Source organism: Lactuca saligna, chromosome 7 (assembly GCF_052625555.1).
Source record: "Lactuca saligna cultivar CGN05327 chromosome 7, ASM5262555v1, whole genome shotgun sequence".
Taxonomy (NCBI): Eukaryota; Viridiplantae; Streptophyta; class Magnoliopsida; order Asterales; family Asteraceae; genus Lactuca; species Lactuca saligna.
In genome coordinates this window covers 31,252,287-31,396,465 of record NC_136423.1, presented here as the reverse complement: position 1 = coordinate 31,396,465, position 144,179 = coordinate 31,252,287, and the positions used below count along the sequence as shown (strand labels likewise).

The 144,179-nt window shown below is 35.6% G+C and overlaps 7 protein-coding genes across 7 annotated transcripts; 2 read left to right on the top strand and 5 right to left on the bottom strand.

The window, feature by feature from the left end:
• Nucleotides 1–27,956: 27,956 nt before the first annotated feature.
• Nucleotides 27,957–29,125, top strand: LOC145006802 (F-box/FBD/LRR-repeat protein At1g13570-like). Its single transcript, XM_078965848.1, has 5 exons — nucleotides 27,957–28,154; nucleotides 28,313–28,375; nucleotides 28,457–28,486; nucleotides 28,571–28,732; nucleotides 28,814–29,125. Exons 1-5 carry the CDS (start codon nucleotides 27,957–27,959, stop codon nucleotides 29,123–29,125), a joined length of 765 nt encoding a protein of 254 aa, XP_078821974.1.
• Nucleotides 29,126–64,862: 35,737 nt separating this feature from the next.
• Nucleotides 64,863–68,257, top strand: LOC145004888 (phosphatidylinositol 4-phosphate 5-kinase 6-like). Its single transcript, XM_078963907.1, has 6 exons — nucleotides 64,863–66,393; nucleotides 66,465–66,798; nucleotides 66,880–66,996; nucleotides 67,066–67,259; nucleotides 67,347–67,538; nucleotides 67,662–68,257. Exons 1-6 carry the CDS (start codon nucleotides 65,432–65,434, stop codon nucleotides 67,942–67,944), a joined length of 2,082 nt encoding a protein of 693 aa, XP_078820033.1. The 5' UTR covers nucleotides 64,863–65,431; the 3' UTR covers nucleotides 67,945–68,257.
• An 11,618-nt stretch (nucleotides 68,258–79,875) lies between these two features.
• LAF3 (Amidohydrolase family) lies at nucleotides 79,876–83,955 on the bottom strand. Its single transcript, XM_078966231.1, has 15 exons — nucleotides 83,587–83,955; nucleotides 83,309–83,499; nucleotides 83,001–83,102; nucleotides 82,660–82,732; nucleotides 82,466–82,572; nucleotides 82,262–82,385; nucleotides 81,989–82,183; nucleotides 81,743–81,828; nucleotides 81,527–81,634; nucleotides 81,352–81,447; nucleotides 81,167–81,265; nucleotides 80,871–80,945; nucleotides 80,634–80,765; nucleotides 80,433–80,548; nucleotides 79,876–80,344 (listed from the first exon to the last, which is right to left on the bottom strand). Exons 1-15 carry the CDS (start codon nucleotides 83,666–83,668, stop codon nucleotides 80,167–80,169), a joined length of 1,764 nt encoding a protein of 587 aa, XP_078822357.1. The 5' UTR covers nucleotides 83,669–83,955; the 3' UTR covers nucleotides 79,876–80,166.
• A 406-nt stretch (nucleotides 83,956–84,361) lies between these two features.
• On the bottom strand, nucleotides 84,362–95,504 carry NRPD1B (nuclear RNA polymerase D1B). The gene is made up of 19 exons (XM_078966230.1): nucleotides 95,486–95,504; nucleotides 94,586–94,674; nucleotides 94,349–94,475; nucleotides 94,089–94,204; nucleotides 93,526–93,579; nucleotides 93,255–93,419; nucleotides 92,990–93,154; nucleotides 92,718–92,870; nucleotides 90,645–92,369; nucleotides 90,171–90,346; nucleotides 89,995–90,067; nucleotides 89,763–89,890; nucleotides 89,397–89,545; nucleotides 88,914–89,254; nucleotides 88,116–88,289; nucleotides 87,894–88,034; nucleotides 85,565–87,432; nucleotides 85,259–85,373; nucleotides 84,362–85,171 (listed from the first exon to the last, which is right to left on the bottom strand). Exons 1-19 carry the CDS (start codon nucleotides 95,496–95,498, stop codon nucleotides 84,695–84,697), a joined length of 6,249 nt encoding a protein of 2,082 aa, XP_078822356.1. The 5' UTR covers nucleotides 95,499–95,504; the 3' UTR covers nucleotides 84,362–84,694.
• Nucleotides 95,505–105,516: 10,012 nt separating this feature from the next.
• On the bottom strand, nucleotides 105,517–106,047 carry LOC145006801 (uncharacterized). The gene has a single exon (XM_078965847.1). It carries the CDS (start codon nucleotides 106,045–106,047, stop codon nucleotides 105,517–105,519), a length of 531 nt encoding a protein of 176 aa, XP_078821973.1.
• Nucleotides 106,048–106,151: 104 nt separating this feature from the next.
• Nucleotides 106,152–106,487, bottom strand: LOC145006800 (uncharacterized). The gene has a single exon (XM_078965846.1). It carries the CDS (start codon nucleotides 106,485–106,487, stop codon nucleotides 106,152–106,154), a length of 336 nt encoding a protein of 111 aa, XP_078821972.1.
• Nucleotides 106,488–108,533: 2,046 nt separating this feature from the next.
• LOC145004094 (ABC transporter C family member 2-like) lies at nucleotides 108,534–117,016 on the bottom strand. The gene is made up of 26 exons (XM_078962995.1): nucleotides 116,762–117,016; nucleotides 116,010–116,412; nucleotides 115,141–115,319; nucleotides 115,012–115,051; nucleotides 114,782–114,938; nucleotides 114,575–114,689; nucleotides 114,416–114,496; nucleotides 114,304–114,328; nucleotides 114,146–114,202; nucleotides 113,992–114,057; nucleotides 113,830–113,904; nucleotides 113,641–113,748; nucleotides 113,408–113,542; nucleotides 113,222–113,328; nucleotides 113,038–113,131; nucleotides 112,797–112,964; nucleotides 112,540–112,680; nucleotides 112,257–112,457; nucleotides 112,074–112,172; nucleotides 111,450–111,976; nucleotides 111,204–111,384; nucleotides 110,806–111,129; nucleotides 109,964–110,720; nucleotides 109,514–109,881; nucleotides 108,997–109,414; nucleotides 108,534–108,875 (listed from the first exon to the last, which is right to left on the bottom strand). Exons 2-26 carry the CDS (start codon nucleotides 116,340–116,342, stop codon nucleotides 108,775–108,777), a joined length of 4,857 nt encoding a protein of 1,618 aa, XP_078819121.1. The 5' UTR covers nucleotides 116,343–116,412; nucleotides 116,762–117,016; the 3' UTR covers nucleotides 108,534–108,774.
• Nucleotides 117,017–144,179: the final 27,163 nt, after the last annotated feature.

Below are 144,179 nucleotides of genomic sequence, written 5' to 3'. Positions count from 1 at the left end.
TGCATCTCTATACTCCACTTATAACTACTCTTGGCAATTCTTTGTTTCCTACGTTCTGCACCCGGTTCTCCCCCACTAGGGTTCGAACCGTCACTAGTTAGCATACCATCCACCCACGACTATCTTTCACCAGCGAAATCGTACCTGCTCCAGGAAAGTGCTATGCAACGCCCAATAGTCCCTCCTCTTATGAAGTCAATCAACCCTCTATACTCAGAACCTCTGGTTAACTCTCCAAGAACTTCTCATCACGGCTGCCTCTAATCGTTCCAAATCCCATACCAATATAATACTAAGCACCTGCACTGCTCGATAACATCTTTGACTCGTAGACTGCACCGCAAAATCATCGTTCCTCTCATCTCAACTCATCAACCCATATCCAACGCCGGATTTGTCCTAAGGACAGGAACTCACTCTCAACATAGACGAAACTCTCTGCACTGCAAAACTCGACTGAACTCTTCACTGCTAACACTATAACACAACCTGTCATTCTCAATTAGGTGTGGTGTGGTTCTCGACTACCTCAGTCCCAACTGACTGTCTGCTCACAGTAAATCGCTGTCTCGCGGCACACCCGCTACCTGATGCTCTGTGGGAAGTCATTATCGAAAACTACCTGCAGGGTGTACTCCCAAACCCATAACTGAAACACCAGACCCCTCGTGTCTTGCACACGAACATAAATGGCACTACCCACCTAGAAGGTGGCCTCTCCTCTATCGACTGATTTCTCGACTTAGACCGAAATTTCCCTCACCCTTTAACTCCCTACCACAATACTCTGATAGGTACTCGCCTTTCCTCCTCTCAAGGAACGTCTCTCCATCCTCAATCGTGGTCCACAGGCCTAAAACCCATAGCGTCCGATCTCTACCCCTTCGATCATAACCGGATAACAAGATAGTCACCAGCATCATCCACTACAAACCATGGTACTCATCCCATGACATGCCTTCTCAATTTGCTCCGGTGTATGGTACCTGAACCATAGCATCACCCTCAATCTGCTCCAACGTATGGCACTCGAACCACAACATCTATTTCAATCTGTTCCGATGTATGGTACTCGAACCATGACATCACCCCTCATTCCGTTCCTTAGGACCTTCAAAATGCTCCCTGTATCCAGTATGGGTCCTCTGCTTTCAGTAGTACGGGCCCATACTACCTGCCACATCTACCCATACTTTCCACACGGACCATCCCAGAGTTCCTAAGTAGCTGATCGAGTTACTCTTTCACCAGTCCCATCGCGCGTGCTCGCTCTCCAGCGAAATCCTCTACTCTACCAGCGCACTCATCTGGCTAGTTTTACTCCTTAGTCCCTTCCGCCGTCCCCCCACTTCTTTGCTATCAGCTGCTGAAGAGTTCCTAATGATGCCAGCCATCTACCTCCTGAGTATCGTCATACTCACTTAGTAGCTGACTCCCATCATCGAGAACTCCACAAAGCACGAAGCAAGCAACATTCGAGCATCGAAGCATACATAGGACTCCCTATCCTTGATAGCTCCACCTTCTCGGTTCATCCTCGGAAGTACCACTGTACTCTGTAGCTCTACCCCTCGTGCGTTCTAACTAGATACCCTCACTCATCACATACACACAAAAGCATAACGCACATATAACAACAAACCCTAGGCTAAGGCATCACAAATCAGGCCACTCTAGTCCTAAGATATGAAATTCCTAGCCTGTCTCTAGCATACAATAATATCTCATAAAGTGCATAATAGATATTTCATAACACAAAAGTAAGGGTATTTTGGGAAATCACCGTTTGGCTCTGGCTGATTGTACACACTGCTCTTTCTTGCTTTCTCTTTGAACTCTTATTCACTTTTAGAAAACTATTTATTTGAAAACTTTTTCTTACTTCCTCAGTTTGAGTCCAGATTCACCCGTAGGCGCGTCCGAATCCCTCAAACCAAGGCTCTGATACCAATTGTAACACCATGATTTTCGAGACAAATTTTTTTATTGAAATAATCAATTTAATATTAATACACTTGTTTAAAACCTCGTTCATAATAGAATTACAAAACGTAGTTTCATTTTCAGTTAAATAGAAAACCAGGATCCTCCAAAACACAACTCTTTCTTCGGTGTGTACAATCGAACCGTTGCCATCCTGCGTTACTGTAAGAACTTGAAACAACATAACATAAACAACGTAAGCACGAAGCTTAGTGAGTTCCCCAATATACACCTTACGCACGTACGCCTTTCCAGGCCCTGACCTTCCGGTCCACTGCACAATGCCTTCCGGCCCATGAGATAATCGCCTTCCGGCCCATAAGATATTTGCCTTCCGGCCCATAAGATAATTGCCTTCCGGCCCATAAGATAATTGCCTTCCGGCCCATAGAATAATTGCCTTCCGGCCCATACACATATATAACACATAATACAATTACTCTAACACATAAAGCACATATATCATATATCAACCTGCCTTCCGGCCCGAAACATATTCTAACACATAAAGCACATATATCACATATCATACCTGACCTTTCTGTCACATAATACTTTGCCTTCCGGCCCATATAACATGCATATCACGTGTAACTACTAACTTCCATTTACAGTATGAATACATAACGCATAACATGTTCGACCTCCCGGTCACACAATCAAACCCTTCCGGGTAAAGTATAGTGAGAAGACTCACCTCGCGGACGCTGGGAGATAGCAACTCCTGAAGTCCCTTGCACTTGATCCTCCGAGCTACAAGCTCCCTGTAACATCATATATCTCTTATTAACACTTCTATCTTCCACGTTAACTGACCCTAAGAAATCACACCGGTCATCTCTGGTCAACAGTCCATTGTCAGCTCGACTGGACTCGGCGAGTTCCCTGGCGACTCGGTGAGTCTGGTCGTTCTTTAATCCTCTAAAATTTCCCCTTCTACTCGTCGAGTATCCCCTTTAACTCGACGAGTTACTCCTGGAAGAATCGCGGGGCCACCCCGACTCCACTCGCCGAGTCTGAAGAACAAACTCGGCGAGTCCCAGTGAATCTTCAAGCTACTCGCCGAGTCCGATCATCCGACTCGGCGAGTCCACTCCATGCAGTCGATCGAACTGCTTCCCGAGGTACATATTTTCCCGAATATACAAACATGGATCCTTCTGGACCTCTAAGGGTCCTAATGCAAGGTTATAAACGTTGAATAACAACACAACAAACCATCTAGACTCCAAATGGGTTCCATAAACCCTAAATATATATATACATCAATCACAGGAGAATGTAGTTCGAGTTATTACCTGAATGATGTACCTTCCATGTCCCCAAACTTCAGAACTCGAACTCCCTGCAGTTCCTTTAACTAAAACCCTTCTCCTCCTTGCACAACAATTCCTTCAAGGTCACCCATGGCCTTCAATCTTGCTCTAGACGCCTCAGTCGTTTAGGGTTCTCTTCAATCGGCCAAAAGACGAGCAATGACGGCATAAGATCCCTTATATACGTCCCAAACTGAACGGCTAGGGTTTTCCGCTGAACAGCGTCGACTCGCCGAGTCCATACCTGGACTCGTCGAGTCCAGCCGCGAACCCGCGACCACAACTGCGACCCTACTCGGCGAGTCTGGCTCCAACTCGCCGAGTCCCCCCTTTAAAACACCCCCAAAATGCAATTAAACAATACTTAAGATTTTGGGCTGTTACAGGTTAGGAGATAAGGAGCTTAACTAGGGTCCAAGACCCTAAAATAGGGTTTAGACCTGATTGGAGTATGCCCAGCATACTCTGAAGAGAACCCGCAACCATCCTGGTCAGTACTCCCAACGTACACCAAGTACACCCTGCGTACTTCTCTCTTCACTAGTATGCCCTGCGTACCCTTTATGTACGCCCCACGTACCCGGCTAAACCTTAAAACCACCAAACTTCTGAAGGCCATAACTTCTTTGTTATAAGCCCGTTTCCGACGATCCTTATATCCACGGAAAGGTAACGAGAAGCCTAACACTTCTATCAACTCATTCCATCCTTAAGACCTTTCGAAAAAAATCCAATTTCCACAAAAGCTTGAACTAGCACTTTACCGAAATACCCCTAGGTTCCAAAACACAAACTGAACACCCGGATCACTTCAAATACATCACTCTCACCCAAATGGGCCTAGATCTCACCTTTTTTCCCTAATTCTTATAATAACTGATCTTCAGGCCACAGCCTCAAATAGGAATCGATTCAGAAAAGGGCGTTACAACTCTCCCCCACTTAAATTGATTTCGTCCTTGAAATCATTCATTACCATCCCCGACATGTCAGATAACCTGAGCAACACAACCACAATCCCGAGAATACCACAGCCTTTCCAAAACAACCTAAGCCAAACCTAACGAAACTCTCAAAACCCAAAGAAAAAAATCCTTAATCCCTTGCAGAAAACCACATCTACCCTTACAAAACCTGAAATCTTAAATCGGGTTGACTCCCTGACTGACCGCTCAGACTGAACCACTACCATACCAATTCCACATTAAATTCCAAACAAGACAAAACACTTCCATTCCTTGAGGCTTCCATGGGGAATCCCAAAATCATTGCCCAAATATTGTTGTAAAGCACCTATACTTGACACAAGGCTCCAATAATCCTTCGAGTAGAAGATTCCTCCCGATGACGTTTAGACTAAAACGAGAGTTGCGAAACAAAGTCCAATCTGATATTATTTAATCCAACCACAAGTGATTTAGCATATGCACCAAATAACAAGCGACTCCACACGCGAATCCCAAATCACTGAAGCCACTCTAACTCTTCTTGTTGCCCCCTATCTGCTTTCCAAAAGCAGTCGAGACCTCCCTGGTCCTAACTTATCTACAAACTATCTAAGACACTGGACTCCTGCCTGGTTGCTGAGTTGCAAGACACACATACACCATCACCCCACGCGACTCCCAGGATAAACCTTATCTGTCGATACTTGTCCAAACCATCTCGCCACCAAATCCACTGCTAAAAGAATGGTACATGCCCAACTATAGTATCATTTCATACCTGATCTCCAATGACCTACCATTTCCCGATTCCAAGCATGTTATGGCCCACACACGTATAGAACCATCCCAAAACGCAAACACAAAGGCTTGATATAACATTACAAGTAAATCTGTTCCCTTACCCTTGAACCCTGAAATTGATGCCCTAGGCATAAAGATACCCCAATACTTATTCCACTAAAAAGAAAATCCTGCGCATAAACACTCTCGATACCAAACTCGAAATCTCACCCAAAAACCAACTTGATACTCAATTCATAACCCGAGATCCACGAATCTGCACTTGCATTTTACCAAAAAACTTATGATTCACGACAACCCCTCACTAGACCAAGATATAAAGGTACCCAAACCATCGCTGAGGCTACCGATCTCGCACCTGGTCAAATCACTAGGTTCCCTAAGAGTCCAAATAACGATGCTACCCAGCCTATAAACCCCTATGCGCCACACACTGCACACCCACTTAATCTTGTAACTTAAGATCCAAAACCTTGATCTAACGGTCTCTACCAGATCCCATCTGTGTTGCCATAATCACGTGGACCTCGCCCACGAGTTCTATCCAACAAGAGCTACATGAGCCCGACTCCGCCTCGGACCCCAATGGTCCTCAATCTAGAACATAACAATACCCCTCGACAATCCTCACCAGTGTGCACAAGGAACGAACTAATTTCTCCTTTGCACTCATGACCACCTCCAATGATAGTCTACCTCAAACTGGTGAATGCTACGATCCCATCGTAGTCTTACAACACTTATAACCAACAATTCTTACCACCCATGGCCTTACCACACCCTAACCATCACAACTTGTTTGAATAGAAGCTAAAGGGGACCCTACTTGATGGATGCTACTTGTTTGAATACCTCATGGGTTGCAAGGCTTCACCGGAACATAGAAACTAAGAGAAATGGCCTAAAAATAAGGAATACTTGAGAGAAAAAGTGCGTAGGGGTGTGGGGAGTGAATCATATACGGAATGGAGTATTTATAGCCAAGAAACACTAAGCATGTTGCGTACATATAAGGGCGTATCGTGCCCTATGGGGGTGCTGGCTCCTATGGGCTTCTGCCACGTGTCACTGCGTTACTTGTACACATGTACCTCTTCTAGAAGGTGCCACGTGTCACCTTCTTATGGTTCCACACGTCAAAATCTCCTTGGTCCATGTCGGCATATCTCGGAAGAAAGGGGCTGCCCCGATATGGCCTTCTGGTGCTCTCTCGTAGTGCCACATCATCAGCGCGTGTGTCGCACTTCACGCAATTGATTTTCCAGATTTTCAAAATGGCGAAACTTCTTCACACGATTTCCATCTTCGACGTTCTTTATATCCCCTAAATGCTTTCGACGAGATCTACAACTTTCCTTTAAACCCCAACATTTAGTTCTTTCTCTAACAAAAAATCATATTTTTTGATAGGCTTAGGTTGTTAGAAATCGTTGCAGAAAGTATAACACCTACATACAGACTCCGTTCTTGATGATCTTTTTATCGACGAGTTCATACTCATTAGATCTTCAATTCTCGTTTAGATTGTTTCGACTAACAATCACCGATTAGAATTTTGATTTTTGTGTCCGCACTTCTGCGCTGAAAATTCGAAAAATCATAACTTTCTCTCACGAAGTCAGATTTGGATGTCATTTATATGCATGATCTCGATTTAACGACTACTACGACTTTTGTTTAGATCACTAAGGCTAAAAAGTAATTTATTAAAAATTTACTTTCTTTGATACGCGGAGCTGTGCCAGTTAAATCGCAAACTTCGAAGAAGCATTACTTTTTCATACGATGTCAGATTTCAATGTTCCTTATATCTCCGTAATCCTCATCTTGTTTACTTTTCTTTCATCAAGGATATTCTACATAATTATTATTCTATTCTGACGCGCATTTTATTCCTACTTTTATTATATTAATATAAGTACATATAATTGCACATAAAACACATAATAGTCAATAATTCTCTTTATTTACTTCATATAAAAGTTACAATTATTGACCTTAACTATTATATCATTTAATTAATGTTTAGCGAAAAAACGTGGGCATTACAAACATGTACCGAGTAGCGAGTTCAATAATCTTGTTTATTATATATATATATATATATATATATATATATATATATATATATATAATAAACAAGATTATTGAACTCGCTACTCGGTACATGTTTGTAATATATATATATATATATATATATATATATATATATATATATATATATATATATATATATATATCATACAAAACGATGTAGTATAGTGAGTTTGGGTACCTAAGCTTATATACTTAAGGGTATATACCCTTAAGGGTATATATAGGGAAAAGTGAATATACCCTTAAGGGTATATAAGCTTAGGTACCCAAACTCACTATACTACATCGTTTTGTATCATATATATATATATATATATATATATATATATATATATATATATATATACATTGTAATTGTCCAATGTTCCTATAATTCAACTTTTAACTTGATTTACTTCCAAGATTTTTATCAATTTCACATTTATATTCCTCTTACATAATTTTCATTTTCCACTATACTATATATAGCCTAGTAGGTGTTCGGTAAAAAGATGTGATGTAAGAGTAAGATAATAATGAAATTTCGAAAATTTTGAAAGTAAATCAAGTAAAAGGTTGAAGTTTAAGAACATTATAATGAATATATTAAACAAAATGACGTATTATAATGGGTTTGGGTACCTAAGCTTATATACCTTAAGGGTATATTCACTTTTCCCATATATATATATATATATATATATATATATATATATATATATATATATATATATATATATATATATATATATATATATATATATATATATATATATATATATATATATATATATATGGTAGGATCTTTTTCAAACTTGTATTTTCCTGCAAACCACTCTTAAAGTACAAACATTTTTGTGTGATTTTTTTTTTCAAACAAAACTAACATAAAATATCAAATGAGTCCAATAGAAACTTATTCGCAAAAAAAAATCTGGAAATAATGTGCATATACAAGAAGTGTATATGTGCATTTTTACGAACTTTGTAAATTTTCCAGGTTTGTACACATTTGAAATTTTTTACGGATATGCTTCTATTTGATCGATTTAATATTTTATTTTATGTCTTTTTCAACTTATCACACAAAAAAAATCGCATTTTAATAACGGTCCGGGGAAAATATGGGTTCGCAAAAGATCTTGATCGTCATCCATCACACTGGTTCGACGGAGCAATTTATGATAAAAATAAACTTTTTTTTTAAACTTATATATATATATATATATATATATATATATATATATATATATATATATATATATATATATATATATATATATATATATAAAGGTTCAATAGAGAATCATAATTAACCAAGGAACCAATCTTTTTTTCAACTTTTAGAACTTATTTTTTATAAAAAAAACTAAAAATACAGAAATTCATAACTTTTTATCATTTTTCCAATGATATAAAATTCGATTTTTTTTTTTTACGTAAAATTCACAATGTGAATCTTTGAAAATTCACAACTTGAATTCGGATTCACACGGAGAATCCAAAAAATATTTTTCACATTCACAATGTTAATATATGAATTTAGATATTTTTAGATTTTTTTTTTCGATAAAGAATAAGTTCTAGAAATTGAAAAAAACGATTTGGTTCCTTGCAAAACCAATAATTATGGTTCTGTATTGAACTCTTATATATATATATATATATATATATATATATATATATATATATATATATATATATATATATATATATATATATATATATAGTCCCTCCGTCCAAAATTATAGTCCATCTTTTCTTTTTGGTTTGTTCCAAAATAATAATCCACTTCTAAAAATAAATTACATTTTTACCAAAATACCCCCTCATTATTACTTAACCAATTAAACATTTAATCAAATATTAAATATAAAGTAAGAATAAAACTGTCATTTTATTATAAAAAGTTAGTGGTAATTAATATTTTTCTTAATCTTTGTGTTTTTTGTCTGTGGATAATAATATTGTGACGGAGGGAGTATATATATATATATATATATATATATATATATATATATATATATATATATATATATATATATATATATATATATATATATATATATATATATATATTCAAAAAGCAAAAAGGTTTTTTTCAACATGTCATGTGATTGTCCCATGCATTGCTGTTCAGGAAATGGATCGTGCATTGTTTTTCAGGACATGATCTCGAACAAAACAACGACGAATGAATATTGTATTTGGAAAATCCCCAAATAATATACATTTACATGAGATATGAGATGGATATCTGTATGCAAATTTTTTGCATTCTTGATACATGATAGGGTTTTAGGTAAATATCAAGTATAATTGTTGCAAATATTTGTTTAAGTTGTCGTTTGGAAATATTTTTCGTAGTTATTGAAAAGATTGAAATTCTTAATTAAAGCAGTGAATGAATATACTACATTGTAGCTTAATAACTTGATATGCCTTATGCAGTTATGCTCATAACAATTTTAGTTTGACAGGATAGGACTCTCCTGTTTTTTATTGTTTAGGTAGTTATAGTCTTATTTGCTATAAATCCTTTATAAGTATTTGGAAATTGAACATTAACACGGATACAATGAAAATGATGGAGACGATGAAGATGTGTAACAAGAAGCATATGGTTGGGCAAAAATGGAGGTAAATTTCGAATTACTTTTTTTTCCTTTTTAAGCCCTTGCATCTTTGTAGGCACACGAGTTACCTTATTACAATTAGTTGTGTGGTGTGGTTTTTGTTTAGTAGCAAATTTTATCTATATTATAAACATGGGTTGATACAGAAAAAAAACAATTGACCAAAACAAATAACTTAAAATATTTGATATTATTTTAAATATATAAAACAGAATTTATATTAAGAACCAGTTAATTGTATTTCGATTTCTCATTATCTTATAAGCAACATTCCTAATAGACAAAAAAAAAAAAAAAAAAACATCGTTTTTCTTTACGGCTTGATTTCAGAATCCTCGTTGTGTTGAAATCTAATAGGTTTAACTAACTTTGTGCTCTTGTTTTTTTTTTTTCAACCATTAGATCAATAGCATATGACTTTATTAATTAATATTACGTTTGAGTTAATTAATGAATATTACGCTTGAGTTAATTAATGAATATTATTGATTGCAACAGAATCGGTACATATGTAAAAAAGTTATGGATCGTACATATATAAAGATTAAAGGATATAATTTAACCAAATGTTAAATGAGTTTGGAATTAAAATGACAACTGTGTCGTATTCGGGTTCTTATGTCGTGGTTTGCAGGTCACAAGACCCAGAGACGACCTGCTATATGATTCAACGTTAAGTCGTATCTACCAAACACGAACACGATCCACCAAACCTATTTAATTATACAGGTTTGCAGGTCATAATCGTATTCACAAGTCATATTTGAGTTCACGAGCAATAAAAGGGTTTGCAGGTCATAATCAGGCCCGTATATCATCGTCGTCTAAGAGTATGTATACATCACCTCTGTTCATTTCTAACATATTGTAAATCTTATATTTATGAGAAAAGATATTAGTAGAAAATTTTATGTTGAAGAATAGTGAAATCCAATTACTATTAAAATTGAACGAATATATTCTCTTGGTCTCTTACTAAAATAAACGAGTTGACGGATCAACCTATAGACCTGTCTACCAACCCAGATTTTTTTTGGAACCGGCAAATATATTATAATAAAATAAAGAAAGCCCCGACTAGCAAAGAGCTAGAAGGAGCGGTACATTTTTGTTTACATAATTTTTGTATCAAATTGCGCAACAATTGGAAAAGTTAAATAAAATGACATGAGCACCAAGTGGCCCAGTCATGAACTATTGTCGAGCTCCTATATTTCATCCAAGTGTATACCATAATTTGGATGTTATCAGCTACCCGTGTGGGGTTAGTGATAAATCTTTTGAATATCCTTTCATTCCTAGCCTTCCAAATCCCCCATATTGTACCGTAGCATATGCCGATTATAACCTGCCTCTTCTTCTTACATGTGCCCTATTTTGCTGCATATTCGATCAGCTCTCCCACTGTGTTAAGTTGAACTTGAGGCATGTTGCACCACTTTTTTTATATAGTTTACGCATGTCAACCCAGAAAATGATCTGAACTTGCTTAAAGTCAAACCAAACTCGCGTGATGGGTGTTGAAAATTGTCAATCGCCTGTTTGGAAAAGCAATTACTTTTAAAGATTTTGGGCCAAAATTTACAAGTTTGTATAAAGGCCCTAATGGACTTGTTTGACACAACAGTTTAGCAAAAAAAAAAAAAAATGATGCAAAAGTTTTATATATATAGATTGTTCGGCAACTTTTGAATACAACCATTTAGATATGAATCAATCAGCATTCAATGTTTTTGGTTCCACCTTGAATCAAAAGTATCGAACCGCCTCGTTAAATAATTTTAAATTCTTTTAACCATTAAGATATTAGAATCATCAAGCTCAAACATTTAGACTACCATCTAATTTATAATTTATAAGGCCATATAATAATATAAAGTGTTTAAGTTGGTAAGCCCCCTTTATCATTTGTTAGTCTAATAAACTAAAACCATAAAAAACCCAGGTAACATCTTTCTTAATTTAATTGGCATAAGTGTATAATCGGCTGCTGTGAAGTTTAGAATTAAACCTAGCCATATTCCCGTTTAATTAAAATGAGGAGTTTGAAGTTTGGTTTGTTGCTTTTGCTACTAATTTTTAATTTTTATTACATGTAATTCCTATTCTAATAAAAGAATAATTTTATTATTCTTTTATAAGTGTCATCCTATTATGCCTTCTATATTATGCTAATGACATGTTACTTATCAACTTATTGATTATTCATTTCAAATTTTTCATTCTAATTAAATTAAATTAATAACATTAAAATAAAAATTAAAATAACATTAATACATATTATAAGGTGATATAATTTTATGTATTTATTTATATCAACGATTATAATTTTATATAAATAAATAAATATCTTTTAATTAACAGTTTAATTAAAATAATTGATTAATAATTTTCAGTTTTTACTATTAAAATTTAATTAATTTTGTAACCGTGGTTCTCACGGGTTATAAACTAGTTGATAATAATATCAATTTGTAAGTAGCCATTTGTTTATAAATAATGTTTGTTAACATTATTCATCAAGAGTTCGAGACAATGTGCAGTTACTTTTATTCGTTGAGTAGGTTAATTTTCAATTAGCAAATTGTTTCTAGCTATATTTTTGAAGTTTTAGGTTAATGGAGACAAATTCTTAATTCTATGTGATTTTTTCTTTTAAAATTTTAGACATGTTACTTTTATTTGTGTATAACATTATATTTTAATATATTATCGTGATGTGAGGATATCAACCTCTCTTATTCTTCAATCCTGGTTCCGCCCTTGACTTCTCCGACTTCTGTAGTATATGTCAGATTGGTTGGTCTATCAATACTTCTATATGGTGTGTTTGGTAGAATCTACAGAGTAGTCTTGAGGCATATATAAGTGTTAGGATGAGTTTTTCTAAGACAAGGTAATTGAGTTCTGGTCCATGTAGAGCTCTACTCACAAAGTAGATATGTAGTCGTCTTATGGTTCTTTCTACTGCTAGGGCTGCACTAAATGCTCTGTCACCGTCGCCAGGTATATCGTGAGCGTTTTTCCTGGTTGCAGGCAGGCTACGGTCTGAAGTTGCTGGAGATTCCTCTGCAGCTCCTCCAATGCTTTATTTGCTTTGTCTGTCCATCTGAAGTTGCTCTTATCGACACATCCCTTCAATGTTTTGACTAGCGGTAGTGCTCTTTCGACGGACTTGGATATGAATCTTTCCAGGGCTACTAATTTCCCATTGAGTCCTTGTATTTCTTTCAGGTTGGCGGGCGTCTTGCTTTCCACCACATCTTTGATCTTTTCCTACAGGGGTTGGATCACGTGCTTGGTGATGTAGTATCCCAAGAATTGGCCTTCTTCTACCCTGAATGTACACTTAGTTGGGTTTAGCTTCATCTTTGTTGCTTGCAAAGTTCTGAATGTCTCTTCTGCATCTGTGAGTAACATGTCGTCATTCATACTCTTGATTACCATGACATCTACGTAAACTTCTACGTTTCTCTCCCCCTATTTGATTTTTGAAAACAATGTCCACTATGTATTGGTATGTGGCTTGATATATATATATATATATAATATTCCAATAGGCTTTAGTTATATTTTGGTTAAATACAAAGATATATGGTACTTATAAAGTATGTGGCTTGATATATATATATATATATATATATATATATATATATATATATATATATTATTCCAATACGTTTTAGTTATATTTTGGTTAAATACAAAGATATTTGGTACTTATAAACTATAAATTCTATTTTGTAGCCAAAGAATGACATTCTCAAGGAAAGAGACCAAATTTGGACAAAGCTGAAAACTTAGAGGTTGAAGCATGCATTAAGTGGAAAGAAGAGAAAAATGTGTTTCCCACGTCATGGCCTTTTTATTGTCACGGTATGGCAACGTGTCTAAAAGCTTCTCCGGATCTGCTTGGAAGACTTGTTGTATACGTGTTTGAGATGTTCTCCACGACATGGCAAGAATATAGCCACGACATGAAAGCTAACTTTTGGCAAGTATAAATATTGATCATTAGGTCAAATCTAGAAGATAGATGTTGATTTCTTCGACCTAAAGCAACCAAAAACCTTTGAGAGAACCCTTGGAGACCTGATTTGGATTGGAGAACAAGACTTAGAGAGATTAGAGTAAAGATTCATCATTAATCATTCAGTTTGGCTAGTTTTACAATGTTTAATCTAGTTAAAATTTTGATTATGTGTGTTTCTGCTGTAATCATGGGCTAAAATCCCTTTACATTTGTTTATATTAGATGGACCCTAATACTACGTGTTAACTTCTATTTTCGATGGATTATTGAAGTTGGTTTTAGCTTGTGTTGGATAGATCATTATCCTAGAATGTTAAAGTTACAATCTTTATTTTCTTTCCTTCACGTTTTGTGTATTTAGATGATCAATTTGATTTCATGAACTTGTTACCTAATTGTTTATGACCATTAAATTGTTAGATACTAGTGATTGAACAAATTCTAGAATAGGTTGTAAAGTTAGTTGCTTTAACTTTACTAGAGATCATTATTACATCATAATATGTGCTTGATTATTTATCTTGACCATAGATAGATAATTTTTAGATATAATCATTCATAGTCCAAATATATCTTAAAATCAATTTGGTGTTCTTAATTTACATGATCATTGGAGTTCAAATTCATAAATTGATATATGTTAGGTAATTGGGCCAAGATAGCTAGTAATCTCTATTTTGGTAATCAACGAAATTAATCCATTGTCTTGAAATTAAGCATAGGAAAAGGGGATTCAAAGCTAAATGGAAGTAATTTTTAATACTTGATTAAACCTCGTTTTCTAGTTGTGTGCTTTAGTTTTAAGTGTTTTTAGTGATTGCTTTAATTAAGTATTTCTGAAGTTGAATAATCCGATAAAACCCCCCATTTAAAGTTTATTTGATTACTTTAATTTTTATCACTATTTTCTTAATTAAAATACAATTCCCTATGATCGACTCCTTACTTACTCTACTTTAGTACTACGCGACTAGGTATACTGCCTATTGTGTTTAGTTGAGTTGAATAACTAGGATAAAATTTTTAATATTTTTAACCACACATAATGGCTCTTTCACTTTTTAGTCCGAAAGGCATTTTCGTATAGCAAAATGTATTGTGATCTATGTAGAATGTGGTCTTCTCTTCATCCTTTTTTTCATAAGGATTTGGTGGTAGCCCTTATATGCGTCCAAAAAACATTTATGCTTGAAGCCTTCTTCTAGTCTATCTCCGACAAGGGGTAGCAGTCTTTCTGGCACGATTTATTAAGATCGGTGTAATCGATACACATTCGCCATGAGACGTCATGTTTTTTACCATAATTGGGTTAACAATCCACGAAGGAAAAATAGTTTCCTGAAGGATGTTGGTTTTGGTGGGATTTACCATTGTGTTGTTGATTGCTTTGTTGCACTCTCTTACATGCTCCCTCCTTTTTTTGTTTAATCATTGTGTTGTTGGGCGAAATGTTGAGGATGTGCTCGATTATGTTCTTGTCGACTCCAACAATGACAGTTGGTTGCCACACGAAAATGTGTTTATATTCTTCAGTAATGACACGAGTTTTGCTCTTGTTGTCTCTTCCAAGGTTTTGCCGATGCGAATCGTTTGTTCTGGAACTATAGTATTAATAGCAATAAAGTTAAAGTTATTTGTTTGTTTATTTACTTGAAAGTTGAAGTTATGAGAAAAGATTAAAAAATGGAAAAAGTTGTGAAAAAAAGTGAAAGAGAAAATGTTCCCCAAAAATAAGTGTGTTGCAATAAAATATAACTATATTTAGGATAATTATATTATATAGTATTTTTCCTTTTAAAGTTGAGTCACTTGGAATTTTGCAATAACTTTTTAAATGAAATGGGGTAAATAAAACGGCTGTTACTCCTATCCGAGACCTATGTTTGAGGATAACCATCATTTCACCACTTTTGAATATTATCTAAGAGGCACAGACTGAGGGAGTCAGAAAGGAGAACATGAAAAAGGAGAAGATCAGGGGTCAGATTGCTACTTTTTTGCCGATAGGCACGGTTTGTTGACTTAGTGTGGTAGGGTTTGGGTTCTAGTCTCTGGTAGGGTTCGTTAGATAGTGTTAGAGGAAGTACATAAGTCTAACTTATCGATTCACCCTGATGTAACAAAAATGTATCGAGACTTTAGGCTCAATTATTGTGTTGGCCCTGCATGAATAGGGAGATAACTTGGTACGTTGAGAGGTTCCTGACTTGTCGGAATCTCAAGGTCGAGCATCAGAGACCACACGGTAATTTGTAGCCTTTGGAGATCCCTGTGTGGAAATGGAGGCAAATCACCATGGATTTCATTACCAAGTTACCAAGGACAGCCAAGGAGCTTGATGCTATTCGGGTTATTGTAGATCATTTGACTAAAGTGCTTATTTCCTTACTATTCGGGAGAGCTCCTTGGCCGAGAAATTGGTTGACGTCTATATTCGAGAGGTTTTGGCTCATCACAAGGTGCCTATTTATATAGTCTCAGATCGAGACATTCGGTTTACTTCCAAGTTTTGGAAAAGGTTCCATGAGGATTTGGGTACATGGCTACATTTCAGTACTGCATATAATCCAAAGACAGATGGCCAGTGTGAGCAGACTATTCAGACTCTCGAGGAAATGTTGAGGGCCTGCATCATTGGTTTTGATAGGAGCTGGGACTCCTATCTTTCTCTGACTGAGTTTTCTTACAACAAAAGTCATCATTCCAGCATTAGCATGCCTCCTTTCGAGCTTTTCTATATGAGGAAGTGTCGGACCCGATTTGTTGGGGAGAGCTTGGGTAGAGGGTCATGGTGAGCACGGAGGTGGTACTCACGATGAAAAGGCTTATTAAGTAGGTCAGACAGAGATTTCGATGGCTCAGATTCGGCAGATTCGGCAGAAGAGTTATACGGATTGATGTCATTTGAAGTTAGAGTTTTACGTTGGGGATATGGTACTTCTGAAGGTATCCCCGTGGAAGAGTGTTATTTTTTCAGTAATCGGGGTAAGTTGGGCCCCAAATTTATCGGTCTGTTCTGAGTCCTAGATAGGTTAAGTAAGGTAGCCTACCAATTAGATTTACCAGAGGAGCTTAATCAGATTCATAGGACTTTCCATGTTTTCGGGTTGCAAAAGTGTATAACTGACGAGACAGGTGTAGTTCCATTGGATGATATTTAGGTCGATAAACACTTGAATTATGTTAAGCGACTACTAACGATTCTTGACAGGAAGACGAAGGTCTTGCGCAACAAGGTGGTGGACTTGGTTAAGGTGCAATGACAGCACCAGAAGGGTTACAAATGAACTTAAGAGCCCGAAGAGGAGGTGCGCACCCACTACTCAAATTTGTTTGATGCCATGTATTTTGAGGGAGAAATCTGATTCAAGTGGGGTAGATTTGTAACATCTATTTTCCTAGGTAGTTCTCTTTCCAATTTTAATTTATTTTTATCTAATTTGTGGATTTTGTCTAGGAACCATGATGTCAACACCAGGAAATCCGATTCCTTGTAAACATTTAACAATGATAACAAATATGAACCAACAATGTGAAAGCATGTAGGATGCTTACTCAATAACAACAGAATTTCAATTAAACACTTCATACAAGCACTACAAATAGTCAACAAATAATTAGAAACCCTAGAAATCCCGGTTTAAGTCCATTCTGGACTAGGATTTCCTTATTGGGCCCAATGGGCCAATAAGCTTCCAACTTGACTATCTTGGGCTAAGAACTCTTAAATGGGCTCTAATTGGACCCACTTCCATTTATTTTTTAAATTTTTGGCCATATTGGGCCTAGAATGAAATAAAATACCTAAATGGACCTTATTAGGCCATAACTAACCTAATTTAGCCCTAATAGGTCATAAAAATCATATTTATATTTATTTGGGCCAAAAATCACTCAACTTAACCATAAAATAGACTTAAGCATTCAAGGCCCAAATATTCTTTTCTTCCCTCTCCATTCTCGACCCATGTCCAACCCAAGAAGAGGAGTTGACTCTTGGATGCCACCTCACTTTTACCCATAGGACTTCCATGCTTATAACTCATATTCCCATGCAACCATCTCATCAAATTCTCTCTTCCTCTCTCTCTTTCTTGCTCTCGGCCGAATCCAAACACACACACCCACACTTTACTCAAAAATCCTCTTAAGAAAACTCTCTCCACTCCTCTCCATACTTTCGAGATTCAAGGGCTTTGCAAGGGGGATTCTTCACAAAAATCATCATCTTAGGTAAGTTGATGCTTGGATCCACACTCTAGACTCTTTGTTCTATCAAAAATCTCTTCTTAACTCATATAAATTCCTGATCTTGCATCTTAGAACCCTCTAAGTTCGAGATCCATCCAAGAAACTTGCTAGGGCCGAAAAGAGCAACAAACTCTTCTCTTTTCTTCTTCAAATAGAAAACAACAAGCAAAGGTGAGCTTCATACCCCTTTCTTTTTGGTTTTTATGAGTTTTATGGGGGAGAATACAAGAAAATGTGTAGATCTATGTGTATATGTATGCTATGTGTGATTTGATGACATGTATGTGTGTGATATCATGTGTTTTGTAATGAATATGTTACCAAAAGGGTGTAAACCCGAGATCTATGACATAAGAAAGGAAACAAGCATAATCTAAGCTATCTTACACTAAACAAGTCAAGAAAAATAGCTTATAAGGTCATGATGAACATGTTCTAACATAAAACCCATTTTTGGGCTTAAATTGTCAAAAATACAAAACTAGGGGTACAAATCAACAAGTCATGGTTTCCTAAAGGTTAAAAGGGTCAAAACAGTTTCTATAAATATTTTTCTGAACATTATGAATTTCTAGGGACTTAAAATGTAAATTTTTGGCCTAATGGGCTATTTATGAGCTTCTCGGCCCAATAAGCCTCAAAATGCGAAAATGATAAGTTGAGGGGATGGAAATGTAACTTTCTGTAAAATAGGGGGTAATTACCATAAAAAAATGTTTATAAGGGTCAAAAATGCTTTTCACAAACAAAAAGGACCAAAAATGTAAACTTTTTAGATTTTGGGCCAAAACTGTAAAAGTTATGAAAAATGGGTTTCCTAACCGAGAATTACTATTCTGGAGGGGCTGAAGCTGTCAACAAAGTAAATTTTGGGTTAAAATCGTGTTTTCATCAAATAAATAATACAAAAGTGTCAAGAAAAGGGTTTTAAGGACTAAAAATGAAATTCTTTTATATAAAAATGACCAAAAGTGTTATTTTTATAAAAGAAGGGTAGTGAAAAGGGTCAAATTCCACTTTCAAACAAATTAATTCATTAATACAAAATACAAGATCCACGACTACCGACGAAACGAAAAACAAATACACTCTCAATAACAAATATCGTTACAAAACGAATTGATTCGGTCACGAATCAATAACAAAACAAAATCGTTAAACCAAAGAATTTCAATAAACACGCGATAACTATGATGAGCTAACATACAAACTTTGGGCTTGGAAGTTTCAAATCATGCTTGTTGGGCCTTGCTAGCCCATTAACATGATCTTTGGGCCCAAAGGGAATATGCTTACGTGTTATTAGGCCTCCTATGACCCAATTCCATGTAAAAGGACTTTCAATAGTTCTAATGTGCTATTGGGCCCTAGTGGCCCATTAGTACTACTAGTGAGGTCAAGAAGTCAAATGCGAGTTGGGCCAAGTGTCTTTCGCATTCCCAATAGCCTTAAATAACTCACGTAAATAACGGGACTTCATACTCCCTTTTCTCCTTGGTTGTTGGGCTTATGAGAAATCCAGTAAACAGATTCAGAGCGTTAAGCAAGAGTAATCATGGTGGTTGGATTAAGTGAGTAGTAACGGGCGACGCCTTTAAGGATCGTTCGTAACCTGTAGTTATAAACTAGTCATCTTTATGCGTGATTATAACGACTCATAAACCCTAATTAATCCAACGCTACCCGAGAAATCAAAATCATTTGTCGTAACGGTATAACAATAGAGAAATCATTGTATTTTATGTATTGGGAAAACATCGGGTTTTCCTGGGAAGTTCAACATTTTCACTTGCGTGATTTATACAAAAGTTCAACAATTATATATGTTTTGAAATCAACAAGCATATATTCACGGATCTTCACACTTTTTATAAACAATGATCTTTTCAGAAAATATCGGATTTTCTGGGTTTTACAAACTACACCAAATCATTTTACCACAACATTACTTATGAACTCACCAACATTTCATATATTAACGTTTTTTCAAAATAACTTGTATTCTCAGGTAACAGGTAAACCGAAGAATAAGTACCAAGTAATGTCATAGTGTTTTGCTTAGATTATCTATCAGACAGTTTATGTTATGAAATTGTAATGTCTAAAACAATGTACTGGATGTAAACAATATCAGTTGTAATATTTCAATGCATGGTGATGAATTATGTTATGATTCATGTATATTCATTGTGATAGTATTCAATTTAAGTCACAAGAGCCCTCGGACGTTTCCGCCGTCTGGTTCGGGGGTGTGACACACGACGTGGCATCGTCAGATCGAGGAATGTGGAGCCGCAAAGCACCACGATTTGGTAGTCTGCTTGCCACAACATGGTGGATATTTTTGGTGCAAAACCCTAGATCTTCGAGTTTATGCCACGATTAAAGGTACTAACTTCTAGAGTTTCCCTATTTTGTAGCCTCCACCCTTTGAGATCAATACCCCATCCAAACCCTAGCCTCCATATATATGTTTTTAGTGTGTAAAGACACTTTTGTGAAGTTTGAAGGAAAAATGATTCCATTTTGGTGCTTGTGTGCTTGTGAAGCCACGACATGGAGGTCAGTTATGGTTGACTTTGACTGTTGACTTTGACCGTTGATTTTTTTGACCAACTTTTGGTCAACTTGAGGGTTTTAAGGTCTCAACTAAGAGGGTACTTCTATATTGATGATTATGTGATTCATAGTACCATTATTCAATATTAGAGAGCTATTGTGTTAGTCTACTATTTGAAAGGAAAGTCTTTTCATTATATTACATACGATATAGTGGTAAGCATGCTAGACTAGCTGTGTAATATCCTAAAAATAACATGTAAATTTTTTTCATTTAAATCTATCAAAACCATCATTGATTCATTTTAAAACCCATCAAAGTGTGATAATGTGTAAAATATGGGGTTTTGATAGTAGATAACGACAAAATTAGGATTTTTGTTTGAGTATAAGATGTAGTAGGAAGAAGGATTGGTGGGTCATGGAAGCATACGGGGAAATGTTTTCATCAAATGTGACATGGTGGGAATGTAAAATCTTTTTAGTCTTGAGGTCGAGGTAACAAAACCCGCGGGGTATCCTATGAAGATGCATGAAGTAAAGTGTGGAGCTAGTTTATGACGAGAAGGTAAGTGTTGATAGAAAAGGCAACTGAATACACATAAGTGGGTGTAGGAACTACCGATGAAAGCTAAATTTATAAAATGTTTTAAAGACTTGCCTCATATTAATACTTGTGCCAGCGCATTGAACCTAACGATAAATGTTGGAAGGGTTGAAGCTTCACTTGAAACTTGAAAGTATATCATGTGGTTTGGGTTTACCTGAAGAAACATGATTTTTGCAACTGAGGTCATAGAAGAACTGGCTTTTAAAATACTACTAAGAAACCACTTTGAGAAGTAAACCATAAATGACAAATGATTAATAAAGAACTAATAAGGCAATGATCACTACTACTACCAATAAAATAACGTTGATGACCAAGGATGGGTTTTTTAACCAAAAACCTGAATCGAAACCAGTTGTAACCGATTAGTGGTATTTGGTTGGGTTCCCCCAACCCATCAATTTTGGTTTTCAGTTCTTTTGGTTCCGGTCCACTTTGGGTCGGTTCTAGTACCAAACACCTGTTTAGATAGCATATTTCCTGATGGAATCTAATTGGAACCGGATAGTGGTATTCGATCTGGTTCTTAGTTCCACGTCTACTCCTAAACTTGATTTCGATTCTTTCGGTTCCGATATCAGACCGGTTTACATCTTTAATGAGGACGTCGGTGGTGATGTATTGCATTAGAAATGCTTTGTTTTTTGTTTTTAAATTTTTAGATGTATTGCAATTCCTTTTTTTTAAGTTTTAAATTCCAAAAATATTAAATAAATGCATTTTTTTCAAATCGGTTTATATAGGTTCGAGTATATTCCACTGTTAGGATCCGATACGGGTTTTGTCTAAACCAGTTTTGACTTTGTTGACCTTAAACCTATCTAGTTTTGAAAATGGGTCGGATCAGAGAAACGAGTATGTGCAACTCTAAGAGGGTCTTTGACTAAGCTTATTTAAAATGATAAACACTTTTCAACTTATAGTTTATTAGCTTATAGCGGTGTCAAAACAAAGTTTTTAAAAAAGTGTTTAAATTAGCTTATTAGGTGTCAAACGCTATAAGTTAATAAGCCCTTTTTAATGTTTGGCAACATGATAAAAAAAGACTTCCTAAATATGTTGGACAACTATAAGTTATAAAAAGTTTTGATAAGTTAGGGCTTAATAACTTATCAAAAATGACTTATTTCTGGTTCCACACCGTTATAAGTTGTTTTTTAAAAAACAGCTTATTCAAACACTTATTTTAACTTACATTATATGAAACCGATAATAAGTTAAAAACTCATTTTTTAAGCTTAACCAAACATCCTTTGAGTCAAACGTGCACAAAAAAAATGGTTCACGATCTGAACCCGTGTCTGATCTGAAAACCGATTCACCCCTAAACCGAAAACCGATTCACCCCTGAATCGGTCCAAGAAGAACCAAACCGACGCACGAACCGAACTAGCGGCCTAAACCAATTCGCGATTAATACTGTTAGGACCGGTTTGGAACTGGTTTTTACAGGAACTCGAAAATGCTTGTTTTTTTGTCCTATTTTAAGGTCTATATAGTCGTTTATGGCTGTTACATGCTCATTTTTTTGGTCACTTTTGTGCATATTTACCATTCCTTGATGGTAGAAATAGGTATTAGATGTTGAGTCTTAACCAAACCTAAAAAAAACTCTCTTTGATAAAAAAAACGCTCTCAAGTTAAGCAATGGATTCAGCTTCCATTAGTGTTGGAGATTCATCAAACAATGTTACCGTTGTTAGCATCAAAGAAACAAGTAGAAATCCGACTATTTGGGGCAATTTTGATTTCTGTATAATGTCGAGCGGTCCAAGAAAAGCGTGATGCAAGAAATGTGGTGCTTTTTTCAATGAAGAAGGGATTCCAATATTGAAAACTTATATGATGAAGAGATGCCTTGTGGTGAAATTTAGGTTGGTGCATAATCAAACAACAATAGTGAAAGATACTACATTGTGGAATTACGAAGCGGCTAAAGTTCGAGATAGGATGATGAAGTTCGTGATTCAAGAATGCTCGCCTTTTGTCCACTTCGACAACAAACGATTGATTTCACTCATCTAAGATACTCTCCAACCACGATATTACCATCTGAGTCGTACTTCCCTTAGACGCGATTGTATTGAAATGTGGAAACTTGCAAAAAATGAAATGATTTTAGGATTTGAAGCTTTAGAAATCGGTGTAAATTTAATTGATGATATTTGGACAGTTCCTCACGGTTCACCGGATTCATACCTTTATGTTACCGCTCATTGGATAAATCCATATAATTGGTTCATGATGAAGCGTACGATCGCGTTTGAATTGTTTGAGGTGCCGCACACCTATAGAAATTTATTTAAAATGTTAGATTGTGTCATCAAAACTTATAAACTTGAAGGAAAATTTTTTTTCTATATCTTTTGATAATGCATTAAACACCATCGCGGGTAGACAACTAAAACCAAAATATAAACCAATTTGCGACGATATTTTTTTTCATAGTCGATGTGTTGCACATATCATTAATTTGCTTGTGCAATATGGACTAACAAACATTGAACTTATAAACGATGGTTTTGTGCTTATGCGGATGCCCTTTGGTTAGGTCCGAATTAGGAAACACTTACCCGATGAAACTCCACTTGCAACATGTTTCAATGTGCCTTGCATCAAGACCTCCTGCATGCTATTAATTCTGGTACATTGTGCATACCCCAGCCTTTTGTTGGAGTGTCACTTTTTCTTTTGGGTTAGTGCTTCTAATCCCGGGTCTCGCCTTAAGGCTTAAATAAACTTTATTTGTTGGTTTATGGCATCCTCTCATTCCTTTGAGATCGGGGCTTGGCTGTGTCCTTTTCGGGGGTTTCACTGTTGCCTAAATGGTATTGTAGGAAGTAAAGGGATTTCCCGTATGATATCTCATCTCAAGAGCTTACACCTCCATACAGATGAACGCAGAGCTGTGTTACGGAAGGCTATTACTTATGACATTGGATTGTTTATGTCTGTGGCAGCAACTTTGAAGGAGTTTGGTCAATAGATATGTGGGGATTGCATGAAGCTTCATGCCCTGAGTCGTTGATGTCACCATCCGGGTAGCTTCATTAAGTTTATTGACGGGGCTGATGACATGAGCATGCATATTGTTGGCATTCAAAAGCTGCTACCCATTGAACCGGAAATCGACCTCAATGATGGGTTGGTGATGGATGCTCAACTACTTGATCGTGTTTTTAAGCTGCCTATCACCACTATCAAAAGCATCCCTCATAGTTGTCGTATGGCTTTCTCTCAGGCTTTGAAAGCAACCATTTCCAAAGTGGTTGCTCATCCTGGATCCGTTGAAGCGTGGGTTGCTCTATTAATTCTTCCTAGGTGTAATCTTCAGGTGTTCAGGCCCAAGAAAAGGCAAGAAAGTAGGACTGGCAACAGGAAGTCTTTGCAACATCGTAATATCTTGAGCGCTTTAGCTACTTGGAGGACTGGAGACGATATCGTCAAGCTAGTTAAAAACTTAGTTGACAATGCAAGTTTAGAGAAACAAGATAAAAAAGAAGAGTACATTCAGGAGAAAAGAACACCGAGCAGCACCAATGTCAGACAATGTCTTCGTAAGGTTGTCGATGGACATTTTACAGCAGCGGTGAAAGTTTTATGTTCTTCGTGGGTTGCTCCATTTGGGGGTGATACCACGGAGGCATTGGAGGATAAGCATCCATACAAGCCACCACATTCCATGCCCAACACCATATTTTCAGAACCTCCCCTAGTTGTGGATGTTGACAATGTCCTTGGGGGAATTAAATCCTTCCCTAAAGGTAGCTCGTGTGGGAGGGACGGGTTGAGAGCTCAACACATTTTAGATGCCCTTTTTGGAGAAGGTTCGGCTATAGCCAAAGACCTCCTGCATGCTATTAATTATGTGGTTAATCTATGGCTAGGGGGAAGATGCCCTTCGAGCATGGCATAATTTGTTGCCTCTGCTCCTCTCACGCCGCTCTTATAACCTGACAAGGGAATACGACCTATTGCAGTAGGTACTATATGGAGACGTTTGGTTTCCAATTTAGCCATGAAAGGGGTTGGTAAAGAAATGGCCAAATATCTCAACGATTTTCAGTTCGGATTCGGGGTGTCGGGTGGCGCTGGGGCCATTTTACATAGCGCCAATAGGTTGTTGAGTGAGCGCCATGATGAAAAATCTCTCTCCATGCTTACCGTGGACTTCTATAATGCCTTTAACCTTGTTGACAGATCCGCATTACTTCATGAGGTCAGACTGAGGTGTCCCTCTATTTCCTTGTGGGTAGAATTCCTATATGGTCAAGACGCAAGGTTATATCTAGGCAACACACATATCAGGTCTTCTGCTGGGGTTCAACAAGGAGACCCCTTGGGACCACTTCTCTTTGCCATTGTGTTGCACCTGCTCTTGCAAAAGATTAGAGACAATTACAAGCTTCTGCTCCATGCATGGTACTTGGATGATGACACACTTATCATAGATTCGGAGGAGGTGGCCAAAGCATTGGACATCATTACGGTGACTGGCCCAAAATTGGGCCTTCAGCTGAATATCAAGAAAACCAAGCTCTTTTGGCCCTCGTGTGATGGTAGGAAGTTACGATAGGGGCTATTTCTATCACACATTGGGAGGCCGCCTTTGGGGGTGAAATTTCTTGGGGGAGCTGTTAGTAGAGATGCTAGTTTCATTCGCAACCTAGCCATAAAGAGAGCCAAAAACGCTGTGAATTTGATGCGCCTTCTTCCACAATTGCCTGACCCCCAGAGTGAGCTCCTTCTTCTTCGAACTTGTATGGGTATTGCTAAGATTTTCTTTGGGTTGAGGACATGCCAACCCGTTTACATGGAGGAGGCGACAATATTCTTTGACACTGGATTGCGCGGGCGATTGAGGACATTGTGGTTTGTGGGGGCCCTTTCTTTGGTGACATACAATGGCGAATTGCTTCTTTACCCATTAGGTTTGGGGGTTTAGGTTTATACTCGGCAGTAGAGGCTACCTCCTATGCTTTTGTTGCCTCAAGGGCCCAATCTTGGGTATTGCAAGACCACATCTTACGGGATAGCAGTATACATGGTATGGTTTTTGATTATGATTGTGCCTTGGCATCCCTTCGCAACAAGCTTCTAGATTTTGACCTTAACAATTTTACTACTAAAGACACCGCCCCCCCCCCCCCCTAAATCCTAGAATACACCGGCGAGTGCCTTTTTTCATAAAATTGTCCAAGATATGGAAGTGCATTTCGACATGATGGCTCAGCAGAAAGCGGTTTTCCAGTGCTTACGTGCACCAGATGCTCAAGATTTTCTTCTGACTATCCCTATAGATGGGCTTGGCCAACACATGTCTCCCGTGGAGTATCGTACTATTCTCAAATATCGACTCATGATTCCCATTTTCCCAGCTGAGGAGATATGTCCTATGTGTCGCAAGGCATGTTTGGACTCTTTTGGGGAGCATGCAGTTCACTGTAAAGAACTCCCGGGGTTCAAAACAGGCACAATATGGTTAAGGATGTCTTGTTTGATATATTTAAGCGTAACGGGGTTTCCGCTAAGAAAGAGGCACCTGTTAATTTCTTGACTGACCCGACAGAAGGAAGGTCAACCCTCAGAACGGCTGACATTTTGATTTTTGGATGGATCGGAGGGAAACACGCATGTGTGGATCTTACAGGGGTATCCCTTCTCGTGGGCCTGAGGGCTGGGGGTTTCACAGCGGGACATGCTGCTTTAAAAGCAGCCACAGACAAAGTCACCAAACATGAGAGATCATGCCTAGAAAATCAACACGTGTTCCTACCATTTGCATTTGATACGTTTGGTTTCCTCGCACCGGATGCGATAGAGCTTCTTAAATGAGTACAACGAATCATGCATAGTAATGTTATATCCCCTAGATCTTCGGATGTAGTCTTTAAAAGAATTAGCTTTACCATTCAAAAAGGCTTAGTGGCGTAGCTTGTTACCCGTTTGCCATCTCACTCATTGTACGATGACAATTAAAATTAGCAAGTTTTTTCAAATTAGTTAAAGTTACTCGTAAACTGAAAGAGCTAATTAAGTTTGTGATGATTTTAAACTCCATGATCGCTCCTTCCTTATTATGTCCGTGAGGTTACTAGGAATATTTTCTACTACAGTTACCCTATGGTTTTAGTGATCTAAATTTGTTTACTTTTCTTTTGGTAGTTAATTTATTTGGCTTGATTTTGGTGGAGAGTTTTAGCTCTATAGGAGTATTTTGTATCATTACTTTGAAGTGGTGATGAATGTATATAAATTTTACAAAATGGTGTAGAGTTTTAAAGGGCTATAGATGACATCCCCACATAAGTTCAAAGTCATTATTGGCTATTGTCAAATTATTAATTTATTATCGAACACAACCTCTAGTTATATAATCATGCAATCACTTAGATATACTACAACGACATGGCTATAGGCTAATACCGGGAAATGATGTTATGCAATTAAATCAATTTGATTCTGAATTCCACCTTTTTGTAGTTTTATAGAGCATCAAACTTAAAGGAACTTATCAAGTGATAGATAGAATCAACAATCTTCCTCAAGACACAATTGAAAAAAATTCTGAATTTAATGTCACTTCAAGATGCAGTCAGGACAAGCATTTTGTCAAGGAAATGGAGGAATTGCTAGACAAGCATGCCAAAACTTGCATTTATCATGCTTACTATATCATCTAATAGTGAAGAATTCAATAAACATAAGCTTGTGAAAGATATCCTCCATGTTTTGATTTGACACATGGGTCCGCTTTTAGAATTCAGTATTTGCATTAATGATACAAAAATTGCTAATAAGATTGACCCGATAATAATTCATCTTTCAAGGACCAAAAATATAAAGAAGTTCAAGTTTGTGAAAGGGCCAAATGACTGCTACAAGATACCTTTTTTCTTCTTTTCATTGCAAGGATTAGAACACCTAGATCTCATGGGTTGTGTAATCAAGCCTCCATTAATATTTAATGGATTTTGTATGCTAAGGAGCCAATCCTTTAACAGTTGTATAATCACTATCGAGGTGCTTCTACAATTCCTTACAAATTGTCCACTACTTGAGGAATTTACCTTGGTAATATAATGTCCATATAACTACAGACTACTTATGAAGCTTCAATTCAGTTAAATACTTTCTTACAAGGAAAATGTATTTTGATGCAGGTTTTATTTAATTTAACAAACTATATACAACTAAAAAAATGTGAATTTGTAGAGTTATTTAAGTGTTTATCTTTGGTTCAGGTTCTGAAAATATCTAGGTTTTGGATCGAGGTAATAGTTCTTAACTTGATTGTTGTATTTATCTCATGCAAGAGTATTGTGTTATAATCTATGGTTTGGTATATTTGGTTAAAGGAATTTGGTGTAGATGATGATGTTATGCCACAGAAGCTCCCCACTTCACTAGTCCACTTGAGGGTACTTGTTCATGATGTATCTTTTCTGCATGAAGATGAGATTTCTTGTCTTCTCTATTTGATCAACAACTCCCCAAATTTGGAGAAAATTAAACTGGAGGTACATGCTATCAGATATGGTAATAATTAATAGATCTGCATAGTTATTTGTATTTGCAATTTTGTTGTGTCTTCTGATTAGAGGTGTAGGGACCATGAGGAGCGGGGTGAACAAACTTTTGATAACTGGTTTGATCCTGAAGATCACTCGGATCTTAAATTGGATCATCTTAAAGAACTGGAGATAACAAGTTTCTATAATGTGGGATATGAGATGGAGTTTGTGAAGCTCATCATTGCTAAGTCACCTGTGCTAAAGTTAGTACGAATAAAGCTTAATCCAAATGTTTATGTTGATGAAGAGATGAAGATGCTTCAAGATTTGGTGAGAGTGTCATTTCCACGTGCATCACCAACAACAAATTTCATTATCGAACGCATGCCATTTAACTAAATGTGTTGTTCAAAAATCAAAATATAATATTTTGTCAAAGGACATTGTCTTTATGCTCTATTTTGAACTTATTTCGATGTCGTTTTGGGTTGATTATGGGTATTATGGCAATTTATACTTTCCATTGCAAATTCTCTTTGATGCAATAAATTTGGTATTTTCTTTAAAGGATATAAGAATACAACATTGAAAAACTAGGTTTGCATTGTAAAGCAATGAAATTTGGTTTTGACCACGATCAAGCAAATCAAGGCACCATTTGGATTTACAAGTAAAGTGTGGTTAGGAAAGCAATGACAAAGTTCATGATTCAAGAAAGTTTGCATTTTGACCATTTCAATAACTCGTAATTGACAAGACTAATTCAAGAAACTATTCAGTCGTGCATTGTCATGGAAGCTGCTCGATCCTTAGATATGAATGTATTAATATGCGGCAAATTGTTAAAATTTAGATGATTTGAGATTTTGATAAATTAGAATGCTGAAAAAATTTAACTTATGTTGTTTGGATAGCTCCACACGGTTCACAAGATTCGTTCCTTTGCATTAGCGCTCATTGGGTAAATTTGAATACTTGAAAACTAATCAAGTTAACATTTACATTTGAATTGTTTGAATATTAATACACCAAAGACAATTTATATAAAATTGTAGATTACACGATAAAAACTTATAAAATGCAAACCAAAGTTTTTCTATATCTTTTGATATTGTGTCGAACAATACCTTCGGAAATGGAAACATAAAATTAAAATATTTACCGGTTTGTGACAACGGTTTTTTTTTTTTTTTGTTCCATAGTCATTGTTTTGCACATAACGACGGCGTTTTTTTCCCTATAGTCGATGTTTTGCACATATTACTAACTTGGTTGTGCAAAACGAACTAAAACAAATTGGAGAAGTAAAAGATACATTTAAACAAATATTTATAGCTCTAGCAATGATCAATATCCTAAATATATGAAGTTTTGTAACAATGTGAATGTCATTCGGTTAGGGATGAATATGGATGTAGCTCGTTGATGGAATTTTATACGGAATATGTTTGAATGTGCTTTACAACAAAAATATACTTTAAAAATGTTTCATAACAATCTTGCCATGGTCTTAGGGCTGGCCATATTAGAAGTCTAGTTGGATAGTCATCAAACAATTAGCAAAATTGCTTGAAGTTAAAAAAATCTACTACTTTTTTTTATCGATAGTTATCAAACAATTAACAAAATTGGTCAAAGTTAAAAATGTTTCATAACAACCTTGTGGTCTTGCCATGACCATAGGACTGACCATATTCGAAGTATAGTTGGATAGTTATCAAACAATTAACAAAATTGTTCGAAGCTAAAAAAAACTACTATTTTTTTATCGAGAGTTTATCATTTAATAAGTTGTTTCATCCTTAACTAAAATTTTTTAATGTGCTCGGCAATCGTCAACGATTTTGAAAAGAAAAACTAAAATTTCCTTTTAATGGCACTACCGATGAACGTTAAATTAAAAAAAAAGTTACATGTATTGACATTCACAACAACTTGTGCCTCCACATTGAACCCGACGATAAATGTTGGAAAGCTAAAGCTTTACTTGAAAATGTATATAATGACTTGGGTTTATTCGATGGAAACACAAATTATGAAACCGAGGTCAAAGCTAAATTTAACATTGTTTTTTCAAAATTATTTGACGCTGTGCTGTTTATTTTTTTTAAAAAACCTATTCTAATCATTTATTGCTGTGTCGCGACACTTGACCCTTCGCAACTATTTATTTTTCAGAAGATTTCTGACTTAAAAACTGATGTGCATGTGCTGCGTGACACAACACTTGACCATCTGTTTCAAACCTCTTCACACTTTACTTTAACTTATTGCAGCAGTTTGTAGAGGTTAAAAAACAAATAAACTTTTTATTACATACTGCAACCGTTTGGTCCCACTTTTCTGCTATAGAGGTTGCAAAGGTTGTCCACAGACTTCAGACATTTTCGTTTCGAAAAAACAAACGACAGCTTAACAAAATATGATTTAACAAATACACATGACTCAATCAGAAATGTAGCAAAATCATCTAGATCGGGTAATAATGGAACAATTAGACTATATAACACATAAGAAATGAAGCTATTATACGGGCCCACACTAGAATCCTTATTAGCGATATACTGGAACCAATTTTTTAGCACACGAGTATTCAAGATTTTGAAAAAATGTATATTTTGGTTTGGTAGAAGAAAAAAAGACAATTTCCAATTCTATTCGCTATGTGTTAATCATCCATGCTGGTAGCTTCATAATCAACTTTTTATTAGGGGTGTGCAAAAAAACCGTAAAACCGAAAAATCGAGCCGAACCGGTCGATCCGAAACCGAAAAAAAACAGAAACCAAAAAAAACCGATACATAAAAAAACTGAAACCGAAAAAACCGGATATCAACGGTTCGGTTTTGGTTTGGATACTTAGGTATTTGCGGATAACCGAACCGCTTGATATATATATATATATATATATATATATATATATATATATATATATATATATATATATATATATATATATATATATATATATATTATTCATTTTCATTGAACTTTTAGCCATATCCCAAACAACAATCATGATCGGCTATTCTAATTTTACACTTCTACATTATGTTTTCTTTTATTTTTATTTTTATATTTATTATACCAATAATAATGTATATTATTTGACCTTCATTATGTTTTTATTTGGACTTGGTAATTTTTGAAAGAAATCGTTGGAATGAAGTTTGTAATTTTAATTGTATTTGAATTTTTATATTTAGCGAGTACCCGTGAACCGAATCGTGGTTACCCGCCTGTATACGGTTCGGTTCGGTTCGGTTTTTTTGCTAATTCGGTTCGATTTCGGTTAGTGCACATGAAGTACCCGCCCCGTGATGACGGTTCACAATTTTATTACTATCCGAACCGAACCGTCCCGTTAACACCCCTACTTTTTATGTTAATGAATGGGTAATATCTTCAAGAATAACAAAACTCACCTCTATATCATTGGAAGTCAGGGCCGGTCCAGACGGTGGGCAACCCGGGCGACTGTCCAGGGCCCACGTTTTCAGGGGCCCAAAATTTCTAGGCTATGTTGTGTGTGTGTGTGTGTGTGTGTGTGTGTGTATATATATATATATATATATATATATATATATATATATATATATATATATATATATATGATTTTTATGGTCTAAAGTTAGTTCAAACTCAAACTAACAAAAAAGATAAACAGTTTGGTTTTCTTGTTATTGCTAATTGTACGCGTTCATAGTGAAGAATGAATGATATTTTTTTTAATCTTTATGATATTTGTCTTTAAGGGCCATTTTTTTCTTTTCGCCCCGGGCCCTATATATGTTTGGACCGGCACTGTTGGAAGTATGCATTTGCTTGAAAACTATTTGAATGACATGACATGTATAACATACTAGGTGTGACACTCATGTATTACACGAGTTTATTTTAAAAAATTAAATATAAAATTTTAACAATTTGAAAAGTTTGAATTTATAAGAATAATAATTTTTTTTGAATTATTAAAATTAATGAGACTTTAATGTATTAAATACATTACATATATAAACCATTTCTAATAAATACCTACAATATATTATCTTACATATTAAACATGAAATTTTAATTTAATAAAATGAGAATTACAATAAAATAACAAGTAGAAAATAGAAAAATAAAAAATTGTAGAAAATGCTATGTGGCAAAATTTTCACCGCTTGAAGACAAACTTGAGACTCCTAGAAATAGCGATGAATTTGAGGAGATCACTTGCTTCAGAAGAACTCGCTTTTGAAGTACTACTAAACCTTGACGAATAAACTATAAACGATTAAGAGCATCCGTAATGGTGAGTTTAATGGGAGAGTTGAATAAGGTGGCAAGTCCATTTGTCATTCAGTGGATGAAACTCTACCATTGTGAAATGTCACATTGACATTGAATGGATTTAGAGTTTAATGGTCATTGAACTCTTCAATGAGAAAAGGGAAAGTTTTAATTCTTAAATACTTACTATAAATTACATTTTGTAACATTTTATTGAATTTTTTAAAGTTCATTGCATTGTAGAGAAAAAAATAATAGAGTTCTATGGATTGTAAACTGATGTGATAATTCATTGAACTTTAAGGAGTACAATGCATTGTGGATGTCCTAACGAGTCATGAATCACTATGACACTACCACTAGCACTACCAAAACAACAAGAAGAAAACCTGATAATGGTTTTCTTTTTTGTTTTAAAGTTCTAAATATATTGCAATTTGCTTTTAGTATATGTTTTAAATTCAAAAAAAAAAAAAATGAAGTTTTTCATTTCAAACTGGTTTTCATCCTATTATCCGATGGTTTTGACTATGTTGACCAATTGACCTCAAAAAATAGTACACTACAACCATGGGCCGAACACGAACAGACTCCAGAGTCCAAGGGACCAGGGCTATCGAGCTGGAAGGCCCGAAAAACTTTTCTACACAATTTAGCCTTTTTAAGAAAAATTAGAAAAACCGGATACAAGAGTGAGGGTTAACAATTTGAAATTGGGAGCGAAATCGTTGATCGTTTTTCGTTCATGATATTTTCGCAGTAGCAGTCGGTTGGAGAGATTCGAGTAATCGAGTGCCACCATTACATTACTTCTTAAACCACGCTTACAGCATACTCTCCTCTGTCGAGTAAATTAGTTTCACCTTGAACTGAAAGGCCTAATTAAGCTCGTAATTTATGCGGTGAAGTTATGATTCAAACTCCATGATTGCTCCTTCCTTATAGTGTCTGTACTACTGTTGCCATATGGTTTCAATGATCTAAATTTGATTACAAAATTGATTTGCAGGATTTATTAGGTTCGTATAATTTTGTAATTAAGTAGTTAATTTTCTCGGTAGTACAATGTTGGTGGATAGTTTTATTATTTTGAAGTGGTGATACCATCAATGGAATGTATATACAATTTATAGAATGGTATATAATTTTTAACGTACATAAGCTCAAAGTCATTATTGGCTATTCTCCGATTATTACTGAACACAACTGCTAATTGTATTATCATGCAATCACTTAGATAAGCTTCTCAAAGACATCTTCCATGTTTTCATTCTACACACGGGTCCGCTTTTAGAATTCTGTATCTACATTAATAATACAGAAATTGCTAATGAAATTGACCCGATAATACTTCATCTTTCAAGGACCAAAAATATAAAGAAGTTCAAGTTTCTGAAAATCTCAAATGACTGCTACAAGCTACCCCTTTCCTTCTTTTCTTTGCAAGGATTAGAACACATAGATCTCATGGGTTGTGTAGTTAACCCTCCATTAATATTTAATGGATTTTGTATGCTAAGGAGCCTGTGCTTTAGCAGTTGTATAATCACTGTCGAGGTGCTTCTACAACTCCTTACAAATTGCCCACTACTTGAGGAATTTACCTTGGTAATTTAATCTCCATATAACTACCTATGAAGCTCTCCTCCTTCAATTAATTACTTTCTTACAAGTAAAGTGTATTTTGATGCAGGTTTTATATGATGTAACACACTATATAGAGCTACAACAGTGCACATTTGTAGAGTTGTTTAAGTGTTTATCTTCAGTTCACGTTCTGAAATTATCTAGATTTTGTATCGAGGTAATAATATTTGATGTTGATTGTTTTATCTTATCTCATGCAAAAAATTTGTGTTTTAATTCTTGTTTTGGTATTGGTTAAAGGACTTTGATGCAGATGGTAGTTGTATGCCACATAAGCTCCCCACTCCACTTGTTTTGATTTGGTGAGACTGCCATTTCCACGTGCATCACCAACAGCAAACTTCATTATTGAACGCATGCCGTTTGACTAAATGTGTTAGTCAAAATATAATATTTTGTCAAAGCATAGTGTCTTTATGGTCTATTTTGATCTTATTTGGATGTATTTTTGGGTTGATTATGGGTATTATGGTAATTAGTACTTTCTATTTCAATCTCTCTTTAAATTAGATGTTGAGTAATGAGTATCATTTTACCATGAAAGAACGTTTGGTCTATATGATCACCTTAATGGGTCAATCTTAGTTTTTATGGTTAGGACTCTAACAATTGATGATCATGTATTGATTAGAGTTAAGGATTAGTTTTAGATAAAACTAATTACAACAAAAGTAAAATATTGACAATCAAAATCAGTAATAATATAACCAAATGGTGATTGTTGATGTATATTCATATGATAGTTCGCAACATGCATTTGGCTTAGCAGTATGATGAGATCCCTCTCTCCTTGAGGTTGATGGTTTGTTTCAGAAACGTTAAATAAATACATGCAATAAAAATGAATGTAATTCAATAATTAAAGAGTTTTGATTTTGCATTTGACTGTGTGTTATGCAATTTAATCATAATATGAGTTTAAGTAACATTCTACCTATGTTGGTACTTAAAAACACTAAGAAGGTCTGATATTTTCCGGTCACCAAATTGTTTAATCAAAATAGGTTCTTTGAATTAAATCTAGCTTTACTAACCTAATTTAAACAAGCTCTTATGACTAGATTAAAAACCACATTATGTTTATGAGAATGTTCCCAATCAACGTTCAATACTTCTTACAAGTTCGGAAGTGTATGAACGTTAAATTCTAGTTTAACACTGAAGTTAATCCAATCATAAAACCAGTTCAATATGTATTATTTTGTATTAATTCATAAAACAATTATGGATTTCATAAAATGAATAACAAGCATGACCCAACCCTCATTCAAGTGGCCAAGTTGAATCACAATCGAATCAAACATTAGGTTAAAATGAAACTAAAATTTCTAGATAGGAATATCAGCAAAATGTCAAGTCATATGATTATGTTGAAAGGTGCTTTGTATGTGCAATCTTGTTAATGGGAGGATCGTTTATGAATTTGTTGTAAAATTGTAACTTGAACTATTTCCTTGCAAGATAAATGTGAATTGAGGTAGATTGTAGAAGTTGGTGGATAGTATGAGGTTGATATGCAAAGGAATAAAGTGTAGAAGGGTAGATATGTACATCAAATGAAAGTTCAAGGGAGCAGTGTTGATGTAGCTGAGTTGATGTAATATTGAAGTCTTGTACAAGTGTGCATTGGAGTAGTGTATATCAAATGTACTTAAGGCTAATTAAATCGGTATATGTATTTGTATCCTACATTGGTATATGGGTGATGACATTAGGTTTAGTTGCTAGACCCGACTCCCGGCGAGATGACGAGACAAAGAGCGACCACTACCTGGCAGCTCCGCCTGGCAGCATTCCTTGACAGCTCAGCCCGACCTTTGGTTAGCTGGCCTGAATTAGGTTGGCCCATGGCCTGATCTAATTCCTATTGACCTAATGGTCCCCTACAAATAGAATTCTTCCACCTCTATAAGGAGGCATCTTCAACTTCTAAAGAGATCTCATCCAAGCTCTCTCTCTTAGACTTGTCCCACCTTGGGATAGCAACCGCCATGCCCATACTCTCCCTACACCATGGTCGTTCTATCCAGCCTGGAGAAACCATCTCATCTCACACACCGATCTAACTTGATCGTTGAAGCCTGCTCCCGAAACACCTGGGACGGTTCTAACGACTTCGCAACGATGGCAGCTAGGTATCAAGCTGGGAACTCGCTAGCAGCACCACCTCCAGATCTCCAGTCCAGATCCGACACCAAGAACTGGTGGCCTGAGTTGTTGTCACAACAATGGGTATAAGATTCCTTCTATGCATACATTATATATAGGACATATGATTATAACTTCAGTGAGTTGAACTAATTTTGTCACTATTTGGTCTTTTCTTTTTCCTAGTTGTCATCCTCATTATATTTAGGGTTCCTATGTTTTTATGAGTGCATACTGAATTTGTAGAGATATTTTTTTATGTAAATTATGGCGTTTTAATAAAAGAAGAGTTTATATTTTTTTATAGATTAAAAGCATAAACACGATTGTACTATATAACCGTAATGGAAAGACTTTAGCCGAACATGACTAAAGCCCTAAAATGAAAGTTTGGAAAGGAAATTAATTTACTAAAGCAACTTACAATAAACCAATAATAGTGTTTCCAAATGATTTCTAGTGAAAAATCCCAAACAATATCGCCCCAAAGTCCCAAAATAATAAATCCATAGAAACTGCCAAAGAGCAATTATACGACTGACATGGCCCATGCCACATGAATCATGTCATGTGAAAGTATGATGTCATTTTGAAACCTCCCTAAAGTACATTACTGAAAAGAGCCCTATTCTTCATGGGAGAACGCTTGTGCTAGTCTTGAAGAGTAAAACAACATGATCCATGTCAGGTATTCTTTGATGAAACCTTAAAATCTTTGTTTATGGTCAAAAAATTCTACAACCTTGTTCCTAGCCCTTTTTCACCATTCTTGACAAGCTTCAACCTTCAGAAAAACCTGAAATGACACAAAATGCATGGAAATGAAATGCACCAAAAGTTGTCCTGAAAACAAGAAAAATGCATGGTTAATCACTAAAATGCAATGCAAAGTTATGAACTAAACATGCTAAAAAGGTTCATAAAATGCATAACAAAGTGTAAATCAAGAGTAGTTTTAGGATATATTAAAGTGTGTTTGTGTTGCTAGTGTAGAAAACATTACTCATATGATAGTTGTTCGTAATTTAATTACTTTGTACTCCATGAGAAATCATATAAGTCAAAGAGGTTGTTTGATAGCTCCATGGTAAAACACATGAACACTAAACACCAATGAAGTGTCAAATTGTAACGTCCCGAAGATCATGATATTAAAATTTTTTGTTTTTAGTTTAATAAATCGTTAGTATATATTATTTCCATAAAACCAAGGTAACCAATATTTAGCAAAACATCATCAAATAAGAGTAATTCATAGAATGCAGAAACATGTGGTGTGTGCTATGCAATCATCTCGAGCTCTCCTATTTGAAAACTGGAGTGCTTTGATGAAACCTTAAAATCTTTGTTTATGGTCAAAAAATTCTACAACCTTGTTCCTAGCCCTTTTTCACCATTCTTGACAAGCTTCAACCTTCAGAAAAACCTGAAATGACACAAAATGCATGGAAATGAAATGCACCAAAAGTTGTCCTGAAAACAAGAAAAATGCATGGTTAATCACTAAAATGCAATGCAAAGATATGAACTAAACATGCTAAAAAGGTTCATAAAATGCACAACAAATTGTAAATCAAGAGTAGTTTTAGGATATATTAAAGTGTGTTTGCGTTGCTAGTGTAGAAAACATTATTCATATGATAGTTGTTCGTAATTTAATTACTTTGTACTCCATGAGAAATCATATAAGTCAAAGAGGTTGTTTGATAGCTCCATGGTAAAACACATGAACACTAAACACCAATGAAGTGTTAAATTGTAAAGTCCTGAAGATCATGACATTAAAATTTTTTGTTTTTAGTTTAATAAATCGTTAGTATAGATTATTTCCATAAAACCAAGGTAACCAATATTTAGAAAAACATCATCAAATAAGAGTAATTCATAGAATGCGGAAACATGTGGTGTGTGCTCTGCAATCATCTCGAGCTCTCCTATTTGAAATCTAGAGTACTTGAAACATATACTGAAAACTGTAAGCACAAAGCTTAGTGAGTTCCCCAAAATACCACATAACATACAACCACAAAATATCATGCGACATACATATAGTTGCCATGGGCTCCCCCATGGTCTTTACCTGGAATGCCATGGGCTCCCCTCATGGTCTGGTATCCAAGTGTCATGGGCTCCCCATGGTCTTTACCTGGAATGTCATGGGCTCTCCCCATGGTTTGATATTCAAGTGCCATGAGCTACGCCCATGGTCTTTCATGCAAGTATCACATAGACAAGTAACATTACACATAAAAAGTAATGGGTCAACATAGGCGCCTTCGACCCATGGATATAGTGAGAAGACTCACCTCGGACAACTGAAACCCACAGATACTCTCTGACTTCAGATCCGCTAAAATCCCCGCGCTATCAAACAAGTAACACCCAATTTAACAATTGGGTTCTAGACCTAGTCCAATAATCCATATAAGGGGTAAAAAGACCATTTTACCCCTCGCCTAGTTTAGTCCAAGACTAAGGGCCAATTCCCCAATTACAAAGGACCATAAAACCAATAAACATCCAAAGCCCACTCATGGCCCAATTTTCCAAATTGGGCCCAAACCCTTACATGGGCCTTACCCGAAAGCCCATTAACATTTCCCCAATCCAGACACTTGTTTACAGATGGCCCAACACAACCCTAAGCAATCCAAGCCCAAAAGATATCCCAAACATACAAGCTCATTAGACCGAGTACATGGGGCGTACAAGCACGTACGCGCATCCTACTCGCTTGAAGGCTTGTACACTGCACGTACCTGCTTGTACGCCCAACGTACTCACCCTTTCCAGCCCAAACTTGATTTTCACTTAATCCATTAAGTGAAAGCTTCCAAAACATAAATCCGACCTCCTTAAGCTGGATTACCACGTAAAGTTGTCAACTTTATGTCTATACATGACTAAATGAAGCTCTTAAGCTTAAAAGGGACTTAATAGAGGACTTAAAGCATGCACGACACCATTTCTCACATAAATTTTGCACCTTTATGCTCAAAGATACCAAAACAAACTCAATTCTGAAAGAACCAACCCTCAAACAATTCATCTCATCCATAGACCCAAAACAAAGACCAAAATCATAATAAAGTATCCAAGAAGAGATCTAATCATACACAAGCCAAGATTTTATAGGGTACAACACTAGAAATTAAGGTTGATTTTGGGTTTTTAGGGTATAGAGGCTAGCTTTGAAATGAACCAAAGGGACTAAATAAGGATTTTATAGGGTACAACACTAGAAATTAAGGTTTCACACTGACCCTCATACGTCCAATGTACGAGACCTTGCACCCCACTCCACACCTCACAGTACGCTAAGCGTACTCCTTGTTACGCACAGTGTAGAGCCCTTCGCTTCGATACCCCCCGCGTACTCTCTTTGTACGCCCCATATAATAAAGGCTTCCTTTAAACCCTAATTCATTCCGAAGGCCATAACATCTTCGATACAACTCCGATTCTGACCATCCTTATATTCATGTAAGGTAACAAGAAGCTCTATGCTTTAAACAACTCATACCTGCCTTGCAACATCCCGAACAAACATCTAATTTCCATAAAAGCCCGAGCTAACAATTTACCAAAATACCCTCGACTCCCAAACTAACTTCGAATGCTCGAATCATCCTCATACCATTACCCACACCCAAATTGGTGACAATTCAGAACAGGTCGTTACACAAATAAATAAGGATTCTGAGCAACACTTGTCTTGAAAAGCCACGAAGGAGAGGAAATCACTTACACACTAAGATTTAATTTCCACACTTCAAATAACGAAACAAAATACGAAGTTATATTAGCAGGGATCCAACTTTCCAATAAGATGGGGGTAGAACGTCTGACAGCAATGAGTGACTCACTCCTAGTAGCTAATCAAGTCATGAGAGAATACAAAGGAAAAAAGAGTAGAATGCAACAATATGTGAATGCAGTAAAGAGACTCACAACCAACGTCAAAAAAAAATTCTCAATCTGACAAAACAACAACAGAAAAGCCGACACATTGAGAAAATTAGCCTCCACATCATTCAAACACATGTCCAAAAAGGTACTTATTGTGGTCATGGAATATTTCACTAAATGGATAGAAGTTAAGCCATTGAATATTATCAACGAGAGAAACATGATAATAAAAATTATGGAAACACATATTGACACGGTACGTTACACCCCGAGTGTCGGTAAACGATAATGGTCTACAATGTAATGGTTTTTATGATCAAACCTACAAAAAGAAATTCAAAATTTTTATTTATGTAAAATGTGGAAAGGTAAAATGTAAGATCTATGCAAGAAATTTGGTATTTTATTAAGGAATATAAGAATACAACATTGAAAAACCAAGCAACTTGGTATTGCAAAGCAAAGAAATCTGGTTTGGACCATGATCAAGCAACAATGAAGAATCAAGGAACCATTTTGATTTACCAATAAAATGTGGTTAGGAAAGTAATGACAAAGAAAGTTTTCATTTTGACCACTTCGACAACCCGTAATTGACAATGCTCATCCAAGAAACTCTTCAGTCGCATTATTTTCATGTAAGTTGCTCGACCCTTAGACATGAACACATTCATATGTGGTGAATTGTTAAAATTTAAATGATTTGAGGTTCTAATAAATAGAATCCGGAATAAATTTAACATAGGATGTTTGGAAGACTCCACATGTTTCACCCAGTTCGTTCCTTTGAATTACCGCCTATCAGGTAAATCCTAATACTTGGGAAATGATCAAAAGAACAATTGCGTTTGAATTGTTTGGATATAAAATGCAAAACAAAGCTTTTATATAACTTTTGATAGTGCATTGAACAATACCATCACAAATAGAAAATTAAAAATAAACTATTAACCGGTTTGTGATTTTTTCATAGTCAATGTTTTGCACATACTATTAACTTGGTTGTGTAAGACGAACTAAAACAAATTAGAGAAGTAAAAAAAATATATTAAACAAATGTTACCTGATATTTATATTTCTAGTAGCGAGCGATATCTTAGATAAGAAGTTTTGTAACAATGTTAATATCATTTGGTTAAGGCCGAATACGGATGTAGCTCGTCGATGGAATTCTATATGGAATATGTTTGGGTCATAGGATTGTTCCATATTCGAAGTCTAGTTGGGTAGTTATCAAACAATTAACAAAATTGCTCAAAGTTTTTTAACAAAAAACTACTACTTTTTTATCGGGAATTTATTATTTAAAAAGTTGTTTAGTAATGTGCTCGACATTTTTATGATTTTGAAATGAAAAATGGAAATTTTTTTTTGAATGACACTACATATGAAAGTTAAATTTATAAAAATTTCAAATACATATATTCACAGTATTACTTGTATCAGGGTGAACGTAACCGTAACGTCCCAAAAATATAAGTAAAATTTTTTCATTTTTAGGCCACCCAAAATCATACAATCATTTGTTCAAAACCAATCAATATATAAAGTAGTTTCAACATCAGAGCAAATAAATTGATATTGAAAAATAAATCTCCGTGGGATGCAGTGCGATTAAGTCGGACCCTTTTCTTTCAAACCAAAGAAACATTTTAAAAATAAAATCGTAAGCACAAAGCTTAGTGAATTTCCTAAAATATCACATACCATACATAATATCGGGCCCACCCACACATCTAATGGGCCTCGCCCACATAACGGTCTCCGCCAACATATCAGGCCCACAGACATAACGGGCCCCACCTAACATGCATGCAAGAGTCATAAAGACAATCTAACATCCTACATCTCTCACAGACGAAATGACTATTGGAATAGTGTCTAAGGCTATAACTATATTCGGTGGTGCATGGTCCTTTTGGGTTGCCTTCACCATAGCAACTTGAAGGATGATTTGTATAAGAGAGAGTAAATATTATAAGGAATAATATTTGGCTATTTGATTAATATAAGTCATAAATTAATTGGTATTAATTTGGTGACTTAAAGAGATTAATTAAATAAGAGGGTATAAACTGTCAATTGTTTGATAGTTAGACTTTAGACTATAAATCCATTAGGATACACCTTGGACGGATTCTAAGAGCTTTAGGATAGCTCAAAATCGTCCATAGGGATATCTATGGAATGGATTTGGATAGCCTTAAGAGAAGATTATCCAATTAGGGTTTAGGGTGAAACCCTTAAGGAGTCTAAAGGTATAAATAGGCCCTTGGGATGGGGAATTCGTGTATAACCTTGTAGAACCTGAAGAAAGGAACCTCTGGTCGAATTCCATTCCCTCTCCACTCTCCTAAATCATCTTGCTTGCTATTGGTGTTTGTAAGCCATTAGAGGAGTGACAATTGTGACTCTAGAAGCTCCAAGACAACAAGATCAACAAGGAACTCAAAGGTATGATTCTAGATCTGTTTCATCATTGTTATTTAACCTAATTAGCTATTAGAAGTCTTGGATTCAAAGCATGTTTATTAGAAAGCCTAGATCCAAGCAATAGGGTTTTGCGTGCGCACATAGGAAAGTTCTTATGGCTAAAACCCAACAGTGGTATCAGAGCTTAGATTGGTTTTCTTTAAATTGTTGCTTAATTAACTGAAACAAACCTGCAAAATTCGATTTTTTGGGTTTTGAGTCACTGACTCGTCGAGTTCCAAGGTGGACTCGTCGAGTAGGCCTGACTCGGCGAGTCCCCTTGTGTACTCGGCGAGTCTAGGCGTCAGGAATGGCTAGATTCGGGATTTCTTTGTGTTTATCTTATCCAAACTTTCCATAAACTAATTAGATCAATATAAATCCGATTTTTTGATAAATATAAGTGTTATATTGATCTAGTTAAAGGTAATTATCAACTAATTAAATATTTAATTTCCTTATATGATAATTAATTAATTATTTTGATTATTTTGGTAATTATCTTCAAAGAAATCAAAGATAAATCAAATAAAGATAATTAAGATATTAATTGTTAATTGAAATTATTTGTTATTTGATCCTCCATGTTTTAAATGTTTAAAACCTACCCTAAGGTTTTGAAATTTATATTTGTGATTAAAAGTTTTAATTTAGACAACTTAAATTTCAATCTCTAGATTTTAAAAAGTTTAAAATACAACCCTATACTAATATGATATTAATAGTATAATATATATATGTATAACTAAATGCTAGTCTTACCGCTAGTAGGCCTCATTCACGAAGCCGATCTACAAGGTGGGTATAAGGTTGCGGCCTATAAAATGGCGCTTAATGGGTGTACACTCACACCCACCGCTTGCTTGATTGGTGGAGGGTCGTTAGCCGAACGGGTAGGATAGGGCAACCTCATCCTCGCATTAAAAGTATAATAAGAAATACGAAGTAACTAAATTTTAAAAAATAAATTTTTTTTTCCCAATCTTAGTTACTTTAAGAAAAGTGAATTGATGCAATCCCATGAAATTACACTTTGCACCTTGCTAAGATGTTAGTGGAGCGTGTGTGGTTTACCAGCACACTAATTGGTTCTAAGCGAAGGTGGCAAAGGGTGATTCATTGTTCATCATAGTTCGATGGAGCGTGTGTGGTTTACCGGCACATCGAATAGGTGATCGTTACAATGAAGGCACCATGTGAATTTGCATGGTAATTCACACCCGCTTTGTGATCCTCGGCATCCCAGTCACAAACAAGAGGGGCATATCGAGATTTAAACATGCCATTGAATAGTTCAATGAATCTCATCCGAATCTAGGAATTCTCAAAAACACTTAGGACCAAAAGTTTAAGTTTGGTGATGGAGAATTAGTGAATCGTCATTCACTTACCTTCAATTTATTTGCATGTTAGATTACGGCATCCCTTTTCTAGTATGTAAATGTCATTGTTGGATCCTAGCCCTAATTTTTCTTATTGGGTGAAAATTAGGGATTCTTGTTCTAATCTATCTTTGTCCTTTCTATAGATGTCAAACGCAAACAACGTTGCTGCTAGTTCTTTCACGTTGATGAGCCTTTGCCAAAAGGTCACCTTCGATGGAACGAACTTTAGCGAATGGATAAGATACATTCGCACCATTGCTCGCTATGAGGATAAAGAGTATGTCCTCGACGAGAAGCTCGAGAAAATCAACCCCGAAGTTGCTACTCCCACCGAAATCACCGCCTTTGAAACTCATGAGCGAGATGCAACGAAGGTACATTGCATCATGATCGCCACCATGAACTCCGAATTCCAAAAGTCCTACGAGGACATGTATCCATACGAAATGCATCAAGACTTGTTGGAGAGGTACCACCAAAACGAGAGACCAAGAGCGTTACGAGATCTTCACTAACATGATTTCCGCCAAGATGGGTCATGGAGAATCTCTTACCGTGCACTTGCAAAAGATGCAAAGGTATGTCGACCGCCTTCGCAAGTTAAATGTTGACTTCGGCGAAGACTTGGCGATCGACATGGTGCTTCACTCTTTGCCTCCGATGTACAATCAATTTAGGATGACCTACCACATGAACAAAGAGGAGGTCACTCTAAGTAAACTCCAAGGTCTCTTGAGGGTTGCTGAGAGCAATTTCAAGGACAAGTCTGTTGCACCAACTCCCAATCCATCCGCTGCTCCTGTCTTGGCTATTGGTCAAGGGAAGGGAAAGAAGAGGAAAGCTTCTTCAAATAACTATCGAAAGGTGAAAGCCCAAGATGGTTCCTCTTCTAGTGGGACCAAAGTTGATCCCTCTAAGCCCTGCTCTAACCCGAAGGAGGCAGAGTGCCACCACTGCCACAAGATAGGACATTGGAAGAGAAGCTGCCCAGATTACCTGCAAGCCATCAAGGAAGGAAAGATCAAGCCATCTTTCGCAGGTATATATGCAATCAAATCTAACGATTCTAATCATGCTATTTCTTGGGTTCTTGACACCGGTTATGGTTATCACATTTGTTCTAATGTGCAAGGACTAAGAAGAAGTAGGGATGTGGAGCAAGGAAGGATCAATCTAATCATGGGGAACAGAAGATCGTCGCCTGTGACCAAGATTGGAGTGTATTCTTTAGTGCTTAAGAATAGTTTAGTTTTAGATTTGAACAATTGTTGCTATTCGCCAGAAATGGCTAGAAACATCATTTCATTTCATGGTTTATATAGACAAGGATTTAGATTTTCTTTTAATAATGAGAATGGTTCTATTTTGGCTTATCTAAATGGTGTCTTTTACTTTGAAGCTATACCATGTAATGGAATATATGAAACTGTTATGATTGTTGATAACTTAGGAAATGATGTTTTGAATATTGATTCTTCCACTAGTATGGATAAAGCATCCTTGTGGCATTGTCGTCTTGGACATGTCAACAAGAAACGCATAGCCCAACTCCAAAAGGATGGAGTGTTGGAGTCATTCGACCTTAGGGAAGATGACACATGCGAGTCTTGTTTACTTGGAAAGATGACTAAGTCACCCTTCACGAGTACTTGTGAAAGGGGTGAGGGACTATTAGACCTAGTACATACCGATGTATGTGGACCTTTTAGATCAACCACGAAGGATGGGAACCGCTTCTATGTGACTTTTACCGATAATTATAGTAGATATGGGTATATCTATTTAATCAAGCAAAAGTCAGAAACCTTTGAAAAGTTCAAAGAGTTCAAGAATGAAGTGGAGAATCAATTGGGCAGGAAAATCAAGATGCTTCGATCCGATCGAGGAGGAGAGTACCTAAGTCTTGAATTCCACGATTATCTCAAGGAGTGTGGAATAGTTTCGCAATTGACGCCTCCTAGGACACCGCAGTTGAATGGTGTGGCAGAAAGGCGTAATCGAACCTTATTGGACATGGTTCGCTCTATGATGAGTCGTGCGTCACTACCTATCTTCTTTTGGGGGTATGCCTTAGAGACTGCCGCCCATATCCTTAACCGAGTCCCTACTAAGAAGGTTGCCAAAACACCTCACGAGATGTGGACGGGGAAAGCTCCCTCGTTGGCACATATCAAGGTTTGGGGTTGCGAGGCTTTCGTAAGACGAGATACTCACGACAAGCTTGAACCTCGAAGTGAGCGATGTATTTTCATCGGCTACCCGCAAACTTCCTTTAGATATCTCTTCTATAGACCGAAAGATAATGTTATCTTTGTTGCGAGGAGAGGAGTTTTCCGAGAGCGAGAACTCATAAGCCAAGGAGACAGTGGGAGGCAAATCGAACTTGAAGAGATTCAAGAATCGATAGATGAAGGAACCTCTACCGCTGGCATTCAACCCGAGGAGGAAACTCCGGTTGAACCGATTGACGAATCCTTACCTCTTAGACGTTCCGATAGAGTTAGAGTTCATCCCCAGTTTTATGGTTTTCATATTACTACCGAAGGGGACACGTATATTAGTGATGGTACACTAGTAAATCTTGATGAACCTAATAGCTATAAGGAAGCCATGGCAGTCCCGGAGTCTGCGAAATGGAAAGAGGCGATGGATAGCGAGATCCAATCCATGTACGATAACCAAGTTTGGAATTTGGTTGATTACGTGCCCGAACGTAAGACCGTAGGGTGCAAGTGGATCTTCAAGAAGAAGACCGACGTGGATGGGAACGTACACACATATAAGGCGCGATTGCTTGCGAAGGGCTTTACTCAAACTCCCGGAGTTGACTATGATGAGACCTTCTCACCAGTTGCGAAGATTAAATCTATTAGAGTGATGCTAGCGATTGCCGCATTTCATGATTATGAGATTTGGCAAATGGATGTCAAGACCGCTTTCCTTAACAGAAAGTTGGCTGAGAATGTTTACATGGCTCAGCCAGAGGGGTTTGTGGATCCGAAGCATCCGAATAGAGTGTGAGAAGTCCATTTATGGACTTAAGCAAGCGTCTCGCAGATGGAATCTTTGCTTCGATGAGAAAGTCAAAGAGTTTGGATTTGTACGAAGCGAAGACGAATCTTGTGTATATGTCAAAGCCAGTGGGAGTATAGTAAGCTTCCTCGTTCTATATGTCGATGACATATTACTCATAGGAAACGACATCCCGACCCTGCAGGAGGTTAAGTCCTGGCTCGGGAAGTGCTTTGCTATGAAGGACCTCGGAGAGGCTTCTTACATTTTGGGAATAAGGATAGTAAGAGAAAGAAGTAAGAGACTAATTGGACTTAGTCAAAATACTTACTTGGAGAAGGTACTAAAACGTTTTAGTATGGAAAACTCAAAGAAGGGAGAACTACCGATACAAGGAAATGCCAAGTTGAGTAAGACTCAAAGTCCGAGTACCGAAGCTGAGATAGCAGAAATGAGCCGAGTACCATACGCTTCCGCAGTTGGCTCAATCATGTACGCTATGACTTGTACTCGCCCTGATGTAGCCTTCGCTTTGAGCATGGTTAGCAGATATCAAGGGAACCCTAGCAAAGCACATTGGATTGCGGTGAAGAACATCCTTAAGTACCTTCGGAGGACGAAAGAATGGTTCTTAGTCCTTGGAGGGAGTGATGACTTAAAGGTGCGAGGGTATAGTGACGCCAGCTTTCAGACTGACAGGGACAACTACCGTTCGCAGTCGGGCTGGGTCTTTACCCTAAATGGAGGAGCAGTGACATGGAAAAGTTCCAAGCAGGAAACCGTAGCTGATTCAACGTGCGAATCAGAGTACATCGCAGCGAGCGAAGCGTCGAAGGAGGCAATATGGCTGAAGAACTTCATCGGTGATCTTGGAGTTGTGCCGGCCATAAAGGAGCCCATGGAGATTTTCTGTGATAACGAAGGTGCGGTTGCCTTGACCAAGGAACCGAGGGATCATGGTAGATCTCGACATATCGACAGAAAATATCACTTCATTAGACATCGTGTAGAAGAAGGACAACTCGTAGTGAAGAGGATATCATCAGAAGATAACCCAGCAGATCCGCTTACGAAGGGACTGAGTAGGGTTAAGCACTTGCAGCATGCTAGGAGTATTGGGCTGAAGGATGATATTAGTATAGATTAGATAGTATTAGAAACGTATAATAGATAAATGTAATTAACATTTGATGATTAAATAAAGGAGTTTTATTTATGAGTAAAGTTACTATCACATGTTAGTTGTTTAACTATTGTTTCACTTTGCATGTTTTGACTTCCAGAATAATTGAGTTTATTAGGAATAATCGAATTATTCAAATGGTCCACAATCGTTCATATGTTGGGAGTAGATATGAATGAAGATTGTCATGAATTGGTGTGTAGAATGTCTAAATGGTGTTAGACATAGCAAGGGTTGCTGCAACGTTCATGAGTGCTTATGAACTGGTTTTGAGCATTGGAATAAACCCGCGCTTGCTGGAATCACCTTATGGAATACGATATAAAAGGTGATCGCAAGACGATAATATCATATGGTCTTAAAACCTAGATATATGGTTTATTATTTGTTAATTGATTGTGCATTGATAATGCGAAAACGCATCAGTAACTTGATGTTATAAAATGCATTGTTGTGTATAGTTGGTTAATGAATAAGTAAATGCATATAAGTCGAAGTTTATCTGTAAATTTTATCCTAAGAGGATAGAAGAGATATCTTGGCCACTCGATGATTTGATTTGACTTATGTGCCGAGCCCGGTCAGAACTGAATTGATGTGTTTGATTAAGTTCTATGTCAAATAAATCGAAGATCGAGAAATCTAAATGCTAGACTAACCATTCCATAGGATTGTTAGCATGATATCTAACAGAGGACTGTACGATCCCTTATCTAAAGGACAATATTGATTAGATCAGAGTTGACAGTGTCTTTGAGAGCTACGATTGCAAACCGTATTGTACTTGTATAGTTACTAGACTTATCCAAGTGGGAGACTGTTGGAATAGTGTCTAAGGCTATAACTATATTCGGTGGTGCATGGTCCTTTTGGGTTGCCTTCACCATAACAACTTGAAGGATGATTTGTATAAGAGAGAGTAAATATTATAAGGAATAATATTTGGCTATTTGATTAATATAAGTCATAAATTAATTGGTATTAATTTGGTGACTTAAAGAGATTAATTAAATAAGAGGGTATAAACTGTCAATTGTTTGATAGTTAGACTTTAGACTATAAATCCATTAGGATACACCTTGGACGGATTCTAAGCGCTTTAGGATAGCTCAAAATCGTCCATAGGGATATCTATGGAATGGATTTGGATAGCCTTAAGAGAAGATTATCCAATTAGGGTTTAGGGTGAAACCCTTAAGGAGTCTAAAGGTATAAATAGGCCCTTGGGATGGGGAATTCGTGTACAACCTTGTAGAACCTGAAGAAAGGAACCTCTAGTCGAATTCCATTCCCTCTCCACTCTCCTAAATCATCTTGCTCGCTATTGGTGTTTGTAAGCCATTAGAGGAGTGACAATTGTGACTCTAGAAGCTCCAAGACAACAAGATCAACAAGGAACTCAAAGGTATGATTCTAGATCTGTTTCATCATTGTTATTTAACCTAATTAGCTATTAGAAGTCTTGGATTCAAAGCATGTTTATTAGAAAGCCTAGATCCAAGCAATAGGGTTTTGCATGCGCACATAGGAAAGTTCTTATGGCTAAAACCCAACAATGACTGCTAACAATCTCACACAATCACAAAGAGGGTGTTACACACCTCATATATAATCATACAAGGCAACCATTAGTCTACCTTCTAGATTAGCAAAAATCAAACCAGGTCAAAAGTCAACGGTCAAAGTCAACTCCAGTTGGCCTCCGTGACGTGACCATTCGACTTGATCATGATCAAAACTACTACCACATCATAGGAAGCAAGCCACCACGTCGTGGAAGAGTCCAGACAAAACAGTCGTAACATTCCCCATCGTTACGTCGTGGCATTTATCTCGTCACTCCGTGGCTATTTCATTAGGACAACGTAAGGGTTTTAGTCCTTAAACCGTTAATCCCTTTCATCATACTTTCCAGTAAGCTTCTTGGGACCCTAATGGTCCTCAAAAATCTTAACTTTATGGACACGCATGTCGTTCACTCAACTAGGTCAAAATATGATAAAATGACCTAAAATTCATGAATGGCTCTTAAAACCCATTCAAATTATATATTTATAAATATATAGTGACCAGAGGACCAAGGTGAGCCATAAAGTTGCAAACTTTATCTCATCTAACCAAACCAAACTCAAAGATGAGCCAAAACATGATGAAAAATCTAGATCTATGAAGAGAGAACCAAAAAGGTGGAGTCTTGAAGACTTACAAAGGGTCCAAAAGATGCACACAAGGAGTAAAGACAAGTTGCTTGATGATCTATGCACAAGAGCTCCCTCTTATTCCTTCCAAGATTGCAAAAACAACCAAAATAAGCCATGGAATTCAAAAAGGAGGCTAAGGTTTATCAAATGTGCTTTGGAGGTGATGGAGGCTAAGGGTGGGGGAAACCCTAGCCATCACTTCCTTTAAATATGGCTCAAGGCCCGAAAATTTGGGTTTTCCGAAAACAGTCATCATGTCGTGGCAATTGAATGACCACGCCATGACATCCACTTTAATGAGATACACAACTCTGGAAGAATGCCACATCATGGTAATCCCTTCACCACGTCGTGGCCATCAAAATCTTCATAATTTGAAATATAAAATCATGCCTAAAATATGGGTGTTACAACTCTCCCCTACTTGAATCAAAATTCTTCCTCGAAATCTGATGCTACAAATAACTCAAGGTAACGCTCTCTCATTTCCTCCTCGGGTTCCCATGTCCATTCGAAGCCCTTCCTGTGTTGCCATTGCACCTTCACCAAACCCACCACTTTGTTGCACAATAGTTCAGGCGCACATTAACTTGAATGTCATCCAAAGAAACTATTGCGGAATAATCAGCCAAACACTTATGTAGTTCTCCCCAATTAGCGAGAGAGGTCAAGACTTAGGAAGTGAGAGACTCTCAAATGACTATTTAAAGGTTTTGATGGAGATCTAGGGTTGCTTCATTGAATAACAAGTGGAGAATGAAGTTAGGAATTCGTCATTGAGCTTGGAAGGTAATAGTTTTACCATTTTTAATCTAGAAACCGGTCTATGGTTTGGATTGAGCTCCAAATCCGAGTTTGTGTTTTAATTAGAAGTTATTAATATATTTCAGTAATGTTTCTAACATATGGACTCCTAAACTCCATCAGATTTTCCTTAGTTTGCTTGATATGGAGTTTGGTGTTGATTTGAAGCTTTGAAGCTCCATTAATGGTGTAAATCATGTGTGATTTGAGTATATGGAAATCACGATGAAGTTAAGCTTGTTATAATGTACTATTTTAAAAATATATTCAAGTAAGGAATTCATAAAACACCATGAGATTCACTTATGGATTCCTAATTTGATTATGAAGCTTGATATTCGGCTTCAATGATGGCTTATAGACTTTTAATATGAATCTAATGTATTTTTATTCATTAATTTTAGAAGATAGTGCCCACAGTCACAACTAATTGGTAATATTACTATTAATGACAGTCCTTTTGGGTTACACACAAAGCAAATAAAAGTAACATCGGTCAAAGATTATAGGGATCTGGGTTTTTAATTAATTATGTCTTTAATTAATTAAATGAAACTTTTAGATCTAGAAGGGTCTAAGTGATGCATTTTGAGCATTCTAACACTCCTATGGTGTACATGCAACCCTATAAACCTTGAATCTACGTTTTCTCTAGTATACATGCAAATATTCAATATTCCATGGTTTCATCCTAACTAGCATAATATGAAGCAACTATACTATAAAAGTCTAGTTAGATAACATACCTTTTGATGAAGCTTGAAGTCTTGAACTTTAAGAGCTTATCCCCAATAGTGTGGAAGCCTCAAGTGGAATCACAAACCACCAAAAACACCTTGGAAAACTTAAGAGAATATAATGCACACTAGAAATCGGCCCACCCTTGTATCCTCACACACTAGTGTCATTTCATGTGCCAAAGACCTCTTTATATAGTATGGAGGATTAGGGTTTCATCCATGTAAACCCTAATACCCATGACCTTTCATTTCCATAGGATCCATGGGTTAAAAACACCATGGACTATCCATGCAAGCTTAGCCCAACCTAAATGAACTTGACCCATACTATATATAAGAGCCTATACTTAATTAGTTCCTTTTGATCACTAAATTAATTCTTGATTAATACTAATTAAATAATATGATTCCATATTAATATATTAGAACTTTTAATATATTAATATAAATCATAAACATACAATTCTCAAAAAAACTATCCATATAAATTGTTCCGGTGAAGTTCAACCCAAATGGACCATGCCAAATCGGGTCAAGTACATACCAATTATAGTTATGGACGTAGACACTAGTCCAACAATCTCCCACTTGGATAAGTCTAAAACTATTATTGCGTATGACTCCAAACCCCAACTTGCAATCGTAGCTCTTAAAGTCGTTGTCGAACTCTGACCTTAGTCAATGACTTGTCCATTAGATAAGGGATCATATATTCCTCCATTCTAGATATCATATGGACTGAGACATGGACTATAATCATTCTCTCTGTCCATTTGTTGTTTCCCGATTTCCGATTTATGATGACCGACTAATTGAACAAATCAAATCAGTTCAGGCTTGGCCAAGCACTTCAGGGTGTCATCACTAAATCATCGAGGGGCCCACAAATATCGCTTTTATCCCTTTAAGGGTAAAAGGAATGGATAAACTTCAACTTATATGCTTGTTCTACTACTTGTTGAATCATACTCAAAGGCATGTTTTATATTATCGAGTTACAAATGCGTTTTCGTACAATCAATGTATAACCAACTCATAGGCAGCAACTCATATCTTTAGGTTTGAAGAATATAAGATATTATCGTCTCATGATCACTCGTGATAAAATCCATGAAGTGAGTCAAATAAGTGTGGGTTTAATCCAATACTTAGAACTTATGATCACTCATGAATGTTGTAGCAACTCTAGCTATGTCCAACACCTTAGACATCTACAAGCCATCTTCATGACAGTCTGGCCTTAATACCTACTTCCAACGTATTATCGACTGTGGATGGTTTGAATAACTTAGTTATTCGAGAAGAATGACCTAGTTATTCTGGAAGTCAAAACATCCAAAGTGAAACACAAGAATAATCGAATCCAATATGGTCTAAGAACTTATGAATATAAGTAGAAGACCTTTTATTTATCACCATATTGATTACACATTACTCATTGCATAATGTTTAAAATCATCAACTTTATACCTGAATCCAAACAATATTCATGCCATGCTCTAAGCATACACACTATGTTTATCCAAACTATAGTTATGCCACATACCAAGTATGCACACTATGTTTGTCTATGATCCTTACTTTGTGGAACAGATCAATTGAACATAATTCCAATGATTCTCATTTCACAATCCCAAATCCTTACCATAAATGTAAGAATTCTAAATTCCTGCCATTTACCGAAATCTGTCAGATTCTAAACTTATATGCATTGATCCTCTTGTAATGACTATGCACAAAGTCACAAAGACTTGTCAACAAACATTACAGAGTATTCCAATGGAGATCATTCCATGGAAACAAAGTCTCAAATTCAAAGTACATTGCTTTGAACATCCTTCTTTCATTAAGTTTCCTAATCTTACACAGATTTAATGAATAACTTCCACCTATGGGACATTTCCATATTCCCATTTTGACTATCACTTCTGAACAAGAGTTGCCTATTTTCAGAATATGTCAATATGGTCCTCTCCAAAAATCTACACCATACTTCCAACTATCCCTGAGCAACCAATCTTTGGTAAACCTTAGATTGTCCTTGACAATTGCTTAAGCAAATCAGTCATATCCAGTTCTAGTACATTTTCCCTCTTAATGCCCTAGGCATTTGGAAAAATTTAGAACAGATGAATATTATAGCACATGAAATCGATCCCATATCCGAAACATATGGGACACGATTCATGATGTCTCACATAAAGACATGATACTAGACCAATCTTTTGCTATAATATTTCTATTTCTATTTTTCATGTTCTCATAATTCAGATTATGAAAAGGGATGTTGTAATCACAATTGAATTTTTAGAACACAAATAATGTTCCTATATATAGAATTTCTTTATGTTGAACCATTCCAACATAACATTCATATATATACTTGACTAAATTTGAATAAAATCTCACGATCTAAGTTTTTAGATTTGAAATGAAGTATAATTTCCTCTCCCTTAATTAAAGCAAAACAAGTTTTTCCCAACTGAAACTTTTGTTTTCTATAATTAACATTGCTACCTTGCAATACTTATCATAATTATCATGTTGCCACTAACATGAAGATTATTAGCATAACACTTATGCTCCCACTAGTTTTGACACGTACTCAGAAATCAGCTGGACTTCTAGAAATCAATATTTTATTGACTTTCTTACCAAAGTTCAAATTTCTGATACGAGATGCTTTGATAAAACTTTATCAAAATCATACACCTTTCCTTATATAGCACACATGTGACATGTGTGTTTAAACAATTTTAGAACTATAAAAAAGGATGTCGTAATCATAGTCTCAATTGTTTAGACCTTTGTTATTTCTCACAAGTCCATGTTAGCGTGTCGATTAACCACACACACTCCACTAATGACTTTGTGAATGCAAATATTACAATTGCTATCTACTTAAAATCACTTAGTCAAAAAACGTTTCCTTACCATCATTTTCATGAATATGAGAGAAACCTTATTACACTTAGATTTTATGGTGTATGTGTTCCAATCCATGTGAATTTGTCACAACCATAATCACAAGACAAGGTTAGTGATAAATCCAAACTCGTATGGACTGAACTTGTGCAGTCTTAACTTCTTGCCATCTGGTAGCGCAAGGGTCTGTCATTGCTTCCAAGTTGTTATGCAACCAATTTAGAACTCTCATAACTCATATGCAAAGCCAAATTTATCTAGAATGGGCACAGAAATAGGAATATGTCAACACGATAGGTTATAAACCTCAAGTCGTGTGCTAGTGATAAACTACTAGTTTTATTCTTGATTAGATCTTGAAACTCTTTCAGGATCTTTAAGACTCCCACTGTCCTCATGACATATAAGAATCTCTTGCCAAGAGTCACTCCTTGACAGACAAATATTAAAGAGATAGTGCAAATACTTTATTAAGACAAGCACTTCACACAATTGGCCTTAGTTGATCTTTGTTTTATCCAAAACATCACAACTCACCAATTTCAAATGTACAAGAGTAGAACACATTTTACTCTTACATTTTACAAGTGTTATAAACCATCTTTAAGATATGTCACTCAAGTTACAATCTTGGAGTATGACTCTAAGAATTGTTTTGGAACGAAGTATGACTCATCTTCTTGATTTAACCATTTCAAAAATTCATGATTCATCTTCTTAGCCATAGGAATGCACTAAGATGACCAATTGTGATATGGTTTCTTAATCATTAAGATGATCACAAAACATGATAATAAAGTACTCTCACATCTTTTCAGATTTGAGAAACTTTTATCTTTTTGCTTAATTTGATTATTCCCATTCGTTCTTCCATACATCGAAACTTTTCCAATGTTTCAGAATTATACTTAAACTTATAAGTATAACCAAATTTACTAAACTTTAATAAATCATGATGAATTGTCTTATCGATCTTTTGTGGTAGACTTGACCAGTGCACAAGAATGTGTACTCGATCCCTTAGTCCTTCACTTGACTCACATATACATGTGAACAAGTAACTAGACTTACTTTTCCAAAGATCAAAATTCTCATTCATCATACGACTTGCATGATTGCAAGTTTCTGTCCAATTGAAACTTGGGTGATGAGAATCTTTTCTTATTTGGTAAATTTAGACACTACCACAAATGAAAGAATCAAATTCATATTTCCATTATTGCTAGAAACATACAAACATCAATTTTCCATAAATGTCATTGCAAGGAGATATAAAATAAAGTAAAACAAAATTTTATTTATTTATAAATGCGGAAAAAACTTTTTCCTTACAATGCAACTTTACATAAAAACTATGTTATTATATATTTTCTAACAATCTATCATAACTCCTAAGTAGTAGCTCAAGAATCCGATCTTCGAACCATGCGATTGAAATTTATCTTCGCGATCAGATTCAACATACTCTTCCTTTAAGTTTCCTTCCCTTTGCTTGATCCTGCCAAACATCAAAAAGTAACTGAGTCACATTTTGTGTTAAGAATCATCAGTTAGGAACTTAACAAAGTTAGATAGTTGACTTACCTGAAGTAGAGTCAAACTTTTTGATTCTTCATTCTCTTAGATCTTTCAGGTAGCCAGGGCAGCTTCGCAACCAATGCTCCTTACTTTGACAATAGAAACATATGGACTCTTTGGGAATAGTACATGAGACTATCTCAGACTTAACCTTTCTCTTTACCATTTGGTCAACCAAGTTGACTATGGTCGATCCCTTTCCATTGGGAAGAGAAAGCTTTTCTGGATATCCTATGTTACCATTGTCAGTGTCCATGGTAGTTTGGGAAGTTGATATTCTAATCAAATTTGTTTTAACAGTGATCCAAATCATTGTTGATTTAGCAGCACCAAGCAAATAGATAAAATCATTAAGGGTCATGTCATTGTCTGTTACATATTAGTCCCAAAGGAAACTCACTATGTGACTTAGAAAGTGATTGAAGAACCTAGTTAATAACCAACTTTCTAAAGACTTTGACACCCAACTCTCCCAACTTGTCAATATGTGACTTCATCTTCAAGATGTGAGCACACATAGACTTTGCTTGCCAATAGGGCTTGAGTGACCTTGAATTATTCAGGAACTTGTGGGTTAGGGAGAATAATTGTAGGAGGAGGAGGAAGAGAAGTATAATTTCCACGAGATTTGGGAAGATCATAGTTGTCTGAACCAGACATCTACAATGGGAGAAATTCAAGTTAGTTGATTTAAGTCCTTAATAAAACACCCAATATGAAATATTAAGGCTAGGACCCAACACAATATTTTATAACTTGGAAGAGGGATGCCGTAATCCAAACTATAAAATATTTGAAGGTAGTCGAATGACGATTCACCAATTTCCACCATGAAAAATGAAATAATTTATTAGGTTTTAATTGGATTTGAAACTCCTAGATCTTTTGAGATTCATTGAACTTTTCAAGGGCATGTTGCAATCTCGATTGTGCCCTCTCAAGTTTGTGATTGGGATGTCGAGGATCACAAACAAGGTGTGAATAACCACGCAAATATACTTGGTACCCTTAATATTTATCACTTAATCGATGTGTTGGTTAACCATGCGCTACACCGATCCTATGATAAACAGTAAGTTACCCTTTTTCCTACCTTGTTAAATCCAAGCTAGTGTGTCGGTTAACCACACACGCTCCATTACCGACTTAAGCAAAGTGCAAAGTGTAATTTCATGGGTTAGCACCAAATTCATATTTTCCTAGAGTAACTAAGATTGGGAATTTATAAAAGGTTTAGTTCCTTTATATTTATCATTATACTTATAATGAAGGGAGAATTATAGTCCTATCCTACCTGTTCAGCTAACGACCCTCCACCAGTCAAGGAAGCGGTGGGTGAGAGTGGACACCCATTAAACTGCCATTTTATAGGCAATAACCTTATACCCCCCCCCCCCCTTATAGATCGACTTCGTGAATAAGGCCTACTAACGGTAAGACTGGCTTTGTTCTTATACATATATATATTATTAACTTATAATACTATAAAGTATAAGGGTTGATTTTTAACTTTCAAAATTCTAAGGGTTTAACTTGGAATTAAAGTATTCGTGAGGGGAAAGTTTACAAATTACAAAACTTGAGGGAAAATTTTGAACTATTCAAAAACTTTTGGATTTTCATAACTTATGAGTTTAATTAAGGTTTTAAAAACTTTAATGAAGAGACTCTTGAACATCCATAACTTGAGGACAAGTTATGGAGTTCATAAAACAAAAAGACTCTTCAATTGTGTAACCTATGCATTTTAATAGATCTTTAAAGGAAATGACTTTTGGTAATCCATAACTTGAGGAAAAATTATGGACTCCATTAAAAACATTTAGATCAAGAATTAACTAACAAACAATTTGCAAATAATTCCTATGATCTACAAAAACTCATAAGTGTATGAACAATCATATCAATAATTTCAAGAATTACATAAACACACATAAAACTTGAAATTTTGATAACAACCTTGAAATTGGTTTACCATAATCATTACCACATCAAAAACAGGTTTTATAAGTCCAAAACAGTTTAAGGTAACGATTCTAGACCAATTCCAACCTTAAAACTCGAAGATATGTTGTCTGGGGGTCCAACTCGTCAAGTGCATGAACCAACTCAACGAATTGGATGAATTTGTGCATGGACTCGGAGAGTCCATCAATGGAATTGGCGAGTCCACTGTCCAGAACAACAGAAAATCGATTTTTTCAGCCTTTTTTAGCAATTTGTATCAAGTATAATTGAAAACAAGCCTAGGCTCTGATACCACTGATGAATTTTGAGCATTCTAACACTCTTATGGTGTACATGCAACCCTATAAACCTTGGATCTATGTTTTCTCTATTATACATGCAAATATTCAATATTCCATGGTTTCATCCTAACTAGCATAATATGAAACAACTATACTACAAAAGTCTAGTTAGATAACATACCTTTTGATGAAGCTTGAAGTCTTTAACTTTAAGAGCTTAACCCCAATAGTGTGGAAACCTCAAGTGGAATCACAAATCACCAAAAACACCTTGGAAAACTTAAGAGAATAGAATGCACACTAGAAATCGGCCCACCCTTGTATCCTCACACACTAGTGTCATTTCATGTGCCAAAGACCCCTTTATATAGTATGGAGGATTAAGGTTTGATCCATGTAAACCCTAATACCCATGACCTTTCATTTCCATAGGATCCATGGGTTAATAACTCCATGGACTATCCATGCAAGCTTAACCCAACCTAAATGAACTTGGCGAATACTATATATAAGAGTCCATACTTAATTAGTTCCTTTTGATCACTAAATTAATTCTTGATCAATACTAATTAAATAATATGATTCCATATTAATATATTAGAACTTATAATATATTAATATAAATCATAAACATACTATTCTCAAAAGATTGTCCATATAAATTGTTCCTGTGAAGTGCAACCCAAATAGACCATGCCAAATCGGGTCAAGTACATACCGATTATAGTTATGGACTTAGACACTAATCCAACACTAAGTGTAAGAGGCTGATACTTAGATAATTACCAAAGATAAAAGATAATTACTTAATGACCAAGTAATTATCCATTAGGATTTTAATCCTTCCCCTATAAATAGAGATACATAGAATCAGATTCAAAAGCTCATGAAATACTAAAACCCCTCTAAAATTTGGTGGTGATCTTGATTCTCAAATACCATAGTTTTCTCGATGTACGTGTCGTGTAGCTCCTTGCATGAGCCGTGTAGCTACGACAGAAACCCTAATCGTTTAGGGTTTGATATGTTCTCTGTTTGGTGATTCTAGTGATGTTGTTTGCGCCTTGGGTGCATCCATCCCCAAAATTCAACAAAAAGAAAATGTATCCATTCATTCTCATTCTCTCTTTCACCGTCGCCCTGAACAAAATCGACTCCCTCCGTTGAGTACTCTCCCCTTGTTTTACGTCTAGTGCAAGAATTTCTGACATCATAAGCACCTCCACCACCACCATCAAGAAATGCATTAACACCTCCATCTTCAATAAAATAAACCCATCAACACAAATAGAACCCCAATTTCCGATGGCCAAGAAGATCATGACTCAGACTCTTCCTCCCCCTTCATACACTCCGCCTGAGAAACCAAACTCAGATTTGCAATCGAACACGACTGTTTGAAAACCAAACCCAAGGGAAACTCTAGCGATCGATGTAAAATAATATTTTATATATATATATATATATATATATATATATATATATATATAATTTACTATTTATTATAAGTCCTTTTTTAGACAAAACATCATAGTTTTTAAATTGATTTACAACTTTTTCATTAATATTTTTCAAGATTGTAAAATTCGTTTGACGGTAACTCGACGGTCGATTGGTGTTAAGGGATTAATCAGTCTTGGCAGAGATTAATCGATGATTAATCGGGGATCATAGATTATTAATAAAATATTAAATCCTCGCCGTTTAATGTCTTAATCATCGACGGTTGGAGAACGTCAAACGATTAATCCACGATTAATCGCCGATTTCTGCAACCATGATATTTTTCATGTTTTTTAAACTTTTTTTTACTTACACATATTTCAAGTTTACTTTAAATGTTTTATGATATTTTAATCTTCTAAAACTTTCGTACAAGCTTTTGCTTAACGCTTTTCATATTTTTTTTTAATATATATATTTTTTTTACATTTTTCAAGTTTTCTTTAAACTCTATTTATTCTTTTCACATTGAACATATCCTTTTTACACTTTTTCACGGAAAAAAAACTTTATTAAAAATTGTTTATGAGTTTTAAAAAAGTTACCTACATTTTTTACAACATCTAAAACTTTATACTTGGGATGGTTTTTTTACTTTTAAATTTAAAAAATTACATCATTTTTTCTTAGGTGTATATTTTTTTGATAAATAAAAACAATATTATTTTGATAACTTTTTTTTTACAATTAGTTTTTTATACATGAAAATGTATTTGTTAAATAATATATTAAACAACTAAAAATTAAAACATAATTTTGTATTTTACTTTATGTTTTTATACCAATCAAAGCAGAAGATAAAATATAAAGAACTAAAAATAAGATTAAATGTAGTATTTTACTTTATGTAAACATATATATCCATTAGTAGTAAACATTTTAAAAAAAAATTAATGAACTTATGATGTGTGTTGGTACTTTTTATAAATTAAAAAAAAAATGTATTAAGGTTTTTGTAGCGGCCAAAATATGGTGTGTAGGGTATTTTTTTTAAATAAAAGAGATTTGGATATAATCTAAAAAAATTATAAAGAAAATATTTTTTTGGAAATTTAAACTCCATTGAGTTGGATAAATCTGACTCCTCCTCTTCCCATTAGACCGGAAAGAGTGGGAGGAAAACTTCCTTCACTTTTTGTGGGTCATACCCTTTTTTTCCTCACTTTTCTTTTCTTCACCTAAAATCCAAGGAATAGGTGGGAAACCCTTCCCTCACTTTTTTTTATTATTATTAAATAAAATTAATTTTTTTTGTTATGAATTATAATTTTTAAATTAATACTAAACATAAAATTTAATTAAAAATAAAAAGCATTTCATTAATTAAAATAAAACTTACATTAAACCTAAATTTTAAAAAAGTAGAAAATAATAAAAAAAAAAAAACACACACACACAAACACACAAACTAAAAATCAAACAAATCAACAACGACCTACGGAAAATATTTTTTTTCAGAATTTTTTCCCTCTTCTTCATCACGAGCTCCAGAGCTGGTCCCGAGAGATGATCGACGTTTTCCATCATAAACTTCATGCCCTCCATTTCTTGTCTCTTCGCCTGCTCCTTATTCCTTGTTTCTTCTTTTTCTTTGTCGAAAGTCAAACGTTCGGAGAAATTTAGATTATATCGATCAAACGACGATGCTATCTTCCGCATTTCGTCAATGTCCACGCTGAAATCAGATGCACTCGAAGAAGTCCCTTTTCCCTTTCTCTTCGCTTTGTCCCTACCCATTGGGCGGACAATTTATTCTAGCTCGAGTTCGTTGTCCTGATTTAAATCTAGACCGACCCGAGGATCGGAGGAGGTTGTGTAACTACTAAAGCCCGTTTTCGTTCGCTTTGATTGTTGGACTCAAAAAATAAAATCTTGCTCGTATTTTTTCCACCTAGGACTTCGGACCAATAATTTCCAACAATCGTGCCGCTTGAATGGTTTTCCGACTTCCTCAAGGTAAAACTACAACGCTTCTTGAAGTATTTTTTTTCGTCGTCTTGACCGCTTTTTCGTTGGGGTTTTAGGTTGTTGTACAACCCGTTTATTTTTGAAACTCCCTTTGCTATTTCTTGAAATTTCGAATTAAGTTGATGTTTCGTACGGTAGTCGTCACATTTTCCTAGCTCCTCTCAAAATCGTTCTAAAATGCGAAACCAAAAATGGTCTCCTGGTTGTGCGTTTCCCTGAATCGAATCTTCAGAAATATCAACACAAGCTTTGACCAAAACTAGCTCTTCGTGTGGAACCCATGTTGTTGGTTTTTGTCTTCCCGATTGTACGACACCCTCGCATGCTTGTTTTTTTACTTTACGTCTGTCTTTGTGGTGGTGGTGTTGGTTGAGTTTCGGGAACCATGCTTTCTTCTTCTGCATCATCCGATTCATCGACAAGTTGGTGTTGTTGTTGGGTTTGGGTTTGAGTTTCAGTTTGAGTTTGGGGTTGAGGTTGATTTGACGATTGTTGATCCGGAACCACAACAAAGTTTGAAAACACTTGCGACGAAACATTTAAAACTTGCATCGGGTAATATTGGTCAACATTTTGGTATTGGAATTGTTGTGGGGATTGAATGGGAGCATCGAGTTGGGGCGGTAAACTCCTTGCAGGGATAAATCGATATCAAAAATGTTTCGAAGAGAGATGTTTATACTCGAACCATGACTTTTTTCCTTCGATCGGAAGTTGGGGTTTGATTGTTGGGATTTTTTTTTTTTTTTTGATATAATGTAGAGAGAATAGAGGGTAGTGTGATTTTGATGTTATGTGCATGTATTTATAGGAGTGGAAAATGATTTAAAAAATAACCACAATTAGTCGTTACAGCAAAAAAAATACATTTTTACCGTTGATTAACGGTTCTTTTTCAAAAAAAAAAAAAAGGCGCAGCAAGAGAGAGAGAGAGCGGGAGACCGGGCTGGAAGCTTCCAACTGCCGTTCTCCACGCTCGCTCCGTCCGGCCTTAACGACCAATTTTATCTTTATTCACTCCAACTATTTCTTTTCTTTTGATTTAATTTCCTATTTAAGAAAAATTAAACTTAACAACTTTTGAAACGGAAATTGGTAAACAAAGAGAAAGTCATAGGTAAATATAGAGTGGTGTGTAGTAGGAATGGAATAGGATGACGTATAAAAAAAATTCCCTAACATATGTTAAAAGAAAGTTGAGGACCTGGGAGGGAGTGTTGGTTTATGGTTCAAATGAAAATATGAAATGATCATCATGCTCTTACTAGTTACAACTATTTTTTGGAAGATTAGACAATGTCTTTAATCTTCTTATATAACACTTAAGTAATTAATGCCGATGTTTTTTATGTGATGACGCATATCTCACCACAATCTGATTATTATGATGTTGTCAGTTTTTCACCATATTTTTTTTTTATCGTGACCAATTTTTTTTCTATATATACATGAAAAATGTTTGTTAAATAATTATTATCCCACGACTTTGTTAACATGTCTTCAACACGACAATTAAAAAAAAATATATCTTATATATCTTTCCTTCTTCGCCAATTCATAAACCAAATGATGAGATCCGTATCATAAAATTTTAAAAGTTCTAATTAATATAATTTAATTTTGTTCTATTATAAAATAATTCGTAACTATCCAAAAGCAGATTTTATGGATCCAAATCAACATTATAAACTCGCATATGATAATGTGATATAATAAAGGCAAATAAATTATTTCAAATGAACATTCAAGAAGATACTGTAAACATCACCGCGTATTACAGGAAATATATAGGGAAATTGAATCCAATTAAATCAATTATATTTCGTGTATAAAGTAAGATTAAATATTTGGTAAGTATTCCAAATTGGTATTATATTGACCACGATTAATCATAACAAATAAATTAATATACTAATCTAATCTAAGATACACAATTAATATTTATTATCTTTCCATGAAAACATGTTTTAAATAAATTATCGTAATTGCAAGTCATACACGACTGGTTATCCTCGATCTCCTTGAAAATAATTTTTAAATATTCTCCGTTTTGTATTTTTATATATATAAAATAGAATGTAATGTGTATCCGAGTAGAGTAAAAAAAAAAAAAAAAAAAAAAAAAAAAAAAAAAAACGACATATCAAATACGCATCCTTTTCTTTGTTTCTTAAGGGGTGTATCAAGAAACATTGTGTTCTCCAATCTTTAGCCCCACCATCACCACCACCACCACCCTGCAAAAATTTACTTCTAAATAAAAAAATATCGACGGAAAAAGTCATGCTTTGATTCCATTTACAGCTTTTTGCCTTTTGGAATCAATGGAATGGAACAGCTCGGCACATTCATTTGTAAATTAGAAAACAAAGGTACCCCAGTCAGTATCTGCCAAATCTGAAACACACCCCTCTTGCAATCTCAAGAATTGCTTCTGACATTCTTTTCTTCGTCATCTCCTTTTTGTTTCTTTTACGAGTTTCATCATTATCACACTCTCGTTTCTGTTTTGGGATTTGGGTTTGTCTCGCGTTATCCTAGATTTGTGTCTTTTTGGGTTGCGTTACAGATGTTTGTTGTAATGCGCCTGAGAGTTACTTTGATGAAGCAAGGAGAATTTGATCTCGGTTAACAGCGCTACCGTATTGTATGTAAGTTAACAAGCAACAAATCCACATAACATATCAATTTGTACAGAAAGAAACGATGAACAACGTTCTGAAGGCCTGGGAAGTGAAGGTTAAGAAATCACAGGCGTCTGCTAAGAAAAGAGCAGCGACTATGTTCACCACAATGTCTGTAGCCCATGTAGATGAAGAAGCTAGCGACATCAAAGTTTCCCATGTCGAAAAGATCTTCTCCAATGGCGACATCTATATTGGTCAATGGGTTGCAGAAAACTACCCTCATGGAGATGGAAAGTACTTATGGTCAGATGGGTGTATGTATGTTGGCGAGTGGTGTAAAGGTAAGAGTAATGGTAAAGGCAAATTTAGTTGGCCTTCAGGTGCTACTTATGAAGGTCAATTCAAGAACAGTTATATAGATGGTGAGGGTACTTTTACAGGCTCTTTAAATGATACTTACAAAGGCTTTTGGGTGATGAACAAGAAACATGGAAAAGGGAAAGAGAGTTATGGTAATGGTGATCACTATGAAGGGAATTGGAGAAAGGGATTACATGATGGACAAGGGACATATCAATGGAATAGTGGTCATCAGTATATAGGGCAATGGAAGAAGGGAAAGATGAATGGGAATGGAATCATGATTTGGAGTAATGGAAATCGGTTTGATGGGAATTGGGAAGGTGGATTACCGAGTTCTCATAAAGATTTGGATCCTCTTTTGTTATTTTCAATTGAAATGAGTGAATGTGTGATTCATGAGGCTGAATCCCCTTCGGTATTCCCTTCTGAGAAGATGTTTATTTGGTCAAAAGGTGAAAGCAAAAATCACAAGCATCACAAACAACAAATTCGGATAAATTCCAAAAATGAAAACAAAGGTAGGAGACAATCTGTTTCTGTTGATGAAAGATTCACAAATCATGAAGAATGTATTCGTGGTTTAGGAATTAATCTACAATCAGTAGAGAGACAAGGTGTCACAATATGCAAAGGTCACAAGAATTATGAACTCATGCTCAATCTACAGCTTGGAATAAGGTAAAACAACATAGTTTTTATAGTTGTAAAAATTCATGTTTCTTATTAATTAATCAATGGTGTAATTGCAGACATTCTGTAGGGAGGCCTGCACCGAGTAAATCTGTTGATTTGAAGGCTACGGGTTTTGATACCGAAGAAAAGTTATGGACAAAATTTCCTCCGGAAGGTTCCAAACATACGCCACCTCATCAATCATGTGATTTTAGATGGAAAGATTATTGTCCATTCGTTTTCAGGACTTTAAGGAAACTGTTCAATGTGGATCCAGCTGAATACATGTTATCGATTTGTGGGGATGAGGCTCTTCGGGAGTTGTCTTCACCTGGAAAAAGTGGAAGCTTTTTTTACATGACACATGATGACAAGTACATGATCAAGACAATGAAAAAAGCCGAAGTCAAAGTGAGTCAATTTTATTCTATTACACTTTTTTACTTCATATGTATCGAAATTTTCATGAGAAGTGACAAATAAATATTGTAGGTATTAAAGAGGATGCTTCCATCGTATTTTGAGCATGTGAAAACGTATGAAAACACTCTTGTGACCAAGTTTTTCGGATTACATTGTGTGAAGTTGAGTGGAACTTCTCAAAAAAAGGTATGATTGAAAAAAAATAATAATACAAATTTACAAAAATTACAATAATCATAGTTTTAAATGATGCAGGTGCGATTTGTTATTATGGGAAATTTATTCCATACAAATGTACGAATTAACAGGCGGTTTGACTTGAAAGGATCATCACATGGGCGAATAACAGATAAACCCGAGTCTCAAATCGATGCGAATGCTACTCTCAAAGATCTTGATCTTAATTTCATCTTCCGCTTACAGAATGATTGGTTTCAAGACTTCTGTAGGTGAACTTATTACCTTTTCCCCGTTTCTTTATTTAAATCAATCTGTCTGTTGTCTGTTGTTGTCTGAGTAGATTGTGGTTGATGCAGGCAAGTGGAGAAGGACCTCGAGTTTCTTGAACACGAAAGAATTATGGATTATAGTCTTTTAGTTGGTGTAAGCTTTCGTGAATCCAATCAAGAATTAGAAAATTCAAATTCCGAACCGAATAGCACTGGGACTTCTCCTAGGGTTTCTTCAGCCGATACCGACACTTCTATCACTTCTCTCAATCCCACAAGGTAAAACCCCTTTTTTCACATTAAGTGTTGTCTGGATAAATTAATGATGTTTAATAAAATACAAAAAAAAAAAAACATTGTTATTATTTTTTGGCTTTTTGGATTAAGTCGTTGTTAATACAGGTGGGCATCCGTGAGGCTTGGAATGAACATGCCAGCACGGGTTGAAAAAACGGTTAGAAGTCATCAAAATCAATTAGTTGGAGAAGCAACGGGGGAATTTTATGATGTCATATTGTTTTTTGGTATAATAGATATACTACAAAATTATGACATCAATAAGAAGCTTGAACACGCGTATAAATCATTCCAGTTTGACCCGACTTCTATCTCCGCTGTTGACCCGATACAATACGCGAAACGTTTTCGGGATTTTATATTTAGTGTTTTTAAAGAAGACGATTAAAAGGGCTCGGGATTTTTTTATTCTTTTTTGTGAGCCTCGAATGTATAGTTATAGGGAGGGAATTATAAGATGGATATCAGAAGGAATTCTTTTGGAGACAGAGAAAATCAACGACTCCACATATTTAACTGGTGATATAATGTATACATACGTGGTTTCAGGGAAAAAATTGGTTCGGTTTTAGTTGTAGGTTAGTATAGAGGTTAGAGGTTATTGAAGTTGTAGATGTGTGGAATTTTGTAGTGATATGGTAAATGTATACATAATTATTATATTTATCAATGGACAAAAAATATATTATGTTGCTATTTTGTGTAAATTGTAAAATGATGAAAGTGCATTAGAGAGAAAAATAGAACGTTGTTGACATTGTATGTAATAGTATATCACATAGAATAATAATAATAACAATCATATTGATAAATTATTCACAAATTCAATGCAATTAGTTAAATGAAGTCTTGTATTATTTAAATCAATATGGGTATTTCAAAGAACATGTCTTAACTTTTTTGAGCTGATAACATTTAAAATATGTTACTAAGTTTTGTAAAGTGATAAAAATGTCAATATTAAAAGTATATTACTATGTATATGAAAGAAGTTATATATTATTTGAATGGAAGTTAATGGATATACAGTGTTATTTAAAAGCTGAAACGTGGGCATTTATGAAGTGTGAAATGGTTGGTAAGGAGACAAGACAACATGGGGGGATTGAGGAATCTGTCATATGACCATTTCACATTTATGGTTAAAGACGTGTGCCCAATGTTGTGTTGAACGCCAAGCATTGTAACCCATATTTTAATAAAGGGACAAATGTTTGTTTTATGTTATTTGTAAAAGAGTTTTTTGAGTGAGTAATTATTTTTTTCAAGTGAAATGAAATTGTTAAAAATGTCGTTTATATATATAGTCCCAGAAAAATCGATTTTGTTTGGTTTTTTCTAGTTTAGTTTTTTGTTGCATAAAGCAATAAAACTATCAAATCAATACGTGGACTTATTGAAGTGAAGATTTATGAAAACATTAGGGTTGGATAACAGGTTTGAAGATTTTTGGGAGATACCGACACTACCACAAGGAACACCATTTCCTCCCTCGTAGTACCACATATTTTCATAATTCAATGGTAAATTAACTCGTTCCACCATATTTTAGCTCAAGTTTTGGTTAATTGTATTGCATACATAAAAATTTGTACCAAAATGTGTTTAGGTTGGGATGGATATTCATGTGTTGTGTGAATGGATGGTGTAACTAAGAGTAGGAAAAAAAAAAAAAAAAAAAAAAAAAAAAAAAAAAAAAAAAAAAAACTAATATGTGAGATGACAATTGGGTTGGAAGCAGTGACATGCTTGACTTCTTCACTTTTAAAACATATAATAGGAAAAAGAATATTTTGAGAGTTGAATCCACCAAGTAACAACACAACTAATTGCAACAAAAATCAAAAAGATCTTAAATAATTAATCAAATAAATAACCAATTTGATTAAAATCATGTTGTATTATACAATACCGTTTAGGTTTTATAACATGCACCTAAAATTTTGGCTTTTTTGTTAAATATTATTGTAAAATTTTGGAAAAGAGAATTCACATATTTTGTTAATGAGGTCGGAGGGTATACCCCAACTGTATGATGTGATGGGGTGAGCTGATATTTTCACGGAACAACGAAATACCACAGCGTCAGTATATTGTAGCCACAATGAAGATACACAAGTACACAACACTCACTCTCCCTTCTTTCTCGTCTATTTTCTCCTCCAACGGCTACAAACTTATAATTTAATTTATTTTTTCTATTTTGAAACTAACGATTATTTTTTTTTACCTATTTACCACTCTATAACTACCAACAAATTTTAACCTTTAATCTCACACCATTTTCTATATTTTCTCTCACAAATGCATTCAACTACAATGTCATGGCAATCATCTACTTCGTTGGATACATTGGCATTACGAGAAACAACGTCTATCGGGAAAGTTATGGGAAAAACAAGTGTGTATTATAAAAACCAAGAAGCTCAAAGCTAGCGTTTTAAAGCAAGAAGAAGTCATTTCAAGAGAAATGGTTAAGTTGTGCATAATTGTCTCATAGAAGACTACTTTGCTAATGATATTGTGTACCCTAAAAAGTTTAAACGACAGTTTTGAATGAGGAAATAGTTATTTCTATGTATTGTTGATCAATTTGCAAGGTTGATTTTCATATTTTCAGTTGAAATGGGATGCAAGATATAGAAAAAGTTTTTCTCTGATATAAAAATGCGCAACCATAATTTGTAAGTTAGCATACGACATACGAGCAAACAAATAGAATGAGTGTTTGAGAATGTCCAAGCGGACCACATGGGAAAGATCCACAAGTTTTCTAAAGTTGTTATTTTTGTTAATGAGGACTGGTATTTACGCAAACCTACGATCAACGATGTCCACCAATTGTACACAGTGCATGAAAACAAGCATGAGTTCTCTGATATGCTAGGTAGCATCGATTGCATGCATTATGTGTGGGCATTGTGCTCTAATGCATGGTGCGGTCAATACTAGAGAGGTGATCATAAGAGCTAATTTCTAGAAGCAATTGTGTCCTGATCTTTAGATATAGCATGCATTTTTGCTCCCCCCCCCCCCCCCCCCCAATAGCAAACAACGACATCAATATTCTTGACCACTAACCAATCATCGATATTCAACGACATTTATCTTGAGAAGGCGCATGATGTCCCGTTTCAAGCGAATGGATTAGCATATAAGTGTGGGTACTATCTTACTGATGGGATATATCCTATCTTATGTATATTTGTGAAATCGTTCACAAGTCTAAATGATGAAAAAAGAATAAAGTTTAAGACATCCCAATAAGTAGATAGGAGGCACATGAAACGAACATTTGGTGTACTTAAGAGGCGTTGGCTAATGTTGCAAGTCCCGACATGGTCATATGAGATCGCAAGGTTGCAGAACATAATATACGCGTGATGTTGGATTAGATGTCTAAGCCTATAACTATAATTGGTATATACTTGAATTTATTGTAGCACGGTCCTTTTGGGTTGCCATCAAAACTAGCAACTAGACATGATAACTTCTGAAGAGAGAGGTTGAATTTATTATTTGATTAAATAATTTTTTTAATATATTATGAGAATAATATATTAATTAGAATTAGCAATATTTAATTAATATTTAATCAGAAATTAATTGTAATTAATTTTGGGATTAAAGAAATTATTTAAAAGTGTATGAACTAAAGCGCAATTGTTTAATGGTTGAGCAAGAGGTTCCAGAACCTTCCTAGGGAAGGAGGTGGAGGGGTTTATGAGATAATTCTAGAGTTTCTAGAATATCTCATACGGATAATTAAGGAAGCGGATAATTACCAAATTTGAAATAATATTATTATATTCAGATTAGGGTTATCCACAGCATCCTTGGTGCACTATATAAAGGCCTCTCCACCCTAGGATTTTCGGCCATTCTATACCCTTCAAGAGATAGCTAAAAATATCATATCCCCTCTCCCCTCTCCTCTTTCATCTTCTTGCTAGTGTTGGGTATGAACCACTAGAGGCACGACATTTGTGGTGCTTGTCCTCAAGGCTTCAACAACACAAGGAATTCTTGTTATTCTTTAATAACAATCAAATGTATGTTTTCTAACCATATATGCTCATTTAGAAAATGGTATATGATTCCTAGGGCTTTCCAATTGATGTTCAAATGTTGTATGTTCAATTAGAGAAACCATAGATCAAGAAATTAGGATTGCATGCACATATAGGTTTTCGTTTGTTATGCTCAAAACTCATCAGTGGTGTAAGACTCTGTTTGAAATTAAATAAAATGAGTAAACAAATAATAAACTCTAAATCCCTAAGATATATTATTATTATTATTATTATATAACTAAATCAATAATATTTAGCGAGGTGTTGGTTTTGGGGAGTCAAATGTCATAATTTTGGATATTGGGGGTTAAAGTATAAATTGTCGGGGTGGTTTTGCAAAGAAATTAAGTAGGCAGGGGGTGTTTGGTAAAATTTGGAGTTAAATTAAATGGGTTTGAAGAGTCAGGGACCATTATTGTAAAAATAAGAGGAAGTTTGTATGGAGGTGGGTTTAAACCCGGTACCCTTCCCTCCCTCGTTTCTAAATGCAAACCCTAACCCTAGGGTATACTTCTTCAGCCGCCACCAAGAGGAACCTACCCAACCGCCGCTTGCATCATCGAGTCCGAACGCCACCCCCACCATCTACAACCTAGCCGTCGAACGCCACCACAACAACCCCTATCGCTGGAGATGTCTTAAACAGTCGGAGAGACCACCGAGACGAAGGAGGAAGCTGTGAACGGCGGAACATGGTCGTGTGCTATCGGAAATCTCTCAGTAAGGTTAACCGCATCCATTCTCTCATCTCTTTTGCTCCTTTTTGGTAGTATGAGGGTCATAATCGTTGTTTTGTCCACCTCCGCCCGTTGGTCGCCATTTCTGTCGCATTCCGGCGATGTGTTGCCGCCTTGTAGGTGGCGGAGTGCGTACATTTTCGTAAATAACGGTTGTTTTGGAATTAATGGTGTTGTATGTACATCTATTTGGCAGAAAATCAAGAAGAACCATCACACCACCGTAAGGTGGTGGCTGTCATCTCGGACCACCGTTTTCCGCCATAAGGTTGCTGAGTGAGTGCATATCCCGATGTTGCTGTGTTTCAGGTGTGTGTGTGTGTGTGTGGTGTTGTTTGGCCTGAAAATCGAGAAAAGCTACTACCACCACCGTGAGGTGGTGGCTGCCACCATGTACCACCACCGGCCACCACAAGGGTGGTTGTGCGTGTTTATATTAGTGTGTGTGTGTGTGTTATTGGGATTTGTGTTGTAAATTGTAATCAGTGCTAGTATAATCAAAAGAAAACTCTTAACCACCATCATGAGGTGGTGGCTGCCGCCACCAGCCACCGTGTTGGGTGGCGGTGTGATTTTTCTTGTGTATAATTGTGTTTGGGATGCTTGGACAAAAATGGACTAGAACCATAACCACCACCGTAAGGTGGTGGCCATCGCCGTGAGCCGCTGTTGACCACCACTACCCAAGGTAGGAGTGGGTAGTGTCCGACTTGTTAACCCTAATGGGCCCAATGAAGCCCTAATTGACCTAAAAGCCTAACCATGTGACTAATGGGCTAGTATTTGGGTTGGAAACCCTAATTAGGGTTTAGAAAACCCTAATTTTGGATATGTTAGTTTTGGAACTATCGGGACCCGCATTTTGGACATCGAATGGGAATTTTTTATTAAGCTCGACCATATTATATGATTGACCCAATAGATTGATGGACTTAACGGATTAAGTCCTTAATGGGTTAAGTAAGAAACACTTAACCCTAATCGTCATTTTATGTGAAAACCCTAATCTTGCTTGGGCCTTAAGTTGGGTCTTTCTATTGGGTTTTGGTGATTAGGCTATTGATGGGTCATCCAAGAATAATCATATGGACTAAGAATATATAGATGGGCCCTAGGGTAAGGCCCATGTAAGGGTTTGGACCTAATTTGGAAAATTGAGTCATAGATGGGTCATAACTGGACCTTGAGGATTATAAGAGGTTTGACCATTGGAATACCAAGTGGTTGGATTGGACTAAATGAATGGCCTCAAGATAAGCCCATATAGCGGTTTGGGCCCAATTTGGAAAATTGGGCCATATGTTGGGCCTTGATTGATTATTTGGCTTTGGGTTTCAAAGTTTGAGTTCGGGATTTTGTTTTGAACCAAACTAGGTTAAGGATAAGGGAGTCTCCTTACATATGGAGTTGTGGTTATGCATTGGAACTCAATTACTACTTGGGTGTCGTTTTAATGTTGACAATTCGGGAACTTGTCAACCAGCAGGTACAACTTTATCTGTGAGACTTCAGCAGTGTGAGGTGAGTCTTCTCATCATACCAATGGGTCAAAGGCACCAAGGCCGACCCATTTGCCTAGTTGTAATGATCATTACGGATATGTTATCGATACATTATGTATTTATGTGAAGGCCATACGGGGGTTCCCATGGCAATTAAGTTATATGTAGTTTCCAGTTGTCTTCATGACTCTTGCATGTAGTGAATATTTGCGAATGTGTTGTCAATATGTTATGTATTTATGCGAAGACCATGTGGGGGTTCCCGTGGCCTATTTTATGCTATTTGGACTGATAATTGAATATATGACATGTCACTATGACACTTGTATGGAAGTCTTCGGGGGGTTCCCGTGGCAGTATAGTAAGACCATTAGGAGGTTCCTATGGCAATCGGTACAAGTCCTTGGAGGGTTTCCAGGGCTTCCTAGTATGTTTACTTGTTTAGCTTGTATGATATTTCCATGATTAATGTAGACCGCATGGAGGTTCCTACGGGAATTAACCAAGACCACATGGTGGTTCTAGTGGCAGCTAGTAAAGATCATGTGGGGGTTTCTCGTGGCATTTGGTGTAAGACCTTGGAAGGTTTCAACGGCATCCCTATATGTTTATATACATGGCTTATATGGATTATGTGATTATGTGGTTTGTGTGGGTATGTTGTGGGGAACTCACTAAGCTTTGTGCTTACATTTTTGTTTATTGTTTCAGGTATCATTGGTTTGGAAAGAAAGGATCCGGCTTGATCGCAGCGCACACATCCATGTTTTCCACGATGAATGATTTTGTGATGAACTCTGATAAATGTTTTAATTAGTGATTTTTGGAATGTTTGGAATAAATGATATCTATGTTTTGGCTATATTAAAAATGTAATTTTTACCTTTGATTTTTGGATCATTACAAGTTGGTATCAGAACCTTGGTTTGAGGGATTCGGACGTACTTTCGGGTGTGTCTGACCTCAAACTGAGGATCTGCAAAGTTTTCAATAAGAAAAAAATATTTTTAAGGAAAAAGTTTTCTAAGACAAGAAAGGATGTGGTACATACAATCAGTGAGTTCAAGTAAGTTTCATCCATAATACCCATATATGTTAACTATTATGACTTATACTTAGATGATGCATAGGAAGCATAAATTCTATATTGTTTGGAATAACTGGCTTCTAAATATGATTTTGAACTTATTAATGTAATTGTTTATCTTTTTCTTGCTCCTTACTAGTAATTTTTTATTTTATATAATTCGCCGTTCAAAAAAAATATTAGGGAGCATGTAATTTCCGTATGTAGTGACTTTAGCCTTATGTTTTGTCTCCTCGAGTATCATGGTAATAATATTGTATCTCGAACAAATATTGTATTTTGTGGACAATCTATTGTAAAACTTTATTATATTGGCAATCTATTCCTATAGTTGTAGTATTTAATGGACATGTTTTAGCTTTGCAACCTTTGGGGCCCAACCGGTTTCTATAGTTGTTGGTCAATCGATTTTTCCCAACATGACCCCCACCGGTTCCTATAGGTATTGCCGTATTGGTCAATCCATCTTGCCCATGAATTGAGACTTATTGGATATTTATAATTATAATAAAAGCTTTTAACTGCTTGCTTATAAGTATCACTTACTCATTTTTATAATTGTAGGTTCTTGTTTAAAGTTACCTACACTATGTTTGTTTGTATAGAAAGAAATTATGTTATTATGTCTTAAAAAACCTTAGTAAAATTAAATACCTGATCGTGTGTTCTGTGTGTAAAAAAGATCATGTAATTTAACCCATAAAATTTTGATGTGCAATTGGTATTTACAAAATTTGGGGGTACATTTTAGTATTCTTGGATGTTGCGAATTTTTGTTAAAATTTTAAATTATGCTACAACGTTGATTATGCTTGTAACACAAGAAAATCTAAATGAATTGATGTGGCAATCTAAATTGTTACATTGTCACAACTTAACATCTACTCCTATACTATCAGGCTGATATACAGTATGGGAGTTTTATACGCGTAGAAGCCAACATGGCATGCCCCTTTCACGTGTGAATCAAGCTCTTGTGGATTGTTTCGACTCACGGATGCTCATGAATGTTTTGTTTTTTTTAATTAATAAATAGTTAATATCATTCAATTTAAAGATTGACAAATTTAATGCATAATAAATCTGAATGTTTTTTTAGTTAATCGACTTATTTTTTTGGTAAATTAAAAATAGTCATATTTAGATCTAGAATTTTTTGGTGATCCGAAATACGATTATGATTGGAGCTTTTGATTGATATAAGAGGATTGCTTTTTATTTAAATTTTGTTTGTCATGTTGATAATATATATATATATATATATATATATATATATATATATATATATATATATATATATATATATATATATATTTATCTTATTTTTATTAGTAAAATGTTTACATGGTTTTAAAAATTATGTTTTTTTTATTTAATGTAATATAAAAATAAAAAAGTATATATGAGGTGTAGTGGTAACCATTTTCAAGGGCTTATGGTGTTGTAATAGAGATGTTGTGAAGATGATATGACGTTGATTTAACATTTTCTAGTAGACATGTGGTTACCCAGTGGCAGACACAGAACGCTTAAGTAGTAGTGACACTAAAAAAAATCAAACAAATCTAAAATGGTAATGACACTTATATTTCAAGACGTTACCTCTAATAAAAAACAAAAAAAAAAATTACACTAACGGTCGGAATCGGAGTGGTGGCCTGGGACCCCGGGAAACCACATAAGTCTGTCCCTATAGTTACCTAAGTGCCAACCGATGAAGTAATCATACTCTTTAGTCTTTAGCTTTTAACCTTAGGCTATGGAGTATATTCACCGTTTGACCACACGAACGATACTTAAACACCAATTCATCACCACTATCACACCATATTAAACGCGCCCATTGCAACACATCATAATTTTAAAAATATATAAATTAATTAAAATACTAGATTTCAATTAAAATTAAAACATTATACTAATTTTAACAAAAATAATAATAAAATCAATCGTCATATTTAATCAACTAAATATTAAATTGATAAATAGAGAATATATATATATATATATATATATATATATATATATATATATATATATTAGTTTTTAAATAATCTTTACTCGGGCTCTGGAGTATATTCACCATTTGACCACACGAACGATACTTAAACACCAATTTATGACCACTATCACACCATATTAAACACGGTATACCCATTGCAACACATCATCATTTTCAAAAATATATAAATTAATTAAAATACTAGATTTCAATTAAAATTAAAACATTATACTAATTTTAACAAAAATAATAATAAAATAAATTGTCATATTTAATCAACTAAATATTAAATTGATAAATAGAGAATATATATATATATATATATATATATATATATATATATATATATATATATATATATATTAGTTTTTAAATAATCTTTACTCAAATAAAACATATCATTATATAAATTGCAAATGAACATATTTTATTTTTATTAAAATACATATTTGTGATTAAAATCCTCAAAAGGAATTATATATCATTCAAGAAATTATTAATAAAATTATATATATATATATATATATATATATATATATATATATATATAAAAAGTTAGAATAAAAAACAATTTGAAAATTTGAAAATTTCCATTAATTTCTATTTTGTATTTTCTAAAAGTATTTTTACTAAAAAAAACACTATTTCTCAAACAATGAAAAAGAAATGACATTCTATAAATGTTCTATTTAAAAATTGACTACAAATAAACATTATTTTATCATTGTCATTAGCTATTTAATTGGGTGACATTTGATTTTGCAACTATCTTTACATCAATATAATCTAACAATTAGTCCGTAAATGGTTTTACTAACAAATCAGCAATAGTTTGTACCTGTACGGATGGTTTTATTAACAAACAAGCAACGGTTTAATGTTTTTAATAAATATCATTATTACATATAAATAAATAATATAATATAGATTTAATAAAGTATTAGCAAACAATATAGTTTTGTTTATAATTTGATTAATAAATAATTATTAAAATAGTTAGTACCAAACAATAATAAATATTTAAATTCAATTTATTATACTTATGTTTTGCAATTGTGTGCTTATCGTTAATGATTGTTCATATTTAAAATATATATTATTATATTTTATAATGTGAAAGTTAATTAGGTAAATTTAAACAAAATGTATGTGATCTGTAATTAGAATCAAACTGATCTATTTATAAAAATATCCTCCATATCAGGTTTATCTTTGTTTTATACTATTTATGTTTCTTTTAAATTAAAAAACCCCAATTTAATATTTGTTTCACATTCCAGTTTGAACCCGAACGTGTGTCTATGTCTAAACCATGAACATACATATTACATACCAATCTGTCTATGATTCCATTATTTTGTATATTTTGTATTCTGGAATCATCCAATCCGGTTGAAACACGTACACACCCTGATGCTAAAGTAATTGAATGTGTTTCTGAAAAATTGAAGTTGGCGTGAGCGGTAGACACGGCCTATGTTCCCGTCGTATAGTCCAAACACCACAAACAATTTTCAATTCTCATGTCCGTCCCAATTTATAAAACACAATAAATAACCCAATTAATTTTCTTATCAATTTCTTTTTTAAGTTGTAAACTATGTACTTTTTAGGTTTATTTTAATGTAAAGTTTAAAATAAACTCGAATATGTTTTTTTTTTTTTTTTGTAGTTTGTGGTTCCATTACTTTTTTACTTTTGGTTCCAAGTTCCAACCTCATGAAGAATCCCTATGTATTTTTTTTAAACATTCAAACTGTCTGGAAAATGTACATATCTGAAATAAATTATTTATAGTCTTAAATGTAACATCCTAAATACAAAAGTAACCCCAATTCTTTTGAAAAAATAAAATAAAATACACAAAGACACTTATAACCTATTCAGTTATAAAGCTTTTTTCATTGTATAATATTTCTGGTTTTTTCCTGTAAACACATACAAAACACTATATACTCATTCTAAAGGAGTACATTGCATGTATCATTCCGTAAACATGATTATATAATTGAGGAATACCTCTTGCACATGAATATCATATGTACTCTAAATTGTTTTCATTAAGACATTAACTATACTTAAATTTTCCTCAAAACATCACATGTCTCCCGATGCCTTTTTCTTAGGCCCGGCCCATATGATGGGTAAGAATTTAAAGGCCCAGATTGATATTAAGAATGGCCAAATTTAAAGGTCCGGATTGATACATTAATGAAAGCATCAAGAAGCAATAGCATACACATAATTATTTATTGTTGTTCATAAAGTAAGTGCAACCAAAATGGAGAAACTCGAGGAATTGTAAACTAACGGCCTATGAAGCAATGATAGAATGGATTTGTCAGCTATGTCATCTCAATTCCTTACAATTAGGATCTCATTGCATATAGAATATTATTAATCATTTCCTATATCTTAACATTAGAATTTCATTGCATATAATATCTTTTTAACCATTTTTGTCCCTACAGCACACATAGAGAAAAGTTTTTTAAAGTTGAAATTATTAAAGATTACTTAAGGTCATCCACATGACAAGAAACATTAAATATGTTGATTATTTTATGTATGGATAAAGATATGCTAGACATGTTGATCTTGATACTATTGTGTTAAAATGGAAAAGAAAATCAGTTTTCCTTGATTCAAACTCCTAACCAACTTGATAGAAAGCATACGACACAACAAAGGAACCAATGTTTTTTACTATAACTAATGATTTATATCTAAAAAAGCTAGAATATATATTTTCTTTAAAATACTACATTTTTATAAATCGTTTGTGTATACTCCGTGTCTTTTAAGGACCTTTTTATTTCCTCTCGCCCTGAACCCAAAATATCTTTGGACTAGCCTGACATAACAACTCAACAACATATCATCAATATAGTTTAAATTTGTAAACTAACAAATTCATATATATAAGATTCATATCATAGATCAAATAGATAAGATAAAGAAAACAAGTAATTTTGCCTCGTAACTCTCGTTTCGTTACATGGGAGAGGACAAGCTTTCTAAGGCTATTCTCATGATGGGGAGGGCATTTGTGTCTTTTACACATACAAGAGATCGAGAGCGAGCCAATGTTCCACCATTTCATGTGGAACACAAAATTGGAATTTTTGTCTCATTGACATCAGTAGTCTTGTTCCATTACATTTAGTTCTTAGTTTTGGTTATACAACTGTGTACACAGATCATAAATATCAAGGATAAGCTTGCACACCACCAACATATGTAGCTGCAACCGAAGAGGTTTCTTCTTGTGTTATTAAGTCATCCAAATTATGTGCATTCAGCACCACAAAATCAGCCATTTTTCCAGAAGATAATGACCCGATTTCCTCATCAAGAAAGCATGCTTCAGCAGCTGAAATAGTATGCCTGAAAAGCATAAACAAATAAACAGGAAGCATCATGATCTAACGCACAAATAAAAATGAAAGTACATTGCTATTTCATGTTTACTTACGCATTTAATGCATCCGTAAGTTTCATGCACTCAGCTAAATTCCAAGGTTTATCCCAACCAGGAGGCCTCCTTTCAACTGCAGTCCTTATGCTATTCAAAGGATTGATTTCTGCTACCTAAAATTTTTCTATCAATAATGAGGAGGGCATTTACGTCTTTTATACAGACAAGGTGAGTGTAGAAAAGAAAAAGAGTTCTCACTGGCCAATCAGAACCAAATGCAACAAGTGCATTGCTAGTGAGGAGTGTCTGAAATAAATAAGATCCTTTCTGCGCCCTCTCTACCCCGATTTTTCTAATTGCTGAGTCAGCATCATCCAGCAAATGATCTGGCTGTCAAGCAATGTACTTTATTTTACTTTTTGTTACCATAATAGCAATGTAGAGTGTAGACAAACTTCTTTATTACCCTAGAAATAAATCATGTACTTAAATTACCTGCACTGAAGCAACAATCCCTTGTTCACCAAACTTGGCTGCACTTCCATCACTCAAATGTTGAGCATGTTCAATCTGCAAAAAAGGGATTACCGATTCATGGAAACATCTGTAAATTACACTACCGTTTATTAATTACCTAAATACCCTCAATTAAAAACAAATAAGGGAATCATATAAATACCCATACTCCCATAGGTTCAAGACAGTCTTGTACTGTGTCTGACATGAATTGGACTGTGATTAAGACTGATGTGAAATGATTTATAATAGTTTTAGTTTTAAATAACATATACCCGAAATCTCCGATCCCTGTTCCCATTTGTTGAAACAACTGATTTATACATATCCAAGATCAAGTCATTGGCCTTATCTCCAATAGCATGAATAGCAACCTGATGAAAAAATTGCTCAACTAGTAAGTTATTTTACATATTTACAACCACATTTTTAAAGATAAATGAAAAATAAAATAAAATACCTGGAGGCCATATTTGTCGGATTGGAGAGTCATATTAGATAAGCTTTCCATATCTGTAACTTGAAGGCCAATATTCCAAGGCTCATCAGCATATGGCTACAAGAAACATGAATGAAATGTTATCTCATAAAACAATAAGTTAGAAAACAAAGAAAAAAATAAAATTTATTTACACCTCGTGAAAAAGTGCACTGTTAGATCCTAAGGATCCATCAGAAAAGGCTTTAACACCACCTAAGAATATCCACTGGCTCAGCCTACATCCTGTTTTTTGTATTATATCCTAAAAAGAAAACAAGAACATCAAATTTAATGTTAACATTTAATTTATTAGAAAACGTAAACATAGAAAAATTATCATGAAGTAGTTAGTAGTCAGGTAAAGTCATACAAGCAAACGTGACCATGTTGGCATTGGAAAGAAAAGGCAAACCCTAATCATCATTCTTCCTGATAAATCAGCCCATTTGTAAACATCTGAAATCAACAAGAAAGTCAACACTTTATTTTATTAAATTAACCATTAAACTATTTTCTTTTCCCTTGCCTCCAAAATCCTCTTATGTTAAAATTGATGTACATTGAGTAAACTGTTTGTTGGAATGTAAGGGTAAAATGGGCATTTCAGACACTAAACCTTCAAAATCCTCCCATGAATGTTCTAGTGATGCTCCAGGAAAATATCTTCCAAAATCTACAACTGTTGTGACACCCCTCATCAATGCATACCTAGTAGCTCTATCCAATGCTTGCCTTCTTTCTTCAACAGAAACTTCTGGAATGCATGAAAGAACAACTTTCATTGCAGAATCAATCATAAGGCCTGAAGGTTCTGCATATAATGATTCAAAAGACATGAGTTTACAAAATGAAACCAAGAAGATAATAATCATATATAATATTATGATACCTCCATTTGCATTTCTGCTAATAGTTCCACCAACTGGATCTTGCATGTTACTTGTAACTCCAGCTAATTTTAGAGCTAAAGAGTTAGCCAATCCCATGTGGCCATCCATTCTTGAAAGCCATACCTGTCAAGATTGAAAAGACTAATTGTGATTAAGTGGGGTTTAATTACAGTTTATATAATTTGTATTTAGTTTTTTCTTACAGGATGATGAGGTGTAATATCATCAATCCAAGAGGCTGATGGCAATTCTCCTCCCCAAAGATCATTATTCCATCCACCACCCAACAACCAAGAACCTTCTTTCATGTCTATAAAGATGAAGAAGAGATGTATATCATGTGGGTCCCATAAAATATCCAGAGTGAAACAAAATTGAAAATACAGAAAACACTTACTTTTCACTGCTTCTTTAACCTTTTCAATGAAGTCTTTTTTTGTCTTCACACCTCGAACTTCTACCCGTGCCATCTGTTTTCAGTTCTAACTCAATCAGCATATCATAGTTGGAAAGAAGTAACATTAAAAAAATAAGTCTTGATGAGAAAAAAAATAGAATTTTCAAAATACAATTAATGGCTTGTAAGATAAATATATTTAAAGTATGATGTTGTAATGGTGAAAGAAATGCACAAATAAATTAAAGTATGTTGCTATGATTTGCATTTAGCCCTAAACTGAAAAGAACAAAACAAAAATGTTATATGTATTGATAGAAGAAGGTGGGGGATTTTAGAACCTGGAGTCCTCCAAAAAGCAAATGGACATGAGAATCAATAAATCCAGGAACAACAACTTTTCCCTCAAGATTTAACTCTTTTGTTCCATATCCAGACATTTCCTGCATTTGCATATAGTTTACAGTTTACACAAAGCCTTGAAAAACAGAATGCTCAGATAGTTGTCTTCAATGCTAAACAGTGTTTTTCTTGCTAATCTTTTTCCATATTTGGAGTACTTGTGTAATTAATTCACAACGTTTCATATTTTAGAAGCAACACAGTTGATGCTGAAAACAAAGTATTTGGTAATTTGGCTATATCTTACCCGAACAAACGAGTAGTTGCCGATACGGATTATTCTGCCGTCACGGATAGCCATGGAATTAGCAAAAGGGAGAGAGGAATCGCTGGTGTATATCGTCCCATTGGCCACCAACAGGTCAGCATCGGCAATTCCTGAATAGAAGGATGATTTCGATGATAACCACCATAATCGGTTGCTCCAGCTGGATTCATCTGCAAGAATTTGAATTGTTGATGAAATGAGTTGAGGTGGATATAAGTGATTAAATTGAAGATTGGAAGGAAGGATGTTTGGTTAACTGTGATTATTGTGGAGATGAAGTGAGAGTAGGAGGGAAAGAAGAAGAACGAGTGAAGCTGAGACGAGGACACGAGTATTCATGGCGACAGAATCTTTTTAGTCGATGATTGTGGTGGAATCTTGTCGTACCATTGTGCCAAGGTTTGAAAGATTCGGAGAATTATCGGTTCCAATCGGGTACCTTACTTCGTCTTTATATTAAAACTTAAAAGCGGCCCTTATTAACAAGCCCCTACCCACGACAACATAAGTCATAAGATACGAGCATCGGTCAATGAGCTTAAGCTACTAGAGTATAGATGTGACACAAAGTTGGCTTCCTCGAGTGTTTATGTTGGGGCACTACACTCACCACAAGAAGAGTTGCAAAAGACGTTTGTGGTTTGTGGCTCCAAAAGGAGAAGTTTTAGTTTTAGTTTTAGGAGAAAGAAGAAAGCATTGAACAGCATATTAGAAGCACGGCACTTAGTACAAATCCAGACTCGACTCATTTCGATATATAAATTCAACGTATGGTTATGGCTATTATTAGTTCATTGCTTACCTTATTGTAGTTTGAAGGTAGTTGGTTGATCTTGTTCTTTTTACATGGGACTATGGGAGTGTTGTAGAATATTCTCTCATTTTTACAAGATGTGTTGTAATTTTATTCTATATGATTATGCTACAATAGAGTTGAACACAAGTGAATGTATGTGATCCTTATTTCAATCAATATTGATGAATCTATCTTATTAGCTAGCACACGTGAAGAAGAAATGGATTTTTGGAATGTGAAGAAACAAACAGATGCCCATTGATAGAATCTATAATAACAATGATCAATAACACACCCATTACCCATACATCTGCATCTGCATTAAGTACCATACACACACATCACAAATCGCAGATGAAACAAACTAATCATCCAAAATATTTATCACATCACATCACATCCCATCATGTCATTCATTCCACCAAAACCTTTCCTTTCCTTACTACTACTGTCTGCTGTGCACCAGAGATTAAAAAAGCAAAAGCCAGCACCCTACCCTCCTACATTACCTAACCTACAGGGTTACAAATATTCCAACCCCAAATTCAAATCAACTCTCACTCTCACTCTCAGGACCCCCAACCCCCTCCTCCACCTCCTTTGTTCCATCCTCCTCCGCCTTCTGCCTCCTTCTTCCATCCAGAACCAGAAACAGGTGTTCCTGCCTCACTCCCTCCCCATTGAGATTGTGATTGAGAACGGGGTGTTCCGGCATCACTACCGGAATCCCGGTTCCATCCTGGCTGGGAGCGAGGGGTCTGGGTGCCACCTTCATCATTGGAATCCCCCCGTTTCCATCCAGACTGAGATTGGGAATTAGGGGTCCCGATGGCTTCATCTTGACCTGGGCCAGGGGGGCGTGGTTCCCTTGGTGGCCGAGGTTGAGGCTTCTTGAAGTATTTTGACATGAATTCATCCACTTTGTCCGGATATTTTCCACGAACAAAGTTCTCCAAACACTTCCTGTAAGAGAAGTCCTCTTTCCGCCCATCTGTTGACACTATGAAAAGACACCTGCTGTCTTGGAAAAGCGTATGCTTCGTCACCTACAACAATAATAATAATTACAACTTCCAAATCCAAAAAAATATATAATAGCAAGTAGATTGGGTGGTGAAAAATTAAATTAATACCATGACGTAATCGATCCCAGCTCCCATTTTCTGAGCTTTTTCTGGATGATGGTTGAATACATTTTCAAGGATATATGTTTGATCTTCAGCAGACAAAGGATCGCCATCATTATATCTTCACAACAACAACAACAAATGCTATTATTAGCAACTTAATGTGCTTTTAAATAAAACTACAAATCCCCATGCGTTTGTTACAAAATACACGGGGAGGGACTTAAAAAGACGTAAATACCCTTATCAAAGTAGAAAATTATATTGGGAAAGGTTATGCTATAATTTAAAAAGTCAACAGAGTTTACTCACCCCTCTTGGCTCATGATTCTCCTAATAGAAAGCATGATGGGCTCAATATCAGCGAGAATCTCCTGTTCGTCTGAAGTAAACAGATCCAGCCTTTGACGAGATGCAGTGAACGGTCCCCCACCGGGCCTTGGCCCGTCATTTGGCCCGCCAGCTGGCCGAGCAGGCCGGTCTCTCCTTGGCCCCCACCCTTCCTTCTTTTTCCAGCCACCCTGTCCCTGATCCGGTTTCTGCTCGGGTTTCCGATTCCATCCCCAAGCTCCTGCTGGTTTCTCGCCTTCGGCGGTGGTGTCTTCTGATGACCCCCCTTCAGGATTCTTTGCACCCCATTGACTTTGAGAACCCCATCCATCCTTGGATTCTGTTTTTTCCTCCACCTTTTTACTCCAATCCAACCCCTCCTCGCTTTTATTATTCCCACCCCATTTCGGAGCGGAATCAGGCTTTTGTACTGATTTGCCCCAGGAACCAGAGGACTCTATTTTACCCCACTGAGACTCTTCCACTTGACCAGGCTCGTCAGCTTTAACATCCTTTCTTCCCCATGGGGCTGGAGTGTCATCTTTTTTACCCCATGGAGCTGATCCGGTGTCATCTTTTTTGCCCCATGGAGCTGAACCCATACCCCCAGTGTCAGCTTTTTTACCCCATGAAGCTGAGCCTGAGCCCCCAGTGTCATCTTTTTTGCCCCATGGAGCTGATCCGTTGTCATCTTTTTTGCCCCATGGAGCTGAACCAATACCCCCAGGGTCAGCTTTTTTACCCCATGAAGCAGTGTCATCTTTTTTACCCCATGGAGCTGGAGTTGAACCCCCAGTGTCGGCTTTTTTACCCCATGGAGCTGGAGCTGGAGTTGAACCGCCAGTGTCAGCTTTTTTGCTCCATGGAGCTGAGTCCCCGGTGCCATCTTTTTTACCCCAGGCGGCAGCTGAACCCCCACTGTCAACTTTCTTACCCCAAGCAGTTTCCTCTCTTTTACCCCATGGAGCTGATTCTGATCCTGCCCCAGCGTCCGAATCCGGTTTCTTCCCGCCCCATGCAGGTTCTTCCGCTTTTTTACCCCACCCTGATCCCTTCTCCTTCTCACTCCCCCAGTCACCACCACTGCCGCCTTCACTTATTAGTGTAGTCTTCACGGCTGTCCCCCAGCCGCCGCTACCTTCAGTCGTAGGTGTACTCTTCACAGCCGCCCCCCAGCCACCGCTACCTTCAGTCGTAGGTGTAGTCTTCACAGCTGCCCCCCAGCTGCCGCTACCTTCAGTCGTAGGTGTACTCTTCACGGCTGCCCCCCAGCCACCGCTACCTTCAGTCGTAGGTGTACTCTTCACAGCCGCCCCCCATCCACCACTGCTACCTTCAGTCGTAGGTGTAGTTTTCACAGCTGCCCCCCAGCCGCTGCCGCTTTCAGGTGGTGTACTCTTCACGGCCGCCCCCCAGCCGCTGCCGCTTTCAGGTGGTGTACTCTTCACAGCTGCCCCCCAGCCGCTGCCGCTTTCAGGTGGTGTACTCTTCACAGCCGCCCCCCAGCCACTGCCGCTTTCAGCTGGTGTACTCTTCACAGCCGCCCCCCAGCCGCTGCCACTTTCAGGTGGTGTACTCTTCACAGCTGCCCCCCAGCCGCCACCGGAGTTCCCATCTTCAGGAGCTGCAGTCTCCATTTGACCAAGATTTAGTTCCAAAGTGTCCTCAAAAACTGCTTTAGGTGCACCCGAATCATGCTCGGGAGACCCTGCTTCCATGAAATTATCCTCCATGTCAAAACTATCAACCTCACCACCAAGACATCCATTATCAGCTTCTTCTTCTGATCCACCGTGTACTAAATGAAGGAAGTTGTATACATCAATGCCATCCTTTTGGTTAAGTTCAACCTGAAAACATAATTCATATTAATATTTAATAATGTGCATTTTCAAAGAGATCATATGATATCATTAATCAAATAATCAGTTATACTAAACATGGTGGTCAAATTTTGATCAAAACATAAATTACTGTTGTGTATTATAGCATCCTACCTTCATTTCTTTATATTACAGCATTGTACATTCAATTTTTTCCTAGTAAAGCATTGTGCTTGTTAAAATCCACAATTTTAGCATTGTACTTGTTAGGATAGGACAATTATACTATAAAAAATCTACGTATTATTTGCTAAGATTCTTCAACGTACAACATTATATTATAAAGAAATACAGTCTAGGATGCTACAATAAACAAATTAATCCAAACATGTTGCTATTTGTCGCATTTAACCCTAAGATAAAATGAGGCTACAAGAAGGGTATAGAAGTAACTTTACTCCTCTACGCATTCATAATAAAGTACAAACCTCTCTTGTGTCCCACAGTATATCAAACCGAGATCCTGTACCCACAGCAACTGGTTTGCCCCAAGAACATGCAGCCACAATGCTGGATAAAGAATCAGAATGGCACTTCTCAGCCGCCTTCTCAAAACAGCGTTTTGGTGTCTGGAGAAATTCAAAGGGTAAAAATGTCAATGTTAAGTCAGACACAATTAATATCTATAAGGTACAAAGTCAATGACTTACATATAATGTCGCTTCGGAAAATGGTACTTGGAAATTAAGGGTTTTGGACAAGGCCTTTATGCCAGCTTGATTGAAACCAACAAGAGTTCCTGCACACGTCATGCTATTCGCCAATAGAAGTAGGTGCTCTTTCAGCATGCCTTTGGAAACCATTGAAACAGAGGTTGAGAGGCGCTACACAACAAAAGCAAAATCGGATCAGTTTTCAGATAATAAAAATAAAAAAACAATTAATCTTATCATATGCCGCATGTCATGTTTTATTGAAAATCAATATAAGCTTCTGAAATGAAATTATAAAAGGTTAACCAAAAATAGCAATGTAAATTCATTTCCTCCTACTATATTATGGCATTGTACTATGAAAAATCCACCCAGTTATAGCAATGTCAGAACAACTTTAAATATTATAATTGGGTGGATTTTTCAAAGTATAATATTCTAATAAGAAAAAAAATGAAAGTAGCAAGAACTGAAAGTAGGATGCTATAAAACACATAAATAGAAGTAACAGCTATTTCTTGGCATTAGCCCAACTATAAAAAGAAATTAAAACTTTTGGCTTAGATCTGAGGGCAAATTGCAACAAATAGCAATTAATTTTCATTTCATTTATAATTTGGATTTTGGTCACACGACTTTAAAAATCCTTACATGTGATATGTAGTTTAATGATGATTTATATCAACACTTTCCAATAGTTGTTTATAACAGTTATCGAAGTTGGATGATTTTTAAAAGCAAATTTGAAGTCTAGTAACCAAATTAGAAATTGTGTAGATAGATAGATAGTGTTACCTGGACAGCTTGCTCAAATGCACAAGATGTACCAAGAAGATCCTCAACTTGTTTAATTGCATAAGGAATGGATCGTGTAGTGTCGATCAGATGCATTATAGGAAGGCAGGTGTCCATCACTGTTCTCCATGCATCCCCGCTTTTCTTAACAGCTGCCTTCTCAAGAACCACATCAATCGCCAATTCACCCTTTTGATCCTTATTTGGATTAGAGAATTCACCCTTTTTGTCCCTATTTGGATTAGAGAATTCACCCATTTGATCCTTATTTGGATTTCTAATCCAAACAGTTGATTCCGGACCGATCCAAATGATATTGGCTTCTTTCACCCGCGGATCGCCTATTCAATGATAAAACAATTCCAAAAGTCATAACCAAAAAAGTGGGATAGCTACTCGACAGCTTGCTTGCATAAAAGAGGTAAATGCCCTTATATATTAATTATTTAGGACTAAGAAATAAACAAGAATTGATAAAAATACCTTTTATAATTGTATCTAAAAGAACAGGACAAACAAAGTCAGCAAGTATGCGAGCGGCCTTCTCCAATTGAAGACCACCAGTGTCCTGCCTAAAGAATTTCAAGCATGGCATCCATTTGTTTTCTGATGATTGGTGGAACGAACATTCACTGCAAAAAAATAAAAAATAAAAAAAGTCATATTATATTTAAAAGGCCATGTTTCTTTTTCCCAACTAGAAAATAACACCAAGTTTGGGGAAGTTGGAGGAAAAAGCAAACGAGGGTAAAATGGTCCATTAATTCAGAAAGTGACACTCATGTATAGCTTATAGATTACGTCCTCTCCCCAATAATAAAGTAAAAAAGAAACAAGCATACTACAGACCCGCAAGATAAAGCTATACTCCTGAACAATAATCCAACTTCTTTCTTCTTCTTCCGGTAGATATTCAGGGTGTCTTCACATTTCACAAGAATCTCTTCCATGCTAATATTGGATTCTTTCAACATTGCCTGCTCAGATAACGTTTATAACTTGTTGTCAAACTAAACAAATTGAAATTGAGGAAAGCATTATATTATGCTCACATCAATTTTATATAACAAAAAACAAAAACCTGATTCAGATGAATATGACCAACAAGTCCTGCACCAATTTCAGCATTTTCACTTGTTTGCTGTCTTGTGAATCTGTAGGAAGAAATCAGCATTCAGCAAACAATAGGAGTAAAAGTAATCAATACAGATTCGGGGTCAAAACGCCACAAAGGTGAATAGGTAACGATAAACATACTCTATAAGGAATTCAACAGCAGTATCTTTAAGGCTGACTTTTCGCAAATGATTTTTCACAAAATATGCAGACTTCTCAAGACAATACTTATTGCCACAATCACAGTCATTCAAATACAGTACCACCCGACGATCATTATGCACGTTCTTGAAATTCACTCCACAAAGCAGAATCTCCTAAAATTTGGAAACCAGAGAAACAGTTTTAAGAATATCAAGAGAACAAACTTTCATTTGTTTGTGTATTATAACATCCTACTTCCAGTTCTTTCCATTACAGCATTGTGCTCTTAACTTTTTTTCGTATTAAGGCCTAGTACTTGAAAAAAAAATCTACCCAGTTATAATAGCATTGTACTTTTAATATCCTGAGTGAAAATTTCTTTTTATTTGGATACAATGCTGTAATAGGAAAAAGGCTATAATAAACAAATATATAACATTTAAATGAATTAGAATGAGCAGAATAGAATACCTTCATCATATCCCAAGAGGAGTTGCTATTTGGGGAAGAATCAAGAACCGCCTTGTATGCAGGGTTTGACATGGCCGTTGCCGCCAATACTCCGACCGGTTCACCAGCAGCAAACAAATTCTGTGTATGGACCCCGTATTCAAACTGTATGATTGAATTGCTACACACATTTCTCACAGTCCCATCATAACAGATTACAACATCACGAAGAATAGCCATCAAGTTTTTGAACAAAGTTCCGGGTTCAGTCAACCCTCTAGAAGACCTCACCATAACTTCACGGTTTGAAATAGAATGCACCAATTCCTGATACGGGTCAAGCCCATGGAATAAGCAGCCCCGGATTAACCCAAACTCCTCAGATGGGTATTTCTCTGGAAACGGATAGTTCCCGCGAAAATGTTTCGATAAATCCTCTGCCAAAGTTCTTGAATACAACCTCCCCTTTTCCAGAATCTGTAGTCCCAAAAACCCAATTTGTTGGATGATTCTTGTAACAGCAGAATCGCTCTTTGAATCGATCAAACTACCCATCGATGAATACTTCAAGATAAATTCAGAAATTGGCGATTTTACTGCCCTCAGATGTTTGTCAAGCTGTAACGCAATCACCTCGTTGTAGGTTGATCTCAAATGATATAGCAAAGAAGATAAATCTTGAAGCTCGATTTCGATATCTCTCAATATACTTTTCGGGACAATAAAATCCTCCAAACTTAGATTAAATCCCTCACCGGAAAGATTTTCCATTAGCATCGGTTGCAACGAGTTAAACAGCTTCAACACCTCTTTTGGGCCTTTAGTGAAAAAAATCGAACTGATCACATCATTGATGATGGACTGTATCACCTCCCGACTGTAATCCAGCTTCAATATTTTGCTGTCTTTGATCAAGAAGCGTTCCCCAGAGCAATCGAATCCCGGAGGTAAAGATGTTTCCAGAAGCTCCAAAACAGTCCAAAATGGGCCAGCACCCCGGACTTTTAACATTGAGGGTTTGGGCAAAGTACTTGATGTGAACAATGCCAGCTGTTGGACTTCTGATTTCTTGAAAAAGAATTTCTTGAACAGAGTTTTAAGAGATAACAAAGAGTCAGACCCAAACTGCAGGTTTACATTTCCACTGTGTGAGCTCAAAAGCTGCTTTTCAACTGCAAAAAGCTCCAAAACTTCAGCTTTTGCTTCTGGGGATTGAGGGTAAAAGATGTGAATACAATCTCCATCAAAATCAGCACTCAATGGCCCACAGATTAAAGGATTAATCTTGAAGGTGTGATCATCATGGATATAAACCGATAAAGCTTGTAACGAATGCTTATGGGTAGTGGGTGGCCTATTGATAAAGATCACATCTCCCTCCATAATCTTTCTGTGAACAACCTGTCCTGGTTTCAAAAACGTGTGCCCCTTTGACCCTTCTCTTAAAGAATATGTGTTATTGCCATCTCTATATGTTAAACACAACTTGTCATCTACCAACTTCTGAAGGAACTTCATGTTGTATTCAGTTACCCTTTCTTCAAATGTTATTCTCTGAGCTATCTCAAATGGTATTCCTATTTCGCCCACACCTTTGTATGGGTCACCTGTTATGACACTTCTGGAAGAAAACCCTGATCCTTTACTTATGAAAAGAGTTTTCATTTTCTCAAGCCATGCTTTGGTTGAAGAAGAGTCGTTCAGTTCTTTTGCAATTCCGTAGCGTATATTTTTGTTGGGGGAGGCCTATAATGATTAAAAGTATCAAAAGAAAACATTAGTTACACAAAATCAAGAAATAGCATGTTTTTTGTGTATTATACCATCCTACTTACATTTCTGTTTATTACAACGTTGTACTTTTACTTTTTTTTCTTATTAAAGCGTTGTATTTTAAAAAATCTACCCAATTATAGCATTCAAATATGTTTTGTATTTGAATAACATTTGTCTAATTGGGTAGACTCATCAAAACTACAAGGTTGTAAAAGGAAGAAATGGAAGTAGAATGATATAATAACAAATAAATTAAAGTATATTGCTATGTCTTTCATTTAACATAAAAAGAGATACAATAACAGCCAATAGAAATACCTTAGCACCCCTTGATTGAAGATATTGCGATACAGCATTCTGCAGATCATTAACCTCGACTTCAAGAGACTCAAAGTTTGGAATCCCAGATCTGGAACTCTTAATAATTTCCACTTGTCTCAAAACTTTTTTAAGCATCGTCATTGAAATATCCTGGAATACCATTACAAAGATAATCATGCATATTTTCAAAAACAATAAATGAAGCTTAGTTTCATTTAAAAAAAAATCTACACTAAGTTCAGAAATCTTTAATGGAAAAGTCAACTAACCGAAGACATAACATTGATGCCATCAGAGACATCTGGTGTTGAAAGACAATTTGGAGGGATGGGAAGATGTTGCATGATATACCCTTCCTGGAAAAAACATCCCCTCCCAGCTAACTTCTTTTTAGTTGCCTTATCCTTGTCAATTTTCTTTAACATCACTAACACCTGAAATCATTGCACAAAAAGTAAAGTTATCAATCTAACTATAGATTTAATCAACTGATTGTCTTATCTTATCATATCATCGAATAGTTTCATGTATTACCTCAGATGGAAGTAAAGGTCTCTTGTTTCCATCACCATATCTGTAACCATAACGTTCAAGAAATTCCCATAACCCATCTCTACTTGTTTTAGATGGAACTTTAAGCTGTAAGTAAGATGCTCCATCTTGTTTTTGTACCACATCCACAGTTACATTTGCAGTTTCCTATACAACATTTAGCAACAAGAGTCTAAATCAATACAGTAAATAAATAAAATAAAATGTATTAACGAAAATTTAGGTTTGAGAAAGTTAGATATAGGATGCTTACCTCGCAACATCCAGTCAAAACCTTTTCAAACATACCAGCAGTCTTGTTTGGCAACTGAAAGCAAGAGAAAGTGTAAGAAATGGATGTGTGATTGCTTTATGCCAAATGAATTATGCAGCAAATAAATAAATGAAAATGAAAAATAAAAAATAAAAAGTCAACTAGGCGTGTTTCAATATTTGTAACTCATATCCTCTAATATTCTTTCAGAATAATTTATAGAATAGCATGTATACTTGCGAAATATTCATATATTTATTATTTATCACTGCAAATAACCGTCTTTAGAATGTTTTTAACAATATTTTTCAAAATGAACCTTCTTGCCATAAACATAAATAATAACTATAACAAAACAGTGAGGATAATAATGTGTGCAAGCGAATGAATGAACGAATTCATTAAGTGGCAAAAACATTGTGTAAAACAAGAGAAGAATTAAAGCACTTCCTTATTAAAATGTTGTTATTTTTGTCCCCTTCAATACCCCAGAAATTTATAAAAGATTCAAGAAATAAAATAAGAGATATAAACATAACTTAAAGAAACCAAAAAATATATACCCTTCGATTCTTGAACTTTAAACACTTGAGACATATTAAACTCAAGATACGCTTGAGCTCATTAAGATGAGATGGATGATATATCGGAATCGGCAACTCGATGTACCCAAAATGACCTGAAACAGGCAAGAGAAGCAGATTTTAGAAAATGGATTCAAAAAAACTAATTGGTTAAATGTGCCTAACAAAGAATGTATCAAGCACATTAAAACTAATGTGAGATATTTACAATAAGGGGAAAAGATAAGCAAATTACACACCTTCACATTTGCCAGGTTCAGCTGTGCCACAAGATTCACATCTTCCCACTTCGAGGGGAAGTCCAAGAAACGGATTGGACAGCTGGCTCGTATGGCTAATGGGGCAATCACTAATGGAAGCTTTACGCTACTCGGATTTGTATGTTCATGCATCACACACAAAAAGGTAGTTAGACAAGAAAATTACCAAGATAACTGATATGGTGATATTTATAAAGGAAAGTGAAAAAAACTAACAATCTCGTCTTCAGTGGCCAATGAGAAACTTATTCCGGTAATCTTCCCTTCCAAAACAGCTGGTGAAGGATTTTCTTCCATCATCAAATCTGTTTCACCAAGAAAAAAGCATCACACCACCTTGGAAAGAACAAACCAGAAAACCAAATGAATTGTTTTACTAAACACATGATAAATAATGTACTGTAATGTAATAGCATGCCTTTAATCCCTGCAACATATAGCTTTATCAGTCAGGAAAAAGCGAAATAAAAAACAATCATTTTCAACCTAATAATGACACCTTCATTTCCCAATTACAGCACAGATGTCCATAAAACTTTTCACACTTTTAGCAGCTACCTTAATAGAGAGACAGAGATGCTTAGCTTTCAAAAACATAAAAGGATCTTCAAGAGTTCAAGTACATTAAACTTAGCCTAAAACTGGACGTTTGAAACAAGGATATTTCTAGGAATAGAAGCATTTGGAGTACTATGATGCAAGTACAGGGTTAATAGAAACAAAGTAAACCATAAGGTACAATAACTCTCCATTTCACATACTGTAAACATTAGTAAAGTAGCATCGCATAACTAGCACGCTAAGACACCAACAACACGACTCGTCAAAGCAAAAACGAAACAATGTTTATGCATATGTGCAAAATCCACAAATGTGGTAAGTTTTATGACCTAGAAAAGAGGAATAATCACTTGATGATGGTAAGAACAAGAGAACAGCGATCAAAGCATTATGTAGAAGAAGATCGCTCAGATTAACATTTCCGACTAGTAAAGCGATATAAAAAGAACATAAAATTAAACCCTACATTTTCAACAACCAAACAAGCAAAAACATGTGTTAAAACAGCACTGAACAGTCAAACGACACGTTTACGAAAAAAATCAGAAGACTAACCACATGCATTCATGTTCTGCAAAATCAAGGAGAACTACGAAATGAGAAATAAAAACAAAACAGAACCTCAGAACGGAATTGTTTTCCCGAGAAAAAATTTCGACAGAAAAACCCTAATTCTACTGAAATGCTAATGTGAAATGTGCGTAACGATTAGTTCAGAAACCATCAAAAGATACCTTTATCGATCGATGGCGAAATTGAGGAGAGAAGAGAGAGAAGAGGGTTTTACAAGCGTCTGTAGAAAGAGAGTGGTGTCTGATTTGTGAGGGCTCCGCTTTCTTGTGTTATAGCCAGGAGGAGCATGCAGCAAGTGAATTTTTAACGTTTTGTGTGGGTTTTCTCATTTTTGAATTTTTTATCATATACCCATAACCTTTACTCGGGTAAATCGTGTGAAATTTTGAGCTTCAAATGACCAAATCAACCCTATTGATCTCGTAGTACAGAGTACAAACATACCATGAGATGAGAGAAAGAGGTAGGAGGACATGGTGGTAAATTCGCCTAGAAATATTCCGCTTATCACAAAAGAAATAAGAAATTGTTCAAGTAATTTGCTGATTTCATATGACCGGCTGGAGTAATGAAAAATGTTCAATTTAAATAAATTATTTGCGAGGAAAAGCAAGGATAACCATGGAAGGGTGACATCATTTGTAATAATTATTATTGTTGAAGGATTCGTAATAATTATTATTGTTGAGGGATGATTGTGGTTGAGCGTTTTGGTTTGTTCGATAGTTTAATAGATATACACCATCTTGGCTTACGTATATTTATCTATTTAAGCATGTCGATGAAGAACATGGGCAAAATGGGAATACGAACAGGGCCTATTTTTGTAAGGAACCCATTTTTTAATACTATATTCAGACCCAACAAATGAATGAATGATAATCCAAGTCCAGTCGACAAGTTGGAGATACGTGAGAATTGAGAATGCAACACAGAAACCATAAACGATTGTCATGGTCGTTTGCCAATTGCCGATCATTGAAAGTGCAGTCAGGGTCAATTGAAAATTAGAATTACTCTCTTAGACTCTGTTATTCGATTACTAATCAAGTAAGCATTCAATTTTATTCAATGTTTCTGCAATTGGAGGTACATTTCCCTCATTTTTTGTTTTCCCAATCCAATTAATCAATTATGAGTATTTAATCGAATACTCAATCTGGGTCAATTGCATTTTGAAGGTTTTAATTGAAGTTTTAAATTTTGAATTAAATCAATTTATTGATCTTACATTCTTTATTTGATAAACTCTTATATGATTTTATTCGTGGTCATGGGGTTTTCATTGTATCCATAATTTTCAGTGAATGAGTTAATTTAAGTTCTCTTCTTGAGTAATCTGAATATGATTATCTATGGTAACAAATGATGTTTGAGTCTATACTTAATTCCAAGCATGTAAATATTGTATATTTCATGTTAGAGTTCATACGTATCAAGGAGTAAGGGTATTTGGATTATTGAATATGTGTTTATTGTAACTAAAGAATCAAAATCCAATAATAAGATAATCAGTTACTCAGTTAGTTTTATGTTTATCTATTTACTTGCTTTAAAAATCATAATCATATTACCCTTTTACCAAACAATCAAAGCCAACTATCTTGTTTCAAATGAAGCCATAAATCCAAACACCCTTTTGGTACTTTACTCCTTCCTTCCCAAAAAGTCAACTTTTGACTCTTAAAGACTTCAAATCTAGCCTTATTCATTGTCAAAATCTACATATGTTCATGAGTGTTTTTAATATCCAAATTGTTTCCATTGCATCAATTCAACTCTAATAGAATCAATATTGTGAAATTTGATTTTGTAAAATAGTTCATTTGACCCTTAAAAGTCAAGTGGATGCACGTTTATTAAGAGATGATGGAAAAAAAAAACGTAAGTTCTAAGCACAATATAAACCAAATTGATTGTGTAATTACTTATTAAAAATACTATGTAATTACTAAGAGGAGTTGATCAACCAAATTGTCATCAAGAATATCAGGAGAGCTTCGTGAGTCGTCGGTTAGTTGTTACGATATATAGTTACTCATTAAAATATTATGATTTTGTTATGTTTATTGCTATAAAGTTTATCTTCATTTTGTTAAAAATAATTTATTCAATTTAATTTATTACACATTAAGACTTAAGGGCCTTTTTTGTGGCAGCTCATCCATTCGAATCCTCACGATCGGTCATATACTTAAGCCTCAAATATTCCTCAAGTAAAATTGAGAAACAACATCGCATTCAAGAATGTGAAAATCAATTCGATAAAAATGTTGATAGCATATGGCAAAATTATACATTGTGGACTCTAGATTAACATTTGTGGTGTTATTTAATTTAATAAAACATATCATATACGGTTGTCACATATTGAAGTCGTGTTTTGGATACTATCATACGACCCATACCCTAAATCTCTAAATTATAAAGGGTAAACCATATACATGTTTGGCATTTCCTCGGGTGAATGTTCATGGAAAAATCGTTTGTCGTATCCTGTAGATTAAAGGGCCCTCACAGAATATTGTGGTACACTTTTAATATTACATGTTTACAATGTACTTGATCATTAATTTTAATATGACCATTTTCTTATTGTATGATAATGTTATTATAATTGTACATTAGCGTATCCCATTATGATAGGCCCTCAAAGGATACCGAGGTATGATTTTAACATTACTTTATAATATTGTTTATCATTTAATATTCTATAGCCATTTTCTCATATGATAATTTTATTATAGTTGTACATCACCATATTAGTATGCTGGTTAACCACATGCGCTCCACTGACTGTATAAAGTGTAATGTGCAATTTCATGGATTAGCATACAAATTCACATTTTTCCTAAAGTAACTAAGAATAGGATTTTAGAAAATAGCTTAGTGATTTTATATCATTACACTTTTAATAAAGTTATGTCCTATCAAATCCGTTCGGCTAACGACCCTCCAACACACAGGAGAGCGGTGAGTGAGAGTGAACACTCATTCAACGGCCATCTTATATGTCGCTTCCTCGTACCCTTTTTATAGCATGACTTCGTAAATGAGGTGTACTAAGGATTTGACTAACTATTTTTATACGTATAATATATATTAAACTTTTAATTATATATACATAGTATAAGGTGTATTTTAAAACATTTTAAAATACTAGGTTTAAATCTTAAATATCGAAAATTAAAATAAACTTTAAATTTAAAATTAAACCAAATGATTTAATAATTCTCTATTAATTAAACATTTAATCAAATATATTAAATGATATAAGGATTATCTAATTAAATTAATCAAATAATTTAATCCTAATCCATACCCCTAATTCGAAAATATGGGTGATTTATCCAATTTTAAAATTACCCTATTTAAACAAATAAAATGATAATTATAAAAAATAAGAAAACCTTATTAACACTAACCAAAATTTGAAAAATAGTAGCTTTGGGAGGAAGGTAAGGATTTCAATCCTTACCATAAATTTCAAAAGCTTGAAGGGCAAGAAACCCTAAAAAAAATCGAATACTTGGGAGGTAAGGTAAGGGTTTCATCCCCTACCAAAATTTCGAAACTTAGGGTCCAAGAAACCATACTTTCGAAATCATTAGCCTAAAGGGTTTAATTGTCATAAACCATAATTTGATAAATTCATCAATTATAACCATTAAATAGAAAACAAACCTAACGATTTAATACCACTGATGGGTTTTATGCAAAACAAATAAACTTAAACTCTTAAATGTGCATGCAACCCCAATAATGATCTATGTTTTCTCTATCGAACCTATAACTAAGAACATCAAAAGAAACCCTAAGAACCCTAGGTTATTTTCGAAAATTACATATAAGTTAGGGTTTACATACCTGTTAGTATAAGGTGTTCTTGATGGAAAGTCAAAATAATTAAAATTTTCTTTTATTTCATATTTATTAAAAGGAGTGTGTCCTGATGGAAAATAACTAGTATTGGGCTCTTTTGTATCTATATTTTCTAATTCTCTTTTATAACTTATTTCTGAAATATATGATCTATTATCAGAAAATATTAATTATGCAGTATTATTTTATTTTAAAACAATGTTTCCTATATTATCATATTCTAAATATCCATTTTCACTTATTTTTTATTTAAAAACATTTGATATTCTATCTGAAAAAGTCCTTTTTTTAATTTAATTTTTATTTTTTTTGGAAATATAATTTTTTCTTTATTTTTTTATATTTCTATATTGATAAAATTAATTTTTGTTTTTATTTCTTTTTATTTAAATTCTTGATTAGGGATAGAGTTGTAGTTGGGAAATATTAAACTTGTTTAGGGTATCCTCATTTCCATAGAGAGAATCAGACTGCATAGAAGGGGGAAAGCCCTCCTACTGAGCAAGATCATTAATTAATATTAATAAGGAAGCACTTAACTTAGGGCAGCCGGTCTCACTTCACACGACACAACGCCTTGCTATTTGCATTCATCCTTATAGCTTACCGAAGCGAGGATCTCATGTTATCATTGAATGGCTACCGAACCGCATACTCAGGTAACCGGTCTAGGTTCCAAGTACATCAACACCCCATAGCTACTTACGGCTGCAACGCAATAAGGCTTTTCGCTCTAGTTGGGCAATGCAAGGATGCCTCTTTCGCCATTTTTTCTAAATGAGAAACTTTTATTAGTTCAATTCGGTATAACATCGATGAGAGGATAATTTTTTAACAGAAACATATGATTACCCCTCAATCGCCAGGTGGCTCGCTCAAGGTGCATGAGTAACTTTGCTGGCTCTTATAGCGACCTCTTTCAATGGTCATTGCTTGCTCTTTAAAGCTGATCTGGTTAAGCAAATATCTTTCTTCAATGGTAGATTCCACTCCATTCGCTTGTATTGCGCTCTACTAGCTCTAAGACCCAATATTATAGGAGTTTAATCGCTCGCTCCCTTTCATCCGATAGAGAGTTTGAATTCAATGATTTAGGAGCATAAAATGTACCATCGGGAGAGAGCAAAATCAAGCCTATATTCTGGATTGGATACTACGTGAATTGGTCAACCGAAATATGGAATAAGAAACTCTCTCCTTTCATAGCTCCCGGGCCTATTCTATTCATCACAGTTCCAGCTACGTATGGCTGGCGTACAACCTATGAGATTCTTAGACAGAAGAAAAACAAGAAAAAAGTTTGCCTTCTTTGGTACCTTTAGTCTAATCTTAGACAAAGAGCAAGGAGGATATGAAGCATAGTTGGGTAGACCATGGCTCCAACCAGGTGGTTGATGACTGGGCTAAGAAAAAGAGTCTCAAGCAGGGAAATGCAGGATGGAAGGCGAAAAAGGCTTGACTTTGTTTAACAGAAAAAGACTAAGGAAATTGAGTTTTTGTAGTGGTGATGGGCCCGGATACACTCGTCCTTTCTTTCTTCGTCTAGATGCCGAGAGAGGATGAAACAAAAAAGGTTGAGATTCAATGTTCATTGTCTTGGTTCGGCTCAGACTGGTCTGACTTCGAGGTTGGGAGAGATCGGAAATAAGTTGGCGTAGGCTTGGATGGAGTTATTTATGGTGAAGAGGAATGAGATGAAATGCTTCCGCATGGTTGTTCCACACTTTAGTCCGATTCAGTTCCGTCATGGGTTCTTTCGTTAGTTCGATGCAGATAATATCGTAGTATAAAGAGTGATGCATCATCAGGTCAGACAGACCGACCTTCCTCCTACCCACTGGCCTTCTTCTGGCTTACGAAACTTGCAAGTGAAACTATAGCTATCCGGGAATCCGTAACTAGAACTACAAAGCAGAGGGATTAATTGTCCCCAACAAAAGGTGCAAAGCTTGGTTGGGCCAGTTCCTGCTTAAACTCCAAACCCCATAGCCCCTCCTGTTATGGCACACCCTCTATTTCCAAGACATTCCAAAAACCTTCAGAACCATAGGTGCCACCAACCGAGGCAGAGATTGGAGATACAATGATTGGAGTGCAGTGACCATACCCGAGATAGATATGAACCGACGATTGCGGAGAATAAGTGCAATGGGGAATCATGGGAATAACGATAGGGTACGTAGGGAACAAGGCTAATCAAACTTCGTTTTCTAACGATTGAAAAAAGAAAGAGGTCGGTGTTCTTCCCAACTGCCTCCCCCGATTCTACTTTTGGTAGGCCATGGAGCGGATAAAAGCTTATGGGTTTTCTCATGCTTATTCATTAGGGCGAGTGGATACCAATGGAGGGGATCATAGTCTTTCAACTCATCTGGAATATCACGGAGCAACTTCGTGCCCCTGTTCCGGTCCCTGATGCACCCCCGTCATCAGTAGTTAAAACCAAGGTCGACCATCCCCCATAAGGCCCCATAAGTTGTATCTTATCGAGTGGTCTTATCAGCATCACGCTTCAAAAAAAAGTGTCTAACTTCGCGCGTGACTCGCTCTGGCAACTTTATCCCACCCTACATCAGCCGGTGTGTATGAGCTTTGCTCCTTATAGCTATAGCTATACACCGCCGCCAGCCACTTTCGTTCCTCTACTGTATCCATTGATGGGATTTCTTCTCGACTGGCGTATTACGCACTCGGGCCAATCTACTACACACTATCAAGCAACCTAACTTACTAATAAGAAAATGGATGCTAGTTGTAACGCCCCTTTATAAAAATGATATTATTCTACGAGACTCCATCCAACCAAATCCCATTTTTGAAGGATGTATTATCGGAAAACATCATCGCGAAAGCTTTCCGGTTGGAGGTGAGCTAAAATGGAATGATGGAGATTGAATGGCCTGGAAAGCTGGTAGGGTTTGGGGCGAGTTGTGGGCTACATTAGATATGGGTTGAAATGGCGAGAGCTGAGATGACGGGAATAGGCCAACCCATCGAGAATCGAGGAATGACCATGTACTCCTTCCCTTACGAGGCTCATGGAGTGGCGTATTTCGAAAGAGGAAGACGGGGGGTGGGGGGTGGGGGTGGGGGGGTTGAGAAGCCATAGTAAGATTATATGCATTTTGGGCCTCAATTTCTGCATCATGATCCACCTGATATGGGTATTGTGACTGGCATATGGATTTTTAGAATTGTTGGAAAGGGAATGATGTTGATTTATGAAGGTGAATATTAGATAACTGAAGTTAGGAGGATTATAGAGTAACAAAGGAGCTACTTGGGATTGGAGGAATGTCGGACGCATTGCAGACATGCCTTTAGATATGGTTTCCGCTGATTGGATTAGTCTGACCATCATCTTCTCTAACCTAGTCAAATAAAGATTGGAATTCATCTCCATATCCCTTTTTCTTTAGTTGTACATGCCGGTTGGTCGGGGTTGTTTTCCCCCCGCTACCACAAAGATCACTGCCCAACCATCGCTCGAGGGTACCTCCGCTCCCCAACTGAGCAAAATGGATCAAATTTGCTGGAAAAGGAGAGATAAAAAAAAGGGAAGGTTCTACTGAGTCTCAAGCTCCCCTTCCGGAGCTCCCCGAACCTAAAGTGGAAGTCGAGGGGTTGCTCAGTGAGAAGAAGCATCAAATGATTCAGATAGTTGTCGCGCTGGCGGAGTAGGGAGCCTACAGGGAATATTAGGGCAATGAGGAGTTTGACGATTTAGCCCATCAACTACATCTATCACCGAACCAACTTCCGAATCATCTACCGAATTGCATAATCAACCGAATCCACCTAAACCTAATAAATTTGCTCTAGACAGAATGAGGCTCTCATTGAGAGATCCATTAGTGATTGGCCCACCCCTCCTGGCAAAGAAAGAAAGGCAGGTTCAGGCGATTGATTAAAAAAATATTTCCTTCCCTTTCTTTATGACAAGGCAATTGAATGCAACGGTGCAAGGCCTCTAAGATTATGAATAAGTTATTCATTTTCCTTCTTATTGAATAAATTTGGCATGATGGTAGTAGAGTAGTCAATTAAAATATTATACTACTGAAGTTATCTATTAATTGAAATGTAATGTCAATTAAAATATTATACTACTAAAAAAATCAACGAGAACAAATAAAAATAAAACAGAATCTCGGGATGGAAATTGTTTGCAGAAAAACCATAATTCTCTTGAAATGTGCTTAACGATTAGATCAAAAATCATTATACAATTATGGGTACATGTAGTTAGTCCCCCCCCCCCCCCCCCCCGCCCCCCCCCCAAAAAAAAAAAAAAAAAAAGATTTGACATTTGACATAACCCATTATATATATATATATATATATATATATATATATATATATATAAGGCTAGGTTATAGTGTGGATGGTAACTATTATGTGGATGTAGTAATGAATGTCGATCAGGAGTTTAAAATACATATTCTGATTGAATGAATATTTTGAAGAATAACAAAATTTTGAATGAGTTGAAAATTAATCATTTTAAAGGATAATCATCTATTATTAATATTATTAAATAATCTAAGGTCCAAAAACAAACAAAAAAATAATTTTTAATGTCACATTCTATAAAAATATAATGTCATTTTTTGAATTTTTGCCACTTTCTATAAGAATACAAGTTTTATAGTAAGTCATTCTTGAAAAAATATTCGCTTTATAAGAATACAATGTTGAAAGAATTTTCATTCTCATTCTTCCTAGAAGGGAATTTATTTCCTTTGTCTTTAAATCTTCAACTAACGAGTAAACGAAGACTTGTATTAGAAAATAGAAATAAACATGAGAATAAGATTATACAAATAACATGACTATTGTATATGATGTGCTTAAAACCAAATATGTCCAAGCAAAAGGAAGCACACTACAATCTTTGCTAGCATTATCAATTAAATATGTGAGATTTTAGGACAATTTTATCCTTTTGCATCCAAATCTCCACAAGAAGTTCCATATCCAAGACTCGTACAATCCCCAAGAGCATAAGCGTAACTCACCGATTATGCAATCGATGGATCATCTAATCTCCCAGAATCCTTCATCACACACCATATCTTCTGTAAACACTTCACCCCAGTCGCCGGAATCAGAGCTCCGACGTAAGAACCCCCCCCCCCCCCCCCCCCCCCAATGTCTTTCGAAGTTTCCCGGTTGAATACTTTTCTCATCTTCATCGATTAAACTAAACAAATAAGCATTAATCGGACCTGTTGTCAATGGCGTCACTTTATTTCCAGCAATATGACTCATGAACGCTTGCATAAACCTTTGAGCTAATTAATTATTCGCATTTCGATCTCCGTCACTCGGCCACTCAATTTCATACACTATGATTCCCATATTTGTGAATCCGTTCTTTTGTACGACCCAGACTAGGATATCGTAGTTGGCATCGAACATATTTGTGTAAGTGGTGTCGTCGTCGTTCACCGGAGCTGTGTTTCTGTCGAAGAACGCGTATTCCACTGGAAATTTGGAGTTAATCTAGATGTTGATTGTGAATGGAGATCCATTTTCGTTTTGGAATCTGGTGAGTTGGATTGTCTAATCTCGCATAATCCTTCATCACGACGGATTGAACGAGTTTGGATGTATATTGTGGATGTGGATGAAAGAGGCAATATGATTTTAAATAAAATAATCTGTCTAAATTAAATGGTAGATGATTTAATCAATTATTTATTAAAATTAAATAATACTTGGCCCATATTAATACATACATCCAGACAATATTTGTTAACCACATTTGAACATATATATAACATTTTTAAATATATAATTATACAAGTATATTTTTTAATAAATATTATTATAAATAAAAAACAGTCATAAATAATTAATCAAAGTTGCAATTAAATTGTCAAACAATAAAACTAAAACAATAATAATTATTATACGTATTTAACCATTAAGATAATAGTTATTATACATATTTAGCCGTTAAAACTAGAACGATAATAATGATTATACATATTTAACCATTAAAACTAGAACGATAATAATGATTATACATATTTAGCCGTTAAAACTAGAACGATAATAATGATTATACATATTTAGCCATTAAAACTAGAACGATAATAATGATTATACATATTTAGCCGTCCAATTTACGGGGTGACACATTCAGTTACACAAGGATGTTTGCAATGAATCCATTGTGGCATAATATGAGGCATCGGGTACTCTCCTTCTAGCTTTAGCTTGACATAATGATTACCATAGCCGATGCCAATTGTAATAACCATGTGTTCATGAGCTAGTGGTGGAGTAGACCGAAGTGGTATGTACATTGTGTTGGCGTGTCGGTTAAAACAATGTAATACCACGTTATATCTTGAAGCAATTAGGACACCTGTATCAGGCATAATCATTCGGTTCTGAAGCGACGCTTCTTTGCCAAAGAAATTCAAAGAGTTATATAGTTGAAACCGATATTCACTTACAAACATATCACCATATTCAGTAGTAGGTGTTTCTAACTCTTCCATTAAATTAACTCGAATTTGGTACCATTCATCTTGATGAAGACTGAGACAATAAGCGATTGCACGGAATCCGTAATGTCCATCACCTTCTACATTGTGTACCTGCTTAATGTAAGGATGTAGTACATTTGGAAATTCTTTTTCTTCATGCATAAATACGAATGCAATGCAAAATGTTAGCCGAGTTGAAGTTACGCCGACAACTTCGAGAATAGACATCTTATACTTATTTGTTTTGTAAGTTGCATCCATCAACATTACTTGTGGAATGCTTGCCAGATCTCCAATGATGTCGGATGAATAAAGAATAAATCTTCTAACTCGTTAGACAAATTATTTGCACGATAATAATAAATATAACCTCCTTTCTTCAAAGATGACAAAAGACCTTGCATTTGGGTCATACCTTCGTGCTCATTCTTCCGTATTTTCGTTTTAGCATTGTATATTGTTTGGAATGTAGACACATTTTTCGGATATTTCTCTTTCAACGTTGATAAAATATCATGCGGCTTTACATTTTTTGCTGATAAATCGGCCACCAAACGAAATTCATTATCAGTCAATCGCATTGCAAATGCATGACCCTCCATATCTTCTGAGGGTTCATGGTTATGTATTTCACATACCACACTTAACGTCCAAGAATCAAGTAATTTTGAATATTTACCCTTCAATTCAAAAGGATAATTAATTTTTTTTGTGCGAGTATTTCTACTGGAGATTTTTTTACTTTTATAAATACCACCACGATCGCATATAAGATTAACTTTAGTTAAGAGTCCACTTCCTCTTATCTTTTTTCTTCTTATGTTAATAATGTACCCAAGCACACGTCCCATCTTTTGCACCCATTCTATTAAATCGTCACATGATTTGAACACTTGAAAATGACTTGTTTGGTTAAAAAATTATAATGTCATTTGACAATTTATGAAGATAAAATATATGCTAATACATTTTTTGTAGAAAATTCTGACGAGTTGTTGACAACTTCATTTCCTTCGTTTGGCTGAAAACTCATCATTATATTGATGAAAACTGGTATAGAAGTTTTATAGGAGTAGTAATTGAGAATTATAAAAAGATGGGTAATGATAAATATATTTGTGTAGTACTTGACATTTATATAGAGAGGAGTTATTTTTTTAAATTTGTTAAAGCTATAGATGAAATGATATGTTATTCTTTCAAATTACAAGTTGTAAAAAAAAATGATGAATTATTTTTTGAAATTTGTAAAATTTATAAACGAAGTGATGTTTTATTCTTTGAAATTGCAAGTTGTAAAAAAAATAATGAATTATTTTTTAAATTTGTAAAAGTTATAAACGAAGTGATGTTTTATTCTTTGAAATTACAAGTTGTAAAAAAATGATGAATTATTTTTTGAATTTTGTAATAGTTATATATGAAGTGATATGTTATTCTTTTAATTTGCAAGTTATAAAAAAATAATGAATTATTTTTTCAAAATGTGAAAGTTATATGAAAAAAATATGTAGGTTTGTAGTTTTAAAACTTTCAAGTTGTAAAAAATAATAAATTATTATACAAAAATAAATGTATAAAAACCAATTTAAAAAAATGTTCAAATAAATACAATAAATTAATAGTGCTATATAAAATATAAGTTATTGTTTGGTACCAAAAATTAAAATACTTAAATGTGTTATAAAAGAATAATATAAATATTGTTAATAATTATAAATAAGTTGAAAAACTCAAAAAATAAAGGGATCATGAGTGTAAAATAGAGAGTTTGTATGCAAAAGCAAAAAAGAACCGCCGAATTGATGAAAAGGGAAAAGAAAGCGTGTGATATAGGTTTCAGATGACACAAACAATGATGTATAAAGCCATTATTATTGAAGACATTATTGAATAAACGTGTCATTTCAATGTGGAAGGGATTGTAAATTTTATGAATGTAATTATTTAAAAGTGTCGGTAGAATAATTTATTAGATGTCACTAGTATTAGAATGTGATGTAACATAAAGTGTTAGTCCCTCCATAGTCTAAAGGACTAAATTGTAAAATAATTTGTCGTATTGCAATCATAGGATTGCAACTCAATTATGTAACCGACTCTCTTAAGCCTATAAATAGGATATTTGCCCGTATGAGTAACAGGACCCTACATTATCCATCGACGGTGAAATTGATGAGAGAGAAAAAAAAGGTTTTAAAGCATCTATACAAAAGAGAGTGATTTTTGGTTTGTGAAGGCTCCCTTTTCTTGTGTTATTGAAGCTTCCCTTTATGTCAATTGTGCGTGAAATATTAAGACTTAAAATGACCATTGGAGGTCAATGGCGTTTGAAAATTTAAGCCTTAAAAGATCAAATTGACCCTAATAATCTCATAGTACCTCATGCTGAGTGCCTGAGCATAAGATGAGGAAAACGGTAGTAGGGTATGATTGTAAATTTGACTAGAACATGAAGGTAGAGGGTAGGAGGGTAAGGTGATAAACTCGACTAAAAATATTCTCATCACAAAAAGTGGAGGATTTTTGAATCAGGTGTAAGCAACTCAAAAATACATAGAGTACGTTGGGTAACGAGCTTTTAGCCTTCAACTTTTAAGTAGAAAACTCAAATCAATGAAAAATTATGTCCTTTGCTTCAAAGTAAATAGACAAAATCCACCTTTGGTGCAAAATTTATTTCAAAATCTAAGTAAAAATCTTTCTTAAACACAATGAACAAAAATGTAGATAAGGGGCCAATCCCCGTGTGTCTATAGGCTATCTGGTCAAAATTACAGTTCCATGAAAATTACATTCTAATTATATATATATTTCAAATTAGACCAAAACCAATCAACCATAATTGATCTTGACTTGAGCATTGAATTGAAGCCATTTATTCCATTACTATATCTGAACATGGTCCCAATCAATCGCTTCATCTTTAAATCCCCCATATTCCGACAGCTGGAGCTTGTTACGCCCCAACTTCCCCATCACCGAAAGACCTGGAAGTGGACCCCACACAAAGTCAAATGCGAGAAATCGCAACCTACTTTTATAAAAAAAAATACATATATTTTTTTTACAAAAGTAGAATGCTATAATTGGGTATTAAGAATCATATACCTTCCACTACTTTATAGAGAGCAGACCACCATCTCTCCCTAGGGACCTGTGAACGTTCAAGTGACTCTTCAATCTCTTTATCATGTTCCCCTTTCAAAACACCCTGAAGAGTTACAACCGCATCCTTTGTTCTTTTAAGTATATTATTATTATCATTTTCAAACTCCATATGAACAAGGTCGTTTTGAGATGAATTCAGGGTAGCAGAAAGTGCAAACTGGGCGGCAGCTGCCCACCGCGTGGAGGCCAGCCACCTCCTCTGTCCGGCCACCGCCGCTTTCTCCGCCTTGTCACCTTCCGCTTCAAATGCTAAGGTACGCAAATACTGTGCATTTGCAGCCCCTGTACTTTGTACCATTTTTGAAAATGCAGTTTGTTCATTTTGCAATAGCTTTCCTGGAGCATCATACTCAACAACCTGGAATAAAATCAAATAGGAAATCATTTACATTAAAAAATAATAATAATAATAAATAAAGGGAGATATTTTATATATAATATATATATGTATATATACCTGACCAGCATCAAGAAGAAGGATGCGATCACAATCAATAATGGTGTTTAAACGATGAGCAATGATGATCATCGTGCATGATTTGAATTCTTCACGGATTGTTTTTTGGATAAGTGCATCTGTTCTAACATCAACAGCTGCAGTTGCTTCATCAAGAACAAGAATCTTTGATCTTCGAAGCAATGCACGTGAAAGACTTAGTAATTGTCTCTGTCCTACACTGAAATTCTCTCCAGCCTCTGACACCTCAGCATCTAACCCCAAAGGATTCCTCCTAATCACATCCTTCAAGTGGGCCCTCTCCAAGGATTCCCAAAGATCAGGATCATTATGCTCATTGAAAGGGTCAAGATTGAATCTCACAGTTCCTTCACTCACAAAATATCAATCAACAAAAAACTAGATTTTATCGTTACTTAATCAAATCAGGATTCAGGAAATTAAACATACCTGAAAAAAGAACAGGTGCTTGTGGTATAATCCCAAGAACTTTCCTCAAATCAGTCAACCCAAACTTCCCAATATCACAATTATCAATTACAATTCTACCCTTCTCCAATTCCACAATCCGAAACAACGCATTCAACATACTCGATTTCCCCGCTCCTGTTCTTCCAACGATTCCAATTTTATCACTTGCAGGAATCAAGAAAGTCAACCCATGGAGGACAGGTGGCAGCTCAGGCCTATACCTCAAAACAACATCCTCAAACTTTATAGAACCCTCAGAAGGCCAGCCAGGTGGCGGCCTGTTATCCTCAATAACTCCCGGAGCCTCAGAAGGCAATTCAATATAAGTCCCAACACGTTCAACAGCATTCAAACTGTTTTCAGCTAAACTTGCAAGTCTAAGAACAGTTGTTAACAATGTTGTGATGTTTAATGCATAACTTAGAAGCAATCCCATGGTGGATGCGAATGCTTCTTGGTTTCTTGCTTTTCCATTTTGCATAACTGCAAAAGTTGCAGTTAGCCAGATCATGAGCCCACCTACGGTTTCTAACCGAATTGCTAACCAACGGTTTGCACTCATGTTGACTAATGTGAACCGGATGTTGTTGTCCATTGAGTTTCCATTGATTTTTGCCATTCGATCGTATGCTTTGTATGCACGAATTGTGGAAAGACCATTTAGGGCTTCACCAAATTGAGCATATACAGGTGATCTTGTGATGGAATCTAATCTTTTTACTTCACGTGCTGTGCTCTGAGAGAATGAATAGTGATTAATGAGTTAATGACAATGAAATTTCATATTTGAGTATAAATGTAGAAATGTGGGATTTGCAAACCTGATAATAGAGATAAGCTCCATAGAAGACTAAGAGAAGTGGTAATATGGCCCATAGAGACATGGTGCTTAATAATCCGATTAGAACAAAGGTTGACAAAAGCTGTGACACCTGTCCCAAAAACATGTTCACAAATGGGGCAACGTTTCGATCTATGTCACCAAGATCTTTTGAAAATCTGTTAATGATACGCCCAAGGGGATTCGTGTGGAAAAAGACCATAGGAGCCCTCAATATGGACCCAAGCATAGCATTATGCAACTTCCTAGCAGCATGAAGACTTGTCACAATCAACCAAAAAGAGTTCACCAATGTCACCATAACCTGAAAATCCCAAATTGTAAGTTTTGAAAGAAAAGAAATTTTTGAAATTTTTGTGTGATTGATTAGTAACATACTTGACCAAGTGATAGAAGTGCATAGATGAGATTATAGAATAGTGGACTGTAGTTCTTTGGGGTGCTTTCATCTGTCCAAATACTCAACCATGAGCTACTCAGTATTCTTAAAGTTTCTGTTGCAGCATAACACCCGAACAGTATAACCACAACAAACCAGCCTCCTAATGCATCTTTATACCTGAAACAAATAAATAAAAAGTAAATATATGTACATATGTATGTATGTATATGTAAGTGGTTTACCTCTTCAAAACATTGAAGCTGATTACACCTGTTTCACGTTCTTCTTGTTTAATAAGAACAGATTTTGGTCCTTTCTTTTTATCATCCTTTGCTGACTCACCATTGACACCATTAGCAACGGGTTTTGATACCTTTGTATCAGTTTCTTCAATGGCTTCCTGTTCTTCCACATATTCCTCCATCTTTCCTGCATTTTCCATTAACTTTTGAAAGAGTGCACCATGCTCTGAAAGTTCCTCAAAGGTTCCCTCCTCTTTCACCATGCCTTCATGGACCAAAAGGATCCTATCCACTTGTGAAAGAAAATGTAGCTGATTTGTAACTAGAACTCGTGTTTTTCCTTTTAATTCTTCTTTAATACATTTCTCAAACACCTGTCGACCTACATGAGCATCTAGAGCACTCAAAGGATCATCAAACACGAATACATCTGAGTTGGAGTATACAGCTCTAGCCATGGAAACTCTTTGTTTTTGCCCTCCACTAATATTCACCCCTCTTTCCCCAATCTCAGTAAGATCACCACCCTATACCATAAAAGATCATATATAACTCATGAGTGACTTATGCATAAAAGAAATTGGAGATTGAAAATTGATGAAACATAATGATATATATACTCACAGGAAGCAAGTCTAAGTCATGGTGAAGTGCAGTTACATCTATTGTCTTCTCATATCTACTAGATTCAAAGGTTGATCCAAACAAAATGTTGTCACGTACCTGAAAAATAAACATATATAAATTACTATGTTGGAATTAAGAAAAAGGAATGATATGAGTATATGACTTATGAGTATGACTTACAGTTGCATTGAAGATCCATGAGACTTGTGGGACATAAGCAACTGTTCCTCTCATAACAACATGTGAATCACTGACAGGTGGCAGCTCCCCAAGCATGGCAGATACAAGTGATGTTTTACCCTCTCCTGTACTTCCCACAATTGCCACCAGACTACCAATTGGTATATCCAAGTTTATATTTGACAGTGTTGGTTTATCAGGCTGCAACAACCATAACAGAAGTTGCAATTAGTCACCTAAATCATATAAGTGTTATAGAAAAACATGGATTCAAAAAAGACACCTTTGAATCCCATGAAAAGAAGCCATTTCTAATTGAGATAGCTGGAAGCCCTGGTTCAAGAGGCGGATTTGGAAGAAGAAGTCTCTCTTCAGCTAATAGAAGATCTTCCAAACGTTTCAAAGACACATTAGCATTTACAACCTGCAAATAAAAACAATAACAGTTAGAAGATAAAAGATAAAAGAGAAGGAGAAAGAGATGGTTTGTTCTACAAGAAACTTGTGTAAAGATATAGCATGTGGAATGAAGTCACGAACCTGAGTGACCATATTTGGAAGCATGAAGAGTGGAAAACGTAATACAGCGAATAAAGAAAGTGATGTGAAGGCTCGAGCAGGTGTCAGGTCTCCTCCAAATAATGTAAACAACCCAAATGAAACCACAATCACAACCACTGGAATACTATTCAAGAAAAAAGTATTCAACTGCAAAAAGAAAAAGAAATAATGTCAAAATCACAAAAAAGTATAATTCTTTGATTATTACTTGATAACATACCGATCCTAGCATTTGTACTCTTCGAAACCATGACAATTCATCTGTTCTAACAACTTGAACCTTTTCTTGGAAACTATTCTCCCAAGCATAGCATCTGATACAAAAGTCAAATAAAGTCAAAGATGGTATTTTAAATAATTAAAAAATACATATTGGAAAGAAAGAGAGAGGGAGAGGAGAGTACTTGACAGTGTCCATGGCTGCTAAGATTTCATTCATGAGACCAATTCTCTTATCGGTTCTCTGCAGTCCTTCCTTTGACATTTTTTGCATTCTACTGATAACCAAAGTCTGTTTCAAAATGACAAATTACAAGTTATATGTATGCATGCATGATTGTATGTATGTATGTATGTATGAGTGATAGTACCTGTATGGGGAACATGAGAACTAGCAATAATGCACCAAGGACTGAAGCAACACCAAGTTGTTGGTAGAGAAGAACCAAAGCAAGAATGATACGAAAAGGTGCAGACCATAAAGTGTGAAGTGATTGTGTTACTTGCTGTTGAAAAAGAAAATATAAATTAGAAAGAGAAAAAGAAAAAACAATATTATATGATATATATGACTAAAATGGAGAAAAATGATAATGAAACATGCCCCAAGTGATTCAGAATCAGTTGTCATCAAATTAACTATCTTCCCAGATGCAATCTTTCTGCGACTTTCATTAGTTAGCCTCAAAGTCTTCCGGAAGACTGCAGCAATCTTTGAGGAAAAATAGGTTCAATTAGGTGTGTACAAAAACAAGCTCCAAACATCCTTAAAATATGCTAAAAAAGTAATTACCAGAGTCGAACGAAGGCGATAACCAACACGCATAACATTCTGAAAATATTGAGCCTCACACAGCACACCAAGTACCTAAATGAACCAAAATAACTTTCTTAAAACATTTTACAAATTTACCCTTGGTTATTGGGAAAAAGGAAAAGTAACAAGAATTTATACCACTCCAACAAAGATTGTGAAAGCATAGATGTAACCAATCTGAGCTGGACCACGTTCTTGCATAGACTACAGATTATCCAATATTAAAAAATAGTAAAAAGGGGAATAAAATTATAAATCAATGGAAATGTTTGGAAATTAATAGTAAACTCACCAATAACAGTTGGTTCAAAATCAGTGGTCCAACAAACTGAGAAAGATCATTGCCAATCTACAAATGGACAAAAAAAAAAGGAACAAAATTAATTGAGATTCAAAACTATGCAGAAACAATTGAACTCAAAAGTCAAAACTGAAATATTCATTAAATACCTTCCAAAAGCCTCCCCACCAAAACCTGTAATTAAATAAAAGTTATAATCTTTTAACAGAAACATGAATTAATATTTAACAAAACTTTGTATGAGAATGTTATTATACAAACCTTCCTCCAAGACTACGATGTAAAGCCCTTAAAAGCCATGGTTTAGGTTTGCGGAGCTCTTCTTCCCAATATATTTGGAATCTGAAGGGCAAAAATGGAATTAGCATTTGTAGAAAAATATATATAAGTAAAAACTAGAAACTGGAAACAACAACATACTTGCTGTTAAGTGTTTCTGTTTGATCCCAAGTGTCAAGTTTCCATATATCTTTCTCTGTGAGAGGTCTTTTGTAACCTAAAAGCATGAGTGGATTCATCCAAGAGAAGAAGATACCTAAAAAGAAACAAGAAAAGATATTATAAAAAGATTCAAGTTGTTATAATTTGTAAAACTAAATTTCAAATTAAACCAATAAAAGGACTTACTAGAAATAATGTTGGTGCGTCTTTCTGGACAAATTTCTTCACTTCCACCAAGTTCTTCATATTCACCATCATCCAACGGGTCGACCCGTATTGGGGTGTAACCCGGATAAGGATCCAAAGTTGGAAGATACACAATCAAGCATACCCCAAACAAAACCTACATCAGATAAAACAAATGTCTACAGGATTCATAAATTACAAAAAGAAAGAAAGAAAAAAAAAAAACTAACCTGGATCGCAACCTCACTGAAATACAGATACAGTACATCTCTGCAAAAAAAAAAAAAAAAAGATTGAATTTTTATTATAAAGCTTTCATATGGTGTAAATATGCAAAAATATAGTATTAAAAAACTGACTTTGTGTAATATTGGCTCACTGAAAGCACAAGGTTGAACAAGACAGCATCTCCAAGCAAAGCATAAATGACACCAAATCTCATAAACCAACGAACTTCACAAACATAAATTACGGTTTCGACCCCGAGCACAATCAACACAAAGCCCCATGCAAGAGTCTTGATAACTAAGGTAACAATCTGCAAAAAAAAAAAAAAAAATGAAAATCGTGAAGTTTGCAACAACTTATAGCATTTATAATGGATTGGTAAATTTCACCCTTCCTTTATAGATTTCTAACTACCCTAATAGTTAATTAGTTATTATTAGTATTGTTGATGTAACTTAATTAGTATAAAGATCATGTGAGGTAGGTTCCCTGGCTAATCTAATTCTAGAATATTATCAATCAAATCAAGCACAATAATCAATCTCCTATAGTCCATATTTATAGAGTTATGTTATTATGGAAATAATATATTTACTTAATTAATATTCTACCCTAGCATATGCACTTCAATATTCAAGCCTATATGAATATGAAAGAAGTGTCAAACATCTTATGAGTCAATTCAAGTTGGCAGGTGACAGAATTTTGGTAAATAGAGAATACAAAGAGTTTAAGTATTGCTTTATAGAAATAAATTTACCAAAAAGGGAAAAAAGAAGACAATAATGCACTTCTATAATCAGTTTCTCAAATATTCAATAATCAGCTAAGATAGCCATAAATATACATTCATATTTACTTACATGTAACTGAAAGAAAAAAAAATGATCTTTTTCGTAAAATCACCATATAGTGGTTATAACGAATGAACAATTGAAGATTGAAGATAACTTATACAAACATGCCATTAGGTCATTAAGTCAATCAGAAAGAAACAAACCTCGTATGGGGCAAGACCAGTCTCTGCATCAACATTGAAAGCCGAAATCCCCATTATCAATCTGACCAAAGGCTCAGCAGTACAGTAAAGAGCCAATAATCCCAAAAAGTAATTGTAGAGATTCGACCTCAATTTGAACCTTTGCACTTTGAAATTCTTCTTCGTCACCCATATCCTGTATATGCAGATTCCCAGAAGTACCAAATGGGAAATGCCAGTAACCAGTGAATCGGTTGCACAAGGTGTGTAAGGCCCAAATTCGTTGTCCACCGCCGTCGCCCATACACCATTTTCCACCGGACGACAGTATGAGTCCAAGGGATTAAACCCCATCTTCTCCGATTGAAAATGAATCAACTGCTTCTAAATTGTATACTTCATTCGAGTTTTTTTTTTTGCTTTCCTGCAAAAAACAAGCATTCCAGATCACTCCGAATCCTGAGAGATAGTATTTAGGATATGTATGGGAACTTGAAACATGCATAACTGGTGCAGTAATCAGTTCATATAGAAAAAGTCAACGGGTGCCAATTTCAATCTTATTGAATTCCTTCACACAACAGATTATACCAGATTTAGGCTTCAAACGACTGACACTTCACCGATTCCGTGAAAACTAATAAACTAATGATTGAAGAACGAGAACAGTGATCGTACTGAATCTCAGATGATATTAAGTAAGAAGCGAACATGAAAAACCTGAGAACCCATTAGTTGCAGGGACTTACAAGTGATGATATGATTGTCAATACCTATGAGATTGAGATCTTTGGTAGAAAGAAAGATCCCAGCCACAGAAACGGAGCGATTGATGATGATTAGGTTATAAAGGTGATGAATTCGGCGGAGAGAAGAGAATATGATTGAAGGTTGAATGATTTATGGACCTAAGAACTGGGAGATAAAGGACAAAGGGACTTTTAACCCAGTAAACGATCGAAAGTGGGCGTCTTTTTCCTTCTGTGGTCTACACACCACTGATACTGCAATTTATGTCTCGTTATCAACGGATTCGAATGTGAGTTTCACATTTTTATTTTGAGTTATATACTTTTTATCAAAAACTTAATAGTTAATTAATTGTAAAGTGCTCAAAAGATATTTCATTTATATTCCAACAACTTTAATAAAGAATTATGATATATATCGTGTCATATTGAAAAATCATATATACAAAGCGGAAACGAAATTTATACAAATCCAATTTTGATTTGGCTTGCTAGTATTACGATTAACTTTTATAAAGATTTCATAATAATAATAATAATAACTATTAAACATTTGTTTCGCAACAAGTCTAAGCTTTTGATAGAGCATCTTACTTTTATTTCTTCATATCAACCCTTCATATTTTAAAAAAAATACTTTTAAAATGAACTCTAATAAATAAAGATTTTTTGTTCTATGTTATTTTATTTATTTATTTTTTTGTCACATGTAATTTTATGGTTATTTTAAATTAATTTTTATTTCACATATCATTTTATGGTTGTTCTATTTTATTAAATGTTATATATTATAAATACATATCAATTTCATTAATGGATTTTCCTTCTAATTTCAAAATTACTAAACTAAAATTTCATTAATTTCTTTTATTTATTTATCTAAATCATTTGTTTAAATTTAAAAGAAAAAAAAACATTTTAATTTTTATAATTCAATATTTTTTTTCTTATAAATTCAAACTTCTCAAATATTCTGAATTTTATATTTAATTTTTTTTAGATAAACTCATGTAATACATAAGTTTCACACCTATTAAAAAATAATTGAAAGTATAGTATTGTAATTAACAAAAACCTTTTACACTTAATATTATATGATTTATGTTGTACTGCGGAAAAAAATCCAAATAATAAGGTATGAAAACCCTTTATACTTCAAACTACTTGTCTAGAAATTGCAAACAATTTTTTTTATATGCATTTTGTCCGGCACATAAGGATAGGATCTTACATAACTTCAATCAATATTGTAACTAAAACTCCAAATAATTGTGCTATTTCATAAGGGCAATTTAGTAATGTAACGATTAAGATATAATCTTACATAACCACATTATATATATATATATATATATATATATATATATATATATATATATATATATATATATATATATATATATATATATATATATAAAAGCCAAACCTACCACATAGGAAAAGATAAAAAAAATGAATATTAAAAAGATTAAAAATAATATAAATATATATATAAAAACGTAAAAGGTAGTTCAACCTTTAGAATATTTGCTAATTTTTAAACATTCTAGTTTTGGGTTCCCTAAAACCATTGAAAAACACTCAACATTGTAATGATATTAAAGTAGTTTTTCCAAATCCTGAAATAAATTCATAAAAGAATGTTAAAGGTTAATAATATAGGAATTGTATTTATGTTTAGACTTTTTCTATAATAACGACATATATTGGAGCCCTAATTTAATTGCATCATCAAAGTCTTTAATTCAGTTGGGAAGTATACAAATTCCTACAATATGACATAAAATTAGATCAACCTTCCTCCCTTCACATCTTTATATCGTTATGAACTTATGATTAAAGGGTGAAAATTAGTAAACCAACTCGAAAGCACAAGATAATTTAAAAACATACAAGAACATAAAATATCTCTAGATCTCTTTTATGTGTAAGAAACAGAACCTTAAAAACACACATACAATGTAACAATCGGAAATTTCGGGTCAATATAAGCCAATAAAAGTCTAACTATTAATCATGCATAAGTGAGACCACATTGTAACCTTGTTACGTTTAAATCACCTCTAGTAATGAGGGCATGATTTATATATATATATATATATATATATATATATATATATATATATATATATATATGTTTATAGATATATATAAATTAAAAACCATGTTTATATAAGTTAACAATTTTTACTTTGAAAACCATACTTATATATATATATATATATATATATATATATATATATATATATATAGAAGTAAGTTCATGCGAAAATATAAATATCCTGCGAAAACGCGAAAACAGCTTTTATCTTATGAAAATTAGATACATGTACTATAAAAAAATAATTTTATTAGCAATAAATTAAAGATAGTAAGTTTACATTAGATGGTGTTATGATAATATAGATTTAAAGACGGTTTTTATAATTATATTTTTTTCACGTCCTTAATCATTTTTAAATTCATGTTTTCATAATAAAAATGTTAAAAATCATACTTTGCTAATATGAAATAGTTTATCATCTATCATCGATTATCATCATGTATTTCAAAGTTTGGATGAATTATTTTCCAAAATATAATGTTGAGGTGACATAATATCATATGGTTTTCTTGTTTTCGCGTTTTCGCAAATTATTTGCATTTTCGCACGAACCCTCCCCTATATATATATATATATATATATATATATATATATATATATATATATATATATATATATATATATATATTGAAAACCATGCTTATATGAATTAATACAAGTCAACACACGTCAAATAAGTGAATTAAAAAGCATGAATTACACCTTACCACTGTGATTTCGGTATTTGGAATCAAATCACAATTAGTTTTCGGTTTTATGGGGATCAATACCACATGTGTGACCGGAATCTCTTCCTAGGAGAATCTAGGACCGAAATCTCTATCTTTGAGTGGAAGCAAAGTGATTTCGGTCATGCTAGACCGAAATCCTTCCCATTTAGGCTGAAAACCCCCTTTTAGATTAGGATAAGATGCATTCACAATGCACTATTACACTTACCAATGTAAATATCACTTCACTCGCACTTCTTATCACATCCTCTTATCCCATTCCATATATATATATATATATATATATATATATATATATATATATATATATATATATTATAGGCCGAAATCACACCCATTTATTCCATTTCATGTTTAAAATCAATTACAAATCCTCTCAAAACTCATAAACATTTCTTCATATATTCATAAGTCTTTCCTAGTAACCTTCAAATCTCCATATTTCACCCAAGAACACTTCACATCTACATCTAGATTTTCCAGGAACTCTTTTGCACTTTGTAAGTATTTAATACAAACTAGTGTTAGTTAACACTTTAAATTATTAGATTATCTAATTTATACTCGATATTATGTGTTAATATAAATTAGGATACGGTTAATCTATATGTGTTCTAACCCAATGATCATCGCAACCACATCGTACTTAACCAAGAACACACACCCGAGGTGAGTTCATACCCCTACGTTTTCACAATTTTTCATTGTTTTTTTTTTTTTTTTTTTGAGGGGGGGGGGGGGGGGGGAGGGGGGAGGGATACAAGTAAGAAACCTTGTGTTAATAAATTATTTCAAATAATTTCAATCGTTGTAGTTACTATATATATACATACATACATACATATATATATATATATATATAAGTATATAAGTATAATAAATTTATTCAACATGTTAAACAAAAAGAAAATTTTACAACTCATTTTATTACCGTTAGTACAAAAACGTTAAATTTCATGGAATATCTTAATCACAGATTTATGATTATAAATTATAATAGGTATAGTTTATGGAACTTGCATATCACTTTACCAAGTTTGAGATACAATACAGAAAGAAACATATAAACTATAATAGGTATAGTTTATGGAACATATGCACTATTTTACCAAGATTAGAACACAATACGGGAAAACAAACATATAAACTATAATAGGTATAGTTTATGAGATATACATATAGTTATTCTTTACAAAAATGGTTTTCAACTCATTTCCTAAAGGGTGTTACATTTCATTTACTAAAGGGCATTATATTTCATTTACTAAAAGGGTTTTCAATTTATTACCCGTAAACTCGTTAAAGCAATTTGTGAGACGTCTTCACGTACTTATCTAAGTGTCATTGAAAGTCTTGACTTATAACCAGAGTCTCTTGTAGGGAGAGCTAAATATTTATGTATAGTTCTATACGGGACTGACAATATCGCACCTCAACTGTTAGCTGCATGGGGTGACAAATGTTGTTAACATTTTCGACGCCTGAAGAATGTCATGCTTAAGCCATCTTAGGTCACTATATGGCAATAAGAACTCACATGGAGAAAACATCGACACGTTTACGGAGTAATCTATTTTGATATAGTTTCATTTGAACATTAACTTTACATTTGGATTACGAGGCAAACATACATTTAAATAGTTTTATATAATAAAAAAATACATTGCATGATTTCTCAGTACAACACGAATTACATTTCAAGAAACATACTAGTACAACTACAGTATACTATTTTCCAAGTACATTGCAACTTACATTTTTGAAAGGACTATTATTGTTTACTTTATGATGACTTAGTGTATACGTTAGGGTTATATTGTAACGCCTCATTTCTGGTATGTGATTTAAATAAAGTAATTTTCATTTCTTAAGGGGTACTTGATGAGTCAGTAGCCCGACTCGTCAATTAGAGACGAGATTTGCACGCTGTTTAAGTTGGCGACTCGACGAGTCCATATTCTTAGACTCGGTGAGTCTACCAGTCTGGATGAAACGCTAATTTCAAGGGTTTGCACCCTATTTAAACAAATCTATGCACCCAAAACCAGCCTCCATCACCCACAGAACGTCCCTTACTAAACCCTAGCTTTCCTTTAAGCATTCTTGGAGAATCTCCCACCTTGTGAAGGATTTTGGTGCATTTTGGAGTTAAAAGAAGAAGAGAGGATAGGGGTTTTCAAGACGAGCAAAGAAGATCCGAGTTTCTTGTGTCATTCCAGTTCCCATTGAGGTATAAAGCTCGAATCTTTGCTTATTATCATGTAAATCTCCTTAAAATCTTGCTAGTGTTGTCTTTGATCCCTTTCTAGACATTGATGTCGATTTAAGCGTAGTTAAGATGAATGGGCTTCAAGATCTAAGCATTTCAGAACTCCTTAAGCTCAAGGTTTCCACCTTTATTGAGCTAAATTCCCATTCCAAACCTAGATCTCCTCTTTTAGCTCATTATTGGGTATTTGAACTCAAGTAAGTACTCCCAAATTACCTATACAAGTTTATATTATGATATGCTTATTTGTTTTATGAGAACTGCATGCTAGATTAGGACTAAGGATCTAGGAGGATGCCTTATGTACCTTTTATATGTGTATCAGCTTTACGAACTACATGCTAGTACAAATTAGACAGTATGATGGCCTGATTAGAATATGCTTGGTTATGTGTACTCAATGCTCGAATGTTGCTTGCTTTGTACCTTTAGGAGTTTAGTTATCTTTTACTAACTAGTAAACGAATATGTTAAGTTACATATTGCGAGGACTAAATAATTTAAGAAGGTTAGGTTTAGCCTTATTTCACAGCTCTCGTTTGAGTCTAACCATTGTAGGGTAGAACCTCTCATTCGAAGAATTATCTAGTCTTAGTGATATGTTATAGTATTAGCGAGCTAGCTAAGGGACGATAGCAGGGACTTCTTATGCAGCTGATGGTGGAGAGTGGGATGGTGATTACCCTAGGGAAAGCCTAGGATGAGAGTAACGCATGAAGCAATAGTAGTAGAAGGGACTTAGCGAAGTCAAGGCAGATCTTGCGGAAAGTACGGATAGATCTGGAAGATAGTATGGGCTCGTACTAGTGAAAGCAGAGGATCCATACTTGAGTCAAGGAAGTCTGAGATGAATCCAAGGAACTTGTAGTATATATATATATATATATATATATATATATATATATATATATATATATATATATATGATCCCTCGAGAGTTGTTTAGTATTCTGACATTTGTTATGGTGTCTTTTTCAGAATGGTGGTTTTATGTTGTAAACCAGTAGGCAGTTCAGGCGCCGGTGAAGGATCAGGCTCAGACTTAGGAGTTGTGCAGCTAGATGACCAAACCAGGGAGTTCATCTCCTCCGAGATCATGCGCAGTATCCTGGATCAGACTCCTGTGATATTTGGCACGATCAAGGAGGGCATTCTAGAACTTTTGGATGAGAGATTGAGTGCTTTCCGTACTGAGGTGGCGGCCATGATGGGGTCGCGCACACTGTCTTTCAGGGGGTTCAGAGCTTGTGGAGCTCCCGACTACCATGGGCTCGGGACCCCATTGCGTGTACTAGATGGTTGGCGGATGTCGCTAATGCATTCCGCACCAGCAGATGTCCCAAGGGGGACAAGGTCCGACTTGCGTCATGTCTTCTGAAGGACAAGGCACGTGACTGGTGAGAGGAAGTCGGACATGCCATTGGTGATGATGCAACTCTTGATGCGATGAATTGGAGTGATTTTACGACCCGGTTCAGGGCTGAGTTTGCAACCGTAGTTCAACCTTTAGAATATTTGCTAATTTTTAAACATTCTAGTTTTGGGTTCCCTAAAACCATTGAAAAACACTCAACATTGTAATGATATTAAAGTAGTTTTTCCAAATCCTGAAATAAATTCATAAAAGAATGTTAAAGGTTAATAATATAGGAATTGTATTTATGTTTTGACTTTTTCTATAATAACGACATATATTGGAGCCCTAATTTAATTGCATCATCAAAGTCTTTAATTCAGTTGGGAAGTATACAAATTCCTACAATATGACATAAAATTAGATCAACCTTCCTCCCTTCACATCTTTATATCGTTATGAACTTATGATTAAAGGGTGAAAATTAGTAAACCAACTCGAAAGCACAAGATAATTTAAAAACATACAAGAACATAAAATATCTCTAGATCTCTTTTATGTGTAAGAAACAGAACCTTAAAAACACACATACAATGTAACAATCGGAAATTTCGGGTCAATATAAGCCAATAAAAGTCTAACTATTAATCATGCATAAGTGAGACCACATTGTAACCTTGTTACGTTTAAATCACCTCTAGTAATGAGGGCATGATTTATATATATATATATATATATATATATATATATATATATATATATATATATATATATGTTTATAGATATATATAAATTAAAAACCATGTTTATATAAGTTAACAATCTTTACTTTGAAAACCATACTTATATATATATATATATATATATATATATATAGAAGTAAGTTCATGCGAAAATATAAATATCCTGCGAAAACGCGAAAACAGCTTTTATCTTATGAAAATTAGATACATGTACTATAAAAAAATAATTTTATTAGCAATAAATTAAAGATAGTAAGTTTACATTAGATGGTGTTATGATAATATAGATTTAAAGACGGTTTTTATAATTATATTTTTTTCACGTCCTTAATCATTTTTAAATTCATGTTTTCATAATAAAAATGTTAAAAATCATACTTTGCTAATATGAAATAGTTTATCATCTATCATCGATTATCATCATGTATTTCAAAGTTTGGATGAATTATTTTCCAAAATATAATGTTGAGGTGACATAATATCATATGGTTTTCTTGTTTTCGCGTTTTCGCAAATTATTTGCATTTTCGCACGAACCCTCCCCTATATATATATATATATATATATATATATATATATATATATATATATATATATATATATATATATATATTGAAAACCATGCTTATATGAATTAATACAAGTCAACACACGTCAAATAAGTGAATTAAAAAGCATGAATTACACCTTACCACTGTGATTTCGGTATTTGGAATCAAATCACAATTAGTTTTCGGTTTTATGGGGATCAATACCACATGTGTGACCGGAATCTCTTCCTAGGAGAATCTAGGACCGAAATCTCTATCTTTGAGTGGAAGCAAAGTGATTTCGGTCATGCTAGACCGAAATCCTTCCCATTTAGGCTGAAAACCCCCTTTTAGATTAGGATAAGATGCATTCACAATGCACTATTACACTTACCAATGTAAATATCACTTCACTCGCACTTCTTATCACATCCTCTTATCCCATTCCATATATATATATATATATATATATATATATATATATATATATATATATATATATTATAGGCCGAAATCACACCCATTTATTCCATTTCATGTTTAAAATCAATTACAAATCCTCTCAAAACTCATAAACATTTCTTCATATATTCATAAGTCTTTCCTAGTAACCTTCAAATCTCCATATTTCACCCAAGAACACTTCACATCTACATCTAGATTTTCCAGGAACTCTTTTGCACTTTGTAAGTATTTAATACAAACTAGTGTTAGTTAACACTTTAAATTATTAGATTATCTAATTTATACTCGATATTATGTGTTAATATAAATTAGGATACGGTTAATCTATATGTGTTCTAACCCAATGATCATCGCAACCACATCGTACTTAACCAAGAACACACACCCGAGGTGAGTTCATACCCCTACGTTTTCACAATTTTTCATTGTTTTTTTTTTTTTTTTTTTGAGGGGGGGGGGGGGGGGGGAGGGGGGAGGGATACAAGTAAGAAACCTTGTGTTAATAAATTATTTCAAATAATTTCAATCGTTGTAGTTACTATATATATACATACATACATACATATATATATATATATATATAAGTATATAAGTATAATAAATTTATTCAACATGTTAAACAAAAAGAAAATTTTACAACTCATTTTATTACCGTTAGTACAAAAACGTTAAATTTCATGGAATATCTTAATCACAGATTTATGATTATAAATTATAATAGGTATAGTTTATGGAACTTGCATATCACTTTACCAAGTTTGAGATACAATACAGAAAGAAACATATAAACTATAATAGGTATAGTTTATGGAACATATGCACTATTTTACCAAGATTAGAACACAATACGGGAAAACAAACATATAAACTATAATAGGTATAGTTTATGAGATATACATATAGTTATTCTTTACAAAAATGGTTTTCAACTCATTTCCTAAAGGGTGTTACATTTCATTTACTAAAGGGCATTATATTTCATTTACTAAAAGGGTTTTCAATTTATTACCCGTAAACTCGTTAAAGCAATTTGTGAGACGTCTTCACGTACTTATCTAAGTGTCATTGAAAGTCTTGACTTATAACCAGAGTCTCTTGTAGGGAGAGCTAAATATTTATGTATAGTTCTATACGGGACTGACAATATCGCACCTCAACTGTTAGCTGCATGGGGTGACAAATGTTGTTAACATTTTCGACGCCTGAAGAATGTCATGCTTAAGCCATCTTAGGTCACTATATGGCAATAAGAACTCACATGGAGAAAACATCGACACGTTTACGGAGTAATCTATTTTGATATAGTTTCATTTGAACATTAACTTTACATTTGGATTACGAGGCAAACATACATTTAAATAGTTTTATATAATAAAAAAATACATTGCATGATTTCTCAGTACAACACGAATTACATTTCAAGAAACATACTAGTACAACTACAGTATACTATTTTCCAAGTACATTGCAACTTACATTTTTGAAAGGACTATTATTGTTTACTTTATGATGACTTAGTGTATACGTTAGGGTTATATTGTAACGCCTCATTTCTGGTATGTGATTTAAATAAAGTAATTTTCATTTCTTAAGGGGTACTTGATGAGTCAGTAGCCCGACTCGTCAATTAGAGACGAGATTTGCACGCTGTTTAAGTTGGCGACTCGACGAGTCCATATTCTTAGACTCGGTGAGTCTACCAGTCTGGATGAAACGCTAATTTCAAGGGTTTGCACCCTATTTAAACAAATCTATGCACCCAAAACCAGCCTCCATCACCCACAGAACGTCCCTTACTAAACCCTAGCTTTCCTTTAAGCATTCTTGGAGAATCTCCCACCTTGTGAAGGATTTTGGTGCATTTTGGAGTTAAAAGAAGAAGAGAGGATAGGGGTTTTCAAGACGAGCAAAGAAGATCCGAGTTTCTTGTGTCATTCCAGTTCCCATTGAGGTATAAAGCTCGAATCTTTGCTTATTATCATGTAAATCTCCTTAAAATCTTGCTAGTGTTGTCTTTGATCCCTTTCTAGACATTGATGTCGATTTAAGCGTAGTTAAGATGAATGGGCTTCAAGATCTAAGCATTTCAGAACTCCTTAAGCTCAAGGTTTCCACCTTTATTGAGCTAAATTCCCATTCCAAACCTAGATCTCCTCTTTTAGCTCATTATTGGGTATTTGAACTCAAGTAAGTACTCCCAAATTACCTATACAAGTTTATATTATGATATGCTTATTTGTTTTATGAGAACTGCATGCTAGATTAGGACTAAGGATCTAGGAGGATGCCTTATGTACCTTTTATATGTGTATCAGCTTTACGAACTACATGCTAGTACAAATTAGACAGTATGATGGCCTGATTAGAATATGCTTGGTTATGTGTACTCAATGCTCGAATGTTGCTTGCTTTGTACCTTTAGGAGTTTAGTTATCTTTTACTAACTAGTAAACGAATATGTTAAGTTACATATTGCGAGGACTAAATAATTTAAGAAGGTTAGGTTTAGCCTTATTTCACAGCTCTCGTTTGAGTCTAACCATTGTAGGGTAGAACCTCTCATTCGAAGAATTATCTAGTCTTAGTGATATGTTATAGTATTAGCGAGCTAGCTAAGGGACGATAGCAGGGACTTCTTATGCAGCTGATGGTGGAGAGTGGGATGGTGATTACCCTAGGGAAAGCCTAGGATGAGAGTAACGCATGAAGCAATAGTAGTAGAAGGGACTTAGCGAAGTCAAGGCAGATCTTGCGGAAAGTACGGATAGATCTGGAAGATAGTATGGGCTCGTACTAGTGAAAGCAGAGGATCCATACTTGAGTCAAGGAAGTCTGAGATGAATCCAAGGAACTTGTAGTATATATATATATATATATATATATATATATATATATATATATATATATATATATGATCCCTCGAGAGTTGTTTAGTATTCTGACATTTGTTATGGTGTCTTTTTCAGAATGGTGGTTTTATGTTGTAAACCAGTAGGCAGTTCAGGCGCCGGTGAAGGATCAGGCTCAGACTTAGGAGTTGTGCAGCTAGATGACCAAACCAGGGAGTTCATCTCCTCCGAGATCATGCGCAGTATCCTGGATCAGACTCCTGTGATATTTGGCACGATCAAGGAGGGCATTCTAGAACTTTTGGATGAGAGATTGAGTGCTTTCCGTACTGAGGTGGCGGCCATGATGGGGTCGCGCACACTGTCTTTCAGGGGGTTCAGAGCTTGTGGAGCTCCCGACTACCATGGGCTCGGGACCCCATTGCGTGTACTAGATGGTTGGCGGATGTCGCTAATGCATTCCGCACCAGCAGATGTCCCAAGGGGGACAAGGTCCGACTTGCGTCATGTCTTCTGAAGGACAAGGCACGTGACTGGTGAGAGGAAGTCGGACATGCCATTGGTGATGATGCAACTCTTGATGCGATGAATTGGAGTGATTTTACGACCCGGTTCAGGGCTGAGTTTGCAACCGTGATAGAGGTGCAACAGCTTGCCAGAGAGTTTCAGGATATTGAGCAGACGACAGAGACAGTGGCGGAGATCACCACCAAATTTAAGGAGATGGACCTTCTCGTTCTGCAGTATGTGGCGGACGAGGAGATGAAAAAAGGCCAGGTATCATGAGATGTTGTAGAGTGATATCCGCTAGTTTGTGAGCTGCTCCAGCTGCAAGACGTTGGAGGAAATGATTGCTAGGGTGAGAGAGAGAGAGTGTGTGTGTGTGTGTGTGAGGGGGGGGAGAGAGAGAGAGAGAAAGAGAGAGATAGATAGAGAGAGAGTTAGATTTAGAGATTGAGAGGAAGAGGAAACCAAAGGGGGTCAGTCAGGGAGTTCGGGTAAGAAGCCCAAGGTATCAGATCACAAATCTCGGAGCTAGCAGAGCCACAGCCGTTGTGGAAAATGCGGCATGATGCACGAGGGAACATGCAAGGCGGGAAGTTCGGGTTGCTACAAGTGCGGTCGAACTGATCATATGAGCCGATATTGCATAACCACTACCACCACGACGACAACATCAAATCTGATTTGCTTTCAGTGCAATCAGAGGGGACACAAGTGGTCCCAGTGCCCGAGTATTGTAGCAACAGGGAAGGTGACAGCACCTTCTCCTGCCATATTAAGGATTACAGATGGCCATCAGGGCCAGGCTGAGGCGCCCGCGGTGCGGAGTAGCGCTTTTCAGCTTACTGCAGAGGAGGCACGAGCAGCTCCTGACGTGGTAACAGGTATGTATCTTTATCTTATCTCTTTATTGATATTGTTTGTTACTTATGTTTATATGTTTTGTTATAGGATCGTTCTTAGTGAACGGTATATCAACTTTGGTACTGTTTGATTCGGGTGCCACCAGATCTTTTATGTCGCTCGCGCTCAGCAAGAGATTTGTAGGAGCTCCAGGGGAGCTGGATTACCTATTGGATATGGAGATAGCAGATGACAGGACTGTCAGGGTTATGAGTGTTCACAGAGGATGTATGCTACAGTTATTCGATCAGCAGTTTTCAGTAGACCTGGTTCCTATTTCCCTTGCGTGGGAATAAGGTTATAGTGGGTATGGATTGGTTGAGCCCCAATGGAGCAATAATTGATTGTGAGCAGCATCTAGTGAGGGTTCGCACTTCTATTGGAGGGGGGGTAGCGATCCAGGGCGAGAGGCCACAACATGGATTGGTGTTCTGTTCAGCAACGAAGGCGAGGCGCTACCTTCAGCAGGGTTACGCAGAATACATCGCCTATGTCATGGATACCCAGGATAAGGGTAAGGTGACAGTTGATGATGTACCAGTAGTGCGAGAGTACCCGGACGTATTCCCATAGGATTTACCTGGAGTACCTCCAGAGAGACAGGTGGAGTTTAGGATTGACCTGGTCCCTAGTGCGGGTCCGATAGCCAAGGCACCATATCGTTTGGTTCCTCCCGAGATGCATGAGTTGTCTACGCAACTGCAAGAGCTGTTAGACAAGGGTTTTATCAGGCCAAGCAGTTCACCATAGGGAGCCCCGATCTTGTTTGTGAGGAAGAAGGATGGGTCGCATCGCATGTGCATAGACTACCAGGTGTTGAACAAGGTAAAAGTGAAGAATCGTTAGCTACTTCCGAGGATAGATGACTTATTGACCAGCTTCAGGGAGCAAATTGATTCTCCAAGATTGATCTACGGTCAGGGTATCACCAGATGCGTGTCAGGGATGATGATGTGCATAAGACAACTTTTAAGAACATGGGCCTTCTTCCACAACTATGTGACCCACAGAGTGAGCTCCTTTTGCTTCGATCATGTATGGGCATTGCAAAACTTTTCTTTGGTTTAAGAACATGTCAGCCGGTACACATAGAAGAGGCAGCATTATTCTTTGACAAGGGATTGCGCAGGTATATCGAGGATATGGTGGTATGTCGAAGCCCCTTCTTTGGAGAAATTCAGTGGAACTTGGCTTCCTTACCTATTCATTTTGGTGGTTTGGGTTTGTACTCGGCCTACGAGGTTTCCTCCTACGCATTTGTAGCCTCGAGGGCCCAATCTTGGGCATTACAAGACCACATCTTACGTGACAGTGGCATATGTGGTATGGACTCGGATTATCTATGTGCTATGACTCGTCTCCGTGATACGATTTCGGGATTTGACAGTAGCGGTTTCACTAATAAGGACACCGCCCCCCTAAATCCCAAAAAGTTTTGGCGTGTGCCCTTTTTAGCAAAATCGTCCAAGATATGGAAGTCAACTTCGAGATGACTGTCAGACAGAAAGCAGTCTTTGAGTGTTTGCGGGCGCCTCATGCTCAAGATTTTCTGCTAACTATCCCTATTGATGGTCTTGGCCAGCATATGTCTCATGTGGAGTACCGAACTATCCTTCATTACCGCCTGATGATTCCCATATTCCCAATTGACGAGATATGCCCAGTTTGTCGCAAGGCATGTTTAGATACCTTTGGGGAACCTGCGGTTCACTGTAGAGAGCTCCCTGGTTTCAAGTATAGACATGATGTGGTTCGGGATGTTCTCTTTGATGCTTGTCGGCGTGCTGGTATATCTGTGAAGAAAGAAGCACCAGTGAACTTTTTGACGGACCCGCAGGATGGCAGGTCCACACTTAGACCGTCTGACATTTTGGTCTTTGGATGGATAGGAGGGAAGCATGCGTGCATGGATCTTACTGGTGTATATCCTCTCGTTGGTTTGGGGAGCGGAGGTTTCGCAGCTGGGCATACCGCTTTGAAAGCCGCTGCGTGCAAAGTGGTAAAGCACGACAATGCATGTAGAGAAAATCAACATGTGTTTGTTCCTTTTGCATTCGATACATTTGGTTTTCTCGCACCAGAGGCGGTGGAGCTCCTCAACAGAGTCCAACGGGTCATTCTTTCTAATGTCATATCTCCTAGATCCACAAATGTTGTTTTCAAAAGAATAGGTTTTGCCATCCAAAAAGGGCTAGTGGCGCAGCTTGTTGACCGTTTGCCTTCAATCGATATGTATTGAATTCATATCACAAATGTGTTCGTTATAAAACTTATAGAAAGAGTTTATAGGGAAAACAATTTTTGGTTTAAAATGGAAGTGTTTGATTATGGTTATTATGAGTTTGTTGTGATGCCGTTTGGGATCACCAATGCTCCAGCCGCATTCATGGACCTGATGAACCGCGTGTGCAAACCAATAATGGATTGGTCTTTAATTGTCTTCATTGACGACATCTTGGTTTATTCCAAGACTCAGGATCAACATGAGGAGTTCCTGAGGGAGGTGCTGGAGACACTGAGGAGGGAGAGACTTTTTGCGAAGTTCTCCAAGTGTGAGTTCTGGTTGCACGATGTGCAATTCTTTGGGCATCCTGTCAACCAGAAGGGTATTCTGGTCGATCCGGCCAAGATAGAGGTCGTGATGCAGTGGGAGATTCCGAGGTCTCCAACTGAGATTTGAAGTTTCCTGGGCCTGGCAGGGTATTACAGGAGATTTATTTAGGACTTCTCCAAGATTGCAGTTCCTTTGACCCGAATGACCAAGAAGTCGGTGGTTTTTCATTGGGGACCTTAGCAACAGGCAACCTTCGAGATGCTCAGGCAGCGGTTGTGCAAGACACTGATTCTCACTCTGCCATAAGGTATAGATGATTTCGTAGTTTACTGTGATGCTTCGATCACAGGCATGGGAGGAGTATTGATGCAGCGAGGTCATGTGATAGCTTATGCTTCGACGAACTGAAGCCTCACGCGACTATTTACCCGAAGCATGATTTAGAGCTGGGGGATGTGGTGTTCGCACTTAATATTTGGCTGCATTACCTTTATGGGGTCCGTTGTACCATTTACACGGACTACAAGAGTTTGAGGTACCTCATGGATCATCCAAATCTGAACATGATGCAGCGTCAGTGGTTAGATGTGGTGAATGATTACGATTGTGAGATCCTTTATCACACAGGCAAGGCCAATGTCGTGGTCGACGCCCTAAGCTGCAAGGCAATATCGGCCCCGATCCGAGACATCTGTCTGAGGATGACAATGATTACTTTATTTTTGTAGCAGATCTGGGAGGTGCAAATCGAGGGCCTGAAGGAAGAGCGTTGGAAGTGCGAGCGGATCATAAGTCAGGTGGCCTCCATTGATTATGATAGTCGTGGATTGTTGGCCATGAATGGAAGGGTCTGGGTACCGTACTGGGGTGCAGTACGACAGATATTAATGGATGAGGCCCACACGTCTAGGTTCTCCATCCATCCCGGGGCGACAAAGATATATAGAGATCTTTAACCCGACTACTGGTGGCCCCTGCATGAAGTGGGATGTAGTCTGGTACGTGGAGATGTATGACCTGTAGGAAGGTCAATGGAGAGCACCAGAAGCATCACAGCAAGATGCAGCTATTAGACATCCCCGTGTGGAAGTGGGAGGGCATTACTATGAGTTTTATCACTAAGCTTCCCAGGACCGCACATGGGGTCGATTCGATATGGGTCATCATGGATCGGTTGACCAAGAGCGCTCACTTTATCCTGATCTAGGAGATCATATCGAATGAGAAGTTGGCCGAGATTTATGTGCAAGATGTAGTGGCTCATCATAGAGTGCCTGTCTCAGTGGTGTCAGATCGAGATGTCCGTTTTACTTCCATATTTTGGAAGCAGTTTCACGACAAGATGGGTACTCATCTCCACTTCAGCACCACTTTCAACCCCCTGACCGATGGATAGAGCGAGAGAATGACTCAGACTCTCGAGGACATGCTTCGTGTATGTGTTTTGGATTTCCATGGCAGTTGGGATACGTATATTCCGTTAGTGGAATTTTCGTATAACAACAGTTGCGATGCCTACATAGACTAAACTCCCTTCAAGATGCTTTTATGGGAGAAAGTGTAGGACCCCTATATGTTGGGTTGAGGTCGGTCAGAGGGTCATGGGGAGTACTGAGGTGGTACTCAATACCATAGAGCGGATCCAGCAGGTCCGGAGCAGGCTCTAGACTGCTCAGAGTCGACAAAAGAGCTACGCCGACAAGCGGCGTTCGGATTTGGATTTTTGGGAGGGTGACATGATTCTCTTGAAAGTGTCACCCTAGAAGGGTGTCATTCGGTTACAGAAGCGGGGCAAGCTGGGCCCCAGGTATATTGTCCCCTTCAGAGTCATTGCCTGGGTGGGCAAGGTAGCGTATCGATTGAATCTTCATGCAGAGCTCAACCAGATCCACAACACTTTCCAAGTTTCCTAGCTACAAAAGTTTTTAGTAGACGACACGACAGTTGTGCCCTTAGAGGATATTCAGTTTGATGACAACCTGAATTACATTGAGAAACCGGTGGCGATTCTGGATCGCAAGTCAAAGGTGCAGAGGAACAAGATGGTTGGGTTAGTGAAGGTGCAGTGGGAGCACCGTAAGGGTTCGAAGTAGACATGGGAGCCCGAGGAGGAGATAAGGGAGCACTAACCAGAGTTGTTTTCAGATGCAGCAGACTTCGAGGATGAAGTCTAATAAAGTGGGGGAGAATTGTAACGCTTGGTTTCCTGGTATGTATTTAATTTAATTATTTATTCATTTTGAAAGAAGGACTCGACGAGTTGGTGGCTCTAACTCGTCGAGTAGAGGGCGGAGTATGCGCAAAGTTTAAGCTACCTACTCGGCGAGTTGATGTCCCTGACTTGGAGAGTAGCTCGGCCAGGGTGAAACCCTAATTTCAGGGTTTTGCACCCTATTTAAGCATCCTAATCCCCACCCCTTGGCCTTATTTACATCCTCCTTATCTTCAACTTTAATCCATGAAACCCTAGAGCATTTTGGGAGTTTGTGAGCCATTTTTGAGTGGTTTGTGTGTTCTTGAAGCTTAGAAGAAGAAGAAGCAGCTTGAATGTTCAAGGAGAAGGTTATAGATCCAAGGATTTCGTTCCATTCTCATCACTTTCTAGTAATAAAGCTCTTAACTTGCCTTATAGTTCATTAGATCTCTTTGTGGTCACTTTTATGGGGGTTTTGTCCAAGTAGCATGACTTATGAGTCATGGATGTGTTGGGTTTTGAGCAATCTAACACTTCCTAAGTATGCATGCAACCCTAATAAACCTTGGATCTATGTTTGTCTAAATACATGCAAAATAATAATTTTCCAAGGTTTATAACCTATCTAACATGGCATGGGGAACATTTCAACATAAAAGAGTTAGAAGAGATTACATACCTTTGTTGATGAGTTTGGTTCTTGAGGAGTTTGAGGGCCAAGCACCAATAGTGTGAATGCCTCAAATGGAATCACAAAACACCACAAACTCTTGGAAAACTTTGAGAGAGAATACACACCTGTATTTTCGGCCACACACAAGCACACACACACTAGTTCACTAGTTACACTAGGCCCCATTTCAAACTCCATAAGCATGCTTATATAGTGTGCATGGTTAGGGTGAAACCCTAATAACCCATGACTTTTCCTTTCCAAGGATCCATGGGTTAAAAGCTCCATGGATCATCCATGGACTTCCATATAAGCCTAGCCCATTAACAAAAGAGCATTAGCCCACACTATATAAAACCAATAGCCCATAATCTAATTAGTCTTCCTTTTAATCTCTAAATTAATTCATAATTAATTTAAGACTAAAACTAATTAAATAACATGACTTCATATTAATATATTATAACTTATAGTATATTAGTAATCATATGTGTATAACTCTCATAAAATTATCCATAAATAGTTTGGATGAGATGCAACCCAAATGGACCATGCCGGGTCGGGTCAAGTATATACCAAATAATTTATGGACTTAGACACCTTATCCAACATACTCCCACTTGGATAAGTCTAATAACTATATTTGCGTATGTTACTTCAGGAACCAACCAACAATCGTAGCTCTCGAAAACTCCGTTGAACTATGAAGCGCCATTTTAGATAAGTGATCATATAATCCTCTGTCCTCATGATATCAGCCGGACAAATACATGGAACAACGTCGTACTTATTGTCCAGCAATTTGTTTCCCGATTTCCGATTTGCTTGACAAAGAACTTAATCGAACACATCAATTTAGTTCTGACCGGCCGGTACATAGGTCACAACAAAATCATCGAGGGGCCCAGATATCGCTTCTATTTCTAGAAGGAACAGATAAACTTCAACTCATATACTTGTTCTACTACTTGTTGAATTGTACACAAAGGCACGTTTTATAACATCAAGTTACTGATGCGTTTACGTGCAATCAATGCACAACCAACTCATAGGTAACAACTCATATCTCTAGGTTTGAAGATTTATGTGATATTACCGTCTCACGATCACTCGAAATAAATTCCATGAAGTGATACAAGTGAGCGTGGGTTTATTCCAATACTCGTAACTTATGAGCACTCATGAATGTTGTAGCAACCATTGCTATGACTAAACCCATTTAGCCATCTACAAACCCAATTCATGACAGTCTTGATTCATACCTACTTCCAACATATGAACGACTGTGGAGTGTTTAAATAACTTAGTCATTCGGAAAGAATAACCTAGCTATTTTGGAAGTCAAAACATGCAAAGTGAAACACAATAATAATCAAATCCAATATGATCTCAGAACCCTTTTGAATATAAATAGAACCACCTTTTATTTATCACCATATTGATTACACATTATTCATTGTATAATGTTTCAAACAATCAACTTAAGACTTGAATAAAAACAACAATCGTCCCATGCTCCTAGCATGTACACTTTGTTTTTTTAAACAATAGTTATGCCATACTCCAAGTATGCACACTATGTTTGTCTATGATCCTTACATTGTGATGTAGATCAATTGAACATGATTCCAATGATACTCATTTCACAATCCCAAATCCTAATTGTAAATGTGAGAATCCCCGATTCCTATCATTTACCAAAAAAAACTGTTAGATTTTAAACTTTTATGCAATGTTCCTCTTGTAATGATTATTCACAAAGTCACCAAAACCTTGTCACCAGTCATTACAGAGTATTCCAAAGAAGGTCAACTTCTATGAAACAGAAGTCTCATATTCAAAGTACATTGCTTTGAACATCCTTCTTGCATTAAGGTTTTCTAATCTTACATAGATTGAATAACTTCCACCTATGGAGACATTTCCATAGTCCCATTTTGACTATCACTTCCGAACAAGAGTTACTTCTTCTCAGAACATGTCAATACGGTCCTTTCCGACAACTTACGTTATACTTCCAACTTTCCCTGAGCAACCAATCTTTGGCGAACCTCAGATTGTCCTCGACAATTGCTTAATCACTTTAGTCATATCCAGTTCTAGACTTTTCCCTTCTCAATGCCTAAAGCATTTGGAAAACTTAGAAAGGATGAATATTATAGCACATGAAATCGATCCTATATCCGAAGCATATGGGACACGATTCATGATGTCTCACATAAAGACATGATACTAGACCAGTCTTTTGCTACAATATTTTTTATTTGCCATGTTTTCAAGATTTAACTATGAAGAGGGATGCCGTAATCATAATCGAATTTTGAAAACGCAATATATATAGAATTTCTTCAAGTTGAACCATTCCAACACAAAATTCATATATATATTCTTGACTAAAGATGATTAAAATCTCAATCTAAGCTTTAGAATTGAAATGAAGTATAATTTCCTCTCCCTTAATTATAGCAAAACAACTTTGCAATCCCTGCAACTTCACGAATTGAAACTTTTGTTTTCTATAATTAACATTGCTAACTTGCAACACTAAACATAATAATCATGCTCCCACTAACATGATGATTATCAGCATAACACTTATGCTCCCACTAGCTCTGACATATTTCCAGAAATCTGCTGGACTTCTGAAATTTAGATTCATACACCCTTTCTTAGATAGTTGCCATGTGTGTCTAAACAATTTTCAGAACTATGAAAAGGGATGCCGTAATCATATTCTCAATTCCTTAGACCTTTGCCATTTCTCACAAGTCCATGTTAGTGTGCCAGTTAACCACACGCGCTCAACTAACGACTTTTGAAAATGCAAATAACACAATTGTTATCTACTTAAAATCTACTTAGTGAAAGATTTTCCTCACCATCATTTTCATGAATCGGAGAGAAACCTTATGACACTTAGATTTTATAGTGTATGAGTTCCTATCCATGTGAATTTGTCAAAACCATAATCACAAGATAAGGTTAGTGACAAATTCAGCCGTACACGGATTAAACTTGTTCAATCTTAGTTTCTTGTCACCTTGGTAGCACAAGGCCCACCAATGCTTCCAAGTTGAACTCTGATAACTCACATGCAAATTCAACTTATTTGAAGTAGGTACAGAAATAAGAATTATGTCAACACGATAGGTTGCAAACCTTAAGTCGTGTGCTAGTGATAAATTACAGGTTTTACTCTTGATTAAAACTTGAAACTCTTTCAGGATCTTTAAGGCTCCCACTGTCCCCTTGACATATAAGTTTCCCCAGTCAAGAACCATTCCTTGACAAAACAAATATTCAAGGGATAGTGCAGATTCTTATCAAGACTAACACTTCACACAATTGGTCTTAGTTGTTCTTTGTCTCATCCAAGACATCACAACTTACCAATCTCAAATGTACAAGAGTAGAAAACATTTTACTCTTACATTTGACTAGTGTTAATAAATCTTCCTTTATGTCACTCAAGGTTACAATCTTGGATTATGACTCTAAGAATTGTTTTGGAACGAAGTATGACTCATCTTCTTGATTTTAACCAATCCAACAATTCATGACCTCTCTTCTTAGCCATAACAATGCACTAAGACGTCCTTAGAGTATGAATTTGTGATATGGTTTCATAATCATTAAGATGATCATGAAATATGATACTAAAGTACTCTCCCATCCTTTTAGATTTTAGAAACTTTTATCTTTCTGCCTAAGTTGATTCTTCTCATTTGTTTTGTCATACATTGTATCCTTTCCAATGTTACAGAATTATACTTAACCTCATAAGTATAATCATATTTACTAATCTTTAGTAAATCATGACAAATCAATCTTTGTGGTGGACCTTGACCAGCGCACACCCAATGTACCTAATTCTAGGGCTGTCAAATCGGGCAGTCGTGTCGTGTTTTTGTCTGACACGACACGACACGACAAGTTTTTGTATAACACGAACACGACACGACACGATGTCGTGTTTTTTTTCATTAACACGAAAACGAACCAATTAAAACACGGCAACACGACACGACACGACAAAGATAATATTAGATAACTATTAGTGTATTTCGTTCATACTTACAGATATATAACACGACAAAAACGACAAACACGAAAAACACGACAACCACATGCTTAATCGTGTCAATTCCGTGTCGATTTATGAACACGAACACGACACGACACGACATTGTGTCTTTTAATCTTGACACGAAAACGACACGAACACGAATTCAAATTTTGATTTCGTCCCGATTTCGTTTCGTTTCGTGTATTTTTGTCGTGTCGTGTCATAAATTGACACCCCTACCTAATTCCTTAGTCCTTCAATTGACTCACATATACATGTGATCAAAGAATTAGTCTTAATTTTCAAAGATGAAAATTCTCATTCATCATACAATACAGCTTGTATGATTTCAAGTTTCTGTCCAATTGAAACTTGGGTGATGAAAAACTTTCTTCATTTGGTAAATTCAGACACTACCACAAATGAAAGAATCAAATCCACTTTCCAATATTGCTATTACTGGAAACATATAAGCAAAAATTTTCCACAGATGCCATTGTGGATATTTTTAAAATAAATAAAATTAAAACCCTTTTTTTTCTTTTATTCTAAAACTTTGCGGAAAAACTTATCCTTACAATCCACATGAAAACCTAGTTGTTATCTATTCATAAGCAATATATTATAACTCTTAAGCAACAGCTCAAAATTCTGATTACCGAACCATGCGATCGAGACCCATCTTCGCAATCAGAATCAACATATACTTACTTTAAGCTTCCTATCTTTTCTTTGATTCTCAAAACATCAACATGTGACCCATTCACATTATGTAATAAGAATCTCCAAATAGGAACTTAATAGAGTTAGTTAGTGGACTTTAACTGAAGTAGAGTCAAACTTTTTGACTTGATCAACCTTATGACCTTTCAGGTGAATAGGACAGCTTCGCAACCAATGCCCCTTCCTTTGGCAACAAAACACATGGACCATTTGGTAATGGCACATGAGACTATCTCAGACTTAGCCTTTCTCTTTACCATTTGGTCAACCGAGTTGACTATGGCCGATCCCTTTCCATTGGGAAGAGAAATGCTTTTCTAGATATCCAATGCTACCATTGTCAATGTCCATTCAAGGTTTGGGAAGTTGATCTTCTAATCAAATTTGCTTTACTGGTGTTCCAAATCATTGCTGATTCCACAACACCAAGCAAATAGATAACATCATTTAAGGGTCATGTCATAGTCTGTCTCATAGTAGTCCCAAAGAGACTCACTATGTTACTAAGAAAGTGATTAAACATCCAACTTTCACGAGACTTTGACACCTAACTCTCCCGGCTTATCAATATGTGAGTTTATCTCAAAGATGTGAGCACACATAGACTATGCTTTCCAATAGGGATTGAGTGACTTTAAACTTTTCAAGAACTTGTGGGTGAGGGAGAACAATTGGAGGAGGTGGAGGAAGTGAAGCATGATGTTGAGGGACACCATCTTCAAGAGATTTGGGAAGATCATAGTTGTCTGAACCAGACATTTATAATGGGAGAAAATCAAGTTAGTTGATTCAAAATCCTTAATATAACACCCAATATGAAATATTAAGGCTAGGACCCAACACAATATTTTATAATTTGGAAGAGGGATGCCGTAATCCAAGCTATAAAATATTTGAAGGTAGGCGAATGACGATTCACCAATTTCCACCATGAAAAACGAAATAATTTATTAGGTTTTAATTGGATTTGAAATTCCTAGATCTTTTGAGATTCATTGAACTTTTCAATGGCATGTTTCAATCTCGAGTGTGCCCTCTCAAATTTTGTGACTGGGATGCCGAGGATCACAAAACAAGGTGTGAATAACCATACCAATTCACTTGGTACCCTTAATATTATCACCTAATCAATGTGCCAGTTAACCACACGCACTCCATTGATCTATGACAAACATTAAGTCACCCTTCGTGATCCTTACTAGTCCAAGTTAGTGTGCCGGTTACCCACACACGCTCCACCAACGACTTGGTAAGGTACAAAGTGTGAATTCCATGGGCTAGCACCAAATTCACATTTTTCCTAAAGTAACTAAGATTGGGAATTAAATAAAAAAATATTTAGTTACTTTATAATAATCATTATACTTTTAATGAGAATTTAAAGTCATTGTCCTACCCGTTCGGCTAACGACCCTCCACCGATCAAGCAAGCGGTGGGTGAGAGTGGACACCCATTAAGTCGCCATTTTATAGGCAACAACCTTATACCCACCTTATAGACCGGCTTCCTAAATTAGGCCTACTAACGGTAAAACGACTTGTTCTTATACATATATATAATTAACCATTAGTGTTATAAATAGTATAAGTGTTGAATTTTAACTTTTAAAATTCTAAGTGTTGGAATTAAAGTTTATTAAAGTGTGTGAAACTTTTCCAAATTCCAAAACTTGAGGGCAAGTTTTGTAACTCTTCAAAACTTTTCATTTCATAACTTATGAATTAAAGGTTCATAAAATGAAGACTCTTCATTTTCATGTAACTTATGTGTTTTTAAGTGTGTGTTAAATAAAAGTGACATTTGGATATCCATAACTTGAGGACAAATTATGGACTCCATTAAAACACATAAATGATCAAGAATTAATCCTAAACAATTCAGCAAATAATTCCTATCATCTTCTAAATTCATAAGAACATGAACATGATCATCAAAATTTCAAAATTATATGAACACATACAAAGCATGAAATTTTGATATATGCTATTGTAAATGGATTAGAACGACCATTACACCCACTAAAATAAGTTTTAAAACATCAAAACAGTTTGGGGTAAAGTTTCTAGTCCATTTCCAGCAGCAAAAGTCGAAAATCTGCATTCTGAACCTTCTACTCGCCGAGTGCACGAACCTACTCGGCGAGTAGGATGAATTTTGCCTTGGACTCGGCGTGTCCTGTCACACCCCCAAACCTGAACGGCGGAAACGTTAGGGGGTGGATGACTTCATGTGGTAGCGTAACAAATGAATACATAGTAAAGAAAGCAATACAACCATCATATATATATATAATTGAAATTTTACATTTGTCAAAAGTTACATGTTCAAAACCAATTACAATATGATGTCAAAATACGAGATTAAACTGGCGCCGCAGCATCCCTTCGTCAAAAGCGAAATGAATACCTGAAATTACTGATTTCCTGGGACATACAAGTAATTTTGAAAGAGTAGATCAGCATTTAAGCTGGTGAGTTTCATAAGTATTTAAGTGACAATGTTTGTATGATATGAAATGTTTTGTCTTTGTTTGTTTGTGTTTAGAAAATCCTATATTTTCTACTAGTATAAAAGTAGCCTTCATTCAAGACCAATGTTTGTTTCTAAAAATGTATGTAAGTGTAAAACAACCAATGTGTTTGAAAACCTTGTAAATCAATGAATTTTTAATACCCCATGTGAGTTTTATAACCATACTATTGACTCGGAATGCCTATACACAACGTTCTTCAGGCGTTGGAATGTTATGACGTTTGTCACCCCAAACGGTGGACTGCAGCTAACAGTCTGGGCGCGGGTTGTCAAGCCCGTATAGATCTATACACAAACACCATGCTCCCCCTTCAAGGGATTCTGGTATATAATACAGGACTTGAAATGTGTACTTGAACGTACATGAAGTTAGTGTCTCACAAAACCGTGGTATAAAAGCAGATCTACTTGTTAAAATGATACGTTTGTTCTTGTATACTAAAGTGACTTCTTGAAATTCATGTTTCTAGTACATAAGAGTTAGAAATTTGTTCGTAAAACTATACCTATTATAATTTTCTAAAAGTGTGTCTCGTTTGTTTAAAAATACCAAGAAAAGGAATCATTTGTTATGAAAGCATAGATTTTCGGGGTAGAGTCTAAGAATGATAAGTATAATCTAAGAAAGTTTAGTTTATACATGCATTACAACAAATTTATATTTGAAAAAAATAGAATGCTAATTTAACATATGTTATATATATATATATATATATATATATATATATATATATATATATATATATATATATATATATATATATATGAAAGTTCCTTAAAAGTTTGTAAATCGCATGTGATTTGAATATAAAAAAGCATATAAAAGAGTTCTTTATGTAACACACGATAATACTCGTGTGTTTTACTTGTAATCCCCCCCCCCCTTGAAAGCATATAAAAGAATTTATAGAACCTTTAAAAGGTAAATTAAGGGGTATGAACTCACTTGAAAGTTTGGAGATAGCGAGATGGAAAACCGGACAAAGTTTCGTCTCGGGAAACGGATTTTTCTCGGGATTCTAGGGAATCTCGGGAGTAAAATCGACCCTCGGGACTTGAGCAAAAAGACCAGAGCTTCGGGTTTGAACGGGCACGGAAAACGAGGCAATATCGTGAAAGAAAGGAGAGAAATGAGCATTTTCTCGGAAGCCTTCGCATGCTATTTATAGGGGGGCCTAAGAAGCCTCGTACGCAGGGCGTACGCTCGTACGCAGCGCGTACGCGTACGTCATGCGTGACCGAAGCCTCGACTGCCTCGGCTTCGGATGGGACGGATCAGTCAGCCGGGTCGGATGGGACGGCGGGTCGGACGGGCGGGTCGGTAGCCTCGCATAGGGCGACGTGGCCGATTTGAGACCAAGTTCCTCGGGTACGTAGGGCGTACAGGGGTACGCAGCGCGTACCTCGGATGAGGACGTTGACTCCTCTTCGGATTATGCTTAAATTTTGAATTAAATAAATATATAATTTATTTAATAAACTTCAAAAATTCATATCTTCTTCATACGAACTCCGTTTTTGATGGTCTTTATATCCACGCGTAGGTGAGACTACGCTCTACAACTTTCGTTTAGATTCCGTTGGCAATTTCCGAAATTATTTTTATTATGTATTTATAAAAAGGACGTGATTAAGGAATTTCTTTTAAAAATTCATAACTTCTTTATCCGACGTCGGTTTTTGCCAGACTTTTTACCGTTGAAATACCATTGCTGAGACCTTCGATTCTCGTTTAGGTTATTCCGGCCAAATGTCGCTCGATCTCCGATTCGAGTTTTTAGCTGTCTGTTGCTAAGCTGAATTTGGAAAAATCATAACTTCAATATACGAAGTCGGATTTGGGCGTTCTTTTTACGTACGGTCATGGTTTAAGGATATTTAAACATAGAAGAATTTAAATAGAAACTTTTTGGATATTTTATTATCAAAGTTAATTTTATTAACTCAAAAACGTTTACAATACTTGACCTATTAGGCCATTACAAAGAGTTGAAATATCGGGTTGTCACATCATCCCCCCGTTAGAGAGAATTTCGTCCCGAAATTTAAAGTAGTAAAGATACTAGTGAACATGAAAGAGATGAGGGTACTTTTGTTTCATCTGATCTTCGCGTTCCCATGTGAATTCAGGTCCCCGCTTGGCGCTCCAGCGAACCTTCACGATGGGTATGCGACTTTGTTTTGTTTGTTTGACCTCTCGGTCCATGATTTCTACGGGTTCTTCCACAAAGTTGAGGCTCTCGTTGA

Coding starts and splice junctions, on each gene's coding strand:
- LOC145004094 (XM_078962995.1), bottom strand. CDS start 116,342: ATGGGGTTTAATCCCTTGGACTCATACTGTCGTCCGGTGGAAAATGGT. Junction 111,385..111,449: donor AGCTTCAATGTTTTGAAGAG/GTAAACCACTTA, acceptor TATTTGTTTCAG/GTATAAAGATGCATTAGGAG. Junction 110,721..110,805: donor GAGCTTATCTCTATTATCAG/GTTTGCAAATCC, acceptor TCATTCTCTCAG/AGCACAGCACGTGAAGTAAA.
- LOC145004888 (XM_078963907.1), top strand. CDS start 65,432: ATGAACAACGTTCTGAAGGCCTGGGAAGTGAAGGTTAAGAAATCACAG. Junction 66,394..66,464: donor AATCTACAGCTTGGAATAAG/GTAAAACAACAT, acceptor GTGTAATTGCAG/ACATTCTGTAGGGAGGCCTG. Junction 67,539..67,661: donor ACTTCTCTCAATCCCACAAG/GTAAAACCCCTT, acceptor TTGTTAATACAG/GTGGGCATCCGTGAGGCTTG.
- LAF3 (XM_078966231.1), bottom strand. CDS start 83,668: ATGAATACTCGTGTCCTCGTCTCAGCTTCACTCGTTCTTCTTCTTTCC. Junction 83,103..83,308: donor GCAACTACTCGTTTGTTCGG/GTAAGATATAGC, acceptor ATGCAAATGCAG/GAAATGTCTGGATATGGAAC. Junction 82,573..82,659: donor GGTTAAAGAAGCAGTGAAAA/GTAAGTGTTTTC, acceptor TCATCTTTATAG/ACATGAAAGAAGGTTCTTGG.
- LOC145006800 (XM_078965846.1), bottom strand. CDS start 106,487: ATGGAGGGTCATGCATTTGCAATGCGATTGACTGATAATGAATTTCGT.
- LOC145006801 (XM_078965847.1), bottom strand. CDS start 106,047: ATGCATGAAGAAAAAGAATTTCCAAATGTACTACATCCTTACATTAAG.
- LOC145006802 (XM_078965848.1), top strand. CDS start 27,957: ATGGGTCCGCTTTTAGAATTCAGTATTTGCATTAATGATACAAAAATT. Junction 28,487..28,570: donor TATCTAGGTTTTGGATCGAG/GTAATAGTTCTT, acceptor ATTTGGTTAAAG/GAATTTGGTGTAGATGATGA. Junction 28,733..28,813: donor TGGAGAAAATTAAACTGGAG/GTACATGCTATC, acceptor TCTTCTGATTAG/AGGTGTAGGGACCATGAGGA.
- NRPD1B (XM_078966230.1), bottom strand. Junction 94,476..94,585: donor TGGCCACTGAAGACGAGATT/GTTAGTTTTTTT, acceptor AAATCCGAGTAG/CGTAAAGCTTCCATTAGTGA. Junction 94,205..94,348: donor TGAACCTGGCAAATGTGAAG/GTGTGTAATTTG, acceptor TGCCTGTTTCAG/GTCATTTTGGGTACATCGAG.